Genomic DNA, 105890 nt, shown 5'->3' on the forward strand with positions numbered 1-105890 from the left:
TTCTACATTTTAATGTGCACCAGAGTTTACCTGGAGGGCTTGTTAAAACACAGAGGACTGGGCCCCAACCCTGGAGTTTTGATTCAGTAGGTCTGGGGGAGGGCCTGAGAATTTGCATTTCGAGCAAGTTCCGAGGTGATGCTGCTGCTGCTGGTCTAGGGACCACATCTGAGAACTGCTGGCCTCAAACCTTCTTATAAATGTGGTCCTTGAACCTGTTATAATTGCACCACCCAGGGATGTGCTGGAAATGCAGAACCCACGCCAGATACAGAATCAGAAGCTGCATTAAAATTTTTTTTTAATGTTTATTTATTTTTAAGAGAGAGAGAGAGACAGGGTGTGAGTGGGAGAGGGGCAGAGAGAGAGGGAGACAGAGGATCCGAAGCAGGCTTCAGGCTCTGAGCTGTCAGCACAGAGCCCGATGTGGGGCTCGAACCCACAAATGGTGAGATCGTGACCTGAGCCGAAGTCGGAGGCTTGAATTGACTGAGCCGCCCTGGTGCCCCCAGAAGCTGCATTTTAATGAGATCTCCAGGTGATTTCTACGCATAGCAGACTTGAGAGGTATTGGCCATCGTGCAGTGTCCTCCAAATTTCACTTGTGTGTAACAGTGTCAGGGTGTGACAGGCAGTGTTTAATTAGATTAACACCTGCCTTACAACTCACTGGCTGGTGTGTGTGTGTGTGAGTATGTGTACACGTGCCTCTCCCTCTCCCTCTCTCCCCTCTCCCTCCCTCCATCCTGTCCCTGCCTCCCCAAACCCCCCCCCCCCTTCATTGATCCTTCTATGTATTTTCCCTGCTTAGAAGCCAGAAAACCTGGCTTTAACGTCCCACTGCCGCACTTGGTCAAACCACTTAGCTTCACCGGGCCTCTGTTTCCACTTAATTTTTAAAAAATGTTTATTTATTTTTGAGAGAGAGAGAGAGAGAGAGAGAGAGAGGCCACAAGCAGGGGAGGGGCAGAGAGAGACACACAGAATTTGAAGCAGGCTCCAGCCTCCATCCGAGCTGTCAGCACAGAGCTCAACGCGGGGCTCGAACTCACAAACTGTGAGATCATGACCTGAGCCGAAGTCGACACTCAACCAACTGAGCCACCCAGGCGCCCCTCTATTTCCACTTAAAATGAGGTCGCAAGTCTAGCTTATTTCTAAGGCCCCTGCAGATGCTGTGACTCTCAGACTCCTTTTCTGCCTCTGCACCTGCTTGTCCCGCCCCTTTGGATTCTGACCGCCCCCCTCCCACCCTGGGGCCCCTCCACTTCTTTTCCCCCAGTTACCCACCTTCCCTTTCCCTCCTGTTTCCCTCCTACTTGTTCTCCTGTAACTGATTATAGAGTGAAGTTACACACATGTATCCCCATAGCTCTCTTAAGAGAAGTTCATCTCTTTTTCTAATAAGGCCTTTTACGTTTCCTATTAAAAGTAGGAGGATTGAACTGTTTATGGTTCTCTCGTGGAAGTCAGTCTCCCCCAGCTTACCCGTTATGAAATTGCTCTTCGTGGGTAACAGTTGTTTTATTATTCCTTCTGGTGCCACTGTGGGGTTTTATTCCTACAGGCAGAGAAGCATTTGCTTCCCTCTGGGCCTTATTCGGCTAGGCTGCATCGTAATTCTACTTTGGTCAGTGCCTCCGCTGAACCATGGTGGTTAGATTTTCAGAGGAGAGACTAGACATTAGAAATTAAAGTGGAGAGCATTTAAAAATATTCATTAATTCGTTTAAAATTACTATTAGGGACACCTAGGGGGCTCAGTCGGCTAAGCATCCAACTCTCGATCTCGGCTCAGGTCACGATCTCACGCTTTGTGGGTTTGAGCCCCATGTTGGGCTCTGTGCTGGCAGTGTGGCACTTACTTAGACTTCTCTCTCCTTTTCTCTCTGCCCCTCCCCCCCCCAAAAATAAATAAACTTAAAAAATAAGTAAAATAAAATTACTATCAAATCCATTACCTGTTAGCGTAAATAATACATTTTTATGCAAATGACTATATTTTCCAGAACAAAAATGAATTAGTGTGAAGAGTAGCATTGTTTCTTATTTTTGCAACTTTCTTTAATGTCTGCTGAATAAAAGACAGCTGGATTTTCATGCCTGCTTCTGTACTCAGTCTGTTACTGGAAGTTTTATTTTTGTTGTTAATTTTTTTTTCACATTTATTTATTTTTGAAAGACAGAGCAAGACAGAGCATGAGTGGGTTAGGAGCAGAGAGAGAGGGAGACACGGAATCCGAAGCAGGCTCCAGGCTCTGAGCTGTCAGCACAGAGCCCGATGTGGGGCTCGAACCCATGACCGTGAAATCATGACCTGAGCCGAGGTCGGATGCTTAACTGACTGAGCCACCCAGGCGTGCCTTGCTTATTTGTTTTATTTTGGTTAAAGTAAATACAGAAAATCTGGCCTTCTACAGTTACGTAGTTTGGAAAAGGAGAGAGTATTTTCATTGTCTTTTCAAATAATTGTGAATATTCTTCTTAGATATTGTACCAAAACATGACAAGTGGTAGTTCCTTAAAGGCTAATTGCAATGTGGAATAAAATCTGAAACTGTATCCAGGAATATTTTGTACGATGTGGGGCTCAAACCCATGAACTGCGAGACCATGACCTGAGCTAAGTTGGACGCTTAACTGACTGAGCCACCCAGGCGCCCCCTGTATTTGAACTTTGAATGGATCTTTTCCCACCTGTGAACATCATACGTGAGTCCCTTGGAAAATACTGGTTCCCTGAGTTATACGAAACTTCCAAATGTTAAGTTTCGAAACAGGATATGAAACAATCACAATTATCAATGTCTGCACTGACTTCATTAGAAAATTCTTCAAGCATTAGGAAGTTGTCAAGTTAAGTGGTAGCAGATGCAAGTATTCAAAAATTCTAATTTTTGCTTGAAAGCTCAAATATGGGACCACCTGGGTGGCTCAGTCGGTTAAGCATCTGACTTCGGCTCAGGTCACGATCTTATAGTTTGTAGGTTCGAGCCCCGCATCGGGCTCTGTGCTGATGTCTCGGAGCCTGGAGCCTGCTTCGGATCCTGTGTCTCCCTCTCTCTCTGCCCCTCCCCCACTCATGCTGTGTCTCTCTCTCTCTCAAAAAATAAATAAGCATTAAAAAAAAAAGAAAGTTCAACTGTATCATTAGTAACAAATACTGTCAGGTGTTTTTCTCGAAATGCTAAGCAGACTTCATTCCTTTCTGAGAACATGTCTGCCAAATATCCAGTTCTGGAAAACCACATTTCTTTCAAGTATTGATGGAACCGTGTGAATATAGTGGCTAGCTCATACTGCAACTCAAGCAACTGTGCATGTGCTTTTCCTGGAGACAACCACCTAACTCTGGTACGTAGCAGGAGTGCCTTCCACAGACTTCCCATTTCATCACAGAGAATATTCTAAATATATGTATGCAAGAATTGAAGGATGCTAAAATTAATAATTTTTGTTGCTGGAAATTGTAAGTAATTTTTAAGTACAACTGGCTTTTATTTTTTAATTTAGTTTTTAAAGAATTTTTAAATGTTTCATTTATTTTTGAGAGAGAGAGGGAGAGAGAGAGAACGTGGGGGAGGGGCAGAGAGCGAGGGAGACAGAGGATCTAAAGAAGGCTCTGTGCTGACAGCAGAGAGCCCAGTGCAGGACTGGAACTCGCAGAACCTCATGAACTGTGAGATCATGACCTGAGCCAAAGTTGGATACTCAGTCGTCCAAGCCACCCAGGTGCCCCCAAAACTGGCTTTTAAAATTAAAAACAATTTTTTTTTTCCAACTAGTCTGGCTTGGTGGCATCCCTTGATTTGTAATAAAGCACCGGAAGTCTTGCCCACCCTTGTTTTGCATCATTAGGTTAACACAGTGAAACAAGGCAAATAGTATCTAGGCATTATTATGAAAATTGTCTGGATCTCCTGTTCCTCCTGAAAAGTTCTTAGGAATCTCTGAAGATCTGCAGGTTACACTTGAGAGTTGTTGGCACAATAAGGGAATCTTGTCAGGTTACAGGTGTATGACCTTAAATGATTTAGCATGGGTTAGCATTCAGCATGATACCCAGTGTTGGAAAATGATCTACGTCAATCATTGGCAACAGAATCTCTGTGGCTGAGGCTGGGGAACCTGAATTCTTCCCAAGGGCCTCAAACCCAGCGATGTTTGGGAACTACTAGCTTGAGTCATTATTTTGCTCTCCTGAAACCACTCTTTCCAAAACCATGGCATGGTCCATCGGTCCTGCACAAAATGACCTTAGGCAAATATTTCTTAATTGTAATAATCATGTGTTCGTTAAATCTATTATCGTATCAAAACCTGTCATCAATTGCGAGGTAAATTATTTCATGTTTCAGAAATAAAAAAACGCACCTCACTACAGTCCTCATTTCACTGGTTGTAAGATGCTTCTCATGTTCAGGGATAATATTTTGTGAAAAATGTGAAGAAAATTAAAATGGGTCAAACAGGGTGATTGATATGTGCCTCCCATTTAGAGAGTGTGCTGTTCCCGTTGATGCTGGTGATGTGATATAAGGCAGTGTTTTTCTCACACGTTAGTGTGCGGATGAATCCACCTGGGCGTGTTGCTGAAATGCGTGTGTTGATGCAGCAGGTCTGGGGTGGGACCGAAATTCTGAAGATCTAACAAATGTCTCAGCTGGTGGTCCACACTTTCATAGCAAGCATCCAGGGTAGGGTGACTAAAAAAACGAATCGAAGAAGGGGCGCCTGGGTGGCTCAGTGGGTTAAGCATCTGACTTCGGCTCAGGTCACGATCTCAGGGTTCACGAATTCGAATCCTGCGGTGGGGTCTCTGGTGTTGGCGCAGAGCCTGCTTCGGATCCTGTCTCTCTGTCCCTCCCCCGTGCTCTCTCTCTCTCAAAGATAAACATTAAAAAAAAATTGAAGAAAAAAAGGGAATCCATGTAAATAAAATCATTAAGGGACTTAACAGTACTGGTGTTAAATGGATATATCACAGAATGTGTGACGGTGGGTAAGAATAGAGCCTGAAGATGGGGACAACCACAATAGCCCACGGACAAACTATTTTTAGGCATCTCAGGGAAACAAGACTTTCCTGTGGGTTTCAAGTCACGATCAGTTTTAAAGTGCAGATTCTTTCCTTTTAGCCACTACTCTAACCGAGACTCGGAACCCAGGATCTCCTAATTTTACTACCTGGATGAGGCACGAGTCGTGTCAGCAACATTCTGGAAAAGGGGTTAGTTATCCCTCCTCCTTGAACACCGTCAGGGACAGCTCTCTTTGTTTTGGACAGTTTTCATGGGCTCAAGATTCTTCGTGCTGGAGACTAAAATCTGGCTTGTTGTAACTGCTGGGCGACCCACCCGCATCCCGGCTCTTGGTAACAACAGGGGGAGTGCGAGCCTTCTGCCCACAAGACAACTCTGAACCCATCTGGCGGCTTCTCTGGTTCTTCTTAGCTTTCTCTTCTCCATGCTGAACGGCCTCCGTCCCACCTTCACCTGCTTCCTCTGTGATGTGCTTCTGACTCTCCTCTACTGTCATGGCGAACCCACTGCTGTTAATCTCTCAAAGTATGACATCCAAACCACATGTCGTCCTCCATCACCTTGTGCCCTCCCCTCTCTTGACCCAGGTGCAATGCCCGAGGTGGTGACTGCCTTTTGGCAGCCCTGTCCCCCTGCTGACTCACCGCTCACTGTCAAGCAAAACCCCCTCAATCCTCTGCGTGCGTGCGGTTGCTAACTCAGATCTTCTCGTCATAGTTATGCAACTGTGCTCTGCGACCCAAGGATAAAACCATTCATTCTTGGCTGATCAGCTTTGCCTTGTTAGGTCTGATCCAACTCTCTAGGCGTGACTCATGGTGCTCCTGGACGCTGCCCTCCCCAAGTCCCTTAATTAGCATCTTCTCTGTTTCAAAAACTGGATCTGGGCTTATATGCCCATGCAGCCCTGTCTCTTCATCCCCCAACTCTGTTCCTGTCCTTGGGGGTCTTCTGAGTCAGCCACCCGGGTCCACTTAATCTCCATTGCCACCTTCTGAGTGCCCCACCCCCCTTTATCTGTTCACCATCAGGGCACCTGATGTCGCTCTTGAATTTCTTTCATCCCCCTTCAGGCTGGGAGTTCCTCAGCCACCATATCTTGTCGGCAATGGTGGGGTCATGACTCAATTATACTTTGGTGTCCTTGGTCCTAAGTCATCTGGAATTGTCTCTAGTAAATGCAAATCTTGCAGGGAGGTGGGAAGGAAAGGGCTTTTTATTAGTATAGGTTTGAATCGATCTCTGTTCTCTCGGAGGAAAGGCATAGTGGGGTGGATTCAATGATGTAGACTGCTCAAGGAACAGCAAGGTTAGCCTGTGTGTGAAGACTGAATCATGACAGTATGAACGTTGAACGTTACCTTCTGGGCCAACTAACTATATTGACCTGGAGCTTGTGTGTCAAAATTCTGCACTGTATTTTATGCCTATTAGGGTAATGAGCAAATTTGGGGAACTATTCTTCATTTGGTAAAACCTGCATATTTTGAAATCTGCCTTTAGGAATACTTAAGTAATTGGTTTCAGTGTCCTCAATTCCAGCTCCTTATGAACGCAGTCAGAATGAAAATAGGTAAAACAAAGTTTGCTAATTTCAAATCTGGTTGAAATTGACTCTTACCTTCTTGGTTTCCAAAGTGATGGTCGGTGTCCTTCAGGAGCAATGTGTCTTCTTGGGGGTCGTTTCAGAAACCAAAACCAAACACAAAGAAAAAGTGAACTCTAAATAAATAAATAAATAAATAAATAAATAAATAATATATATGTTTATATAACAGTTTAAATAAATATAGAAACTGTGTTTGCTGCAAGTTCTGCTTTTAAAAAGGTACACAGCAGATGTGAGATGGAATTAAATTTGCCACTCCCCCCCCTTTGGTTAAATGATTATTCTTTAAATAATTGGTTAATTACAACATACGGTTTATATTTTTTTAAAAAGTATCTTCTGTGTGTGCAAAGTACCATGTCAGTTCTTTAAGATGAGGTGCAAAGAAGAATAAAGATGGTCTCTGCCCTACGTGAATGCAAAATTTAGTAAGAGTTAAAGAGAAACGATCAAATAAATCGTCAACCAAGGAAAAGTAACATAAACTCTGAAAGAGCCTGATGAAATGCTATGGGGCCTTAGGGAGATGATGCTTCTGGCTGAGAGTAGGGGGCTGTGAGCGGTCAGGAAAAAAAAAAGAAAGGAGGGAGAGGAAATGATCCAAATTTAACCTGGATGCTTAAAGCCAGTAGTTAATTCATTTGGAAATAAGAGAAAGGTGTGAATTGTAGGCAAAGCCTCTTTCAGGCGTGTAGGAAAAACACTCCCTTGAATAGTCTACATTCTCCTAGAGAGGATGAAGGTTAGGGAGGGCAGCTGAAAATTCGTCTAGGACTAAAGCATCTCCAGTCTAGGAGTTTATAACCTACATGATGATCTCTAGGAGCCGTGAGAGTCTGAATATTTTTGACATCAAATTTAATTTAAGCAAACTTCCCATTTATTCCACAGTACTTCTATGGAACCAGGGGACCTGTCATGAAATACCATTTGGGCAGGAAGAGACATTTCAACACTTGGCTTATTATTATTGTTGCCCTTTCCATCTCTTTCTCTTTTGAGTCTCTGATCATCTCCAGCTATATCCCCTGAAATTCTTACCAAAATTTTCAGGAAAAAATTCAGTGATTACATATTATATTCTGAGTCCTTAGTTTAAAACAAGTAAGACGTGGAGGCAGAATCTGTTTTCTAACACTGGTTCCATCAAGAAGCTCTTGTAATTTCTTTGAACTTTGGTTTCCTTCTGCTAAACGAGACAGATGGACCAGAATAATCTCCAGGATTTCTCTTAGCCCTGTGAATGCATGACAGGAGGTACTCAGGTGGAGACGATGGCCTGGAATCAGAGTCTCCCAAGCCTGGGGCCCCTCTGACGGATGCAGTGTCAGACGTGACCCAGCCCACCGTCCACAAGGCACGCTGTGCCAGACCAGTCTTGGACAGCAGCTAATCATGCCCACGGGGCATCCTAGGATGGATAGAATGCTTGGGAGAGCTTCTTCCTGCAATCATCTCCCAGAAATCCTGACATGGGAAACAATTTTTAAATAACCATAAAAATTTCAAATAATAGTTCAAGGCAATCACAGAAGAGATATCACAAATTAACATGTTTATTTGATAACCGCGTGGTGTAACACGTACCTAAACAATTAGGAGAGAGGCGGAATGATGCGTCATACTCAGTTTTATTCTGCAGGTTACACATCTTTTGGTCTCCTAATTACTTACAGGCTTGTCTTTTTCCTCCTTGTAAGAGCTTTTTGAAAGGCAATTATCTATCTTCCCGTATTGTCACCTGTCTTACCCTTAACACCAGACCTTACGCTTAGTAGGTCTTCAATAACGACTACCGTGTGGCCGTACCTCCTTGACCTGTAACCTGATGAGGTTTAATCACAGCTACACGGAGCAAACAAGTGGGCACTTGTGAGCACTTACCTTGAGATGCTGCAGTGAAGCAGTTTCGAGAGTGTGGCCCCCCAGCTCTCTTTATACTCCCAAATCTGCCAGCCCAGCACTCCAACTTGGCTATATTTGGGGGATCACCATTTACTTGTGAGATGTAAATGCGTCGTAGCCCTGATCTCTCACTCTTGTTAAATTACTTGGATAAATGACCAGCGGAGGCTGCATAATGCCAAGTCAGCTGCGTAGGGATTTTGACGTTGGACACAGATCTTTGAGACTTAGAGAGTCCTAGGGGCTGAGTGCACTGGGGCAGGGTGTGCTAAGAAGGTCAGTGAAGGGCAGAACCACAGGATGAATTGTCAAGCAATGGGCGATCAATAGCTCGGACGGTAAGTCCATCTCAGCTAGCTAGCATTGATATCGAATGGTGCGTGCCTCTTCTCAGAAGTTTCTGGAAAATTTAAGATCAACCATTTAACACATCCAGTGTTATTTATTTATTTATTTATTTATTTATTTATTTATTGTTAAAAAAAAAAATCCAGTGATGAAGGAAAGCTTTCTAAAACTTCGTATTATCTTGTGTTATGTAATCCGTACCTGGAAGAGGATCTAACTTTTTCTTGCTCACCCAGGCATCTGGGAGGATGATGGAAAGCAGTCATCAGAGTAATTAGTTTTTTGTAGTGGGTTTTTCCCTGTGCTAATTGTTCCTAGATTGTGAAGAATTTTTGTGTTTGTTTTTTAGTTGTTTTTTTTTTAATTTTTTTTTTTTTACAACGTTTATTCATTTTTGGGACAGAGAGATACAGAGCATGAACGGGCGAGGGGCAGAGAGAGAGGGAGACACAGATTCGGAAACAGGCTCCAGGCTCTGAGCCATCAGCCCAGAGCCCGACGCGGGGCTCGAACTCACGGACCGCAAGATCGTGACCTGGCTGAAGTCGGCCGCTTAACCGACTGCGCCACCCAGGCGCCCCTAGTTTTTTTTTTTTTAAATTTTAAAAATGTTTTTACTTATTTTTGAAAGAGAGAGAGAGAGAGAGAGAGAGCATGAGCAGGGGAGGAGCAGAGAGAAAGGGAGGAGACACAGAATCTGAAGCAGGCTCCAGGCTCTAAGCTGTCTGCACAGAGCCCGATGTGGGGCTCGAACTCACGAACTGTGAGATCATGACCTGAGCCCAAGTTGGATGCTTAACTGACTGAGCCACCCAGGTGCCCCTTGCTTTTTAGTTTTTACACCTTCAACTTCATGGCCAGACTCTCAGGTGTGATTTCCTTAAAAAAAAAAAAAATTTTTTTTTAATGTTTATTTCTGAGAGAGACAGAGACAGAGAGAGTACAAACGGGAGAGGGGCAAAGAGAGAGGGAGACACAGAATCCGAATCCAAAGCAGGCTCCAGGCTCTGAGCTGTCAGCACAGAGCCTGATGTGGGGCTCGGACTCATGAACCACAAGTTCATGGCCTGAGCCGAAGTTGGGCGCTCAACCGACTGAGCCACCCAGGCATCCCAGGTGTGATTTCTTTTTGTGGTTAGTATGCTTGCCTCTACCTGCCTGAGTTTGTTTTTTCTAATCTGGTATAGACCAGGAAGCAGATTACAAAGTTCGAACCATGCTGAAGTTCAGAGTCAGTAAGTTCCACATGAAATTCTGGAGTTCTGATAATACATGGTCTTTGTGACAGCTCTTATGGTTGCTTGGGTTTTCTTTTTCTTTCTTTTCTTTCTTTCTTTCTTTCTTTCTTTCTTTCTTTCTTTCTTTCTTTCTAGAACATAAGTGATATTTGAATGTGTAGAAAATTAGAGCCATTGATGGCAACACAGAATGACTTGTTTAAGTCATATATGATCAATGGTGACTCAAGAGTCTCATTCAGTCCTCCAGTGGGTAGTCTGGTACAGGTGGGACATTGCCACAGGAAAGTTGACGTGTGCATAGAGGAGGAACAGGAACAGGAACAAGATGACACTGTGAGTAGAGGAGGAACAGACAGGAATAAGACTTCCACGTGGTGTTTTCCAAAGTAGATTTGGCAGAATACTGCTTCTGAGGGAAGCTGCAAAATAAATGGCCCAGTGGCGAACTGGAAGAATGGCAAACACTGTTGCCAGCCATCAGAGATTCACTGAAGATATTAGCACATTAAGGGATCGGAGCCATCTTTTTCAGTAAACAGGAGTAACTTTCATACCTGTGGATCTGATGGTGCAATCCCATCCTAGTCCCTGTTCCAGAAAACAAGAAGGGAACCAGAAGGCTGTAATCCACAAGGAGGTTGTCTCTGTTCCTTAGCAGCATTTGGCCCAGGAGAAAGCCACAGAGAGCCATCAGCCATAAACACAGCTGCTTTCATTCAAGGGACAGCCTTCTGCGTGTAGCAGATGTTGAGTAGACGTTCCAGCGAATAAATGAATCCAGGGGATTCATGGGGAATCTGTGGAGTGGTAGGAAAGACAATGGAATCAGGCTCAGTTTCACTTAATAGTCGTAGTTTACACTTATTAAGAACTTACCGCATGCCAGGCTTTGTCCATATAGGTTCACTTAAGCTTTGTGATAATTCCTTCTGTGAGGGGAGCACTAATATCTTTCTAGTGACCTTTTAAAAAAATTTTTTTTTTCAACGTTTTTATTTATTTTTGGGACAGAGAGAGACAGAGCATGAACGGGGGAGGGGCAGAGAGAGAGGGAGACACAGAATCGGAAACAGGCTCCAGGCTCCGAGCCATCAGCCCAGAGCCTGACGCGGGGCTCGAACTCACGGACCGCGAGATCGTGACCTGGCTGAAGTCGGACGCTTAACCGACTGCGCCACCCAGGCGCACCATCTAGTGACCTTTTTACAGGCAAGGAAATTGGGCCGCTGGCAGTGGAAGTGAACTGCCCCAGGCCATGTGAAGAGTAAGTGGTGGGAACAAGATTCAAACCTTCTCTGACTCGAGAACCTGTGCCTGTAAGCTTTTGCTTCCAGAAGCATGTCAGTTTTGGGTGCCTGTTCGGCATGAGGTTCTGTGCTTGCAGTGGGGAGTGGGGATGCAAAACAGGGTCATTGCCTCAAAAGAGCTGATAAAAGACGTGGGGACAGGGCCCCTGGATGGGAAAGGAGAAGCCACTTTTCCAAGGTTCAGCTAAGCGTCCGAATGAGTGGGATGGGCCACGGATTAGATGTATGCACAAGGCATTTGAACCCCCTAAAGCATATTGTATATGCAAAATCTCATCAGAATTGTTACTGGTGATAGTGATACTGCTTTGGAGGAGAGAGAGATCTGGAAGGAAGTCGGCGGCGGCCGGGGCGGGGGGGGGGGGGGGGGTTGCTGCAGAGATAATAATGAACTTTTTGTAGTAGTTTCTAGTTCATCTTGCAGTTTCGTATATTATGTTTGATTTTCTCTACCAGCCTGAGGGGTTTATGTTGTTCATATTCATATTATTATTTGTTTAATTTTTTAAACATTTATTTATTTCTGAGAGACAGAGAGACAGAGCACGAGTGGGGGAGGGGCAGAGAGAGAGGGAGACACAGAATCTGAAACAGGCTCCAGGCTCTGAGCTGTCAGCACAGAGCCCGACGTGGGGCTTGAACCCACAAACCATGAAATCGTGACCTGAGTTGAAGTCGGACACTTAACCTACTGAGCCACGAGCTTCCAAGGCCCAGTGAAGGAGTTGGGACATTGTTCTGAGAACACTGGGGGATCTTTTGATGTTCTGAGCAGCACAGTGAACATATATATGTAAAGATATTTGACGATGCTTCTAGAACTGATGGTAGGATATAATGGAGAGGGGAGAACCCAGGGGAGCCCAGAACCATTTAGCAACTATTTAAAAAACCTTGATGCAAAACTCGCTGAGATGATTACACAGACTCAGAGCCTGCGGGCAGGCAGTTATAGAGTTAGCATTATCCCCTGGATGGCCCTACAAACTCAGATCTGTGTGAAAACTCTCCACAGCCCCGGAAGGCTGGCCTTCACAATGGTCGTGCCCTGCTGTCTCTGAGTCCATCCCGCAGATCCAAGGAGAAGAAGATTAATGTGGATCAAACGTTTTCCGCCTCACTGTACCATTTAGGTATAGCGAGAAAAGAAAATGTTTAAACCTTGGAGATGAAAAGACCTCTATGGGCCATACTTACTGTGTTGAGTCCTAACCCCGCATTGTATCAGTACATTAAAATCTACTTGTGTTGAATACAAAAATAATCATGGTGTGAAATAAGGAGGGCCTTGATTAAGTGAGATAGAATAAGATTTAAAGGGAGCGAGAGGGGCGCCTGGGAGGCTCACTTGATTGAGCGTCTGACCTCGGCTCCGGTCATGATCTCACGGTTTGTGAGTTCGAGCCACGCGTCGGGCTCCGTGCTGACAGCTCGGAGCCTGGAGCCTGCTTCGGATTCTGTGTCTCTGTCTCTTTCTGCCCCTTCCCTGCTCATGCTCTGTCTCTCTCTCTCTCTCTCTCTCTCTCTGAAAAGTAAATAAATATTAAAAATAAATAAATAAATAAATAAATAAATAAATAAATAAATAAAAAGTAAGAAAGAAAGAAAGAAAGAGAAAACCCAAGGGATACCCTGAAGGTAGCATCCATGGGACTTAGATGGCTTCTAAGGTTTGACCGCCTTTCATCTAGCCCTCATTTTAGCCTGGGAATCTAGGGGCATGACCCCAGCCCCAAGGAAGTATAGGAGAGAAAGATGAGTTTAGATTTTCAACATACTGAATTTGAGATGACAGGACGGAGGGACGAGTGTTCAAAGTTTAAAGAAGTCAAGGCTGAAGACCGTAGGTCTATGGGGAAGGGGACTTTTTGGGGGGAGGGGAGCTGTCACCTGTATGGGGCAACACTTGAACTCATTAAGGAGGTTAAGCTCTCTCAGAAGAAGGCTGCATGTTTAGGAGGTGAGAGGAGGGAACGCAGAGTGGGGAGGAAAGGTCATTCTGCGGGTGGGCAAATACCTGAGTGAGGTTTCGTTGGAGCCAAAGGGAACCAATGGGTTTGCATTTTACTTCTGCCACTTAGTGACTGTGACAAGTCACATCACCCCTTTTACCAACTGTGCTGTTTTCCCTTCAACTGCAAAAGCATATGGATAACTGTTTCTGCCCAAGCAATGTGGACGGTGTGGGGGATCAAACAAAATACCGTCATTTCCATCTTGATCTGGGTGTCTCTGCATGCAGCCTGTTTCTAGCTCATGCCAAACACTATGTTTCCATCTGCGTCATCCTTGATATAGACCACAGCAAATAATCCGTCAGCACCAAAAACCCAAGAGAGCAACATGGACTTTATTAAAGATTTTGTGGGGGGGAGATGTGGAAGAGGGTTATATTACACTCCCTAGAGTTAAGTATTCAAAGTGTGCATCAGAAATGTCAGGTCTACAAACTCCATTTTCCTTCACAAGGATGCTGGTGGTTTATTTCCTTTCCTCCCCGGGGTGTCTCCCCCAACTCTTACTGGTACTCAGCTCTGTTATGGGAGCCCTTCAGCTCTGCCATTCCTATTCAGCTGATTACTCAACAAAATAAAAGTCCTCAAGTAAAGAAGACTACTTTTGGCTTTAGTAAGTGGGGTGACCGCCTATTTTTACACTCATATGCCCTTTTGGGGGGTCTCATCTTTATCCCACTGCTACCGCCCGCCATAGTCCATAGCTCACACAACCACACCATCATCCCATCTCTCCCAGACCTGGGAGGAGATCTGTGAACAAGGGCTTTCTCCATTCTTGTGACAAAATCGTCTTGTGAACTCGAAAGCAAAGGGAACTTTATTATTAGAGTCAGAACAAGTCAAGGGCGGTGATATTTTCAAGAGAGAGGGTCTAATGGAGACCACTATAGAGACGCCAGAGAAAAAGAAGACTGAAAAGGGCATTGCATTGGTCAGGGAGGTGATCTTGACATTAATGTCAGCAGGATGGTGGGGGTGGAAGCTTTGATGGCAAAGGATTAAGGAGTGAGCAGGTGTCAAGGAGGAGGGAAACGTTTTCCTGATTTTTCTAGGAGCAAATCTCTCCACCAATAACTATGCAAGATGCATTCAGAGGAAGCATAGATTTGGATGGTGCAAGAAAGAGAGAGGCAGTAGCAGGGCCAAATAGAGAGGACTAGGAAATAAGTGTGACCAAGGTCATTCCTCAGAGGGCTACTTGAGAAGAAAGGGCAATTAATTGTGCTGGTAGCGGGATCATACCTTACCCCTCACAGCCATGTAAGAGCTTATGTAACAGTTGAAATTTCAGCAAGCAGCAGGAAGTTCCCTAGCCAGGGACAGAAATTTCTGGGTGAAAGTCATAGGACAGGTACATCACTGAGTGACACTAATTCATATTTGCATTGCCTAATTAAAGATTTGGGTGAGAATATTAGATCCCAGAACCAGAGTTTGGGGGGGGGGGGCGCTGGAATATTATCTAATCTAATTCTGACCGTACAGAATCAGAAATTGAGGTTCCAGACAAATTACCTAATTAATGCTACAGGTGGAAACAGACTCCCTTCCTGTTCTACTTTCAAACCCAAGAGATCTAACTCAGAACTTGTTCAAATGCAACATATACCCTTCTTCACTGCTGGCATTCATACATAGGAATTTTGCAAAGCACAGTTGATAGGGGATTATCAAAAGAATCATTTAAATAGATTCTCCTTAAATCTCAATGAGGAGATAGATCGATCAGCTTTACACATGGGAAAACTGAGGCCTGGCAAGGTTCAGCGGCTAGTCATACAGCTAGTAAGTGGCAGAGGGGCATTAGAACAAACATCTTTGACTCCAAGTCTGGTTTGTGTTTTTGCTCAAGGCAGCTGCTTTTGGCTTTGCAAGATCCTGTAAGACACTAATGCTCTCAGAATTATACACGCTTCTCAGAATTACACACAAACCAGGCAACCCTCTCTGAAACAACATGGGAGAGATTGTGTGGATGGTCTGGGAACACTGTGTTCAAAGAAGAAATCCTACTGGCCAGGTCTGCTCTGTAAACTGGAGACTTCCCTGCTTGGCCTCATAATCCGGACTGATACCCTGCCAGCAGTAGGGTCTCCTGTCATTTGTGTGTCATTTTTGTCTGTTAGTTGTGTTTTGGTTACTTTGGTTGCTTAAAGCCCCATTAGAACTAGGAACAGTATGACCGATTACTTTTAATTACTACTGTTGGGGGGCGCCTGGGTGGCTCAGTCAGTTGAGTGTCCGACTTTGGCTCAGATCATGATCTCATGGTTCGTGAGTTTGAGCCCCACATCAGGCTCTGTGCTGATAACTCAGATCCTGGAGCCTGCTTCGGATTCTGTGTCTCTGTCTCTCTCTGCCCCCCACTCCCTGCTTGTGCTCGGTCTCTGTCTCTCTCTCTCTCTCTCTCTGTCAAAAGTAAATACACATTAAAAAAATTTTTTTTAATTACTACTGTTGGGATCTTAAATGATGTATTCTAAAATACGTGTATTCTTTGCCAGACATAGCCAAAATGTATATTTATGTTGTTAAGACCTGCATGCAATGTAGTAATTAAGAATGGACCTTGAGAGTCACAATGCTGAGGTTCAGATCCTGATTTCATAATTTAAACTGAATTTGGGGCAAGTTATTTAACTTTTCTGAGCTTGTTTCTTTATCTATAAAATGGGGATAATAACAAAACCTAACTCATGGGGTTCTTATGATGATTACGTTAATGAATGCATGGCAGGGTATTATTTGGAAGTGATTCCATAGTTTGGGAAAGGGAAGAGTAGGCAGGGCCATGTCAGCAGGACAGCCTGAGATTTAGAAACCAGCAGCTTTCTCTAGAGCTTTCTCTGTCAGTGCCAGGGGGCTCTGGAAGCCAGGACAATGCCATCTTTGTTGTTATTTCCTGTCTCTTATGTTGCTGTTTGGTGAAGCTCACCAGATGACCACACCCTGACCATTGTCCATCCAGTGCTCCCACCCTACCCGATGCATTTAGCCAATTTCCTGTTCAGATGGCGAAGAACACTCTTAAGTCAACAGCACCCTTCCTCCCCCAAACACACACTCATACACACAACAATAAGAAAAAACATGCAAGATGGAGCCTGGATACTGGAAAGCAGCATGACCAACTATCCTAGTTTGTGTGGGATTGAAGAAGTTCCTGAGACTTTCAGTTTTAAGGTCAGTATAGTCCTGGGTAAATCCAGATAAGTTCATCACCCTACCTGAAAGGTTGTTGGGGGGTATGATGGCCAAGCCCTCGAACCTGGCTGAGATGGGGCTACCTAGAACCAGCTTGCGATCTCCCACCATGCCAGGATGGTGACGGAACTCATACCTGGAATTGCTAATTTTGAGGCTGTCATGCACAGAACCAGCAACATAGTGAGCATACACTCATTCAATCGTTTATTCAACAAACATTCATTGAGCACCTACTATGCGCTGGATTTTAAGTGCTGGAGAACAAAACAGGCAAAGTCTCGGGATGCCTGCGTGGCTCAGTCGGTTAAGTGTCCAACTTCAGCTCAGGTCACGATCTCACAGTTTGTGAGTTCCAGCCCCGCATCAGTCTCTGTGCTGACAGCTCAAAGCCTAGAGCCTGCTGGGATTGTGTCTCCCTCTTTCTCTATCCCTCTCCAGCTCGTACTCTCTCTCTGTGTCTCTCAAAAATTAATAAACATTAAAAAAAATTTTTTTAAATAGGCAAAGTCTCTGCCTTCCTGGAAATTCTTTTCCAGTGTGTATGCATTATTGTCTAGGGACAGACAATAAACAAACACCTGATGTCAATTAGTGATAAATGCTCCGAAGGAAAGGCAAAGCAGGATCAGGAAACAGCGGTTGTGTGGTGTCTAAACCGATAAATCAGGGAAAGTTTCTCTGAAGAGGTGATCTTTGAATAGACACGAAGTGAAGGAGCAAGCCATTAGAAGGCCCTGGGAGGTGAGTGTGCCTGCACAGGAAGGGAAAAAAGGCCAGTAGGGCAGGGGCAAAGGGAGCCAGGGAAATAGTAGCAGGGAATGAAGTGGCACAGGTGGCCAGGGGCCAAATGGTTTGGAGCCTTGCAAACTAAGGTAAGGACTTCGGGTTTTAAATGTCAGCTGTCAATATAATGGCAGCTTTGTTCTTTTTTATTGCATGCTGAGTGTGGGCCCTAGCAGCAGCTCTGCTTCATTCAGTCCAACGGAAAGAATTTGGCTCCTGAAGATACTGTTCCGGCCATTGAGGATAAAAAGCTGGTTCTCCGTGTATATTCCAGTTGGGGTTTGGAGAGGGAGAAGTGGGTCACAGCTCTGAAAATGCGGGAAAACTCACCTCTCCTGCGTGGGCTTCGGGGGACGCACCGTGAAACTCCTGGAAATAAACAGTTTGAATTTCCCAGAGAGGGGAGGGGCCACTTCCGGTGCGCCCCAGGGCATCATGGGAGGAGTCGGGTGGAGGGAAGAAAAGGCCGGAAGTGGCCCGCCGCCATTGTTCGGACCGAGCTGAGGCGAGGGCGCGGCGTTGCCGGTGAGTGCGCGTGTGGGGTTTGTGAGGGAAGAGCGCCTCGCGCGTCCTCAGGACCTATTCGCGCTGGCGATGACAGAGAATAGCCGCACGAGGCCGGGTGGTGGCGCGGGGATGAAACTGGGCTTGGGGCGCGAACTTGAAGGCGGGGCCGTTAGAACCTTCTGGAAAATTCTTGAGTCCCCCCCACATTGCACAGGGCGCAGGGTTCAGTCGAATATACCTGTCATGCACGTCATGCCCCCTCCGGTTTGCGTTGCGCGCCGTGGGATTCAGCGGCATCGTTTTCCAGAATCCCGAGGAGGAGGACTGTGTTGCCCAAAAGGCACCACCTTTCCCGCCCACGCTCGTCACGCGGGTGTGTCACGCTGTGAGCCCTTGTCCTTTGAACGTCTGACTCTAGTAGCTCCGTTTCCCCGGAGCGAGCCGTGAACCCCGGTTTCTGGGTGAACCCGTGAAGGTCAGGCCGCCGTGGGCCGAGAAGAGCCCTGCGTTGGGCGCTGTCCCCAAGGGGACTGTTTTTCTCCTTGGACACCGCGCGGGCTCTGTTTTCCCTTGTGGGCTCCGGAAGCGGCCTCTTGGTGGCCCTCGGGGGCAGGAGGGAGGAATCAGGCTGGTAAATCCCATCCCTTAAGCAGAGGTTCTTTCCATCTGCCCACAGCCGAGTCCTCGGCTTCCCACTTCGGAAAAAATGTGACCGATGAGGTCCGCCGTGAAGGTGGCCGGGGACACTGGTATGTGTGACATGTGCCCGGGCCTCTGCCACGGCCAGGAGGCCGAGTTTACCGTTTGCGCCCTGACAGCTGCGGTGTCAGCCCCGGAATGTTAATCCGGCCCGAAAGCTTGTGTGACAGGGAGCAGCTCCGAGCAGCTGTGCTAACGGTCTCATCCGTCACATGACCCCGTCCTCTTCACCTTGCTGTTGTCCGTTGTGGCCTCGTCTTGGCTGAGAAGTGGGTAGGAAATCTCCTTAAGGAGCAGGTGTTATTTACTCACTTATTTAAAAAAATGTGAGCCTTTAAAAAAAAAAAAAAAAAATTCCGAAAGTAGTGTTTGCATTCTAGAAAGACTGAGAAATATAATCAAACACGGAAGGGGAATTTTAAATCACTCCTAAAATTTTGGGGGCGCCTGGGTGGCTCAGTCGGTTAAGCGTCTGACGTCGGCTCAGGTCACGATGTCACGGTGGGTAGGTTCGAGCCCCCGCGTGGGGCTCTGTGCTGACAGCTCAGAGCCTGGAGGCTGCTTCGGATTCCGTGTCTCCCTCTCTGTCTCTGCCCCTCCCCCACTCATGCTCTGTCTCTTTCTCTCAAAAATGAATTCGCATCCAAAAAAAATTAAAATTTTAGCATAGGGCTGGTTTATCTAAAATTTGGCCTAAATCCTTTTACACTTTCCCCCCCTGTTTGTAAACATCTGCACATTTTTTTTTTTTTAAAGTAGGTTTCTGCCCAGTGCAGGGGCCCAATGTGGAGCTTGAACTCACCACCCTGAGGTCAAGACCTGAGCTGAGATCGTGAGTCTGAGGCTTATCCACCCAGGCACGCCCACATACACAATATTTTTAAGCACATGCACAACTGGGATATGATCCTGAAAGCATGATTCTGTGTCTTGCCTTTAAAATTTAAGAGATGATGAAAAACTTCTCATGGTGCTAACTCTTCTTCCACAGTATGATTTTTTTTTTTTTAAGTTTATTTATTTATTTTGAGAGAGGGAGAGCACCTGTGAGCAGGGGACGGGCAGAGAGAGAATCCCAAGCAGGCTCCTTGCTATCAGTGCAGAGCCAGATGCAGGGCTTGGACTCAGGAACATGAGATCATGACCTGAGCAGAAATCAAGAGTTGAACACTTATTTGACTGAGCCACCCAGGCGCCCCCACCCCCCCATCATGATTACTTAGCATTCCATCCTGTGAAGGTACCATAACTTACCCAGTTTTCTATTGACAATTTAGGTGCTCTAATTTTTTGTGCCTTGAAATATCCTAGTAAGCGTATGTACACATAAATGTTTTTATGCATATCTTTAATTATGAAATTTAGAAAATAGACTTTGTGGTCAAAGGCTATAGATGTTTTAAGGTTTGCAATAGTGGAGTCCCTGGTATTTCAGTCTCCAGAGCAATGATATTTTGTAGGAAAACAAAAAGTATTCATTAATGATTGTGCTGATCATCAAATGTAAATATGCAATAATTAAGGCAACAACCTGATCGCAAAATAAGATGACAGATCTTGCCAAAATTGCAGAATTTAATGAAATTGATGGAAGTAGTATTAGAAATCTGCTTGAATTTTGGAAAGTATGGATGCAGCAGCAGTGAACTAGTTAACAAGTGAAGAACTGAAAATAGTGAAGCTGATCCAGTGTTTCACGAGAACTGAGTTCAGAATCAAAGGATTAGGAAGGCCCTTAAAAATAATGAAGCCATTACACATTTTTTGCAAAAAATGAGACATTCTTTATGATTGCATTGCAAAACTTTAACCTAATGGATGCCATACATAGTGTGTAAGACTGGAAACTTTCCCTTTTCTCCCAACTCCTTTGTTGATTCCTTCTTTATTCTAAGAATTAGCAGAGAGTTGCAATTACAAGCTAAATCTTGTGAAATATAATAGAAAATAAACTTATTTCAGTAATTTTTGTTTTATTTTATTTTATTTTTTTAATTTTTATTTGTTTTTGAGAGAGAAAGAGAGAGGGAGGGAGTGCACACAAGTAGGGGGAAGGTCAGAGAGGGAGACACAGAATCCAAAGCAGGCTCCAGGCTCTGAGGTGTCAGCACAAAACTGGATGCGGGGCTCAAACTCACAAACCCTGAGCTCATGACCTCAGCTGAAGTCAGACACTTAACCAACTGAGCCACCCAGGTGCCCCAAGTTTGGTTTTATTTTTAAGGCAAAATCCCAATCAGATTCTTTCCCCAGAATTTACTATGCAGTTTTGGACTTCATTTTAATTTAGATTCACTTTAAAAGGGTTGTTTTTCCAGATGACATGTTTGTCTATATAGAAAATTGCAAGGAATTTATAAAAAACTTCCAGACTACTAAGTGAGTTCAGTAGGGTTTCATACAAAAATCAGTTGTATTTCTATATGCTATGTGCTAGTAACGAACATATGGATATCAAAATTAAAAATATAATACCATTTACAATTGCTTAAAAGCAAAAAGAAAGGAGGGCCTCCTTGGTGGCTCAGTTAGTTAAGCATCTGACTTCACTCAGGTCACGATCTCACAGTTTCATGGGTTTGAACCCTGTGTTGGGCTCTGTGCCGACCACTCAGAGCCTGGAGTCTGCTTTGGATTTTGTGTCTTCCCCTCTCTCTCTGCCCCTCCCCTGTTCTCTCTCTCTCTCTCTCAAAAATAAATAAAGATTAAAAAATTTTTTTAAAAAGAAGAGAAAAATTAAGAAAAAATAAAGGAAAAGAAAAATTTAGGTGTGAATCTAACAAAACATGTATAGAACTCTATATGCCAAAAACTACAAAACCACTGATGAAAGAAATCATGGATCTAGATAAATGGAGAGATATACTAACTTCATGAATTGGAAGAATCAACAGAGTATGTTAATTCTCCCCAAAGTGATAAACAGATTTAATACATTTGCTATCAAAAATTCTAACTGTGGCTTTAAAGTTTGAGATACAGTATTCTAATTATCTTACCAAAGCACTGTAATTGTAGTATGTCCCTCAGTGAAAAATTATAAACAGCTTTATGGAGGTATAATGACATATTACATACAGCACATATTTAGAGTGTATTGACATGTGCCTATGCTCTGATGCCATCATCTGAGTCAAGACAATGAACATGTCTGTCATCCTGAAAAGTTTCCTTCTGCTCCTTTGTGATTCCCCCTGGTGACCACTGGTTAGCTTTCAATAACTACAGATTAATTTTTATTTCCTAGAATTTTATATAAAGAATAATAGAGTTTATAATTTTTTGGGGGGGTTGTCTTCTTTACTAAGCATAATTAGTTGAAGAATCATCCACTTTTTCATATGTTAACAATTTATTTCTTTTCATTGCTGAGTAACGTTCCATTGTATGGATTTACCCCAGTTCATTTCTCCATTCACTTGTTCATGGACTTTTGGGTTGTTTCCATTTTGGGGTTGTTACAAATAAATATATTATGGATATTTCTTTTGGGTAAATAGGTGTGGAATGAGTAGAACAAATGGATTATTTCTAAACTTTTGAAGAAGCTGCCAAACTTTTTTTTAATTTTTATTTATTTGTTTTTTAAGAGGGAGAGAGTGCAAGTAGGGGAGAGGGGCAGAGTGGGGGAGGGAGAGAGAGAGAGAGAGAGAGAGAGGGAGAGAGAATCCTAAGGAGGGTCCACTCTCAGTGTGGAGCCCAACTCAGGGCTTGATTCTGTGACGTGGGTATCATGACGTGAGCCAAAATCAAGAGTCGATGTTCAACTGACTGAGCCACCCAGGCACTGTTGCCAAACTATTTTTTTTAAATTAAATTTAGGTTAGTTAACATGTAGCAGTCTTGGTTTTAGGAGTAGAATTTAGTGATTTATCACTTACATATAGCACCCAGTGCTCATCCTAACAAGTGCCTCCTTAATGCCCATCCCCCATTTAGCCACCCACCCCTCATCCACCTCCCTCCATCAACCCTCAGTTTTTTTCTGTGACATTAAAGGTCTCTGTGGTTTGTTTCCCTCTCTTCTCTCCGCCTCCCCCTCCCCATATGTTCATCTGTTTTGTTTATTAAATTCCACATATGGGTGAAATCATATGGGTAGGGGAGGACAGAGAAGGGGGGGAGACACAGGATCCGAAGAGGGCTCCTCATTGACAGCAGAGAGCCTGACACAGGGCTCGAACTCATGAACCATATACCACATCTTCTTTATCCGTTCATCAGTTGATGGACATTTGGGCTCTCTTCTTAGGGCCAAACTATTTTCTGAAGTGATTATGTCATTTAACATTATCACTAATGGATGTGAAAGGTCCAGTTCTTGGCTAACACTTGAACTTTTAGCCATTGTAATAGGTGTGTAGTGGTATCTCATTATGTTTTCATTGTTATTTACCCAATGACTCAGTGTGTTTAAATTTTTTTTCATGTGCCTTTTTGTCATCTGTATATCATCTTTGATGAAATAAATTTATTTGTTAATTGACGTATAGTTGGTATATAGTATTATATTAGCTTCAGGTGTACAACATACTGTTCCAACATTTATATATGGTACTAAATGCTCATGATGGTAAGTATAGTCACCATTTGTAACCATACAAAGTTATTACAATGTTATTGACTTTATTCCCTGTGCCATACTTTACATCCTTGGTGTTTAACTTAATAACTGCAAGTTTGTACCCCTTAATCCCCTTCAGCTGTTTCACCCATCTCCCCTCTCCTGCCTTCCCCTTTGCAGCCACAGTTTGTTTTCTGTATTTAGGAGACTTTCTGTTTTGTTTGTTCATTTATTTTGTTTTTTTGGATTCCACAAATAAATGAAATCATTTGGTATTTGTCTTCCTCTGTCTCACTAATTTAACTTAGCATAATGACCTTATAGGTCTATCCATGTTGTAGATGGCAAGATTTCATTCTTTTTTGTGCCTGAGTAATGGTCCATTGTATACAATATATATATCCACACACGTATATATACATATATACATATTTGTGTGTGTGTGTATCACATCTTTTTTATTCATCTACGAGAGGACACTTAGGTTGCTTCCATGTTTTGGCTATTGTAACATAGGGTTACATAGGCTATTGTACTGAACATAGGGGATGCATATGTCTTATAACTTTAGTGCTTCCATTTTTTTTTTTTTTTTTTTCGGTAAAATCCCAGAAGTGGAATTGCTGGATCATATGGTATAGTTCTATTTAAAATTTTTTGAGGAACCTCCATATTGTTTCCATGGTGGCTGCACCAATTTACATTCCCACTACCAGTGCACGAGGGTTCCCTTTTTTCCACATCCTCTCCAGCCCTTGTTTCTTGCCTGTCATTCTGACAGGTAAATATTAATAGAATGTTTATTAAATCTTTTGCCTCTTTAGAAATTGGGTGATCTGTTTCTTTTTATTGAATTTTTAGACTTCTTTAAACTTCTGGATACAAGTCATTTATCAGGGATATAATTTGCAAATGCTTTCCAGTCTGTGGCTTATCTTTTTTTTCTCTTTATTTATGATTTTATTTTTATTTTGTTATTTTATTTTATTTTATTTTATTTTATTTTATTTTATTTTATTTTATTTTTTGAGAGAGAGAGACAGAGACAGAGTACGAGCAGGGGAGGGGCAGAGAGAGGGGGAGACACAGAACCCGAAGCAGGCACCAGGCTCCAAGCTGTCAGCACAGAGCCCAACGCAGGCTCGAACTCACAGACCGTGAGATCATGACCTGAGCCCAAGTTGGACACTTAACCGACTGAGCCACGCAGGCACCCCTTCATTCTCTTTAAAACATGTTTTCAAAGAGCAAAAACTACATTTTGATGAAGTACACTTTTTTTTTTCATGGCTTGTACTTTTGGTGTTGTAACTAAGAATTGTTTGCCTAAGCCAGGGTCACAAAGCTTTACTGTTATGTTTATTTCTGGAAGTTTTTGTGATTGTAGTGTTGGGTTTCTCCTTGATCCAAAATTTTCTTGAAGAAAATTTATTTGGATTTTTTTTAAATTTTAAACTTTTTTAGTAATTTGAGACATATTTGAGATCATAGGCTGTACAGTTTATGCTGTAAAGGTTTGAAGATGGCAGGGTTGGGAGCTGGGAGCAAGTAGATGCTGCAGGAGGGACAGGAGGACATAAAATAGATCATGGTCCTGATCACCAGTTTTGCTCTGCTGCCTTCCCTCTTTCTGACGACCAGACTCCTACTGTTTACACTGCACCACTTTTTTCTTGTATCCTTTGTCCCTCTTTTCTCTTCTTAGTTTTTTTTTTCTTCCTCGCTTTCTCTCTGACTCACTCATCCAGTTGGTCAGAAAATCCTTGTGCGTCACCTTCGTAATACATCCAGAATACCCCACCCTAATATTTTCCCAATGCTGTTTCTCCAGTCTAAGCCATGGTCATTTGTTATCTTTTATTTTACTGTAGAGCCCTCACTAGTCTCCCAGCTTCTGCCTTTGCATTCTTCAGTCTGTTTCTCAATGCAGCAGCCAGAGTTATTTTTAAAAATGTGTGTTAATATGTCTTCTCTACTTAAATCCTCCAAAGCTTTGACATCTCACTCTGAATAAAGACACAAGTTCTCAGGCCCTCAGGCCCTACATGATCTGGCCCCTGGTTCCTCTCTTATGTCATAACTCTTTATTTTGCTCATTCTCCTCCAGCCCCTGTGACATGCTAACCTGCCCCTGCCACAGGGCCTGTGCCTTTTCTGTTTTCCCTCTGCCTGGAAATACTCTGACCTCATATACTCAGCTTGGCTTACTCTCTTGGTTCCTGCAGGTCTCTTCCCAAATGTCTTTTTTTTTTTTTTTAAGTTTATTTATTTTGACAGAGAGAGAGAGAGGGGGAGAGAGAGAGGGAGACAGAGAATCCCAAGCAGGCTCCTCACTGTCAGCACAGAGCCCAATGCAGGGCTCGAACTCACGAACTCTGAGATCATGACCTGAGCCAAAGTCGGAGGCTTAACCAACTAAGCCACCCAGGCGCCCCTCCGGTGTCTAATTTTGTAGAGAAGCCTATTCTCTACAAAGTAGTGCCTCCCTCTACTTCTTTATTTCCCACTAGTACTTATTGTCTGACATGTTACATGCCTTCTTATTTGTTGGTTGCCTTTTTATCCTTGTAGGATGTAAGTTCCCAGAGGGCAGGAACTCTCTTTGCTCACTGTTGTACCTATACTGGAAAGAACAGTGCCTGGCACAGAGTAGATGCTCAGTAACTACTTGTGCAGTAGATCAGTGAATGGATCCTGTCTGCAGAGGCAGCCCTGGGGAGTATTTTCCTTAGTAGTTTGTAACAATCTAGAGAGTCTTAATAAAACCAAGTCCCGCAAAAGATACTTGTGGGGGTGGGGTGCAGGTGAGTGCTGATGGAGGTATAAAAAATTGAATGCTCTGCAAAGCCATATATCATATTAAAAAAATAGCTAGGTGAGAACTGTATTTGAGAGTAAATAATTTTGCAAATGAAAAATAATGACAGTATGGTTTAATTTATAAGTTTACTAGAGTTTTTATTTATTCAACATTAAAAGAAAAATAAACATCATAGCCAAGTGGCCCAGAATAGCACATTTTGTGCACTTCTTCAGCCCCTTGGCAGGATCAGGCAGCTGTGTTCACTCCGCACTGATTTTCGTGTGGACCTCCCGGCTCTTTGCCCGCAGCTTGTTGACCTGGGACTCGGCAATGTCAGCGCGTTCCTCGGCCTCCTCCAGCTCGTGCTGGAGCTTGCGGAATTTAGCAAGATTAGCGTTGGATTGTTCCTCCTGAGAAGAAAGAGAAACTTGTGAGAATGAGACTTTGTGGTTCTCATTGCACTTGTCACCAAACCAGATTATCTACTCAACCCAGATATTTCCTTCTTATGGTCTGTTTGCCACGTCTGACTTAAAATCTGGACAGAACTTGTAACTTCAATTACATTTTTTTTTTCACTCTAAAGAATGAAAGAAATACGTTTGAAGTGGAAGGGACAACCTTGGTATGGCAAACCCAGGTGTATGTGAAGTCTGTGATGCATGAGTTGGGTAGAAGGGAGGAGGAGAGCCACATACCCTGACGGTGTAGTAAGTAAATGCAAGGTCAAATTTTAACTTTGGGACAACCTCACTTAACAAATTTGGCCATTTATTTTGACTCTGGTATACAGAGAAAGGGAAAAAGTGGGTCTGGGAAGAAGCATGCATATATTGGTTTTACTTATTACCATTTGAGCCTCTTCCTTCCTTCCTCCCCCTCCTAACTTCCTGCTCGCTTCCTACCTACTGCACTGTGTCTAGAAGAATGGGGAACAATCAGGAAAAGTGAAGCTGGAGGGTCTTCCCACTTGTCTTTATTTGTCACGGTGCAGTGGAGAGATGGGCCCTGATGACACTGGTAGTGCATGAACAAGTCGGTTGGGGTACAAGATTTATGTTCGGCTCTTGAGAACACTTAGTTTTGTGCATTTCTAGAGGAAGAGGAGTATTTATCATGGAACAGAGTTGTGTTGGTGTATTTTTTGCAGCTATCAAGTAAGGTGGGTTATTTGGAACTTTCTTCCCCCTCCCCCAACCCTTACAAATGCTTAATGATAAAAACCTCTTCTTTTGAAGTCTTACTCATTTTCTACCTCAGAATAAGTTTTCTTCTTCCCTCAAGGGCATAAGGATACTCACAGCCTCCTCAGCTTGTCTCTTGTACGATTTCACCTTTGCCTGTAGTTTATCTACCAGGTCCTGCAGCCTGAGAACATTCTTGCGGTCTTCTTCGGTCTGGGAGTTTGAAAAAACAATCTGCATTCAGCACAATGAAATGAGCCTACTACAGGTGGTAAAGTAAATCACTTTGGTATGATGGCAGGTGGGCCTGGGGTAAACTTGGTCCATGCTGAGGCTTCCATACTGTTAACAGTAGCCTTTCTTGTTAAGTGTCCACTCTGTGCAGGCACTGTATTAGGGAATTAGACACATGTTCCTTAATCTTTACCTCCCTACTCTGGAGAGTAGATGCTGTTACTCTTTTATAGGTAATGAAACTAAAGTTTAGAGTGTTAAGTAACCTACCCAAGTTCAAAAATTAAGTGAGGCCAAATTAGGATGAATACCCAGTTTATCTGGCTTTAAAACCTGTGTTCCTTTCTCTTGTATGCCATTTTCTAAAGGCCTCCATGATTTTCCCGGCTTAGGAAAGGGTCTGTGATAAGCAGTTGTAGCATTTACCCCTTAATTTATATATCAGGTTAATGTGTATCTATTTGTGAATACCACTTTAATAGTTGCCAGTTGTCAGTTTTCCTTTGAGCAGGAAGTCTGGATATTCTAGAAAGTTATTCCCCTTACCTGGTAGGTAAGTTCCTTTACTCTTCTCTCATGTTTCCGCAAACCTTTAACAGCCTCTGCATTACGTTTCTGCTCATTTTCAACCTCTCCTTCAAGTTCACGTACCTACAACCAAGAAAGATATGAATACAGCCAATCTTGAAGGATATTGATTAGCTCAGGACCTGCTGAAGATAACTGGGTGGATGTCCTCAGGGTGAGGACAAAGATGGGTATCACTATGTAGGGAGAAAGGGTAGATCGAGTGCCCTTTCCCCTTCTCATATTCAGAGAGAGTGAGAGACCCACCCTGGCCTCCAGTTTCTGGATCTGCTTCTTCCCGCCCTTCAGGGCCAGCTGCTCAGCCTCGTCCAGACGGTGCTGAAGGTCCTTCACCGTCTGCTCCAGGTTCTTCTTCATCCGCTCCAGGTGGGCGCTGGTGTCCTGCTCCTTCTTCAGCTCCTCGGCCATCATGGCCGCCTGTTAGCAGTGGAACAAACCCGGTTGAGAGCTGGGCTGGCGCATCAGGATTCAAGTTTGAGCACCACCGTGTTGCCCTCTGCTCACATCAGTGATGGCCTTCTTGGCCTTCTCTTCTGCGTTGCGGGCTTCCTGGACAATGTCTTCCATCTCTCCCTGGATCTGGGAGATGTCTGTCTCCAGCTTCTTCTTGGTGTTGATCAGGCTGGTGTTCTGTTAAAAATAGTCAATGGAAGTTTACAAGACTTGCTGTCTGCCATCATGGGATTTTACATATGTTTTCCTTGTTGGCTTGTGCAGGGGACCTGATGGCAACAGTTTACTAAACTTTAAATATTTGTTCAGTGGAAAGTATTAATCATTTGAAAGGTTGGAACACTCCCCTCCCCCACCACTGTCCCAGTAGCTTTCTAATTTATGCATAAGGACTTTTGAGATTTAAGAATTCCTATAATTATCTTTTAATTGTATTTCAAACAGACATTACTAGTATTCTATCCTTAAAAGGTTGGAAATATTAGAAAATAATAGATTCTTTTTGTGAGTGCCTGGCATTGGGAGCTTTTCAGTTAGGATCTCTGTTAACTTTCATGGTTTGCTCCCTGGGGGAATACTCAATTAGTTTTATGAAAACATTTTATTAAAATTTTAACCCAGTGGTTCTTGGAGGGAATCAGTACTGCCTCAACAGGCATATGGGAACATTTGGGGGTAGATAATTTTGCCTGAGCACCATTGTGTTGCCCTCTGCTCACATCAGTGATGGCCTTCTTGGCCTGCTTGTCAATTTTGACAATTTTGCTTGTCAAAATCACTACAAGGTGCTACTGCATTTGATGTCCAGGCAAGTCAGCAATGTCTTGCAAGACAAAAGGCCAGTAAACACAATAATGTTAAGTGCAGAAGTACTCCTGATGAGAAACATACATAGAACATTTTTGGATTTGGGAGTTAGCAGATATCTTTATTCAAGTTTATTCTGCATCACGGTTTTCAAAGTAGTCTAAAGAGTCAATTTTGCTTTTATAAAAACTCTCTCCTTTTTTTGGTAGAAAACCTAAAAAAAGAAGACAGGAACACACACCAAAAAGTCACCTACAGTCCCTTCATTCCAAGATAACTTGCAGTTAACATTTTAGAGCACATCCCGCATCCTTTTTTTTTTTAGTATACATATACACATATTTACAGGAATGGAGTGTTTCCATACTTTAATTCTTATCCATCACCTAACAATACACCAGCATCTGTTTACTGTACAGGCCTTACCTGGGTGTGGAGGAGCTGGACGCGCTCACTGGCGTCCAGGAGCTCCTGTTCTGCGATTTTCCTGCTCCTCTCCGTCTGCTCCAGGGTCGCCCGCAGCTCCTCGATCTCAGCCTGCAGCAGGTTGGCCCTGCGCTCCACCATGGCCAGCTGCTCCTTCAGGTCCTCCTGGCCCCGGAGCGCATCGTCCAGGTGCAACTGGGTGTCCTGTTAAGTAGAACAAAACAAAAAAAACCCCAACAAAACAAACAAAAACAAAACCTTAGACACTCTGAAGAGGACGTGAACATTCCAGGAGATGAATTGGAAGAACTTACTGGTGCCAGGAGCAGGAGATGACAGTTCTGTCATTTGAGCGTGAGAATGGTGATGTCACCGGCTTAGGTGAAAGAAAATTATCAGGAGACAGATTCTCATTCTATTTATGCCATTGACTGGTTATTTTTTCATGTGCGAGTAACTAATGTCTATCATTTACAGAGCATTTTCCATATGTTCTACCCAGTACTTGACATCTGTTATCTCATTTGATTCTCAGAGGAACTCCATGAGGTATGAGTATTTTCATTCTTATATTGTAGAAGAAGCAGCAGACGTTCTGAGAGGTTAAATAATTTGCCTAAAGTCAGGCAGCCAGTAAGTAACAAAAAGCTTCAACCTCAGGCTTATTGGTACCAAAGTCTTGCATTTTCTCTCATATCAAAGCTTATCTCTGGACTTCTGTTTGTTCTTTTACATAATGTTCCTGTAAAAATATATTCTCTGTATATGTACATATAATATTTAATTTATATTTGGTTTTACCAGCATACTGTGAGCTACATAAATTGTTAAAAGAAAAAAATGGATTGTTTAGCACAAAGATGTTTTGCCGAATGGAAGACAGATAATTTCCCTGACTTGGCTGTTAATGTGGACCCATTTACCTTCAAGATGGCCTGGGTGTTCCTGTAGTTCCTCAGGGCCTCTGCAGCCTGGCGGTTGGCATGGTTCAGCTGGATTTCCATTTCATTGAGGTCTCCCTCCATCTTCTTCTTGACTCTCAGAGCATCGTTCCTGCTCCTGATCTCAGCATCCAAGGTGCTCTGCATCGACTCCACGACTCTGATGTGGTTTCTCTTTAGTTGATCGATTTCCTCATCCTTTTCAGTGATTTTCCTGTCGACTTCAGACTTGACTTGGTTCAACTCCAACTGGATGCGTAGGATCTTTCCCTCTTCGTGTTCAAGAGATGCCTTAACAAAACAGTGATCAATTAATAATGGAAAGTAACTTGAATATTTGGAGTATATTTCCTTGTGAGCCAAATTCTTATTAATGTCAGTTGTCTGAGTTTACAAAGTATAATACAGGAGCCTGCTAAGTACATCATTTTTTTTGTTTATTCAGTCATAGATTATATAGGGTAGCTCTGTAATAAAGGTGCTTTGTAAAGTGTAAAGCGGTATATAAATATTATTCATAGGAGTAATAACAAAACCTGTATGATTAAACTCATGTAATAAACATAAACTCTCCATGTGTTATCTTATTCAGAGAGAGAAAGAGAGAGCATGTGGGGGAGAGGGGCTGAGGGAGAGAGAGAGAATCTTAAGCAGGCTCCATGATCAGCATGGAGCTTGACATAGGATTTGATCCCACGACTCTGGGATCATGACCTGAGCCAAAATCCAGACTCGGATGCTCAGCTGACAGAGCCACCCAGGTGCCTCTCAGTCATAAACATTAAACATTAAAATGTTTATGTGTGCTATATGAATTCTTGTTGTAGAAATTCTCAGTCTTAAAACATATGTTTTTCTGATTGCAAAGTATATGTTCACTGCAGAAAATGGGGCAATATATAAAACAAGAAAAACCTCCTATTGTGCCCCCCACCCAGACATAACCATCTTATTGTGGTACATTTTTTCTAGTCTTTTTTCCTACTTCTATATATTTCTGCATGATGACATTATAGTGTATATTCAGATGTGTGTTGCTTTAAAAATTGTTTACCATAAATATTTCCCCATGTTAATTATGTTTAGGGTTGCATAGAATTACATCATATGGATGTTCCTTGGTTGCTTCATCTTTGTTCTTGGATTGCACATTTTTGTGTTTTTAAGATAATTTTCTTGAGATAGAGTCTCAGATACAGAATTGATGGGTCATAGTATTACATTAAAAAAAATTTTAACATTTATTCATTTTTGAGAGACAGAGAGAGACAGAGCATGAATGGGGAAGGGGCAGAGAGAGAGGGAGACACAGAATCTGAAGCAGGCTCCAGGCTCTGAGCCGTCAGCACAGAGCCCGACGCGGGGCTCGAACTCACAAACCGCAAGGTCATGACCTAACCCAAAGTCGGACGCTCAACCAGCTGAGCCACCTAGGCGCCCCCATAGTATTACATTTTTAAGCTTTTGCTAACTATCGCCAAATTGTCCTTCATAAAGATTGTGTGCATGATAATGGATCCACTGCCTGCTTTGGGTGTTTTCACCCATGTCTTTGATCCCCACCCCCCAACACATCATAATATGTACCTCTGCTTCCTCTAAGGCAGCCTGAATATCGCATTTCTCTTGTTCCACTTGCTTCTTTATCTTCTCCAGTTCATGGATTTGCTTCCCTCCCTCAGCAATCTGCTCCGTGAGGTCAGAAATCTCCTCTGTGGGTGAATAGACCAGGGAGAGGTGGTCAGACTGGTGTGGCATGGAAGGGTCTTAACACGGCTGTTGGAAGTACAGAAGTTCAAGAGCACTCACGCTGCAAGTTCTTGTTCTCTCGCCTCAGGGTTTCCAGGTGATCCAGGGATTCCTCGTAGGCATTCTTGACCTTGAACAGCTCAGTCCCGAGAGAGCGGGACTCCTTCTGGGAGGCCTCAAGTTCAGCTTGAGTCTCCTCATACTTCTGTTTCCACTCTGCCAGGACCTGAAAAGCAGCAAATTGTCAACCTTTGCAAGAAGACAGGGAGGCCAAGTAAAACTCTGATGAAGTTTCAGCAGTCTGGGCCACCTTGTCGAAGTTCCTCTGCTTCTTGTCCAGGGCCGCACAGGCTGCGTTTGTTCTCTCCACGTCGAGCATGAGGTCTTCCACTTCGTTCTGGAGCCGCTGCTTCGTCTTCTCCAGGGAGGCACATTTGGCGTTCACTGCTTCTACGTGCTCCTCGGCGTCCTGCAGACGTTGGGCCAGCTTCTTCCTGAAAAGTTAGCCAAGCAATTAAGGAGAGTGGTCAAGAACAGGAGCAGGTGATCACCTCCTTGGTCCCCTTCTCAGCCCTGCTTCTATAATGGTGCATTATGTATGGTCATCCAAACTGTGGCAGCCAGAACTGCTTTCTAGATTGTTGCTGTATGAAAAGGTCCAAAATGGTGAACAACGGAATTCAGTTCTTAGAGGCTGCTGTTAGCACTCTATTATATGGGTCTTACTGTGTAAGTGATTCAGGACTTTAAGGACTTCTGATTGAGTATGGTTGCAGAAAATGATTATCCAGGACAATTTTGTTGATTGATTTATATATCTCATCTCTTTCCAAAAAGGATTTCAGGCTAACTAGGTGTTTTACCGGGCAGAAATGTACTGAGCATATTCATTTGCTTTCTCAGCCTTTCCGTTTCATTTTATGTACTTTATCCCCAGAGAAAAATAGCTAGTTTCTTCTAATACATATTTGGAATTCTCACCAGAGAAAGAAATTGGTGGATAAATCAGAATAATTCATGCTGTTTAAGCAAAGGCAGGTTTAATTTTTCCTTCTGAATTGCCTACATTCTTGCTTCATTCCCTATAGTGTTGCCAGCTCTACATATTTAAGGTACAGAAAAGCCTTTAGCCCTGAAGTCCAAGAAGATCTATTTGAAGGTCCCCTTTGGTCTGTACACAGACTAAAGCTTTATTTTATTTAGACTGTGGACATTATGTACAATTTGGTGGCCTCCAGCTATGTCTTCTTATTACAGTACTTAAGAAGGTGGGCTCTGGAATCAGAATATCTGGTTCTAATCCTAGCTGTACCATTTATTAATTGTGTGCTCTTGGGTTAGTTGGTTCACCTCTCATAGCCTCAGTTTCCTTGTCTGTAAAATAGGGATAAAACATGATGTTGCCATGGATACTAAATGAGCTGACATATGTATAGTACTTGACACATAGTGTGCAGTCAGTAAATTTCACATCTGCTGTTACCCTTATGTTATCATCATCAACATCATCATAGTGTTGCTGGGAGTTGTTGAGTTGTGCAGCTAGGAAACCATGTCGTTTTCTTCCCCCAGCGTTCACAGCACATACTTGGCCTCCTCCAGCTCCTCTGTGCGCTGGATGGCGTCCGTCTCGTATTTGGTCCTCCACTGGGCCACCTCGCTGTTGGCCTTGGACATTGCCCTCTGCAGCTCGGCCTTGCCCTCCTGCTCCTCCTCGTACTGTTCCCGCAGCAGGTCACAGTCGTGGCGGGAGGACTGCAGGGCGTGGGCCAGCGCGTTCTTGGCCTGTGGAAGTACCATTTCAGTGACTTAAAATCGTTTATTCAGTGCTACATAGTTCACATACCCAGAGGAGAACCTAACTGGACGTGTTTAGATTTGCTTAGCCGAGAAGACCTTTGGTAAAACTCACTTTTGTTTCTTCCTCCAGCTGATGTTTCAGCTCCTCAATCTGTTGTGTAGATGCTTGTTTGTTCCTTGAAAGCTGAGAGACCAAAGCCTCTTTCTCATCTAATTGTCGGGAATATTCACCTAAGAACAAGAGAAGTAGATGAATTTGTTAATGGCATAAAAATAAGCTCAAGCTTTCTTATGTATCTGTATGTATTTATATATGTGTATCAAGTATATACTTTATCTGCTTCTAACTATGAGTATAGCACTGGTTAGAACTGGAGTTAAGCAGCAGAAATGCCACAGGAGTGTAACAAACTACTCTGCTCATTCTTCCTTTGTATTCTTTCTGACCTGCTCAGCAGATTCCAACAGTTCGTTTATTCCCCTCTAAAATGGGAGAGAGTAATGCTGTTTATTCAGAACCCCTGGAATCACTTAAAAATTTTTTTTTAAATGTTTATTTATTTTGAGAGAGAGTGCTAGCAGGGGAGGGCCAGAGAGAGAGAGAGGGAGAGAAAGAATCCCAAGCAAGCTCTACAACTGCCAGCGTAGAGCCTGACACGGCGCTGGAACTCATGAACCAGGAGATCATGACCTGAGTCGAAATCAAGTGTTGGATGCTTAACTGACTGAGCCACCCAGGCGCCCCACCTCTGGGATCACTTTTATTTAGTATGTAGTTTCAGGGCTCAGGAAAAGTCCCCCACCTGCTTCTGTCTGCAGACGCGCTCTCTGAGCCGTCAGGTCATTGATCAGCCGCTGCTGCTCCTCTTCCTTGGTCTTAAGTTCACTCACCTGGTCTTCTAGAGTGCGGCACATCTTTTCCAGGTTCCCCTATAGGACATGTGTCAGTGAAAGGTGAGACATTGAATGCAGTAAAAAAAAAAAAAAAAAAAAAAAAAAAAAAGATTCTTCAAACAAAGGTTTTTTTTAATGTTCATTATTTTGAGAGAGAGAGACAGAGTGTGGACAGGGGAAGGCCATAGATAGAGGGAGACACAGACTCCAAAGCAGGATCCAGGCTCTGAGCGGTCAGCACAGGGGACGTAGGGCTTGAACTCATGAACTGTGAGATCTTGACCTGAGCCAAAGTCAGATGTTTAACTGACTGAGCCACCCAGGTGCCCCTAAAACTTGATTCTTAAAATATTTTTAGAGTGAATAAATTCAAGTCAAGTGTGAGTAGGAAGTTATGGCACCAACTTTATGGGACAGGCTAGGATTCAAATATGATGAGTGTGGAAATGTCCTTGAAGTGGTCATCGTTGGAGCCTGTTCATTTATCCCACTGATACTGATGCTTGCTTAATGTGGATTTTGCAATAGTCTTAAGGGGTCATAACTAAGTACTGACAAAAATGAAGTAGAAGGGAATATATTAGAATATTAGGAAATATTAGTGTTGTAAGCTGCCGGCAAACAATGTTTAATGACAGAAACAATGAGTGTTGTTACAGGTTATTAGTTACCATCATTTGTAGATGGTATTTGGTACCTTGGCCTTGGAGATGGTCTCCATGTTACTGGCCAGGTCGTCAATCTCCATCTTCAACTCGCTCTTCTCCTTCTCCAGCTTCTGCTTGACCCTCTGTAGGTTGTCTATCTGCTCCCCCAGCTCGGCCACGCTGTCCGCGTGCTTCTTCCTCAGGGTGGCCGCCGTGGCTTCGTGCTGCAGGGTGGCCTCCTCCAGGTCCCTGCGCATCTTCTGGAACTCAGCCTCCCGCTTCTTGTTCATCTCGATCTGGGCGGAAGTGGCCCCGCCGGCTTCTTCCAGCCGCTCGCTGATCTCTTCCAGTTCGCGGGAGAGGTCTGAGCGCTGCTTCTCTGCTTTGGCCCGGGAGGCCCGCTCTGCCTCGATTTCCTCCTCCAGCTCCTCGATGCGGGCCTGGGGTGACACACATACATTAACATAAACTCATCTCAATCTCAGGGGTTTTGGGGGTACAGAAACAAATGGAGGTTAGATGATTCACCTGCAGCTCTTTGATTTTCTTTTGTAGTTGAATTTCTACTGCCTGCTCATCTTCAATTTTACTTAGCAAATTGCTGATTTCAAATTCTTTCCTTCAGACAAAAGAATGAGACATATTAGTACTCCTAGGAATTGAAAGATGATACCACACAGGATGTTTTTCTGGAGTTCCTACTTTTTGAGTCTCTCATCAAGTTGCTGTTTCTCATTTTCTACATCCATTGTGGATTCTTGGGCTAATTTTAGGTCTCCCTCCAGTTTCCTCTTTGCTCTCTCTAGATCCATGCGGAGTTTCTTTTCTTGCTCTAATGACCCTTCAAGCTAATGAGAAAGGAAAGTATGTTAAACATTGAAAGTGTATTTAAAAATATCCTTCACATGGATATCAGAACCACACTTACATCATCTACTTGCTGCTCAAGCTTGGTTTTAGCTTTGCTCAGCGTGTTGACCTTGTCCTCTTCTGCCTGTAGGTCATCCAGGGTCTGCTGGTGGGCCTCCTGGAGGGCCTTCTTCTCCTTGGTCAGCTTAGCAATGGTTTCGTCTAGGCCTGCCATCTCTTCCGTGAGGTTTTTCACCTTGAAAAATTAAAGAAGAAATGGTATCTGCTCTAAATCAGGTTTGCTAGGCTGGCAGAACCTCGATATGGTAGAACAGAGTGTGATTCGTACCTTGTTCTCTGTGGCATGCTTCTCCTTTTCAACCTTGGCCAGGGTCAGCTCAAGGTCGTCAATGTCTTTCTTGAGCTCTGAACACTCGTCCTCCAGTTTCCTCTTCTTGGCCGTCAGCTCGGCATTGATCTCCTCCTCATCCTCAGCTCTCTCAGTCACCTCCTTGATCTTGGCCTCCAGCTGGATTTTGTTCTTAATGAGTTGCTCACACCTTTCCTCTGCATCAGCCAAGGCATCAGCTTCCTGCAGAGGGATTCATTAAGATATTTAGAGAACTTGTTACTGATTTTGAACTTGTTCTTTGCACAAAGTAGTAGTGTTTGTTGAATTCTGGTGACTCTTTCAGTATGAATGTAAATTAAACTTAATTGAACATTATTACATGGCTTAGAGAAATGCAGCTAATTAAAAGTGAGACTATAGATTTAGAAGCAAATTAACCTGAAAAATGATTGTATTGAAGCAATTGACTACACAGTAGTGTCTAGAAGAGTGATAGGCCGATGGAAGCCTGAGCTCTTATCTCAGTATTGCCTCCGTATGGATGAACTCAAGCAAATTGCTTTATTTCTATTGTTCTCACTTTTCTCATAGGGAGTTGAGGGAGTGGGAATAAATGATCACTAGGAACACTTTAGCTATAATATTCAAAGATTGTGACTTAGATTGGTTAAATTTGGTTTTGATCATTCTCTGCTCACCTCAAACAGCTAGTTGCTGGACTGGATTTAGAAAGGAAAAGAAAAAGAACTTAAACAGTTTTATGCCTATGAATACCTTTCCATGCGCCATTTGTCACACACTCCCAACCTTCCTGATAGTCCCTAACAGTGCTGTAATTGTCCACAATTTTCATTTCCATCGTACGGAACACCTATTAGTCTCAATGTGAATTTTAGAATATACAAGAACATGCAATTTTGAGGCACTAAATAGCTCCACACATTTTTTTTATGAGTGACTAAGGGTCTCAAATAAAAATCAGCTCAGCCTTATTAGATTACTCTAGCCCGGGGAATTTCTTTAACTTCTTACTCAGTGCTGGTTTTGTTCATACCTTACGTTTTTTAGTTTAAACACTTAAGTGGATGATAATGGGGACTTACCAGCGTTCCTTTGCTGTTATTTTTAATAGTGATGCACTCAATAAATATTTATTCACTGATGATAATAACTGCGAAGAGAGGTTAAGATGGAGAGGCTTTTGATCTTGTGCTTTTGGGAAAAGGTAACCTTCATGTAAGCGAAGTTATCAGAAAGAAAAGCTGAAAATAGCTTAACGATTTTAGGTTTCTTCATGACATTGGTGGGCTTTAGGTCCAAGGAAATGGGAAGTTACATTTGGTCAGAGCCCAGAACTGTCCCCCACCCTGATTACAACTCTTTCCTGAGATCATAAACGGAAGTCTAAAGACTCGGGGTCTCTATCGAAGGAAGAATCGCAGAGGGTACTTGGCTTTACTTTAGACTACGGTTACTCAGTTCAGGTAACTGCAAACAGGTTTATTGAACTAAATCTCAGTAGGGATGGAGAGAAATAAGAGTAATGATTTTTCTTTCAATACAATCTCCTACACTGCGTTCAGAAAATAGGATGATCCTTGTGAGGCTGGGATGAAGCCTGCAGGGCAAGTGGGTAAAATATTGACTGAGTTTTCGCTTTAAACTGCTTCCTTTGTGGCTGTTAAAATTGTGATGTTATTGAATACGTGCTTTAGTCTTCCCTTTTCCATTTGTAATTTGGAAGTCATTGTGCTGTGTCTTCCTCACAGGACTATTGAAAGGTAAGTGAAATGCTAAAAAAAGTAACTTGAGATTTTCTGTTTCAAGATGAGGTTATTTGTGGGGCGCCTGGGTGGCTCAGTAGGTTAAGCGTCTGACTTCAGCTCAGGTCATGATCTCATGGCTCGTGGGTTCTGTGCTGACAGCTCAGATTCTAGGGCCTGCTTCAGATTCTCTGTCTCCCTTTCTCTGTCCCTCGCCTTCTCACACTCTGTCTCTGTCTCTCTCTCTCAAAAATAAATAAAAACATTAAAAAAAAAAAAAGATGAAGCTATTTGTAAATCCAAAGTATCTATGCCTTCCAGAAACGCTTCCATAATGTGGTGTATCCCAAATACACAGTACTCACGGATTGAACCTGAAGCTGCAGGTCATTTTTCTCTTTCAAGAGAGTGACCATCTTTTCCTCCAGTTCCTTCCTCTTCGCCTCTGACTTGGCGAGTTCGTCTTTGGTTTTCTGAAACTCCTCCTTCATGGTGGCCATCTCCTTCTCGGTCTCTGCGCTCTTGAGGAGGGGCTTGATCTTGAAGAAGAGTTTCATCCAGGGCCAGTGCTTGACGTTCATGAAGGCGCGGACGTTGTACTGGATGCAGAAGAGGGCTTCTCTGAAATGACGTGAAAATATCAGTGTAGATTGATCCGTCAGAGGCAGCGTCACTGTTGTTATTTTGTATTTTCCACACAAATTCCCCTTGTAATGATCCCGTATGTAGAGATGATTTATACGCAGGCTTTATATATACACACACACACACACTCCTGCTGGTTCCCCGTCTAACCACTTTGCTAATGTGTACTGCTCATACCAAATAATCCTGTGTTCTTTTTAAAAGCAATTTTTTAATGTTTATTTTTGAGAGCGAGAGAGACAGAGTGTGAGCAGGGGAGGAGCAGAGAGAGAGGGAGACACAGAATCCGAAGCAGGCTGCAGGCTCTGAGCTGTCAGCACAGAGCCCGACGCGGGGCTCGAACTCACAAACTGAGATCATGACTTGAGGGAAGTTGGACGCTTAACCAACTGAGCCACCCAGGCACCCCTAATTCTGTGTTTTTAAGACCTGACCACGCTAGCAAAGGAGCTGACCTTAAAGTGGGAATACTTTGCAGGTATGAGCAACACATACCAATTTAAGATCATTTGGATATACAGTCTTAGTGATTTGGGAGTGGGCGTGGCAGTTGTAAGCTGAGTGTGCCGCTTGGCCGCTGGCACACAGATGTGAGCTGTAAGATGGCATGGGGTGCTTTCTGCGTTTCCCCGCTGTGTGAACTTCTGATGTAGCCTGTCTTTCTTGAAGCCTTTCCTCTTATTTTGGTTACCACTGAATTATCCACTCATCGACTTTTGTTAGCTTCTTCAGACAATGTAGTGATGTTTCTCAAATTCTTTTAAATGCCTCTCATTCTTAGTTGTTTAAATTGTTAATTTCTGCAGGGGATTTAGTATGCATTGAGCACTCAAATTTGTTTTATTTAAATAAAATTTTAAATAGTAATAAAAGATATCCCTTCTGCAGACTGTAGCAATAGACAAAACAAGGTTTGATTACCTTGTAGCAATGTCTAGTCCTCTTTATTATTAAAATGTAAATTCTGTTTCTGTATAGGTGCAAATTACAAGAACCATGACTCTGAGAAGGCAAATACCATGCAGAAGCCATAATGTAGACATATGGGAAAGGCTTGGGAACACTTACAGTGCAAATCCAAATAAGCACAGATGAGCAAAATGAACGCAAAATGTGTGTGTGTCGGGGGTGGTAGGGAGCACAGTAGTGCTGGGTAGAGCAAGCTGGACGAGGTTTATTGGAGAAAGAAGTGCATGTTCTGAATTGGTAAGTCGGTAAATTAGGGTGAGGGGAAAAGGCTGGGGCAAACGTGAAGACAGACAAGTGAATTGTGTAGCCTGGCTGGAAAAGGCTGTGTGGCTGGGGATGACGGATGCAGTGGGGAATAGAGACAGCCTCGATGGCCACGCAGGGCAACTTGGATTTGACGTGAAATGGGAGCCACAGACGGAGATACGGCCTGATGAAAATGGTGCTTATTGCCGAGTGTTCTGGCAGGTCTATGTGAGGTGGATGGAAAAGGAGAAATTGGAAGGAGTCCCAAATGTGAGGGGTTAAGCAAAGGCTGATGTGTTGTAGGAGTGAGTTCTGAACTGTGTGAGAAGCACGTATCAGCCACAAAATGAAAGTTAATGAAGAAAGAACACTGAGTAATAGTCCCCAAGGGATCTTACAGTTCTGATAATCTGCACAGCTTTTACCTCCTTTGCAACATCTTCTGATATTCTACCCTCATTAGGAATCCCCTGCAGACAGCTTGAGTTCTCGTTATAATCTGGGCCAACTTTTCGTCTCTCATTTCTTCCAGAAGACCCAGAAGGCCAGCTTTGAAGAACACCTGGAGGAAAAGTGAATCCCATGTCATCCCCATAGTACAGAAGATGCAGAAATGGTGAAGGGAATGGGTCAGGTATGCATAGATAACAGCTATACCTTGGTATGCCCAAATTTATATTGGGTGTGATCAATATCAATAGAGGCGAGAAGTTTCTCAGAAGCCTTCTTGCTGTCGATGAACTGTCCTTCTGGAATAGCACTTGCGTTTAAAACTTTGTATCTGTTCAGTGAAACAAAGAAAAGAATTATTAGGGAGGTGTGATTATATGTGGAAACTGAGACACCAGAAAGAAGCATTAACAAAAATCAGAGAAAAAGTAAAAGTAGAAAATCCACATGTCCTTTTAAGTTCCAACAGTAAAACAATGTGATTTTTCTTTTGCCTAATGCATGCCTCCTTCCTGTTTGTAAGAAATACCACCCCTTTGAACTGTTCTCCTGCCCTGCTACCACCGGACTATATTATTTGACTTCTTAATTTTACAGTATTCACTGAGTAGGGTACATGAGACACAGGATACATGAGACACAGAGGACAACAGTTAAGGTGACAGAATGGTCTGCAGCATGCAGTGAAATACAAACAAAGAGAGACAGGCCTTTGTTTAAAATCCCCATATAAGATTCTGCTGGGGAAGCCCTTCCTGCAGATGCGGATGCCTTCCAGCACTCCGTTACACCTCAGCTGGTGCAGGACAAGTTCATGCTCCATGGCCCCTGCAAATAGAAGAGTACTTAGTTTTGGGTAGTCCATTTTCAAACTTGTGCCTGTTTGATTATTTCATGCTCTTATATCTTACCAGGAGTTTTGGTTTCATTGGGAATGATACACCGTACAAAATGAGGGTGTGTGCTCCTCAGATTGGTCATCAGTTTATTTAAATTTTCCTAGAAAACCAGACAGAAGGAAGTTCTTGATGAGGAAGTTTTATTTCAGATTGCTTTTTTTGGTAATTATTTGGACTGAACCTAGACACTCTCTTAACTGTTAGGTATTAGCCTATGAGGCTTCGATTGCTCTGTATTTTAAACGTCTCAAGAGCTCTAGCCTGCCAAATAACCACCAGGTCAAAGTGCTGGAAGAATGCAGCTCTGTAAAGGTATTCGTTTATAATATCTAGGGTCTGCCTTATAAACAAGCTGCAAATCCAGTAGCCTTGATGCATAGGAATTGTTCTCAACTGGGAATCAGAAGACAAAAGACTGTGGTCTCGTTCTGCCAGCTAATGAGCTGCTTGACTCTGTAAAATCCCTTTCGACTCTCTGGGCCTTAATCTGAAGAGTTGAGATTACCTCTAAGGCCTCTTCCGTCTGTCTCAGTGCTGGTAATTTTCACAGTAGTAGTTTACAGTGGTAACCTAGGTTAGCCATTCCTTCCTCAAGTTTATTATTCCCTGGGACCTGTGACTTCTTGTTTTGTATTGTTTTGTCTTTTTTTTTGAAGAGTCTAAAATCCAGAGACTATATAACCTTGTTTAGGTGGATTTCGGGTGCATAGGAAGAATGATCCATGGTCTGAAGCATCTGGAAGGACTTATTCCAGAAGTTGAATAACTGTTTATGACCGATGATGATGTTTTACTCAACTATAGGAAACTCACATGTAAATATTTCTTAGGTATACTCTGAGAAGGCAGAGTGGCTTTTTTTTTTTCTTTCATGTCTCATTTAACTATTCAGAAATAAAATAATTACTGTGAGCTTCTAATCTTGAAGATACATACAAGGATGAGTTGATGAAGGAAGAGCCTCCATGAGATAATGCAATTTGATAGAAAGAAAAAGGACAGGCTGGTTTTACTGTTTCAGTCATGGATTATATCCTCATTTTAGTTTTAAAAGGAATGAGACTTAGCCATACAGATTCTGATAAAGCAGTCATTAATCCAGACATTTCACACACGTCCCTTTGGAGGCGACAGTTTTTAAGCTACCTAACAAAATCACATTATTTGTAGTAAAATTGTTGTTATTTTAATCTCAAGATATATTTTCTAAGGTTAATCATCCATATATCACTAGGCTTGGCTTTAGATGATTTCCAGCCATTACAAAAAATTAAATCCACCTCAGAGGATGAAGATGTGTTTTGGTGGAGGGATGTCCTAAAGAGTGTATCTCTGGTTCCTTCTCAAACAGGAACTCGGGAGCATCTCAAAGGGCAACATTAGTAGAATAAAGATACGGCTTCCCTAGGGACAGCCTTGAAGTTCAGCTATGCTTCTTTAAAAATCAGCCTGATTATGTAATAAGTGAGCTTCTAAGGATGTTTTGGCATTCCTCAGTACATCAGATGATCATAATGAGGGATAATGGGTAAAGCATCTGACCCTGTAAGAGTGGTTTTGCTTTGGTTCTACCATGATAAGAGAACATTAGAACATTCTATTCCGTTCTAATTTATTTCAAACCCTGTAATTATAATTCGTAGAAACTTAATAGGATTTTGAGGAGCACCTGGGTGGCTCAGTCGGTTAAGGTCCGACTTCAGCTCAGGTCATGATTTCAGTTTGTGAGTTCAAGCCCCGCATTGAGCTCTGTGCTGACAGCTCAGAGTCTGGCGCCTGCTTTGGATTCGGATTCTGTGTCTCCCTCTCTCTCTGCCCCTCCTCCACTTGCTCTCCCTCCCTCTCTCTCTTTCTTTCCCTCTTTCTCTCAAAAAAAAAAAAAAAAAACCATTAAAAAAAAGAAAATAGGATTTTGGGATGGACTTTGTACTTTACCCTGAAGAGGGCTGACACAGTCTGGAAAGAGGAGCCCTTCTTCTTAGCACCTTTCTTTGTACCACTGTCTGAGGTAGAAAGAAAAACCCATCAATTAAAGTAGAATCCTAGAGGCTGGAATGTTGTATGGACATTCTGGGGGAATAGGTTTAATATAGATTGAAGGCACAGAAAGTACCTGCTTCAGCACTAGCATATGTGGAAAAGAGACTGGCCAGAGTCTTCATTGCGGACTTTTGGTACAGCCCAACCACGGTGTCATTCAGGGGGTCCTTGTTCTTGTCCAGCCAGCCGGCAATGTTGTAGTCCACGGTGCCGGCGTAGTGGATCAGCGAGAAGTGTGCCTCGGCCCTGCCCTTGACCACCTTGGGCTTTTGGAAGTTGGCGGACTTGCCCAGGTGCTGGTCGTACAGCTTGTTCTTGAAGGAGGTGTCCGTGGCCTTGGGGAACATGCACTCCTCCTCCAGAATGGAGAAGATGCCCAGTGGCTGGATTCAGAAAGGTGGATATTAGTGTCAACCTACCTTCTCTCAAAAGATACAGACATGGTGACTTTATTTGATTAAATTATTAGAACTGCCAATTAAAAAATATGTAAAATAAAATAGGGTCATAGCTCACAAAGAAGTCCTTTTGTTATCACTAGAATGATGTTTCCACCATTCCTTGCCATGTTCAATCCAAAGCAACATTTTCAGTTAAAAGAATAGCTGAATTCAGACTCCAAATGTCAGCAGAGCACGTCTGGGCAGTTTGTTAAAATCTTCTGTATCATCACACTTTTTGCCTATTGAGTGAATTAATCTGCTGTCATTGTTTTATTTTGCTACGAAAAGGACTTACTGACTTAGAGTGATGTTTCCTTTAGGTGCAGTAATTGAATAGTATAAATAACCCAAACCTTATTTAAGACATTTTCTGTATTTAATCTCCTTAAAGATAGATTATGGAAAAGCATAAGTAATTGGACTTCTTGACTTGTGAACAGATTACCTTTCATACAGGCCTTAGCTGGGTTACATGTGTACTAATTTTTATCTAGAAAAAAGACTTATTTTTGCGGCTGACACCTGGGATTGTAGCAGAGGTAGATTGAGGACTAATGAGGTACTTCTGGTAGTAGAGCACATCACCTCAGTTGAGTTCTCAGAGCTGCTTAAAAACCGGGTTGCGTTGCTGTTAGAACCAAACCGTTCAGAACACAACAAAACTAAACACTGATCCTTCTCATGTAAAAGTTGAAAAGAGGGAGTTCGTTCTAAAGAGGAATTCTGATATCCATCTATTTAGATCACAGTGATACTTTCTAGAATTGCTTCAGATACTTGGGAGGGTTGTCCTTGCAGTCAGCCTTTCTTTACAAGTCATACAAACCTTCTCGATGAGCTCGATGCAGGCAGCCAGGTCCATCCCGAAGTCAATGAACGTCCACTCGATGCCCTCCTTCTTGTACTCCTCCTGCTCCAGCACGAACATGTGGTGGTTGAAGAACTGTTGCAGCTTCTCGTTGGTGAAGTTGATGCACAGCTGCTCCAGGCTGTTGAACTAGGGCGTTGCAAACACCAAAGAGCTCAAGTGAGTTTGGGAAACCCAGGGGGAATTCGGCAGAGCAGACATGAAGCGGAGGGGCCTTAACAGGGCCGCTTATTCCAACAACTCACATCAAAGATCTCAAAGCCGGCGATGTCCAGGACCCCGATGAAGTACTGTCTGGGCTGCTTGGTGTCCAGCTGCTGGTTGATGCGGGTGACCATCCACAGGAACATCTTCTCGTAGACGGCCTTGGCCAGGGCGCCCACTGCGTTGTATACCTTCGTGGACAGAGTAATGATTGTTGGCGTTACTAAAGACGTGTTGAAAAGGCTGGGGATGTGTGTGATTCATTGAGCCCATTCACTTACCTGCTGCACAGTCTGGCCTTTGGTGACGTACTCGTTGCCGACCTTGACCCTGGGGTAGCAGAGGGCTTTAAGCAGGTCAGCAGAGTTCAGACTCTGGAGGTAGGCTGCCTTGTCAGCAACTGCAGAGACACAATTCAAGAAATGTTGTTTAATAGCGGATATCCTCTTTCAGCTAATTTTCTATTTTTATCTAATTAATTTTCTTTACTCTTTATAAAAAAAAAGCTTTAAGTAATTATGTAGGGGGTCAGATGAGGCTTTCTGTACATTAGAGCATGTACTCGCTAATAAATGGTCGGGTATACTGGACTTTGGTGATTTATTGCAAGTAGCTTTTGAGAAATTCATCAACAGTGAAAATATGTCCAGTGTTTATGGTGACACTTTATGTAAGGCAAAAGCCGTTGTCTCTGCCCTTAAGGCAGACACATCAGGTGTAGTTGGAAGGAAAAGATAAATCCATCTTAATATTTACCATTAGAGAGGGATAGAAGTGTGAATATTTGGATCCTCATTTCAGTTTTGCTCCTCCCAACTTAAATCCACTTGTTCAGTTTCACTCTCTGAATATGAGGGTATTAAATTTCACCATGTGACCCCTACAGGGTCTCTTTCTAAAATTGTGTCAGTGACTGTAATGTAAATGGCATATGTCAGGTGCAGAGTAACTGCTGAAAAGTTTAGGAGGAGGGAGAAAATATGTCAAGCTGAAGTGGTCAGGAAAGGCTTCAGGGGACAAATAACTTCAGCTTCCTTGGTAGGTCCTATATGTTCCACACATGGAATATATGATTTTTTTCTTTCTCAGTTTTTTTATTTTAATCTTACTGCCTAGACTGTGTATGGGTTTATATATAGACAGCACACACATGCATACAGATGTCTAGGGACATCCGTCAGCCCCAGCCCCATGTTTGGGCAGATCCCGTATAGCCAGCCACCAGTTTACCCAGATAGTGCTGAAATAGGCTGATAAGCCACCATTGCCAAGGCAGAGCAGAAGCACTGTGCCGTCTCATTCTCTCATGATCTGGCCCCAGGTTGTGCTCTCAGATATCTCTTGATAAGTGCCTATAAGGGTTCATTTTCACTTGTTTGGGCTGCTTAGAAATGATGGAGATACAGAGACATGAGGAAGGAATGGGGGTGAGGAAAGCATGCCGTGTGTGTAAATACATATGTGCCCTTCAGAAGTCCAGTTGTGATGAAGTTGTGAGTTTAGAATAGCCCCCCTCCCCCCGCCATATTCTTTAATTCAGGCCCAGAAGGAGATTCATCTGGTACCTTCCGTGCCATCTGGCTCGGCCTGCTCCTCACGCTGCTTTTGCTTGAACTTCATGTTCCCATAATGCATCACGGCCCCTGTGAGCTTGTAGATGGAAACTTTCTCTTCAGGAGTAAAGCCCAGGATGTCAATGGCACTCTGGCAGGAGAAAGGACAGAGGTGAGGGCAGAAGAAACTAACTTATTTTGGAGAATTTATACTGTGTCCTAAGGTAACCACACCTATAGTGGGCTGTTCACACACATAATGCATTTTTTTACAGTGTGTGTATGTGTGTGAGTGTGTGTGTGTATGAATGAATGAGTATGAGTGTGAGTGTGTGAGTGACTTACATCTGTGGCCATCAGCTCCTCTTGGTCATCAATGCTGGGGACTGTGATCTCCCCTTGACTGACGAAGGCATAGTCATAAGGGTTGGTGGTGATCAGGAGCATTTCTGGGTACACAGAAGTCAGGGTATACATTTTACACTAGAAGTTGTTAATAAAAATACTAATGTTCATCTGTGAATTTAAGTTATTTCTTACCAATCAGATCTGGCTTCTTATTGGAAGTGATCTGATAAAAAATATGGTAGCTTCTTTCTGCCTTCAGCTGGAAAGTAACTCTAGACTTTTCTAGAAGATCTGGAAATAGAAATAGATATTTAGAAAAAAAATCGCTGCTGAAATATTAAATGAACCTTGGTGTCTTTACTAAAATTGGGAGCATTATATTTGGCTCCATTGAGATTTCTACCTGATGGTCAATCCTTTTGGTGTTACATATAAGAATTCCAAATACATATGGCAACTGCCCAAGTTCCTCACCATTTAAGAGCAGACACTGAAGCATGTCTGCTCTAGTAAAAGTAAACTTTTAATGTGGGAGCCCCATGACTTCTGTATTATAATTGATCTGTAATATTCCCCTCCTTTCTTAGGGAGACTTTGTGGTGAGTGGCTCCCTAGAAACACCTACCAAAGCTCAGATCAAGAGCAAATCACAGAGAAGCTTTGTAAACCTATAGGTAATTCATAGGAACCTGTAAATAGTCCTAGAAAAAATGTCAGAGTTGCTCTGTGGCAGGAATTTCAGAATGTGCTCTGGAACCATCAGTCTGCATCAAGGTAGATGGGGCATGCGGTGGATTATGTCTAAGTCTGGCCATTAGCTCATGGGCAACACTGGCAGCAGGCTCAGTGCACACCAGGTGTTGCTGAATATGCCTGCGAGGGAAGTCACCTGTCCCTCTGTTTTGATTTTCAGTGGTCCTATTACTCACATGTTTCAATATCTGCAGAAGCCAGCTTCCCTGTAGTACCAAAATGAATTCTAATGAATTTACCCTTGAAAAGAGAAAGATTACTTAGTATTAAAAAGTTGAAGGGCACAGAATGATGCAATCGAAATGATAATTCACACATGCTTTCTCGGGCACCTAAGGGCTGAGAAGAGCCTTCTGTGACCAAGAGACTCACAAAGCGAGAGGAGTTGTCGTTCCTCACGGTCTTGGCATTGCCAAAGGCCTCCAGTAGGGGGTTGGCGCTGATGATTTGATCTTCCAGAGTCCCCTGCAAAGGCAAGCACGGTCCTCACCTCCGGGGCTCCAGACTTCCTGAGAGCCCTGACATCTTGAGTCTGACCCCAGACCCACCTGCATTTTGCCAGCTTCCTCCTTCTTCTTCTCCCCTGTGACCGCAATTGTTGCAAAGTACTGGATGACACGCTTGGTGTTCACGGTCTTCCCTGCCCCGGATTCACCGCTGCCAACACAGTGACCAGAGATGAGAACAGAACTACTACAACTCACGTTGTCTATATCTAAGACAATTACCACAAACCAGAGGAGGAAAAAGTCACGTACGTGATCAGGATGGACTGGTTCTCACGATCTGTGAAAGAGAAATCAAGACCATCAGTTAAAAAACAAAAACAAGAACAAGAACATTCAATATAAAGATTATTGAATCCATTTAGATCAAACACAGCTTATTCTTTTTAACATGTTGAAGATGTCACCTATGAGTGTAGTTTTCTAGTTAGCCCTCAAATAGCTCTTGGCTCTTGGAGTAAAATTTGTGAAAATTTGTGAAAATAAGAGGCAAGCTATCATCTGTTTCCTTTTGTATTTTATTTTACTTATTTTTTAATGTTTATTTTTGAGAGAGAGAGAGAGAGAGAGCACGTGTACACGTGTGCGCGAGCTGGGGAGGGGCAGAGAGAGATGGAGACACAAAATCCTAAGCCGGATTCATGATGTCAGTGCAGAGCCCAGTGCAGGGCTCGAACTCACAAACCGTGAGATGGTGACCTGAGCCGAAATCAAGAGTCGGACACTTAATCCACTGAGCCACCCAGTTTCCCTTTTTTTGTATTTTATTAATTTAAAAACCTTTGTGATTAGAAATTTCAGATACCAAGTAGAGACAATAATATAAAGAGCCCCCTGGGTTCCCATCATACAGCTTCGACAATTATTGTCACTTAGCCAATTTTATATCCTCTGTACTCCCATTCCATCCTCACTGGATTGTTTTAAAGAAAATCCCAGGCATCATATAATTTTATTGATAAATATTTTAGTACGGATTATAGAATTTTGAAGTCATAAGGGATCTTAGAAATTACTTAGGCCAACTCTTTTATTTAACAGATAAAACAACTGAGACCCAGAGAGGAATAAATGGCTTTTATAATAACAATTACATAGCTTGTTAAGGTCAAAGATATTCAGGTCTTCTGACTTGCAGTGTATATATTTTTCTACTACCTAGCCTCCTCCCAACTCTTGATAGGACTCATTTGACTGCTGGTAACACTATCGGGAAGGGATCTGGAATTATAAATGTGTTCATTTAGTCTTATGTTCCCTTTAATTTTGTGTACATTTCAAAATAATAAAAACAGAAATTGTCACTAGTTATATGCTGATATGTTGGATCTATACCAATTTTCTGATTTGTTAAATATCGAATTTTATATTCATGGATTATAGATTTGAGTGAATTCTCAAAAAACCTATTAGGGAAACAGATACAAATCTGCCTGTTATTTAGATGTGGATGTAGACTTTAGGGATCTTCAGAGTTCTACTCAGAGAAGTAGATACGGATTTTAGAACATACTCAAATTGATTTTTTTCCCAATAGCAGAAAAATTATAAAAGATCATATCACATCTCATGGGAGCACAGATAAGAAAACAAAGTTCGAGGCTGTCTTGGCAATGCTAAAATAACATTAACCAGGTCAAATGCCATGGTTTTGCATGGTTTTATATGCGAATCACGTTTGGGAGCCATGAGTAATCTTGGATTTGGAGCAGCTCCAAAGCTTGGGGAGTGGAGACCTTGGTGGGGGTGGTGGTGTACATAGCAGGGTCAGTGCAGCTGCTGAGTATTAAAACCTCCAAAATGAGCCAGCCTTTGGATCATTTCTGGAAGGTAGTTAACTTCTGTTGACAACCAAAGAACAGTTTCCTGGCATGAAATCCTTGTAGAATTGCTGGCCAATTTGTCATGGAAGATTCCTATTTTATTCCTTTCTCCTCTCTTGTCTCCTTTAATAGACAGCTTAACAACAAGTGCAGCAAAAACAAACAAACAAATAAAAACCAAAAGAGAATAAAACCCTCTCAGTTTCCAAAATCCTTTGGAACAACAGGAAACTCAGGAATTTCCAATATTTCCAAAGGCAATACATTTGGTGTGTGAAGATAAAAGGTTTTAATGCTGTACTTGGGCCTATACTGTGTATCAAAGCTGTTTGTTTATGCTTTGATAAGACAGAAATAACACACTTTGATATGATTTCAAGAATATTGTCAGAGGAAGAGGTATTTTTATTTTCTTCCATTCTAATAGGAAATGCTTCAAAATCATCAGGAAGAAAGTGGTAGCTCTTTCTTTACACGTGTCCTACCCCCAAGGCTGGCAATATTAGCTGTGTCATTTAAAGATAAAGACAAGAATTTGCAAAGCTTTCCAGCTATAGCTGGTAACTACTTTTCTTGATTGCTGTGGATGTGTTTATTTTATTTATTTATTAAATTTTTTTTAACATTTATTTTTGAGAGAGAAAGAGAGTACGAGCAGGGGAGGGGCAGAGAGAGAGGGGGAGACACAGAACCAGAAGCAGGCTCCAGGCTCTGAGCTGTCAGCACAGAGCCTGACATGGGGCTTGAACTCACAAACTGTGAGATCATGACCTGAGCTGAAATCAAGAGTCGGACACTTAACCAACTGAGCCACCTAGGCACCCCTGGATGTGCTTATTTTAAAATAATCGATTTGAACTTTTTTTTCAGGAATTAAAAAATGTAGTGGATGACATCTTTGCAGAGGTCTGCTAATTGTTTGGCTAGGCTTCCACTAATAGCTGAGTTAGTGTGGGCAGGTCAATGAATGAACTCAGCTAGCTTCTCTACTCTATGAAATGGGGGTGGCTGCTGGGAAGAGCGTATGACATTATACTCTGGAAGTTCCTTGAAAACAGTGAGGCCCGTGTGGCTGCAATGTGTGATAATCAAGTTCCAGTCAGAGTCTGTTTGCTCATTAAAGATTCCGTTTCCACATTTCTGCAAATGGCTGCATCACTCACCCGTCAGCATGAACTGATAGGCGTTGTCGGAGATGGAGAAGATGTGGGGCGGGGCCTCCTGGCGCTTCTTGCCTCGGTAGGCGGCCACCACCTCGGGGTTGTACACTGGCAGCCACTTGTAGGGGTTGACGGTGACGCAGAAGAGGCCCGAGTAGGTCTGGGAAAACCAGAAAATGCAGCATGTGGATCTTATCTTTACTCGGAAAGGGGGACAGAATAAGGAGATGCCAAAGGGCACTCACGTAGATCATCCAGGCTGCATAACGCTCTTTGAGGTTGTACAGCACTCCAGGCTCGTGCAGGTGCGTCATCATGGCCATGTCCTCAATCTTGTCATATTTCGGAGGGTTCATAGGGAAGACTTGGTCCTCCCTGACAGTTAGAGTCTGGCAAGGAAAGTGAGAGATGACTTGGTATTGACAGCTTGACATAGGGTTGGTTTGTCTGTTTGGTTTGCTTGCAAAACTATAATTACAGATACTTTTCATTATATTATTCAGTATTCTTTAAATAAAGGCATGAAATTATATTTGTTTCAGAGTTTGACACAGTAAGTCTGTCTCCTCTGATGAGCTAGGGTACCACCTTTTTTAAAAGATTTTTTTCCCACAATCCCCTGTACCACGTTTATTTATCGGTTCGTATCTTTTTTAAAAAACTTTTTTTAATGTTTATTTAGTTTTGAGAGAGAGAGAGAGAGCGCGAGAGCGGGGGGAGGGGCAGAGAGAGAGAGAGGGAGACACAGAATCTGAAGCAGGCTTCAGGCTCTGAGCTGTCAGCACATAGCCCGATGTGGGGCTCGAACTCACGAACCATGAGATCATGACCTGGGCCGAAGTCAGACGCCTAACCAACTAAGCCACCCAGGTGCTCCATCAATTTGTATCTTTTTACTCTTATTTTAAGAGGTTAAATTTTTAATTTTTCCTGGCCATTCATTATAAGAAACTTCAATCTGGGGGTGGGCAGAGTAATGGGGTTATTAATACATTATTTAGCTAAGTAAATCACTTAATAGTTTTCTGACAGGAGAAGCTAGCTTCTATTCCCCCCACCCAAGATCAAGTTTTGGGATTTAGAATGGGAAGTAGGGTTTGAGGGGATGCGGTGGCAGCTGATTCTAGTGTGTTGAAGTCCTGTGGGTGGATGGGAAGTGGAGGAAAGGAGATAGCTGCTGGGACCTTCCTCTGCAGTCCAAATCGGGTGTCGGGAACGTACTGGAAGGATGTTTGTGTTGGCTATAGGCTTAGAGATTCTAAGCCATTAGAGCTTCACTTTGAGGTGAGGAGACCCAGAAATACAACAGGGAGTGTTCTCTCCCTGTGTTTATACTCACTGCTCCACCTTCAGTCTTCACCGTTACTTTCCCTCCTTCTTTGCTCTGGATGGTGCTCTTCACATAGGACTCCTTGGGCTCCGCGACAAAGACTGATGTTTTAGCATCGAAGGGCTTGTTCTGGGCCTCAATCCGCTCCTTTTCCGATTTTCGGAGGTAGGGAGCTGCTTCGCCAAAAACCGCCATCTCAGCATCTGAACTTGCGCTCATGGCTGCGGTTTATTTAGCAGAGGATTCTGCCTTGGGGAAGACGTGGGGGAGAGGGAGAAATAGAAACCAGAAGTTACACCTGGGAGCTAGGATTTGGTGTGAAGGAAGGAAGTGTTGAGCCCCCATCACTGGGGCTGTCGATGCTCCCGCAGGTTGTCACCTGCCAGTGTCCTCACGCAGGCCCCAGGACTGGTCTGGAGCGAGGTTGTAACTGGAGGCTTCGTTTTTGGTACCTTGCAGATTTTCTTTCCCAGATCACATTTCTTAGTCCTCAGGGCTAGGGTGCCTACCTGGGGGTCTTTGCATGTTTGAATCTCTACACTGACAGCATCTACAGCTGGAACCGCAGATGGATTGTTTTAAGGCAGCTTCTTCAGTCCCCACTTTTCCTTCTGGGTGATTGGGTCTGCCACACACTGGGACCATCATGCACTTAGGGCGGAAGGTTTGTCTTGTGGGAAGGAAGGGTGATATTTTCAAAGCGTTCAAAAACTTGCTTTACGTTTTTACTTTCTAGGTGGCCATTTTCTTCTCATAAGGCACATACTATTTTTAACATCTACTTTACGTTAATATCTGGTGTTAAATCTCTTGGTGGGTTGTTAAAAGAACCTCCTAATAAATTCTTAATACTGTGTATTTTTGTCATTTGGCTTGCTACCAAAGAGACTTAGCATTGCCTTAATTCCAGAATCTCTTCTGACACTTTGTTTTTGGCATGAGGGATTTCAACAGTCAGTTAACAGATCTAACCACAGAGAAATGAGAGCATGAAGAAGGTCCTTCTTCCCACATGCATTCCACAGTCTTCTTTTCTTTCCACCAATAAAAAGAAAACTGACAAAAATGAAAGGGTTCATCACAGGGAAACCATTCCGCTGATTGATAGATGGGCCTCTGCAGTGTTGGCCTGTTACACGGATTGAGTTGTTCCTTTCCTTTCATTTGTAAATTACTTGGGGAAGGGCCAGGGTCTCTCTTAAATTAGGTTCCCTATTTAGCACTCTGTGGGTGTGCCACTAGGGACTTTTCAGATGAACAGTAATAAGTCTTTCTAAAAACAAATAACAATGAATCATCAAAAAGTAGCTAAAACATTGTGGTTTTCACAAGATGTTTGTGTTTTCGTTTTTTGATAAGGATCTTTCCAAGAAGTTTCAAAAATACCTGTAAAATGGCTAAGTATCAGTGCTTTGCGATAGAGGGAGGTCGACACACACAGAAGAGTCTCTTGCCCCTCGACCGGTCTACATGTAGCTGAAAACTCATTGTCAAAATTCTTTCTGTCCTAAGTATAGTCCTTTAACCCTGAACTCAGGTGAGGATAGCGTCAGAGAATAAGGCTCTCTGGAATAATGTTTTCTCAGCGTTTATAAGCAGTTGTTGGAAGTACCAGCTACTTAGATAACTGCAGAAATGTGGAAATAGTGTACAATTAAGAGTTGTTCCCAGCTTTGTTAGCCTAAATGCCCTCTGTCATCAACACATCAATAAAGCTGAGGCTTACCTCCGGAGTTCCAGATGAAAACGCAGGTTCAGAAGTGGCTGACACTGTGAAACAACAGATTTCTTATTAGCAAAGCTGTGGAATCCCAGTAAAATAGTTACAGAATTAAAACTGTCCTGGTCTAAATCTTGACTCTGAGAAAATAAAAGTCAGAGTTGGGAGGGACGGTTTCATGCTCAGAGGTGGGCCATGGGGTCAACTCTCCCTGTCCCGGGGTCCCTGGGGATCCTTGAAGCCCCAAGGCCCCTGTCACTTACCTCTGGGTTCTTGGTGGTGATGAGGCAGGCGGGGTCCCCGTGCTTATATAGGCACCCGTGTGCTGACGCTGTGGCTCTCTCCTCTTTGTTAGGGCAGGACATTTGGCAACATGACCCTCAGCATAATTTGTACTGACATTTGGCATGTTTGGATATAATTAGAAGTATTCATATCATTTTGAGTATGTGAACCGATCGCCTATAAATAATTTGACAGGGACCAATCTGCCAGCAGAGAATGCTTTCTAGTATGCTAGGAAGGTGATCTCTGACCGTGCCTGGTGGGGCCCCAGAGTCTGTTCCTGTGAGCTGTGTTCGATTTGGCAAACTCTTTCACACATACCTGTGGTTCTCAGTGACACATTGCTGTCAGGGCCTTAACCACTTGTCCTTATTTGTTACCATAGGAACCCTCACTCCATTCCCTTGGGTCCCTGCCAAGGCTTACCCTTGGAGTCTGGGCTTGGGCAGCTGTGCCAAGGTGAGAGGAGAATCTGCACCGAGTCTCCACCGTTGGCCCCGTGCCCACCCACTCCACACTGAAAAGATTATTTCAGTAGAACATAATATGTATTCATTGTAGGGAAAAATACAGATAAGCAAAGACTTTGAAAAAAAAAAGTATGATCCTACTATGCAGAGGTAAAATAAGGTAGAGAGGTATAAGTGGATTCATACTCTATACGTGCATATCATACATAGAGGCCTTATAATCTACTTTAAGAATTATAGGTAATTTTCTATAATTTACACCCTTATTCTTTAAACAGATTATATTGTGATCATTCTTTTTATTTTTTATTTTGTTTATTTTTTAAAGTTTATTTTTGAGAGAGAGAGTGAGAGCATGTGCTGGGGAGGGATAGAGAGAGATAGGGACAGAGGATCCGAAGCGGGCTCCATGCTGACGACACAGAGCCCAACACGAGGCTTGAACCCATGAATCGCAGGATTATAACTCAAGCTGAAGTCACACGCTTAACTGACTGAGCCACCCAGGCACCCCTATGATCATTCTTTTTAAATTAAGATTTTTCATTTTTAAAAGGTCAGGTATATTGAGGTATAATTTATGTACAGCAGAATTCACTATTTGGCTGACAGTTGTATGAGATTTTTTTTTTCTGCCATTTAAAAAATTTTTAACTGTGACAGTAAATTCCCTTTCTCTGTTGTATAGCTCTAAGACCTTTTACACATGCACAGATTCTTATAGACGCTGCCACAGACAGGACGCAGAACAATTCCATTTATGTGAGTTCTGACATGTGTGTAATTGTGTGACCTCTTACATACAAATTACATGAAAAATTAAAGCCTTGAAGATGAGGCTAAAATTCTCCTTTGATGAACTCACAATGGAGGTAGCTCCCTTCTCTCCAGAGGTAACCAACTATTACCAGTTTGGTGTATAATATTCCAGACCTTTTCTATGCACTTACTAAGTTATAGTTGGGAAAATATACATTGGTAAAACTGGTCTAAGAAAATTGGCTCATTGAAAATATATAATTAGATGTATAAAGTATGTTTGAGGTAGTATCATACTTTACATTTACCAACTTGTTTTTTGTTGTTGAGTTGTTCTGTACTCTTGGATCATTTTCCATATTAGTACATAAATTAAAATATGCAAAAATTTAAAACATATACAAAAATAAAGAAAATGGTATAGGAACCCATTATATTCATCCAGCATTAGTAATGATCAGTTCATGGTCAGTCTTTTTTTTTTTTTTTTTAACGTTTATTTCTGAGAGAATGAAAGAGAGAGAGAGAGAGGCAGACGGAGGATCCAAAGCAGGCTCTGCACTGACAGCAGAGAGTGTGACGTGGGGCTTGAACCCACAAGCTGGGAGATCATGACCTGAGCCAAAGCCAGACACTTAACCGACTGAGCTACCCAGGCACCCTAATTCAGCCCAACCCACTGCCCTATACCCAGAGGACTGACTTGATATTACTCATTTAAAAATTTCTGTGTAGAATTCTCTTTGATTATATGATTTCTTAGGTAAGTTGCAGAAGGTTTCTCCTGGTCTAATAGTGATCTTAACTTTGCTGTGGCATCTCAGTCTTATGGACGTTTTAAATTTGTATGTAGTCAAAGTTACAAACACTTTTCATTTGTATTTTTGCTTTTTTGTGTGTATTGTAAAAGAAGGCCTTTTCTAAATCAAGGACTCAGGGTCATAAATATGTTCTATATTTTCAATCTAATGCTTAAAAAAATATACTAATGGGTGCCTGGATGGCTCAGTCGGTTGAACTTCCAACTTTGGCTCAGGTCACGATCTCAACGGTTTGTGAGTTTGAGCCCCACATCAGGCTCTGTGCTGACAGCTCAGAGCCTGGAGCCTGCTTTGGATTCTGTGTCTCCCTCTCTTTTTGCCCCTCCCTCTCTCACACTCTGTTTCTCTCTCTCTCTCTCAAAGATGAATAAACATTACAAAAAATTAAAAAATATATATAGAGAGAGAGGTTTGTAATCTAGAGATTTGTGTGTGTATGTGTCTGTGTATGTGAATGTAATGTTTCTGAATTCCATATTTTGTACCATGTTTCTGTGGCTATAGCACATATGCTTTGATATGTAGTAGGGTAGATTATCCCTAATTATTCATTTATTTTAACGTTGTCTTGACAGTTCTTGCATTCTGTTGTATTAATTTTAGACTCTGTGTTTCAGATTATATGGAAAATCCTGTTGTGATTTTGATTTAGGTTAAATTGAATTAATAGGTAATTTAATGAGAGTTGGTGTCTTTTTAATAGTGAGCCTCTCAATCTACAGGTACGATATATTTTCCTGTTTGTTCTGCTTTTTAAATTTTTCAGTCATTTTTTCTCTAGTTTTTTTCTCCCAGAAATATCTTAAAATATTTCTTGTTATGTTTGTTCCTAGCAATTTTAGTTTTTTTGTTGCTCTAGTGAATGGGATTGTTTTTCTTTCCACTTGGGTTATCACTGGCATGTGGCAGCCAAGATTGTGTGCCCAGAACCTCTGTTTTGTCTGTGGCAGCAGGTACCCACTACCCTTCATTTCACAGCACCGGGGCAACCACATGACCCTGTTTTGGCTAATGAAACGCAAGCAGGAGTTGCTGGGTGGGACTTCCAGAAAAGAAAGTAGACTCCACTGGTACTACCTTTTCCTTTCCCTTCTTACTGCTTTTTGGTGTGGAACACAGATGTAATGGCGGAGCTCCAGCCTTGAAGGAGAGATCAAGAGAAGTTCAGAGACAGTGTTGACATGTGTGAGTTGAATTTTATTACATAAATAAAAAAATTAACCAGTCATATTAATAAGGCACTATTCACTCAGATTTTCTGTTCCATACAAACACAATCTCTGACAGACACGCAGTGTTTCAGAAGGTTAGTTTTACTGGTATCTTTCATCTAACTCACTTGCTGAACTTCCTTATCCCTCCTGATAGTTTATTTGATTCTATTGGGCTTTTGATGTATCATGCACAAATAATCGCAGTTTTGTGTCTTCTTTTTTTTTGTTTTTTTTTGTAATTTATGTGTTATCTTTCTCTTATTGCATTGTCTGAGACATTTAGGACAATGTTGAATACTAGGATACTTCATGTACGAGATGAGTGATCTTTATTTAGATCCTGACTTTAATGGGATTGCTGCTAATGTTTCCTCAAGTATATTTGCTGTGTACTTTAGTTTGCCAATAATTTTAATCACAAAAATGAATCGAACTGCTTCATCCTTAGGTATATGATACGATGAAGAGAATTGAAAACATATACAAAAACTTGTACACAAATATTCATAGCAGCATTATCCACAGTAGCCAAAAAAAGTGGAAACAACCCAAATGTTCATCAACAGACAAATGGATACACAAAATGTGGTATATTCGTATGGTGGAATATTATTCAGCCATAAAAAGGAATGAAGTACTCACACAGGCCACAGCATGGATGAGCCTCAGAGACACTATGCTTGAGTGACAGACGTAATGCACTTAGGTTTGATGGTTCCATTTGTATAAAATGTTGAATAGGCAAGTGCATAGAGACAGAAAGCAGTTGAGTGGTTTCCGAAGGATGGTCTGGAGAGGGGAGATCGGGAAATGACTACTAATGGGATTTCTTTTCGAGGCGATGAAAAGGTTCTGAAATTAAATAGTGGTTATGACCGCATAACTTTGTGAATCTACTAAAATGACTGAATTGTACATTTAAATGGTGAATTGATGGTATGTGAATTAAATTTTTAAAAATGCATTGGATTTTATCAGTGTATTTTGCATTTATTGAAATTATTTTTTCTCCTCAAGTTTATTAATATAGTGAATGATATGGCAGATTTTTTTCACTTTTACCACTAAAATTCATGAAATAAAAGCCATTAAGATAATATTGTTTAATTTCCTGCTGATTGATTTAAGTTTACTTTTTTTTTTTTTTTTTTGTAATGTGAGATTTCTACATCTGAGTTCATTATGGGCCTAGCATATAGTTTTCTTTTCTTATGCTGTCCTCTTCTGGTTTTGATATCAACATCGTGCTAGTCTTGTAAAATAAATAGCTTCCTGTTTCTATTTTCTGCAATATTGTGTTTAGAATGTGAATAATCTGTTCTGGGAAGATTCGTAGAGTTCCTTCAAGGAACTCTTTTAGTCTGGAGGCTCTTGGTGGAGGAATCTTTTATTTACTTTTATTAGTTTTTTTATGACTATTGATTAGTTTGTTCAGAGTTTCTATTTTTTTTTTTTATTTTGCCCATTTAGAAATGTTTTGTTTTCCTAGCAAATTGCCCATTTCATGTGAGGTTTCAGATATTTTGACTTTTTTTGTGCATATCTGTTTATAATAAAAACCTGATCGATTCTCTTTTATTCTTTATTCCTTTTCATTTGCCTTTTATATAGTTTAATTTTATTCTTTTTATTTTAAACCATATTTGCTAAAGTTTTGTCTTTTGTATCAGTCTTTTAAATTTAGTTTTACGAAATAACTTTTTTTCCTATTTTCTATTTTGCATTTTGTTTTTAATCTCATTCATTTCTTTTATTTCTGTACATTTGTTTTATTGGTCTGTATTCAACATCTTAAATTGACAGCTTCATTTATTTTCATTCTTTCTTATGATCTCATGGATTTATTTGTGGTTATCAATTTTTCTTTGGTAACCACTGTGGCTAAATTCCAGAGGTTTATATGTAGTACTCTGCTTGTCCTTCACTTATAATTTACATTTTAAAATTTCCATTTCCATCTCAACTCCCAAATTATCTAAAGCATATTTGTTTTTTAGATTTTCAAATGAATACATTTGGGCATTGGGGGGAGGGTTCTCTTTTAGTTGTTAATTCTTTTCATCACGTGCATGTGAGTGTGCAAATTTAGTTTGGTTCCTGGTAGACTTGATAGGAGTGAGGGACGTTGTCCGTGTGTGTGTATGTGCGTGTTTGTAAGCAGTAAGATTATCAGCACCCCAAAACCTCTCATGATCCTTCTCATTAGAACTCAGATTTCCCTCACCTAAAGGCAACTACAATTTTTACCTTTATGACAGTCATTTCTCTGCTTTTCTGTATACTTTCACTATTTGTGTATGCAGCTGTAAACAATACATATACTTTTTTTTTTCTTTTTTTTTTTTTTTGCCTAGTCTTGAGCTTCATATGAATAGATAGAACTTTACTTATTCTCTAGTAGTTCACTTTTTTTGGCACAACAATATTGTGGGATTTTTTTCCCCCCATGAAGTTACATGTAGCTGGATTTTATTTTCATTATTGTGCAGTATTACATCGTATGATGATATTCTGTTGTATACAGAATTTGGGGTTATTCCTAGTTTTTTGCTGTAGTTATTTATTTATTTATTTATTTATTTATTTATTTATTTCAAGATGAAGAGTGACTGTCATTTCTGTGGTATCTTGTTCTAGAAATAGTTGGTGGTTCTTTTGTGGTTTTGTACCTGGGTAGTTGTTATTCCATCTCTTCTTCCTCCTCTTTTAGCAGCTTTATTCAGGTAGAAGTTTATATACCTTCATCAATTTTAAGCGTATATATAATTCAGTGATTTTTAGTGGATTTATGCAGTTGTGCAACCATCACCGCGATCCAATTTTATAAACACTTACATTGAATTAAAATGCTCCTTTGTGCCCTTGTGCATTCAGTTCCCATCCCAACCCCAAACCATAGACAAACACCGTTTTCTGTCTCTATCATCTTGCCTGTTCTAGAAATTTCCTATAATGGAGTCCTACAGTGTGCATTCTGTTTTGTAGGGCTCCTTTCCCTTAGTTTTGGAGTTCATGCATGTTGTCACTTGTATCAGGAGTGTGATCATTTCTTTTGCTGAGTATGAGTCCATTGTGTGGATGCGTCACATTGTGTTTATACATTTACCAGCTTATGGCCATTTGAATTGTTTCCAGTTTGGGGCTATTATGAATAATGCTGTTAATAATACTCCATACAAAGCATTGTGTGGAAGTTTGTTTTCATTTCTCTTGGGTCGATAACTAGGGGTTGAATAGTCAGTCCACTAGGTTGTGTAACTTTTTAAGAAACTGCCAAATTCTTTTCCATAGTTGCGGTACTATTTTGCACTTCCACTAATCACGTGAGGGTTCCAGCTTCTTTGCATTCTGACCTACACTCGTGTTGTCCTTCTTTCCACTGATAGCCATCCGAGTGAGTGTAAAGTAGCATCTCCTTGTGGTTTTAATTTTCATTTCCTTAACAAATAATGATTTTGGTTATGTGTTCGTGTGCTTGCCATTTATGTATTTTCTTTAAGTGAAGTGTCGATCTAAATCTTTAGCCCATTTAAAAAATTGGATCATTTTCTTACTAATTACTTGTTAGAAGTTATTTATCAGATGTATGATTAACAAATATTTTCTTGCAGTCTGTGACTTGTCTTTTCATTTTCTTAATGGTTTCCTTTGAAGAGTTGGTTTTAAATTTTGATGAAGTCCAATTTTTTGATGAAGTCAATATTTTCTTTTATGGGCCATGCTTTTTATATGATATTTTACAAATATTTCCTAATGCAAAGTCAGCAATACTTTTATGCTTTCTTCTATACATTTTATATTTATAGTTCTTACATGTGGGTCTATATTCTGTTTCAGGTTAGTTGTTTTTAATGTTTGTTTATTTTTGAAAGAGAGAGAGACAGAGACAGAGTGTGAGTGGGAGAGGGGCAAAGAGAGAGGGAGACACAGAATCTGAAGCAGGCTCCAGGCTGTCAGCACAGAGCCCGATGCGGGGCTTAAAATTAAAATCACAGACCGTGAGATCATGTCCTGAGCTGAAGTCAGATGCTTAACTGACTAAGCCACCCAGGTGTCCCTAAGTTTTTTGTTTTTTTTTTTTAATGAAGTATACGAATTTTAACCTTTGTCTTTACAATTCAGCTTGGTTTTTGTGTTATTCGGTCATCTATGTTTTTTTACTTTTGTTTACTTGGCCTATAGTTTCTCTAGTAGATGGAAGTTAAACTCATCGACTACGATTGTTCTCAGATGTTTCAGATTTCGTTTGTGTAATTCAAAGATAGTTGTTAACTTCATAGAAATTTGTGATCAGTTGATCTTTCTGGTAAACTGAATCTTTTAAAATAAAATAGGAACTGTCCCTGCTTCATTTAGTATTTTTTTGCCTTGAATTCTATTTTTGCTAATATTTTGCTATATTTGCTTTTACTTTTTTGGTTGCATATAGATGGGCTATCTTTTCCCATACCTTTATTTTTCAACTCTTCTGAGTTTTTTTAGTTTACATCTGACATTTAAAAAAAACAAGTAGTAGCTACTTTGAAAATCCAGTGTGAGAGCCTTTTTTAACAGGTTAAGTCTTAAATTAAGGGCAGCAATGTGCACAATGCTTTAAATAGCAACTGAATCAGATGTTATTTTGTATGATTTTAGGCAAGTCACTTAACCCCTGTAAGCCTCAGTTTGTTCATCTGTTCAAGGAAAGCACTAACAATTATTTCCTACTATCTCACTGGATTTATGTGAGTATTCAATGAGAAATATATAGAGAGCATCTGGCAACATAGAAAGTATTTAATAAATATTGACTGCCATCACTCTGTTTAAAATAGTATGAAAAATAGGGCTCTGTGGCTGTGAGTCATGGAATATCACTGGAGTCTTAACCAAGAAGCTGATGTCATAAGATTTGTGTTTTAAGCACAGTTATGGTAGCGGCATGGAAGGTGGATTGGAGGAGTGAGGCAGAGAGAAAGAACCCACTTAAACAGTTGTTGTACTATTTTAGGAGAGCTGAGAACCTGCTGTAAGCCAGCAGCTCTTGGAAAAGAAAACGAAGAGGGTGTGAGCAAGAGGTACTTAGGTTGTAGACTTGACTCTGCCGCTGGTGAAACAAATAATTTTATATGTTCAGGAATCATTTAAATTTATTCTACCTGAAGACAACTAAAAATAAACAGAATTTCCTGAGCTTGGGGGGTAATACTTCTCATGGCAAGGGAACACACTTGGAAATACTAGATAAAAGATAGAAGTATAGCTTTGATGGAACATTACAATTTCAGAGTTTGCAGTAAAAGAATGTATTTCTAGGGATGATGAATGAGCTTTTACCAGACAGTGAGGTAACAAGCCACCCTAACTAACATCAAACATTATTTTAGAAATATGGTGGTTAAAATAGTATAAAATTAGTGTAGATGAAGAGAAGTAGATCAGTAGAACATAATATAGTTCAAAATGGGTTCTTGAATGTATAGCAATTTAGAATATGATAAAGGTGGCATTTTAAGTCACAAAGGGGGAAAAGAAGGACTAGGCAGTGAATGGGGTTGAGATTTAGCATTCAAAAAACAATTAAAGTAGGTCCTTGCCTGACACCACTGATAAAAGTTAGTTCTAGATGAGCTGAAGTCTTAAGCATTAAAACAAAGCAGTTATAAATGTAGTAGAAGATGTATACATATCCTTCACGTCAAGAAGAAAGGGAGATACAAGCAAATGGAAAAAAAAGCCGAAAGATATAAATGGGGACAGTTCACGGAAGAGGCAGGACAAATGGCCAGTGAACTTGATAACACGCTCAGCCTCAGGAGGCACGAGCTCAGATAACAGCTAGCATATCTCACCCATCAGCTTGACAGAACAATTTCCTAGTAGCAAATGGTGGTGCTGGAGAGGGGACGCCCTCCTCTGGTTCAGGTAAGGGTGTAAAATTCCAGGGCAATTTGTTGCTTCTTTTGAAACTTAAAATTGCCGTAATTTCCCCTTACTCTTTTTTCTACAGAAGCAGAGGGAACAGAAGATAGGTCAGGGTTGTATATTTAACATTTCTTCTAATAACGAAATTTTGGAAACGACTTAAATATCCATTCAGTTACTTCATCTGTAATTTAAGTGGCCACCTGTTAAATGGTGGTGCTCCGTGGTCAGTGGTTGATACCTGACACTCACTTGAATCTGAGAATAGGATAAGCATGATACATTTTCCACTGGTTTTTTTTTTGAGTTGTAACCCTGGAAATGGAAAATCTTGTTTAAAATAACATGAAACAATGAAGAGTTTTAATGGGCAATATAAATAAGAACCTGAATTGTGAGGTATAGTTTTGCTGAAGTCTATTTATTGGTATATTTCAACCCTTCTCCGATGTGCAGATATCTCTTACACAATTGTTGTATGACAACTATTTAACTTAGGGTAAAAGCCCTTCCAAGGTCTGGCTCTTATTCCTTGTCCTTACTTTTCTTGCTAGTATCTGCTTACAATTAAGCCCAGGGGCAGCATTAAATTACTCTGTCTGATGATCCTTCTGTTCTACGAGTGCATGTCAGAAGTTAGCTTATAATTCCTAAGATTCCCTTTGCCGTGAGGATTTGTATGTTCTCTCCCTCCAGTGAGGAAAAGCAGAGGGATTACAGCAACTAAAGGCATCATTACCTTTTTACATGAAATTCTGTAATTATCTCATCTTCAGACAAAGGGAACAACTCACCTTTCATAAGATTCATGCCAGAGAGGAATGTTATGTAGATTCCTCTGTGTTCGTGCATGTAGGTCAGTTATTGTTGTTATTGGTGAGTAGCATTTCATCGGGAGGGTATAGCATATTTTGTTCATCTGTCCTCGTGCTGATGGATATTCTCATCTTTTTGTGAATGTGTCTTTCATTGCTTTTGGTTAAATTCCAGAGTTGAATTGCCAGATCAAAAGGTATATAGGTGTGTATTCAACTTATAAGAAACAGCCAAACAAGTTTTCAAAAATAGTTGGACCACTTTACATTCCCAGTATTCACATATGAGAGATGTTGCCCAGCGTCCTTGTCAGCATTTGTCATTGTCTGTCTTTATAATTTTAGCCATTCTTATGGATGTCTATAGATATCCAGTGGGATTTCCTTGTGGTTTTTAACTGTATCCTCCAGACCGGTGATACTGAGCATCTTTTAATGTGGTTATTGGGCCTTGACATGTCTTCTTTTTGAAAGTGTCAAATTCTTATGTTTATTTTTACTGGATTGTGTTCTTTTCCTCATTTTTTTTTTTTTTTTGAGAGCGAGTGGTGGGGGAGAGGGACAGAGAGAGAGAGAGAGAGAGAGAGAGAGAGAGAGAGAGAGAATTCTAAGCAGGCTCCACACTCAGCACAGAGCCCAATGTGGCGCTTAATCCCACTACCCTGGGATCATGACCTGAGCCAAAACCAGGAGTGAGTCGCTCAACTGACTGAGCCACCCAGGTGCCCCTGTAGGTGTTCTTATAGAACAGATACAATAAAGTTGTTTGTTGCAGATATGTATTGCATGTATTTTCTCCCAGCCTGTGATTTACCTTTTTGCATTCTCAACAGTATCTTAGTGAGCAGTACTTTTGATTTTGAAGAGGACAGTTTATCTTTTTTTCTCTTTATTTAGTACTTCTTATGTTCTTAAGAATTTTTGCTCAAGATCACAAAGATATTTTCCTACATTTTCTTTTAGAGGATTTATAATTTTAGGATTTGCATGTAGATTTGTTTTCCATGTTGAGTTAATTATTGTATATTTTATGAGATACTTTTTTTATACAGATATCTAATTGATCCAGTATCATTTCTTGCAAAGACTTTCCTTTCTATATTAAATTGCATTTGCATCTTAGTAAAAAGTCATTTGATTGTGTGTGTGTGTGTGTGTGTGTGTATAGTATATAGATAGATAGATAGATAGATAGATTTATATATCTATAGTCTATACTTGTCTATATATACATATACATATGTATATATATGGTGGATTTCTTTTCAAGATCTCTATTCTTCTCTTTCCATGTATACACACACACACACACACACACACACACACACACACGTATATAATTTATTTAGATCTTTACTTTCAGCAATGATTTATAGTTTATAGTATAGAGGTTAAAAAATTAAAAAAAATTTTTAATGTTTATTTTTGAGAGAGAGAGGGAGAGACAGAGAGTAAGTGAGGAAGGGGCAGAGAGAGAGGGAGACACAGAATCCGAGGCAGGCTTCAGGCTCTGAGCTGTCAGCACAGAGCCCAGTGTGGGGCTTGAACTCATGAACTGTGAGATCATGACCTGAGCCAAAGTGGGACGCTTAACCAGGTGGCCACTCATGTGCCACCACTCCCTCCAAGTTTTTAATTAAGTTTATTCCTAAAATATTATGTGATTTATTTGATGCTATTGTAAATGCTATTCATTTTTAGTATTTCACTTTCCAATTGTTTGCTGTTAATATAAAAATAAAGCTTATTTTTATATACTGACCTTGCAATTTGACACATGCTCAATTTACTTCTTGGATTAAGTTGTTATTATAGACTTATTTAATTATTCATATGATTTTGTCATCTGCAAATAAGGACAGTTTTACTCCTTTTTTTCTTTTTTCAATATCTGTGTCTTGTATTTTCTTGTCTTACTGCATTGACTAGGACCTCCAGAGGGTTAGCTAGACCAGTCTTAGGTAGGAAGTCTTCACTGTTTCATCATGAAACATAATATTTTAGCTATGCTGTGTTTTTTTTTTTTATAGGTGCCTGTTATGTAGGTTGAGAAAGCCTTCTTTTATTGCTAGTTTGCTGAGAGTTTTTCTATTTTTAATCATGAATGTGTGCTGGATATTATGAAATTCTTGTACCACATCTGTGATGCATTGAGATGATCAGATAATGTTCACTTTTATTCTGTGAGTATGATGGGCTTCGAATGTTAAACCAGCCTTGCTAGTAGGCTGTCCATATTTTGTCCTTTGGCTGGAGAGAGTAGGCTTTTTATGGGGCTTTTTGTCTACACCCATCGGTGTTTGTGTTGTCTTCTTTTTCAACTCCAAGTCCGGGCATATGAAGCAGGGAACTTACCTGGTCCATCTTCTCTCCACCACTCAGAATCTTTTATGTTAGTTTGATATATAATGTCCAGGGGTTTTAGTTGTACTTAGTGGGAGGAATAGGGAAATTAGGTCAACTCCATTTTCCTGGAAACAGAAATCCTGGAAATCCTTACTGATTTTTTAAAAATCAATTACTGAGAAAAAGGCATTAAAGTATCCTTTGCTTTAGGATTTTTTTTTTTGGATGGTATATATAAAATACCTAGCCCAGTGTGTGTCACAGATTAAGTTCTTATTAAATTATTATGTGTCCCACAAATATTTCTTGAGCACTTGTTACATGGCAGGCAGTATTCTACTCATTGGACACTGAACAGTGAACAAACATCCTGCCCATGTGGAGCTTATATTTTAGTAGAGGGAGACAGATGCTAAAATAGTAGTCAGGTGGTCAGATAGTCAAGTGGTTGCATGGACAGATTTAAAGTAAATCAAGGGGATAAGAGGTGTGATTGGCGGGAGAGGGGAAAAAGGGTTGCCTTTTGATACTGAGTAGCCAAGGAAGGCCTCTGGATTAAGGTGTAATAATCCAGAATCCTGCAGCTGTGAAGGAGCAAGCTATGTGGATGTCCAGGTAAAGAGCAGAGAGCCTTCTCCCCTCCAGTGAAATGACGGATTACTGACCTTGTTTCTAGGCAAAGACTGTCCTCAGAATCTTCCCTTGATCAGCTAGGGTGAAAGTCCGGGGCCGTGCATTACTTCCCAGGATGAAGAGCTAGAAGATCTCAGTCCGGCTTTATCATATATTAGTTATACAACTTTTGACAAACCATGATTCTCTTTGTACCTCAGTCTCCAAAAGGAGTCTGTCTCACATAGTCGTGAGTATCCAGTAACTGACAAAGTGTACGTGGAAGCATTTTGCAAATAAATCAGAGTCCCACAAATGTAAGGTACTGTGATTATATCATGATTTTTTAGAAAAAATCTCAATGTTTATTTTTGGGAGAGAGAGAGAGCATGAGCAGGGGAGGGGCAGAGACAGAGACACACACAGAATCTGAAGCAGGCCCCAGGCTCTGAGCTGTCAGTACGGATATAGATGTGGGGCTCAAATTCACGAACTGTGAGATCATGACCTGTGCCAAAGTCAGACGCTTAACCGACTGAGCCACCTAGGCACTCCATGATTGTACCATTATTACTGACGGTGCTGTCCAGCTTTGACTCTAAGGCATTTCGATTGGATTTTAGTGATTATTTAGCTCAGTGTTTTCATTTTACAGATGAAGAAACTGAGGCTCAGAGAGGTTTGACTGAATTTATAGGTATAAATGCAGGACTATAGATATCATGTATAATTCCTTTTTGGAAAATTTTGGTGATAATGTAGAGCTGTGGTTTTCAGACTATTATCCTGGACTAGCCACATCAGCAACACCTGGAAACTTGGTAAAAATGCAAATTCTTGGGCCCCACCTTCGACCTAATGAGTTAGAAGCTCAGGAGGTGGGGATCCCTAATCTGGGTGGTTAGGGTACCCTCCAGATGGTTCTGATTCAGGCTATACCAGAGTCCTGATGTGGGGGGGTGGTTCACGTAATCCATAGACGCACGAGGAGGGTGCCAGGTGTCCTGATCCCCAGGGGCAGCCCTAAGTTTTGGGCAAATGGTTTTTGTAGAGACATTTTTAAAGTCTCCCCCTTTCTCTCCCTTCAGGCACGTTTCAAGACACTTTTTTCTCTAGATGCTTTCTTAGTTGATTAGCCAGTAATTCCAGCTGAGGTGTTAGTGGAGATTAGTGCATTTCCAATGTAATAGGAGGTTAGAAAAGTCCGTATCTTTTGGGATGCTGAAGATTTCAGTCTCATAGTGGGAGATTTAGATATGAAAGAGAAGGGGAGGTAATGGAGAGGGATCATGAGATTTCTTCTGTTCTTGCTCTCTGTGTGGTTATGAATGGAGTTGGAAAAAAGGTTTCATGGTATTTTCGAGTATCAGTATGTCAGTGGTACCAGTATTTGCTTTAAGTAACCATGGTCTTTAAGTCCTCGGAAGATAGAGAAGGAAAGAATCTGGCCTTGTTATAGATTCTGAGATTTTTTTAGTGTAACGATTCCTGGCTGGATACCAAAAATGCTAGGGCATGGCTATGTCTGCCTAGTTAACCGCTTATGTGCTTGAAGTGGGTTTATCTAACCCGTTAGGTTACCTGACAGTTGCCCCGTGTGGCAGTCCATAATCTTCTTCCAGTCTGTTTCTCCCCATCACAGGAAGTCTTAGTGTTGCCATCAGGGAGGAGTTGACGTAAACTACCTCCCTTGTTCCTAATTCAGAGTTGTTCTTGGAGATGGTCTCCTGCCTCCCCACTGCATGCATCCCATTTGGGTCCTCAAATCCAGCATCAGTAGGTTATGAACAGTTCCCAAGTCTCAATGGTCCCTCATTTCATTTAAAGGAAAGACAAGGGTGTTATAAGCATTTCTGGATTTTCATGTGTGCTCTTGTTGTGAGAGATAAGGAAATTAGCCTGTAAATATCTAATCTGTGAGGAAGATGAGGAAGAATATTAACCAGAGTATCTGTGACTCTTAAATCCTTGCTGTTTTAATCAGAGACCCCAGGATAATTGACCCATATATAATGAAATCCACTCCCAATTCTCTACATGAGCAATTATCTAAATAGTTAGGAGACAGAATAATAAAGCAATTGCCCTGGGCTTTTGAGGTCAATAGGTTAACTCTACAGAGTTTAATTAAAATTTGCTAATAAATGTCTGCCTACCTTAGGCAGGTTATTTCATTAGTCTTCATCATGGCCTAAGTCAAATATTCCTTATTAATTATTTTTCACCCCTCTTAAATCCTCTTCTTATGAAGCAAGCAGTCTTTTCATTACTAATTAGGATTCCCACACTGGGGAAGGAGATTCCTTGAAGCAGCCGCCTCATTAGAAAGGGATATCCACCACTGTAAATGAATAAATTGGGATTCTACTATCTTATTTTTTAGTATACGTGCTGCCGAAGTGAGCACTACTGTCTTATTTTTTAAAATAGCTACACAGTGGAGCCAAATTGCGAGCTTTAAAAAAGTATCAAAGAAAAGACCACTCTGGCAATGGCTATGGTATATTTCAGTCACATTCTTTTTGATATTAATAGGAAATTCCCTGATTCTTCCTTAAAATATGCATGGTACTGAGAAAAATCAGGCTCTTTGGGTTTGGTAAGCAGAATTGTATGTAGAAATTAGGTCAATAGGAGGATTTATCTAAGAAGTTCTGTCTGTTTTCTTGGAGGGGTTCAGAGGAAGAGAATCTCCCCTAAAAAGAAATAGAATCTGTAATCACAGAGTAGCTGGGAATTTTGAATGCCATGAAACTGTGTTACTTCTTCACTGCTCTTCTGGCCCTTTCTTTAGACCAGTATTGGAGGCCTGCTTGCACTCTGCATTTTTGTTTATTTCCATCCCTGTCATCTCTAATCTGGACCATTTCAGCAGCCTCAACAATCTCTCCAGGCTCTGGTCTTTCCTCTCCAACTCCATCCTCACCGGAAATGTGTCAACTCTCCTCCTCATGAAACTTCTCCAGGTTGATGCATATCCTGATTCGTCAGCACCACACGAGTCAGGTCCCTTCATAGTCAGGCCTTGCTGAGTGAGGGCCTTGCTCATGGAGCCTATGCTTAAACCACTCTGAAATCTCATGCTCGTTTTCTCTTCCTAGAATGACCAGCTCCATTTCTCTTTCACCCGATAACCATCTACTCATCTTTTAAGAGCTGTGTTAATTGTTGTTGTCCTACTGGCTTGATCTGCAAGGGGGGGGGGACAATTGTGATATCCTTGGTGCCCATTTCTGTACAGACACATACTTGGTAGTTAGTAAAATTGGGTGAATGGTTTTGAGGGTGCACTGAGCACCTTTGTATCCTTTCGGGGAACTGAATTTCATTTGCCTTCTATTCAAGTTGGTTCACTGACCAACCACACTCATTTTTGTCATCATCTTTGATTGCCCAGTAAGCGCTTAACAAATGTAGAATAAATGAATTAGTTCTGATAGTTCTACAGAACTTGTGATTAACAGAGACATGTATTTTTAGATTGCAAAATTCTCTGCAGATTTTATTGCCTTAATGCTACAGTGACAAAGAACTTCACATTTTGCGCATTTCTTTGGTCACCTTTCAGCATAAGAATGAATTACTCTTCACTTATGATTTTTGTGTGGACCTCCCGGCTCTTCACCCGGAGCTTGTTGACCTGGGACTCTGCAATGTCAGCGCGTTCCTCGGCCTCCTCCAGCTCGTGCTGGAGCTTGCGGAATTTGGAGAGGTTGACATTGGATTGTTCCTCCTGAGAAAAGAAATGCATTTGAGAGAACAAGAAAATTTGACATTTTCTGATTCTCATTGCCTTCTTTACTTCTAGAAGCAGCTACTGATGGATTTGCTTCATAAGTGAGAAAACAAAAGGTTCTATTGTTTGGTCATGTACTTATCTGGGGGTAGGGCATCCCACATGCTCGCCTCTGTGAATGAGTGGGCTTAACAAACCCCCCGCTTGGGCTTTTTCACTGGAAAGAGTGTCCTGGAAAACTTAAGATGCTATAATGTCAACAAGGAGATCAAAGTAGCGGGAATCTGATTCTATGAGACAAACTTGAAAAAGTAGTCACAGTCGGGGCATCTGGGCAGCTCAATCTGTTAAACATCCGACTCTTGATATCAGCTCAGGTCATGATCTCACAGTTGGTGGGATTGAGCCCTGTGTGCTTGGGATTCTCTCTCTCTCTGCCCCCTCTGCTGCTTGTGTTCTCTTTCTCGTAATAAATAAATAAATTAAAAAAAAAAGTAGACACAGTGGTACTATTGGGTGCAGAGAATCTTAAGGGAAGTTTCTGAATTTAACAGGATGAGAAAGATAACAAGATGAGAAAGCAGCCAAATGAAAAGGAAATGTTCTGATGGATTTATTGTGAAGTCTGTTCAGCAGAGCTTAGATTTCAGAGCCCTCATTTGCACAGACCCTGTGAGTGCTGGAGATTTCTGGGGGTGGCAGAGTGTTCTAGATAGGGAAGTAGGTTGTAACCAAGAAGCATTTCTATACTAACATGTCTGGAAAATTGCTTAAAGAGGTCTCAGAGAAATGAACCTGAATCTAAGGCTCCAGTAATTAGTGCTAAATTTGTTTTCATTCCAAATACTCATTTTCAGACCTGATTTTATATTCTTTGCCTTAAAGAAATACTCTTAAATTCTATAAACTTCAGACTCCCCGAAACCTGGACCTGCTCTGGACTTTTCTGTCTCATTATGCAGATACTCACGGCCTCTTCAGCTTGTCTCTTATAAGCTTTAACTTTGGTTTGTAATTTGTCCACCAAGTCCTGCAGCCTGAGAACATTCTTGCGGTCCTCCTCCGTCTGAAATGTAAGAGGCAGCAAATAGTGTTGTTATTTGAAAACAACGCATTATTTTCACTTTCTTGAAAGCAAGTGGGCCTGAGAAATATGGAAAGGCAGGTCACCTGGTAAGTGAGTTCCTTTACTCTTCTCTCATGTTTGCGGAGACCCTTGACAGCCTCCACATTGCGCTTCTGTTCAGTTTCTACCTCATTTTCAAGCTCCCTCACCTGGAAGAGAAAAAAGGTGTTTAGCAATTTGGCTGTAACTGGCTGCACGAACAGGTCAGGAACTGAATGAACTGATAGACACCCACCCTGGCCTCCAGTTTCTGGATCTGCTTCTTCCCGCCCTTCAGGGCCAGCTGCTCAGCCTCGTCCAGACGGTGCTGAAGGTCCTTCACCGTCTGCTCCAGGTTCTTCTTCATCCGCTCCAGGTGGGCGCTGGTGTCCTGCTCCTTCTTCAGCTCCTCGGCCATCATGGCCGCCTGTTAGCAGTGGAACAAACCCGGTTGAGAGCTGGGCTGGCGCATCAGGATTCAAGTTTGAGCACCACCGTGTTGCCCTCTGCTCACATCAGTGATGGCCTTCTTGGCCTTCTCTTCTGCGTTGCGGGCTTCCTGGACAATGTCTTCCATCTCTCCCTGGATCTGGGAGATGTCTGTCTCCAGCTTCTTCTTGGTGTTGATCAGGCTGGTGTTCTGTTTCAAATTAATAAGAAAAAGGAGGGGGGGAAGCACATTTAATTATATTCTGTTTATACTATCATTTTTATTAATGTATACAGGCAAAAATTAGTGATCCAAGAAAATTTCAGCATAAAAACCAAATGAAAAGTTGACTCTAAGTTATGCCTTCTCTTCTTATTCACCCATACTTCTGTTAATGAATATTTTCTTAAATTCTAAGGTAAAATTTGATTTTTGATGCCAAAGATGTTCAACAATTAACAGTGGCTGCCTGTAAGCATGAAGCACAACTGTGAGCCAGGAAAAAAAATGTAAAGTGCTGTGGCTCATGGAAAATGGATTATTGATTTTTAGTTGTTTATTCACATGTGGTTGGCTTCATATTTAAAGTACATAAATAGCATCATTATTGGTACAAAAATGAACAAAAGATCTGTTATGTTTTGGAAAACTTGATGGTATTTAAACATATTTAATCAACTCAAGGATACTAAGCATGAGTATGAAAAACACTGCATTTTAATTTGAATTTAAAATTATTTGTCCTACGTGATTTTAACATTTCCATGATGGCTATTTCCTTATATTGCAGTTTTTAAAAAGTATGTAGTAAAATATGTTTATTACAAAAAAGAACATATAAATTAGCAAAATAAGAGGTAAAGAATAATTGTTATACTCTCCCTACCCAAAGATAAGCATTGATAATACTTTTGTTTATCCTATATATTTTTTACAAAAATGATCATGCTTTATATATTATGTTTAAGTTGCTGTTTTCACTTAGTATATTGTGAACATCTTTCCATGGCAGTAAATGCATACTGTAATGGCTCCTTATTAGCCATCATGAGGCTCTACCACCATTTATTTAGCATATCCATTATAAACAACAAATGCTGACTGGCAGTAATGATGGCCTCTGTGAATTTGAACTTAAGAGCTTCTTTTTATATTTCATGTAGTTAGCTTTTATGTGTGTCCGGGACACACAAAATTTACTTGGTGGCTTATTCTTTCTCCTCTATTTTATTTGCTTATCTATTTGCAGCTTAGAGTTGCAAAAGACAAGATGGCCACTAATGTCATATGTATGGTTATTAGCAGATGGCCTTTTGTGCTTTCTTTACGAAAGTTTCTAGAACCCTAAATTTTTTCTAATCAGCATGATTATGGCAGTCTACAAATACACCTGTGAGCTGGCTAGGCCCGCCCCCCCCCCCCCCCCTTCCCAGTATGTCTTAGTAATGTGCATTCTCCAGAACTTCACGAAGGACCCTGGCCAGGGTTACTCCTTACTTAAAAACAAGCTTATCCCCTCAGATTGTCTTCAACTTCAGGAAGTGCCTTTGCTCAGCCATAGTCCTGAACCTTACCTGGGTGTGCAGGAGTTGCACACGCTCACTGGCATCCAGGAGCTCCTGCTCGGCCACCCTCCTGCTCCTCTCCGTCTGCTCCAGGGATGCCCGCAGCTCCTCGATCTCAGCCTGCAGCAGGTTGGCCCTGCGCTCCACCATGGCCAGCTGCTCCTTCAGGTCCTCCTGGCCTCTGACGGCATCATCCAGATGTAGCTGAGTGTCCTGCACAGAAAGAGGCAAAGACTCTTACTCGTGTTCCAATGAAAGTGAATACAAATTTCGGGTCATCGACACACCTTGTTCTTAATAACTTAGAGTATGGTTAGAGAGAAAAAATGAGAAAGTCCCTTTAATGACATTCTCTGTAGCCTAGGGTAGCAGATCTACTCAAAAGAACACGATGTTATATTTTAGATTGTGAATCATAAAAAAAATACCATGACCAAAGATACAAAATTTTGGATCAAGAAAGCATCCTCAGAGATGAGCTAGTCTAATGATGTTGTTTTACGTATATTAAACAAGTGTAGATATATGTATTTTAAAAATATGTGTCTATACTTATATACATTATACAAATGAGGTTCCTATAAAGTGATTTGTGCAGCGTCTTCAGCTGACAAAGTGAACTTTTCTTTGACTTTTCCAGAAGCAAGCTATTTTCCAGCTGTGTATGTTTCAGCAGTGTAAATTTTCAACTGATTACCATATTATTTAGGTTTATGGCATATAAATTGCACAGTTACACCTTGACTGCATGACACCATGTGTGTTTATCCCAGTGTACCTTCAGTATTCCTTGTGTGTTTCTAAGATTCTTTATTGCCTCTGCAGCCTGGCGGTTGGCGTGGTTCAGCTGGATTTCCATTTCATTGAGGTCTCCCTCCATCTTCTTCTTGATCCGCAGGGCATCGTTCCTGCTCCTGATCTCAGCATCCAGGGTGCTCTGCATTGACTCCACCACTCTGAGATGGTTCCTCTTTAGCTGATCGATTTCTTCATCTTTCTCAGCAATTTTCCGATCAATCTCAGATTTCACCTGGTTTAACTCTAGCTGGATGCGAAGGATTTTGCCTTCTTCGTGCTCAAGAGATCCCTTTTTAAAAAGCAACATTTAGGTTACTCTTGGTTCTCAACCCCCTCAGGATCTTCCCAGGTATAATCTGCAACTGGCCCTTGGGAGGGCAGGGAGAGACCAAAGAAAGAGGCAGGCCACTCAGCTTGTTAGTGGCTATTTAATAATAGCAAAGTGACTTGGGTAAGAGGCTTGTCTTGAACGGCAGGAAGCCGAATGAATCGTGCCTCTGCCCACAAAATTTTAAAAGTTTACAAAGAGGCCATCAGTGGATTTAGTCACGTGTACCGTCTAGGTGTTCTCAACACCACACCACTGTCTCAAGGCTGTTTGTGGAGCAGCCCCTGGGAGCAGGAAAGGCAAGCGGAACCCACATTCCAAGGACAGGGGAGGTCAGTGGGTGTCACGTCTTTTTGATGATGTTTCCCAATTGATACCTGAAGAGCTTGTTGTTGTTTGTTCTGCACATTATGATGATTTCTTGAAGGCGTTAAAAAATGCACAAACTTTCATACATCTTAATTTAGCCTGTTCTTCATTCCCAAGGAAATTCAGTATTTCTCACTGAATTAAGGAGTAATCCCCTGCAGCTTTACCACATGACAGATCTCAGTTGCTGTTAATTTTTCCATTTATTTATAAGGCATAAGTGAACAAACGAAACATGTACCTCTGCTTCTTCCAGGGCAGCCTGTAGTTCACTCTTCTCTTGATCTATTTGTTTCTTTACTTTCTCCAATTCGTGGATATGCTTTCCCCCCTCCGCAATCTGCTCCGTCAGGTCAGAAATCTCCTCTGTAGGTTCATAGTAAAACACCAAATTCAGTTGAGAAAAATGAAAACTTGAAAAGATGCCTTCCTGCCATTTTGGAAGGAGAAGGATTACAAAGACTCACGCTGCAAGTTCTTGTTCTCTCGCCTCAGGGTTTCCAGGTGATCCAGGGATTCCTCGTAGGCATTCTTGACCTTGAACAGCTCAGTGCTGAGAGAGCGGGACTCCTTCTGGGAGGCCTCAAGTTCAGCCTGAGTCTCCTCATACTTCTGTTTCCACTCTGCCAGGACCTGGAAGTACACCAGAACTAAGCCTCTGTAATCAAGAGTCAGGCCACTTTCCCCCAAGAAGCTGGTCATTGTGGGCCACCTTGTCGAAGTTCCTCTGCTTCTTGTCCAGGGCCGCACAGGCCGCATTTGTTCTCTCCACGTCGATCATGAGGTCCTCCACTTCGTTCTGGAGCCGCTGCTTTGTCTTTTCCAGAGAGGCACATTTGGAATTCACGGCCTCCACCTGTTCCTCCGCATCCTGCAGCCGCTGGGCCAGCTTCTTCCTGAAACGTTGGTCAGTGCGGGTGACCAAGAGCAGAGTTGAAGCCACCACAGTGAACTTAATAAAGCTGCTGACTAGGAAAGCATGTTTTCCCCAAGAATTTTTTGCTCCTGTGTCCACAAATTGTTAAGGTTTCCTAAAATGTCTTCTCAGTACTCATTTTGTCTCTTTAATTCTCCCTAGTGAAGTCTACTCTTTATCTCTGGGGTTGCCAAACATACTCCTGAGCCAGGCCTTTTTGTGTGCATGGTGATGGTAATGTGTGTGTGTGTGTGTGTGAGAGAGATGAAGAATGAGTGAGCGCTTCAGCTGAGTGAGCAAGGTGAGGGTGTGAGAGGGTGACGAAGTGACAGCCGTGAACAGGAGGCATGTCTTCAAAGATGCTAGTGCTGAATAGCATCGTAAAACATGTGTTAACATGGTCCTCTTTATGAATGAAACTGGGGCCCAAAGTGACATGTCTGAGGGCATATGATTAATGACTAATGTTCTGGGTCTGAAGCCCCATACAATAAATATTATTCCATGATCACATTTTCCCCAAATACCTTCCTTCACCAGCCCCCTTAACTCACAACCTCCCCCAGCCCATGCTCTTATCTGGAGTGCTCCCTCTGGAAATGCTTGCCAAACCCCTTCATTCTGCTTAATTCTAACAACTACCAAGCTATATCCAATATAGAGAATTTTCCTTCACTGGGAACATAATGATTATTGCCTTTCCATGTGTAACTCCCATGAGTTTTATTCCATTAAAACTGTACATAATTAATGAATAAGTTTATTGATACTGGTTGTTAAATAATGACAGAATATGATAGTCTCATTCTGAACTTCTAAATACTCCAGGTAGGGATAAACTGATTATTGCTAATTATAATATTCATAATAATGTATCAGACAGCCTCAGTGCCTCCATTTTTTCTTATATTGAAGGAAGTTCTACTCAATTCGTAAAGGATATGCTGATAATTTTTGGTTCATTTTGTTAGAAAGAAATTTAAGATATTTTTGTAGTAAACGAGATTGTGGGGAAGGCTGTGGTCTTGGCCCTTTCTTCAGTGGACTTGTACCAGTTTATAAAGAGAAAATGGTGGTTTCCACCACTCTGTAATCAGATAGACTGGTATTTTTCACCTATCTTCATGTCTGGAATATTGTTTCTTTCATTATTTTATCTTCACTGTTTTTAAACTTCTCTTTCTGTCCCCATCATTAAGACCCCGTACTTGGCCTCCTCCAGCTCCTCTGTGCGCTGGATGGCGTCCGTCTCGTATTTGGTCCTCCACTGGGCCACCTCGCTGTTGGCCTTGGACATTGACCTCTGCAGTTCAGCCTTGGCTTCCTGCTCCTCCTCATACTGTTCCCGCAGCAGGTCACAGTCATGGCGGGCTGATTGCAGGGCGTGGGCCAGTGCGTTCTTGGCCTGAACCAACCAGAAAATGTGCATTGTAAGTTTATGTTCTGATCATTGATATTCTCTAAGTGAAGCTCAGTTGTATGTCATGCTGCAAAGTTCGAGGGATTGGAAATCTCAGCTGGAAAATTCTCACCTTAGACTCCTCTTCCAGCTGCCTCTTTAACTCCTCAATCTGTTGTGTAAATGCTTGTTTGCCTCGTGATAGCTGAGACACCAGAGCCTCTTTCTCATCCAGCTGTCGTGAAAATTCACCTGGGAAAGACAAAATATGAGAGCTTTAGTTCTGTTGTCTAGGTGCCGACTAGTTTACAGACTGCTGTAACATCAGAACTCTTATTCCATGATGAAGAGAATAACTCAAGAACTTTGATATGGTTGAGAAGGTGTTATTTCTTTCTTTTTTTTTTTAAATGTGAGCTTTCTTTGATATTTCAGGATGGAGATATATATATATATATATATATATATATAGATGGATAGATAGATAGATTATTATTTTTTTTTAGTAATGTCACGACAACAAATATCTCAGTCCAGGGCTTAATTTTCTTCCAGTTATAGCTTAGAACCATACTTTTTACCATCTCCCAGTAAAAAGGAGAAGGAATGACAAATCAGTGATACTGGACACATGTGGCCTGAGAAGTGATGGGCATCCGGTGGGCGCTCAGAAGTGGAGGCCCGCCTTCCATTCTTGGCCTCTGTGTGCACCAGCTGTGCACCTGCTGACCTGACTCTGTGTGTAGGCGCGCCTTCTGGGCCGACAGCTCATTGATGAGGCGCTGTTGCTCCTCTTCCTTCGTTTTCACTTCACTGAGCTGGTCCTCCAGTGTGTGGCACATTTTCTCAAGGTTTCCCTGTGGTGGGAAGTAGGCAACAGGAAGAGCAGACGCTTTTATTTGTGAGTCTGGATTTGGAGAGAACTACTTGTGGAAAGGAGCTGAGTTTTATGTACTTTTCTATCTACTCCAGAGCCCTGAATGGTGCCTTGGATGTAGAGGCACATAATTTGGGCTAAATGAATACACATATGATTATGAAAATTAGGTCATTTCCTTTTGGAAAATATGAACATCACTTAAATTCTGTATCCTGTAGAGTATGGTTTTTAGAGAAAAATTTTTTTCCTGTAATTACATTCTTTCGTGGTCATAGTGACAATATTTAAATTGGTTTCTACAAATAAGATAGGAACACTGAAGTGATTCATTTCAATAGAGTGATGCCTAACAGGCGTAAAATGAGATAACATTGAAAGTTCATACAGTTAGATTGGATATAGTCATATATAAACTCTATAAAATGAAAAGGAGACAAGTTAATAAAAACCTTGGCCTTGGAGACGGTCTCCATGTTACTGGCCAGGTCGTCGATCTCCATCTTCAACTCACTCTTCTCCTTCTCCAACTTCTGCTTGACCCTCTGTAGGTTGTCTATCTGCTCCCCCAGCTCGGCCACGCTGTCCGCGTGCTTCTTCCTCAGGGTGGCCGCCGTGGCTTCGTGCTGCAGGGTGGCCTCCTCCAGGTCCCTGCGCATCTTCTGGAACTCGGCCTCCCGCTTCTTGTTCATCTCGATCTGGGCGGAAGTGGCCCCGCCGGCTTCTTCCAGCCGCTCGCTGATCTCCTCCAGTTCGCGGGAGAGGTCTGAGCGCTGCTTCTCTGCTTTGGCCCGGGAGGCCCGCTCTGCCTCGATTTCCTCCTCCAGCTCCTCGATGCGGGCCTGAGGGTGACACACCAACATTAATGGCAATTCGTGGCAGTTTTGATTCCTGTGATACGCGGACGAGGTGGAGGTTGTGACTCACCTGTAACTCCTTGATCTTCTTCTGCAGCTGCATGGCGAGGGCCTGCTCGTCTTCAATCTTGCTTTGCAGATTGCTCATTTCAAACTCTTTCCTGTAAGAGGAGCAACAAATAAGCTCTGTCAGTTCTCTTACCAGTCCTCTCTGCCACATATGGTGGAATATCTTTATGCTGCTGTGTTGAGGACATGAGTAGTACATGTTTTACAAGTCAATACTGTACCATTTTCATTTAATAAAAAGTCAAAGATGCCATTATTTGTTTTTTTATGTGTACTCCAAAGTAATATTTTGGAGATCTTTAAAACATATATTTGGCCTGAATTGACAGATGAATTGACAGACAACAAGCAGATTACAATTTAACTATATCATGCTCACTTTTTAAGTTTTTCATCGAGTTGCTGTTTGTCATTTTCGACGTCCATTGTGGACTCCTGGGCCAGTTTTAGGTCTCCCTCCAGTTTCCTCTTGGCTCTTTCTAGGTCCATGCGGAGTTTCTTTTCTTGTTCCAGAGACCCTTCAAGCTAAATTTATAGTGTATTTTATTTATTTCAGTCCTGAGGCACTGAACCATATGTTACTGGCCACCAAAGATGCACAGGAGAATTTTAAAAGATGCACCAAATAGCATGGGAATTTTAATGATTGTTTTCAAACCCGCAGAGAAAGGCATATGTCACAACTGTTTGTTTTATCTTAAGAGGAAATACTGTGTTTTTCACACTTACATCATCCACTTGCTGCTCGAGCTTGGTTTTAGCTTTGGTCAGCGTGTTGACCTTGTCCTCTTCTGCCTGTAGGTCATCCAGGGTCTGCTGGTGGGCCTCCTGGAGGGCCTTCTTCTCCTTGGTCAGCTTAGCAATGGTTTCGTCCAGGCCTGCCATCTCTTCTGTGAGGTTTTTCACCTTAGATTTGAACAGATTATAGAATGTTAATGACATCCTGTCATCTTGACAAAAAACATGGTAATAGCTTAGGACAGTGTCAGCCTGAGATGGAAAATGGAGACGAGAAGCTAACCCAGGCCTCCATAGGTGAAAAATATGGGAGTTAAGGGTCAAGGTAATTAGATAGAAATGGTGAAGACGACATATATATGATGGTACTTTTCTTTCATATTCATTGATTTTAAGATTAAACTTTTAGTTAAAGTATTTCTGTAACAAGCTAGCACTTTTAAACACTCTAAAATGGATCATGATTGTACCTTGTTCTCTGTGGCATGTTTCTCCTTTTCAACCTTGGCCAGGGTCAGCTCAAGGTCATCGATGTCTTTCTTGAGCTCTGAACACTCATCCTCCAGTTTCCTCTTTTTGGCCATCAGCTCGGCATTGATCTCCTCCTCATCCTCAGCTCTCTCAGTCAGCTCTTTGATCTTGGCCTCCAGCTGGATTTTGGTTTTAATCAGCTGGTCGCATCTTTCCTCTGCGTCAGCCAAGCCATCTGCTTCCTAATGGGGGAAATTAAACACTTCCATTTGTATAAGCTATATCTGCAAAGACACAATAACTTATTAAAAGGTGGATACTTTAGTGACTCAACCAGTTTGGTCAATACATATGCCAACTTTTAAAAGTCCAGTAGAGGGGCGCCTGGGTGGCGCAGTCGGTTAAGCATCCGACTTCAGCCAGGTCACGATCTCGCGGTCCGTGAGTTCGAGCCCCGCGTCAGGCTCTGGGCTGAAGGCTCAGAGCCTGGAGCCTGTTTCCGATTCTGTGTCTCCCTCTCTCTCTGCCCCTCCCCCATTCATGCTCTGTCTCTCTCTGTCCCAAAAATAAATAAACGTTGAAAAAAAAAATTAAAAAAAAAAAAGTCCAGTAGACAAAATGTTAGTAATTTTAATCCACTGATTAAGTATAGTAACAGTTTTCCTCCAGATATCCATGTGTGGAAGACCAAATCGGGAAAACTAGCCCTTTGGCCAAATCTGCACTTGTGCTGCTTTGGAAGGGTCAGTTATTAATTCTTGGACTCGGTTTTCTCAGGTTTGAGGGGTTTATTAATTTAACCTTTTCCTCACCCTGGTAAGAACAGCATAACTTCTATTTTATGCACAATGCATTCCCTAAGGAAAAAACAGTCTCATCTAAGAGAAGGTTCTATAAAGGAAGGAAAACATCTTTGGATAGCTTTATGACTTTGCTCTCTGATTTCCATACTACGTATGGATGTACATATGAACATATGCAGCGTAATTTGTGTCTTCATGTCTATTGCTTCTTCAGGTCTGAGTCTTAGTATTTTTGAAAGATGAACAATGACAACACATATTTTAGTGGAAACCATTGATTTATAAACCTTAAACTAAAAATGTTTCATATCTACTTATACAGTGTTTGGAGGATAAGAAGTGGCTGAGCTGTGCAGGGACTAATGCTCACAGATTGAACTTGAAGCTGTAAGTCATTTTTCTCTTGCATCAGAGCTACCATCTTCTCCTCAAGTTCTTTCCTTTTTGCCTCTGACTTCGCCAGCTCTTCCTTGGTCTTCTCAAATTCTTCCTTCATGTTGGCCATCTCCTTCTCGGTCTCAGCGCTCTTGAGGAGGGGCTTGATCTTGAAATACAGCTTCATCCAGGGCCAGTGCTTGACGTTCATGAAGGCACGGACGTTGTACTGGATGCAGAAGATGGACTCTCTGTAGGAAGAACAAATATGAAAATGAAGAAGAATGTGGGCAGTGACTGGCACTCAACAGAAGTAATGACTGCATCAGATTCAACTATGAAAATGTGGAGAACGAGGTCCCTCACCTCCTCTCCATCATCTTCTTGAATTCTACTCTCATCAGGTACCCTCTGCACACAGCCTGGGTGCGTGTGATGAGTTGGGCCAGCTTTTCATCTCGCATCTCCTCTAGAGTTCCCAACAGGCCAGCTTTAAAGAAAACCTGGCCAAAGAACAAGTGAGATATGTCATTTCCACTCAAGAGAAAGTCCCAAGGTGGTGAAATTATGATAGAGATTTAGGTAGATTGGTACCTTGGTATGACCGAATTTGTACTGGGTGTGGTCGATGTCAATAGACCCAAGAAGTTTCTCAGAAGCCTTCTTACTATCAATGAACTGACCCTCTGGGATGGCACTTGCATTTAGAACCTTGTATCTATCAGAATTTAAAGAATATGAAAGTTTGTTTTTCTTACCAAAACTCATAGTAACTATCATTAAAAAAAATGATAGACTGAGTTTTGAGGAAAAAATTCCATTAAAATAATCAAGCAGTGCTTTAGATAAACCTTGGGAAAATATGTTTAAAAACAGTATAGTATAAACCAAGGCTTCATTCTTTCTGATAATTGCATTTCAGTTTTCTTTTTAAAAAAATGCTTATTTATTTCTTTTGAGAGAGAAAGAGAGAGCGAGCATGAGCAGGGGAGGGGCAGAGAGAGATGGGGAGAGAGAATCCCAAGCAGGCTCTGCACTGTCAGCATGGACCCTGACACAGGGGTTGATCCCACAAACTATGAGATCATGACCTGAGCCAAAACCAAGAGTCAGATGCATAACCGACTGAGCCACCCAGGCACCCCAGAATTTCGGTTTTCAGGGAAAAGTTAAAAGATGTTTGAATTGCATGGCAATAATGATCTGGACTAGCACATTGAAAGGGAGAAAAAAAATGAGACACAAACCTCTGTTTGAAGTCTGCATAAAGGATTCTGCTGGGGAATCCCTTCCTGCAGATGCGGATGCCTTCCAGCACTCCGTTACACCTCAGCTGGTGCAGGACAAGTTCATGCTCCATGGCCCCTTACAAACAAACAAACAAACAAACAAGCAAACAAACGTGTTGTCTGTATGTCTATAGAATAGTGAAGTCACACTGGAGTCTTACTTGGATGTCAGAAGAGTCTTACCGGGAGTTTTGGTTTCATTGGGGATGATGCAGCGTACAAAGTGGGGGTGAGTGCTCCTCAGGTTGGTCATCAGCTTGTTCAAATTCTCCTGAGAACCATAGGGAAAGTTTTAAAATCGTTTTTTGTTGCATTTACGTGAGACTCCCTATCAAGGATCTGTAGTTAATGGGCTCCATTTCATGAATAAAGTCAATGTAACTGACTACAGTAGTTGCTTCCAGAGAGGGTTTGATTTCATGTGAAATTTGTTCAACGCTAGATCTTTTAGATTTGGAGCTTTGAGGGGAGATGTTTCATATATTGTAAGGTTTGAACTCACCCTGCAGGTTTTATTTTTGTTCAATTTTTCCTAACACATTTTTCATTTTCCTTTGTACAACATTACCTTTTTTCTGTTTCACTATAGATTTCTTTTAAAAAAGTTTTTTTAAGTTACAGTAATTTAATTTGTCACAGAAGTAGTTTTTTTTTTTTTTGGCATTCAAGAATATACTGTACCCTAAAAAGCGCTGACACTGTCTGGAAAGAAGAACCCTTCTTTTTGCCACCTTTTTTTCCACCGCCACTTTCTGAAAAATAATATAAAAGAATTAAAACTATTTAATTTGTACCATCCATAGGTATAAGGACTCCCAAGATTCCCTCTGGAATTTAAATGTGCACTCATTCACTTGTATCAGCCCTCATCTTCCCTCTGTATCTTTCCTCCTTCAGCTCTGGATTAGGGAAATAGATGCATTGGCTCACATTATGGGTATTCAGGAAAACAACAACAGCAACAATAAAAGAACTGTGGATGAAAAGGGTAGATGTGGGGAAGAGGTAGGACCCCTCTCCTCCAAATCAGCAGAGGGGGAGTGCCAGAAGACAGAGGAGTAATGCCGCCTTAGTGCACACATCCCCCAGAGAAGAGGCAAAGTTGTATGCATGGTGCCAGGGAGGTGAGCCTCTGCTAACCTGCAGGCAAGTCCTGCTTCCTGTTGCTTGTGTTTCTCTACCTCTGCTTGCACATCTGGTCTTAGGGGACTTAGGAGAACACAACTTGCATTCCTTAAGCACTAGTGCCTTGACAAAGGATTTCTTCATCTCCAGCTTAGCTGGATCCTTTAAGGAACCGATACTGTCAAAATAATTGAAATAACCTGTATGATCTTGAGCACGTCACTTAACCTTTGAGTCTCTGTTTCCTCATGGGTGAAATGAGGCCATGGACAAAATGATCCATAGTGTCAGTTTTAGCTCTGAAAGCCTATGATCGTTAAGACTCACTAAATATACTTCCTATCATTAAGTCCATATTGGCCAGTATTTTCATGTTAGGTTTTGAGATAACTATGTCAGTCTCTGATAAAAAGTATATTTCTGTTTTGTGACTCTAGGAACTATTAGTGATATTAACAACCTGCTTCAGCACTTTGTCCCCCGGCAAAGAGGAGAGCCAGAGTCTTCATTGCGGACTTCTGGTACAGCCCAACCACGGTCTCGTTCAGCGGGTCCTTGTTCTTGTCCAGCCAGCCGGCAATGTTGTAGTCCACGGTGCCGGCGTAGTGCACCAGCGAGAAGTGGGCCTCGGCCTTGCCTTTGGCAGGCTTGGGCTTCTGGAAGTTGTTGGACTTGCCAAGATGCTGTTCGTACAGCTTGTTCTTGAAGGAGGTGTCCGTGGCCTTGGGGAACATGCACTCCTCCTCCAGGATGGAGAAGATGCCCATAGGCTGAGAGTAGGAAAAAAGGGATGATAATATGAGTCCCTCAGAAAAGTGTGCTCTAATAGTTTATGTACTTGGTGGAAACCTGAACATGTTCCAGAATAAGAGTTCGGGTGATAAGAAATTCAATAGGCATGGTTCTACTTTGCTGCCTCTCCTCTGCTACTGAAATGTGAAACAGTCCTGTATCAAGGACATATGGGAAATATATTTGCTAGAAAGACTCAATTAAAAAAAAAAAGCCCATCTGTGCCATTTGGCAAACTTTATGTTCAGAGTATAAAATTAAATTCCAAAACTACCATTTCAAAGCTGAATTCTTTATCCCATATATGTATCTATCTAAATACTTTCTTCCCTACTGACAGTGTAATTTCCTTCACCTCAACTCTAGACATGACAAAAGTATGAAGAGAAGAGAAATTACAGCTAATGATTAAAAATGGTCCATTCCCAGGAGAAAAGTGCATCTCATGTTGTATCATTAGAACTCTCTGTACTCTGTGCTATGTTCCCCACTCTGTGGAGTTGAGTGATGATAATTAGGTTTTGCTTTGTAAGCAGATCAACTCCTTTCAGTGGCAAGTTTGATATGAACGACTGATAGAAAATTCAATGTTGTTGATGTTCAGTCACAAATTGTCTCCCCAAACCTATTTTGATGTTCCATGAACTGAGTACCACACAGTTTTTGTGAATAGCAGAGATACTATATCACCAAATTAAAGTTATTTTCCTCCAGTTGGGTAGACCCAGGCTGATATTACCCCCTCCTCTTTCATATTTTGATGAATTTTGACATGAGTGTGTGAAGTTGTCATAGATGGCGGTTGTACTTACTTTTCCCCTTCGGCTGCTCAGGCTAGTGTTCACATGTAACCATGTACTGTGTGGGCCTCCCTAGGCATGTGGTGAGTGCCCAGTGTACATTCGAAAGTGCTTAATGATTGCTTGTTGGGTTTTAGTATACACACAACCGATAGAATCATTGCCCCAACTCTTTGATAAAGGGGAATTTAGGGCTCCCCTTCCAGGTAAGGCTGTTTATTCAGCAGTCCACATGGTCTTAGTGACTGCAACAACTGAAAAGCTGCCCTCCCAGCCTATAAGACACCTTGACATATCCTGCCTTGATACCCGTGAAGGATGATTCATGCATGGCACACCATCATGGGACAGCCAGGATCAATGACCGTACTCACAGGACTAGCTGTGATTTCATTCCTGTCACCCATACCCAAGAGATCACATAGGAACAAAAGTGAGGGAGAAGGAAGTGAAAAGAGGGAGAAATGTGAATCCTTGTGTCTGTGGATGTGTATGTATTGCAATCATTTTTCTATGAAAAACTACTCCTTAATATGTTGCTTGTGATGCACCATGCACCTGGTCACTGTGCCCAGGAATGTCATAAAACACCGCTGCTGGTTCTTTGAGAATTGGGATTGCAGTTCATTCAGCATGAGGAGGTGGACAGTTTGTTTTTCACATACCGAAGGCTTGAAAAGTCATACGAACCTTCTCGATGAGCTCGATGCAGGCAGCCAGGTCCATCCCAAAGTCGATGAACTCCCACTCGATGCCCTCCTTCTTGTACTCCTCCTGCTCCAGCACGAACATGTGGTGGTTGAAGAACTGTTGCAGCTTCTCGTTGGTGAAGTTGATGCACAGCTGCTCCAGGCTGTTGAACTAGGGCGTTGCAAACACCAAAGAGCTCAAGTGAGTTTGGGAAACCCAGGGGGAATTCGGCAGAGCAGACATGAAGCGGAGGGGCCTTAACAGGGCCGCTTATTCCAACAACTCACATCAAAGATCTCAAAGCCGGCGATGTCCAGGACCCCGATGAAGTACTGTCTGGGCTGCTTGGTGTCCAGCTGCTGGTTGATGCGGGTGACCATCCACAGGAACATCTTCTCGTAGACGGCCTTGGCCAGGGCGCCCACTGCGTTGTATACCTTCGTGGACAGAGTAATGATTGTTGGCGTTACTAAAGACGTGTTGAGAAGGCTGGGGATGTGTGTGATTCATTGAGGCCGTTCACTTACCTGCTGCACAGTCTGGCCTTTGGTGACGAACTCGTTGCCGACCTTGACCCTGGGGTAGCAGAGGGCTTTGAGCAGGTCAGCAGAGTTCAGACTCTGGAGATAGGCTGCCTTGTCAGCAACTGCATGAACCAGGTGAGGACGGTAAAAACAAAACAAAACAAAACAAAAACCACAGTGTGCACAGCTTAAGGTGTGAAGGACAATGACAAAGAGAAAAAGTTCTGCTGAAAGAGTAATATGTGCAAATGTGGCAAAACCATTTGTTCATATTGCTTCAAAAGCATTGCCAACTTTCACACTAATTTTAGTCATTTTTTTTGAGATGATAATTTGGAACTTGGGGAATTGATGCTCTGTGTGATATTTAAAACATAGCTAAAGTAGACCACAGATAAAAATAATTTGTGAAATTCTAACCTAGAGGAGTAGTGACAGGAAAATTCCGATCAGTTTTTTTTTTTTTCCTCCAGTGCATGTGGGCACACAAATTATTGACTGGGATGAAAAATGCTTTAATCAGATCGTAAATACTAGCGTACAGTAAGGCAGTGAAAAATGGAATGGGCAGAAATCACGTCTCCACAAATCTCGGTTGTGTAAAACATGCAGTGTGTGTCATTTCTGTTCCCTTCTAGTTTTCCCCACTGTCGGATAAGTCAAGAAAGTGAGCCCAGGGCCCTTGCCCTTGAGGAACTGATAGTGTCAGCTGTAATCTCAATTGAACGACATGAGCAAGCAGGGAGTGTAGGTACCTTCGGTGCCGTCAGGCTCCGCCTGCTCCTCACGCTGCTTCTGCTTGAACTTCATGTTCCCATAATGCATCACGGCGCCCGTGAGCTTGTAGATGGCAGCCTTTTCGTCAGTGCTGAAACCCAGAATGTCCACAGCACTCTGTGGAAAGAGTTGGATTTGACTCGGCTCGCAATGATCACCATGGCAGATGCCCTCAGTACACAGGGGCCTGCCTCCCCACCTTCTCACCCTGTCTTGCCTTTGCATTTGACTAGCACTTTGCTGTCTAAAGGCACTCCTGTTCTTTAGCACTTAGTTCCACAAAGCAGCACCAAGAGGTATGCATCAGTTTCCCATGGAGTCAGGTGAACAGGGAAGATCTTAAGTGACTTGTCCACACTCACCTAGCCAGGACTCAGAGCCTTGGCTTTGGATGCCAAGGCCAACGCACTTCCCGTTTCTCCACAAGACCCCAGCCTTGCCCCGTATGTTTCTTATCTCATGCGTTCCCTTTGCCTCACAAGTCTGTTTGCTCCTTTTCCTCCTGTGTTGTCCCAGCCAAATATGTAATCCTAGCCTGCCTTCCTGGACAGGGCAGGTGAAGTTAGGAAGAGGGTATGAGGAGGACAGCACGTGCCCTGTGTTTTTCCCCATGTTCTTCTATGATATCAGGTCCTGTGAGATGCCTGGCAGGGAACTTCACCTGGTTGTTCCTCATGCAGGGAAAAGACATTTCTGAACAGAACTGCTTTCATTGAAGTATTGTTGTATCTTTTTTCTCTATCAGATTTTGATCACCTTCTTAGTTGCCCATGTTAGGCTTTGAGAAAGCAGAGAGAGCTTGGTTATGTAACACTCGTGTCTCCTAAGACTCTCCAGATAATTTACTTCCAGCTCACTGACCCGACCTACTCAAAATGCCTCCATGTTAATATTACAGAAGTCTTGGGGCAAGACTACTAAGTTTTTTTTTTTTTAACCTCTCAACTCCTAACACTTTTGGACATAGGAATAATAATGGGTTAAAGCTTGTGAAAGCTGTTATTTATCAGATAAAGGCACACAAATAGTTCATAGAGTTTTTGAAAGTAATATTTTAAGAGAAAAAGTATTCTTGTAAGCAACTCTCAATCTTGTCTTGGGAATATTGGGGTGTTCCCACTGGTCTTAAAGTTGAGAATAATTGAAGGTTGACTATTCAGAAATTCAAAAGAAAACTTGAAATATCTATAAGTATATGTATAAAGAAAATAAAAGAGCAATGATCCTTAAAAAAAGAAGAGAAGGGAGAGAGAATCTATAGTTCCCAAAACTAAACATTCATGGAGTCCCAAAATGAATTTTTGAGGTAGAGAATCCATTTCTTCAAATGCTACATGGGGTGGAGTTGGGGGGGAGAAGGGAATACCTTTGGCCCACAGAGTTACATTTGAAACAAAGTTCGTATTTACGTCCAGTTACAGAAGAACTGTGGAAATATCATGTTCTGTTAAAAATCTTTTAGCTCATTTTCCCAGACTCTTGGCTGTAGGGTGTGACATAGGAGAAATGTCACTATTGGAGTACAAAAATGGACCCCAATTACCAATGAGAAAAAAAGAAAAAAGGAGCCAACCAGCTGAAAAATGCCTAACGCTCGATGTTTATTCCAGACTTTTAAAGTTTTCTGATACATGGTAGAGGTCATTGACACATCCTATAACTTTGTTCCAAGGGTAAGGAAGCCTTAAAGGTAATATTGCCCCTAATGTCTTTCTGCTAATGGTGTTCACTCTATAGAGGAGAGTGTCGTATACTGCAAGATGAATTTGCTTTTTCCTGTTTTGTACCTATTACTTACATCTGTGGCCATCAACTCTTCCTGATCATCAATGCTGGGCACTGTGATTTCACCTTGACTGACAAAGGCAAAGTCATATGGGTTGGTGGTGATCAGGAGCATTTCTGTGCACGTGGAAAAGAACAAGTATAGCCAGAATTACTTTGGTCATGAGAAACTTTTTAGAGGAACTATTAGGAAGAAGGGCTTTTATTCTTTTTCGGTGGAAATAAATCACAGATACTTCTTACCAATAAGCTCTGGTTTCTTGTTGGACATGATTTGATAAAATATGTGGTAGCTTCTTTCCGCCTTTAGCTGGAAAGTAACTCGGGACTTCTCTAGCAGATCTAGAAAGGCAGATCGAGCACGTTTAAAAGAAAAGGCACAATGGAAAATTAAGCATTTGAAAAGTTCACCCAACACAAATAAGATTTTCAATATATTCCCTGGAAGAAAAAGATTTTTAATCCCTAATATTTATTAACTTACATGTTTCAATATCTGCCGAAGCCAGTTTGCCTGTTGCACCAAAATGGATCCTGATGAATTTTCCCTTAAAAAGGCAAAGGAAGACTTTTTGTACACATTCAAAGGCAGACAAATGTTTTCTTTAGCTACGGACCGAACAGATGGTAAAGATGTCGACACCACACGTCCAGAAGTGTCAGTGCTGATGTTCACGTGAAAAGGAAGAGCAAGAGACTCACAAAGCGAGAGGAGTTGTCGTTCCTCACGGTCTTGGCGTTGCCAAAGGCCTCCAGTAGGGGGTTGGCGCTGATGATTTGATCTTCAAGGGTTCCCTGAAGAGAAATGAGGAAGATGGACAAAAAGACCCCGGAGAAGATGAGTTGCAGTCTGCTGAGGTAGCCTCCCATTGACTTCCTCTCCTGCCCCCTTCTCCCTTCGCAGACCTCTGTAACTTTGGGGAGGCTTTCTGCAGCAAGTAGAAGGAAGACAAAGTGGGAGAGGGAGGTACTCCATTGACATGGCCTTGATTTCTGTATTCCACAATGCCTGGTTTTTCCTCCTCATAAATGGTTGTGAGAACTACTACCTGGCACACCCAGCAACAATCAATCATCTCATTCTTACAGCCCACCCAAGAGTTATTTTCTGCATTTGGGCGTCACCTACATTGGTGGCCGTGGCTCTAAAGGACTTGGTCAGATTTTTCAGAGCCTCTGATGTCTTGCATCCTGGGAAGAGTATCATACCCACCTGCATTTTGCCAGGAGTAGGTTCTTCTTTTTTCTTCTCTCCAGTGATTGCGATGGTTGCAAAGTACTGGATGACACGCTTGGTGTTCACGGTCTTGCCCGCCCCGGATTCGCCGCTGCCAAGTCCACACGGAGGGACAAGTCAGAGTCTAACCACTACCTCGACCAAAATCCAACAGAAAGAAAGGCACTGAAATCTACATACGTAATCAGGATCGACTGGTTCTCACGATCTGTGAAAGAGAAACCGGAGATAATGCTGAAAAACACAGTGCTTGCAAACTCAAAATTGCCTTTTAAAACCCCCCACTCGCACACACACAAATAACTATATGGATTGGTGCTTTGCTTTTTTCACAAGATTCTTTTTAAAATAAGTAGCAAAAAGATGTGTTAATTAGCCAGTGTGTTGCACTCCCGTGACCTTTAGTGTGACTTGGAACGTGTGATGCACTATTTCAACAAAATGTATGTGAGAGTCATGTATCAATATCCAATGAGTACTGGCTCCATTATCCATTTAGCCACTTGGTCCATAGTGCAAAATCTCATCATGCTATTAATGTCCCATCCAAAGTTTTGTGTCGTGATTGTGGCGACCTGTCACTATGAGCTTTCAAAGCTCACTCTCTAGGAGAGAGGACACATTAGCTGTGATTAAAATGCATAGATGGTACCTACATTTGGTTAATTTTGAGCTGAAATTAGCATTAATTAGTATGGATTTTACCATGGAAATATAAGCAAAATTCTCTGTTTTTGGAACTGGTCCATTTTATTCTAAGTATATTTCCCAATTTTATTATTATAGTATACTACTTGCCATATTAGCATACTATCATTATTATTATGTTTGTGCTGAACATTTTATTCTCAAAGTACTGCCTCTGTGTCTTTTGTGTTATCAGTATATACTTACTTTATAAATGACTCCGTAAATTGTAATTATGGACTCACCTGTCAGCATGAACTGATAGGCGTTGTCGGAGATGGAGAAGATGTGGGGCGGGGCCTCCTGGCGCTTCTTGCCTCGGTAGGCGGTCACCACCTCGGGGTTGTACACCGGCAGCCACTTGTAGGGGTTGACGGTGACACAGAAGAGGCCCGAGTAGGTCTGGGAAATGACAAGCTTGCTCAGTCAGCAATCACCTTGGAAATACTGCTCGATGTGCAAAGGGAGAGGGACCAGAGCACCAGGATGGTTCTCCTAAGGCTGCCTCCCACCCACACACACCCTACACAAGATGCTTCAGTTTGCCAATGAATTCAGCATTAAGTAGATGGCTCTTCCCATGCACATTTTCAAATACATTAGAATTCACAGCAGTAACCAGATGATTAGTCTTAAGATAATATAATAACCAAATCAAAAAATAAAGTCTTTAATAGGGTTTAGCTAACATAGTTCATGAAGTTAGTGGAAAGTGAAAAGAAAAAGAAGGGGGTGCTCACGTAGATCATCCAGGCTGCATAACGCTCTTTGAGGTTGTACAGCACGGCGGGCTCGTGCAGGTGCGTCATCATGGCCATGTCCTCGATCTTGTCGTATTTGGGAGGGTTCATGGAGAAGATTTGATCTTCCTTAACTGTGACAGTCTGTTAAGAGAAGGAGCTGGTGCTTATCAGCTGAGGAACAGAAAAGCATCAGTTATGTTTGCCCACCTCCCTTTGTGTTACTTACAGCCCCAGCATCAGTCTTCACTGTCACCTTCCCCCCTTCTCTGCTCTGGACTGTGCTTTTCACGTAGGATTCCTTAGCATCCACCACAAAGACAGAATTCTTGGCATCGAAGGGCCTATTCTGGGCTTCAATGCGCTCCTTTTCAGACTTGCGGAGGTACGGAGCTGCCTCCCCAAAAACGGCCATCTCAGCGTCGGAACTCATGGCTGGGGGTTATTGGCGGCAACACAGCACAGGTGTACCTAGAGGGCAGAGAGAGCCTGACGGTGAGGCTGGGGGAGCGTGGACGTTGTCCTCTTGGTTTCACGTTCCGGTGCCTCATTGGCCTCGCCCGTTTCCTCGCTGCCGCCTGTCGGGATCACTCTCGTGTCCTGTACAAAGGTGCTGAGGGATCGGATCACAGGTTGGAAAGCCTTATGTTGGCAGCTTCATGTTTGTGACATTTGAGGCCTCCATTGCATCCTCTGTGTTGTAAGGCTTTGCAGAGAAATGTGGAAGAACTCATATTTCAGTCAGCAATGTTTGTGATGCCCCAAGTGTGTTCAGAATATTTTCTTTTTCTGCTTGCTTAGCTTTGTTTCCTTTTTCCATTCCCCCTTCCCACTTTTTTTTTTTTGACATTGCAATGATACAAAACCATGGAAAATAACTCTTTTCAATGGCTTTACAATCTGAACCTAATGTAAAAACTCACATATTTTGTCCAATTTTTCTCCTGGCCCAAATTTTTAAAATCAGATACATACATTGGATGTCATATTTTTAAAATTAGATTGATTAAAAGGTAAATCTGTTCATTCAGGACACGGTCCAAAATTAAAATAGTTAATAAGCACAAATAAACTCCCAGTTTAGGAGTGCATTATTTAGGTATCAGGTAAATAAAGGGAAAAGTAAATGCAATGAAAGTTGAAAATCCAACAAATGATTTTTTCCTAAGCCAAAATTAAGTCTCCTTGATCACTTCTTAAATTACGTGAAAGTGTTATTAAAACAAAAGATAACTTTAGAAAACCGTTTTAATTAAAAAAAATTTTCATAGCGTTTGTGTATTTTTAGTCTATATTCTCTTTGTTTTTAGCTGGATTTCAGCATACCAGTTATTTTTATCTGATTCTTATTTCAGATCTCTCTTTCTTCTTCCTTTAAAAACAAAACAAAACAAAACAAAATACGAAACAAAACCCAAAAACCAGTTCTTTGAATATCTCTTCTGAAGTGGATAGCCAGTATAAAGTTTCAAGCCAAAATGAACTTAAAATTTTTTTCCCACTGACAAATTAATTACGAGAAAATAAATCCTCTTGCCTTGGTGGCAAGGACGAGACAAGCGACCAGTGACAGAAGGTGACTTCTGTGGAGAGGAAGAGGGGCTGGCTTCTGGAAAACAGTGTCTGGGTTGTCAACGACAGTGAGAACAGCAGCCTTCACCTCAGGTGGGCTTTTCAGAAGGGGTCTTGGCATTTTGTCATCAGCATTAAACATCCTCGCGATTGAGATGGTAGATGTGGAATTTGCCACATATTCTAGCTCTAAAATCAGTCTCGTTCACACCTATGAAAACCTCTTGATGATCCAGTGAAATTTCAACATATTTCCAGGGGACAAATATTAAATATTTAACAGTTTTTTTCTTCGAAGGAAAAATGTTATCCTGTTAATGTTATTTTTTGTTTCTGTGTTTTTACACAAGGCCATTTTGGATTAACAGCACACTACCACGTAGAGATTACTGTAATGCAGTGTATTCACCGAACACAGAAAGGAAGTCACCCTTGCCGTCTCATGTCTGAGATCAGTGGTTTCCTGACCTGTGGGGTCACAAGCCCCCAAGGATCCTCAGGGTTGTTGCAGGGGACTCTTGAATCCATCTGCACAGCGATAATTGCCTCAAGTTTGAGCAAGCAACATCATCAAACAAACAGTGTTTTCTGTTAGAAAGTCTAAGTGACTGTAGCTTCCCATTAAATATAAACTAATTAAAAATGTATTAAATGTGTAGCTGTGTTTCATCATTATGTATCTTTCTAACGTAATACTAAAAGTACAGGTCCCAACATGTGGAGTTGGTCGGAGGGAGGTCCATTGAATGTTTTGATTCTGTGGAGGAGAACTTGGAAACGACTGGTTTAGGTTATAGATGGCAAGAGCTGGGAAGTACCTCAGCGGTCACCTAGAATGTGGCGTCCTCATTTTACTGATAAGGAAAGGAAGACCCAGAAAGGTGAAGGGGTCATGCAGCGCCGCAGAGGTGTGACGGCGGGGCTGGGGCACGAGCCCTGTTCCCCTACATCCAGGGCCAGTGCTAATTCCACCGCGGTACACTGTATTTAAAGACATGTAAAACCAACTGGCTTCCCTCGGGCAGCCAGAGCCCGTGAAAAGCCTGGATTGGCACCTGGAAATTTTGACTCCGCGACCAACGCGTTGTTGATTTTACCAAATGGTCTCTATAATACAGCTTTCCTGGTTAAGTTGGACTAGCAGTCCACATTAGAATATTACACGTGATTGTTGGCATTCTTTCTGAAGTGCTAACAGCACACGAAGGAGACTAGTCATTAAATTTCGCATGGGTAAGTGGTCTGAAAAGTCAATATTTTACGCGAAGCCATTGTTAAAGAACAGCTGCTCCTTGTATTACCTTATTCCCATGACTAAACCAGGAAATAAAATGGTAGCTCTTTAGGACTTAGCAGTAGAGATCCCTTTGTTGTTTAGAGTGCAGTAATAAATCACTCTTACCTCGTGTGTTACCAGATGAAGACGGTGGCAGGCTCAAAGCAGACAACTACTGTTGAAAGAAAAAAAAACTAAGAGAGTGTAGATTCTTCTTTTTTCCACTTAATCACAAAATACAAGTAACTATATTGTGTACCGTGTCATTCTTAGGAATGGTGGAAAGAAAAATTAAAATTTGGAAAGAGTAGCCATCTCCCTTAAGTGAATGGTCCTCACCACCAGGACTGTAGAACCAGCCAGATGCCCTCCACGTATACATACCTTGAGGAATTTTGAAGAAGGACGGGACCAAGGCATGTGGGCTCCACTTTTATAGAGACTGTTCTGCAAGCACAAGCTGCCACCTCAGCTGTCCGAACTGGAACCTACTTGGCAAAACCGTTTTTGGCAAATCTCTTTGCACAATATTCACTGACTGCGGCTGTGAATGGATATAATTAGAAATATTTCTTGTCACCTATAAATAATTTGACAGAGGATAACCTAGAGTTCTTTATAGGCATTTGATAGGGGACAGGGATTCAGGGCTTCTAAGGCTGTTTCTCCAGCTTTGCTGTTACATCATTCACCATGGAGTTCAAAGCCAGGCCCCCACTTACTCTTCTGCCTCTAAAGTTGGTCGGACAGAACGAGCTGGACGTGAGGAACTTAGGACTAATTGGTTTTTAGCACTTAAAGCCATTAAGGAGCTGGGATGAATTTTAGATCTGACACTGTCTTCGGAAGCAGTGAGTGATGGATATTAAGGCAGAAAATTCCTAGCCTGGGTCCCGATTTTAGAAACACTGGCGATAGATGCTTTTAAAGTCTGAAAAGCTAAACGTGATGGAGAAAACGAATTGTCAGGTTAGGCAGTGGCGGTAGACCAGTGCAGGCATTGTAAGGGATTTAGAACAGATATAAACACTTCTGTTCCTTTTCTGAAGAACTTGCCATGGCTACGTCCAGCTCATTTGTTTTCACTGAGGGGACACCAGGATGCTGTGTGATGTTCACGCGTGTTTCCCCTGCATAATGGAAGGAGACACAGACATACGTCCCTAGTTCACGGGCAAATCCTCATGACTAGCTGTAGCCCTAATGAGGTGGGTACTACATACTTTGATTTAAGGTGGGAGGAAAGACGTGGTATCCACAAAACTCTTGTGGATTGAGAAGATGAGTGGGAGTATGCCATATGCCCATGATACTTGCAAATTGGGTTTTGGTGGTTTTGCCACATACACAGCTGTTGCCGAATATGACGGGAAATCTATCTACTCTAAGTGTGTCCCTGAGATCCGATGTGATATTTTTTACTATCATCTGCTAGCTTAAATTACTGATTAATGTGATCACTATTTTTATGCATCCTATTGAGTTAGAATTTTCTCTTTAACACATTAACAGACTGAATCTTTTATACTTTTTTTAATTTCTTTTGATACAATCCTGTGGAAGGCAGACATTTTTATTTTCTAAAAAATCTCTGTGGAAATGACTCTCAGAAGTTCAGCAATGTACACAAAATGTTGGGGGTCTAAGAAAGAGGAAATGTCTTCTGATTTTTTTCTATGTAAGATTTTCACAACTCATTTATTTTTACTCCTTTTGGAACTTGGTACCTAAATTCTAGACATAATAACTATATTATCAAGCACACCCACCACTTTTAGAACTAAAAGATAGAAGAAGACACTGTGGATGGGACCAAGACACAGGCTGAGTTATGCAACTATAGCTAGTGAGGACTGTACCTAAAATACAGAGCTTTGACAAACTGCAGAGACCGACTGATCATCCAGATCTTGAAAGCTCTGAAACGGGGCAGGGGTCTTGTGGAGACTGGCATAGACCACCAGGAATGGGTCAGAGAAACTTGCAGAGCTTGGACAAGGACAGAAGAGTAGCAGCGCTGAATGAGGGAGAGGCCTTTCCCTTATACCTGCGTCTCTAAGGACTGTGTGAACAGGAAATACAGGAAAACAGTGCTAAGCCTTCTTGTATCTGTGTGGTTCTTTGTGATTTGGATGCTGTGTTTAAGCAGTTTGGATAAGAGCTTCTCCCTTGCGTGTCCCCCCATTATCCTTGCAGATTTGGAAATGTTATAGGATTCTGTGATCTTGGACTCCTTCGTCTACTAAAAGCATAAATTTAGTGAAAACCTGAGATTCCCTTTATCTTATAGAGTTGTATGAATTAAATTAGGCTATGTAAATAATCTATAGTATAAACTACCTTTATGAGTAATAAAGGCATTACAGATGATTATTATTGGAGGTTATATATAATCACTTAATTCTTAAATATACACACCCACAGACATACACCTACACACACATACCTACACATATGTAAGATGCTTAGAACAGTGTCACCAGGGGCTGCTGAAGCAGACATTTTTTAATTCCAAGTAAAGGTCACAATGACATGCTGACACTCCTGAATGTACCCAGGGAGTCCAGATGGTAGTAAAGGACCGCAGAGAGGTGGTGGCTAGGAAATGTCAGCGAACAAGATTATTATTGTTGTTTTATGGTTTTATTAGATGAATTTTGTCCAAAAATTATAGTTGGCACCCAGTCCTAGCTTCTGTGGTATCCGGCATAGCAACACAGCCTCAACGAAACCCCTTGAGATTCGGCAAGTCACATTTGTTGTTTGTCTTTTTAAAAATTTGTCTGGGACTCCCAATGGGTCATCACTGTTGAAGAGAAGTTGCATATTCATTTTAAGTTGGTTGTTTATAGCACTGTGCAGAATTCTCATTCCAGGGTGTGGGTAGAGTCATTCACTCGCTTTTCTACTCTACACATACTTACTAAATGTCCACTGTGTACTAATAAATTACCCAAACTGGCCAAGCTCATGCTTCAGTCAATGGGGGTGGACATACACAGACAAAGAAGTCAGTATGTAGTACGCCAGATGATACTACATGCTAAAAGGGACAATAAAACCGAGTAAGGGGGAAGGGAGAACTGTACCAAGGTGGGTGATCTTGGAAGGCTTTTCATGGAAGGTGACAGACATTTGAATAGAAGCTTGAGGGAAGTTAAGAAACAAGCAATGTGGGTATGTAGAAGAAGAATATTTCAGACAGAGGGAACAGAAAATGTAAAGGTCCTGAGGCTGGGGTACCCTAAAGTGTTGAAGGATCAGTGAAGAAGCCTGAAACAGAAGCACACTGTCAGGGGACAAGGGGGTAGCGTGGCGGCAGACGGAGTGGGAAGGGTCAGTTAACGTAGGAGCTTGTGAGACCATGTCAGGACTTGGTTTTTAATCTGAATGAGATGGAGAGCCAGAGGAGAATTTTAGGAAGGGGGGCTGAAGATTTAAAAGAACCACTCTGGTGCCTGTGTTGAATGTAGATTGCAGGGCAGCAAGGGGAGGCCAAGGAGAGGCAGCAGGCTACTCACTGCCACAGTGTAGATGGATCATAATGGTGGCTTGGGCCGTGTTCCTGTTAGTGTGGCTGACTTAGCATACTGCCCCAGATGATGGCCTAAAACAAACATTTTATCATGCCTATGGATTTTGAGGGTCAGGAATTTAGAATCTGGAAGGGACACAGCAGCCTTTGTTTTATAGTACCTGTGTTCTCTGAGAACAAAACCTGGGGGTGATTCAACAGCTAGGGGCAAGTATTATGTCCCATAACAAAAGCCAGAGAACAAAAGGATTGTTGAGAAGGGTAGCTAATAAATACAGCGATGCCTGGGGGCAGACATGGGGTCCAGGGAAAGTTTGTTAAAAAAGGGGAGAGACTAAGCATATTTGTGTTGATGAGGAGGATTCTGTAGAGTTAAGACAAACTGATGACACAGGAGAAGAGGGAATTATTGTGAGCGGCAAGGCAAGGGGGACTGGAGTCCAGAGGCTCTGATGGGAACATGGACAAGGGTTAGGGTTAGGAAAGAAGACGGAGGGTGAGAGCGAGATGCAGGTTAGCTGATAGATTTGATGGTGGGAAGATGAGGGGGTTCCTATTTGCTTGCTTCTGTTTCCTCAGTGAAGTATGAGGCAAGGTCACTGGCTGAGAGTGAGGGCAGTTGAAGGAGATGTAGTGGGTATACAGAGAGAAGGTGTGACGTGTTCTCTTTGAAGAGGGAGAGGCTCACCCAGGAGTACTGAGTTATAATCTTGTAGTTAAAGTGAGACCAGGTTAGCGGATCTGTTTTTCTCCAGCAAGTTCAGATGCTTGGATGTAGCCATAGAGAATCTGGGTTTAACCAAGATGAGACTTTGTCAGGCAAGTGAAATCTATAGAGAAGGCCAACGGAGTTAAGAATCTTTTCGAGTGAGTTATTATAATGTTGGGCCATGAAATTTAAGCCTGGTTAAAGAAGGAGGTGAAAGAACATATCAGAGCAATGAAAAAGTGGTAGGGGTCAATGGAGATGATGGGATATCTGGAGTAGGTGAGCTGGAAGAAGAGGCGGTGTTAGAGATTGAATGGAATGAATCCCGCTTGGTGGTGATGTGTGATTATTTCATATGTGGTCAGATTTGATTTGCTAATATTTTGTTGGGGAATTTTGCATCGATGTTCATAAGAGACACTGAACTAGTTTTTCTTTCTTATAATATCTTTATCTGGTTTTGATAGTAAGGTCATTCTGGCCCCATAGAATGAGTTAGAAAATGCTCCCTCTGCTTTTTTCTTGAAGACATTGTGGAGAATTGATACTATTTTTCCTTAAATCTTAGGTAGAATTCACCAGTGAAATTATCTGAACCTGATGATTTCTGTTTTAGAAGCTTATTAATTATTGATTCAATTTCCTTAATAGATGTGCATCTATTCAGATTATTTATTTCTCCTTGTATGCTTTGGTAATTTGTGCAGAGACTGAATGAGATGCTTGAGGTTGAGATTTTTGTGAATGTACAGATCTTGATCATGACAAGGGCAGTGATGATTATATACTCACCTACCTCAAACTATTCCCCAGAGCTAATTTTCTACACATGCAAATATATAGTGTATTATATACAAATATATCATATTTGTATATAAATGTATAGGGTATTTATTTATTTATTTATCTATCTATCTATCTATCTATCTATCTATACAAATGGGATTATATATACTGATGGTCTTCAACTTGGTTTTTTACTCATTATTATGTACAGAAATGCTTTCCATAGTGGTATTTATTCATTTAATTGGTATTTATTGGGCAGACATACAAGAGTTTAAAAAAAGAAGTCCGTGCTCTCTTGGAATTGACATTTTGATGGAAGGGGGTGGTGGACACAATGAATTCATTCAAAAAAAAGTTAAAGATGTATTTTTTATTCTATGTGACGTGCTATAAGAAGTGTAAGTTAGAGTAACAAGGTAGAGATTACTGTAGGCAGGGGGCCACACTGGTGTGGCAAGCAAGATAGACTTCTTTGAACCAAGACTTGAATCATGTGAAAGAATTACCTCTGAAGAGATCTGAATGAAGAGCATTCCAAGCAGGGACAATTGTGGGGAAGTGAGTGAAGGAAAAATAGGTCCGTATCTTCAGTGTCTACCAAGAGCCACATGTATATTCTCAGTATTTGATTTGCATTGCCTCATTTGATTCTCATGCAAACTTCAAGAGTAGAAAATGCCATTATGCTGTCTACTGAAAAGGGACTGAGTTGCAGTCTGGTTCAATAAATTGCCCAGGATCACATACCTAGTGTGTGTGTGGTGGAGCAGAGACTCGGCCTAGGCAGGGCCGCCCCCGAGACTGTCACCTAGTCACCAGCTCTACAGCCTCTAGTGTCCCTTCCAACTCTGAGATTCCACGTTTATTTAGTGATTTTACTGACACAATAAAAGCTATGCCAGAAGTAAACAGCTAACAGAATGATAAATGAGAGACCTCCCGTCAAATTACTGATTTACATTTTGTGAAAGCTGCATTTTATGAGAACTGCATGTGGTGTTATGTTGTCCTGTTGTTGAACATGCCATAACCTTGCCCACCAGAAGCCAGCGTATCCAAAACCAGGATGCCATAAGCAAACTACCCCATGATATACAAATCTATGCAAAGTACATGATGCTAAAGAGATAGAGAAATGTAGAGACTTGTGTTTTCTGTGCCACAGCATGTAGGGAGAGCCTTGAAGATGTTTTTCAGAAATTCTGTCTTGGGAGCACATCAATAATTTGTCCCTACACGACATGTAAGTTTTGCTCGCTTATCACCCACCCCTTCTAGCCGTCAACACCTTTCCACTTCCTTGAATAGAGTGAATACAGGAGCACCTACTAGGTGTTAAAATTAACTCAGATGCACACAGATTCCTGGGGAAGCAAGTCTAGATGGGAAAAGAATGGGGAGACAGAATCATTCAGCTCTTTCTAATTATTCTCTTTCATTCTTTAGGGCCTCCCTGATTCCCAGGGCTTGGTATGTAGTTGTTTGGCTCACTCTTGCTCCCCGCCAGGTATTAGCTGACATTCCTACTCTTATGTGTAAGAAGTCATGTGCTGTCCCCACCATGCAGGCAACATTAATAATTAATATTTGACAATCCATTTTCCCATGTATTGGTGAACTATAATAAAAATAAATCAGTGGGACAAATCTAATTTTAACTTAAATCTTTTCAAATTCTCTGTCCTTCTTAGTTCCAGTTAGACAGCAAGACACACGTCTAGGATTGTTTTTCTGTTCAAGGCTTACATATGGTGCTAAGTTTCCTATTCCAGAAAACAAGTACCAATAAAGTGTTGCTGTCCGTGCTGATAGCTGGTATCTTCTACACAATTGGAAGTACTGGTAGGAGGAGAATATATTATATTCCCAAGTGGCAGGATATCAACAAGAGAGAATTGTAAAGAAGTAAGAGGCAGTTGTGTAGGGGAAATGAAGTAAATCTTTTAGTATTCCTGTGCTGGTTGTTTGTGGATGTTTTGCATTTCTATAAATGTCACTGTGTAAACAGTTGCCCATTGGTTTTGAAGGTGTTGAAAGTAAGAGAAAAGTTTTTTTTTTTTTTCAATGTTTATTTATTTTTGGGACAGAGAGAGACAGAGCATGAATGGGGGAGGAGCAGAGAGAGAGGGAGACACAGAATCGGAAACAGGCTCCAGGCTCTGAGCCATCAGCCCAGAGCCTGACGCGGGGCTCGAACTCGCAGACCGCGAGATTGTGACCTGGCTGAAGTCGGACGCTTAACCGACTGCGCCACCCAGGCGCCCCTAAGAGAAAAGTTTTAAGAAACTATTTTTTCCCTAAATATATATTGTAGTTGGGCAAAATTCAGAAGTAAAATGTGAATAAATACAACTCTTTTTCTTTAAATGAGTAAACCAGACTAATCAATCTAAATTCTGGAATTTCCTTGGGTAACAGGAGAGATCAGACAGATTGCAAGAATTGAAGAGGAGAGAGAGACAGGGTGCATTAACTGAACAGGAGCCATGAGGCAGGATAGAACATCTGAGCAGAATAGATAAGACAAGATGCAGTAATTGAAGGGGAGAGACAAGAAAGCATGCAATAAATGAGAGGGAAAGAGAGAGAGAGGACAGGATGCAATAACTGAATGGGAAGGACAAGGTAGGATACAGTAATGGAAGAGGAGAGATAAGAAAACATGCGATAAATGAGGGGAAGAGAAGACAGGATGCAATAAATGAGCAGGTGAGATAATACAGGGTGCAAAAACAAATGGGAGAGATCAGACAGGATGCAATAACTGGGCGGGAAAGATAAGGCAGAATGGAATAACTGGGCAGAAGAGATCATACAGGATGCAATAAATGAGCAGAGAGATAAGAAAGGATGAAATAACTGGACGAGAGAGTTAAGACAAATTACTGTGACTGTGAAGGAGACATGGCCAGGGTGCAGTAACTGAACATAAGAGATAAGACGGGGTAGAATATCTCGGTGGGAAAGAGAAGACAGGAAGGGATAATTGAACAGGAGAAGGTATAGGTAATTGCTTTAGAGAGATTCTTCTTCCTATTAGGGATGGTTGCTTGGAGCCAGTGCCCTTGAAGGATAAGTAGGGTGCACTTACAAAAGAGGAGGTGAGAGTATGATGGTCAGAGGCAGCAGCAGAAGTGAGGAGAATAGGACAGTGAGATGAAAGTACGGGAAAGGAACATTTCCGTCCACCTGCAGGTCCTAGGACACTTATCAGGGGATGCTTTGACTCTTAAATAAGGCTTTAAAGGGAACCATGTCAAAGCTGAGACTTAAGGAATGGGTAAACATTTGCCAGATGGATAAGAAGGGGAGGGCATGCAGGCAGCAAATTCAAAGGTATGGAAACTTTCATTCATTCATACTTCCAAAATGTCATTATTGAGCAGACACTCTGGTCAAGGCACAATGTCAATTGGAGGGATATACGGGTGAATAAGAAAGACCCCAAACCTATATATGCTTCATGTAACATCCATTTTAATGAGGGAGAATGACATTACTTATTTGCAGTTTAGTTAAGTGATAAGTAAAGAGAGCATACAACAGGGAAATCAGACCTATTCGGGAGGGTCTAGGTCTTTTTCTTAACATAGTGAAATTTAAGCTCAGATTTAGAGGATGAATAGGCCCTAGCTAGTCGAAGTATAGAGGTAAGAAGTGAGAGGGTCCTTGAAGCCAGGGCAGGTGAGAAGGCTCAGAGTATGTCCCTAGAACTAAAAAGGAGATCAGTGAGGCTGAGACACACAAGAGGAAAGCAGAGTGTATCACAAGGTGGAGCTTACAGGGTAGGCGAGGGCCATCCTCAGGATTTTAATCTTTATGCTACGAGAAAAGAGGGGTGACTTTAAGCGGGACAGTGATGTGGCCAGTGTATTGTTTTTAGAAAGCTCTCACTGGCTGCAGTTTAGATTCTGTCAGAATTGTTTAGACTCAAGAAAGAAGAGTAGTTGTGTGGGAGACCAGGCAGTAGATGGTGGCAGTTTGGATGGGGAACATGGTGGAAAAGACAGAGTTGATGGTCTTGAAAGATATTTAAGGGCAGTGAAGAAAAAAACATGATGACCGATTGGATATGGGTGAGTGAAGGACAGGTTGGTTGGTCTCAAGGCTGGTTCCTAAATAGTTAGATTGAGGAACTGAATGATCACCGTTGCCATGCGCTGTGATAAGGAACAGTGCAGGAATACAAGAGAGGCTAAAGGATCGGAGGCTATGGTCATGAATTAATTTTGGCCATGTTGAGTTTGAAGTTTCTTCTATTAGCAGAGACATCAAGCCTGGAGTTCAGAGTACAGAACTAGAGTTGGGGTGTAAATTTGGAATCCATACATTATGGGTGGTGATAGAAACCAAGGGAGCAGGTGAGATCATCCAAGGAGAAATGTGAACTGAGAGGAGAAGGGGGCCTAGGATGGAAACTTGGTTCACATCACATTGAGTTCACAAACACTTCTGATGGTTAGACAGAGGCAGATGAGATGATGAAGGAGAATGAGAGAGGCTGGAGAGCTGGAGCTATGAAGGACACCAAAGCAGGTCAGAGTTTTGGAAATGAAGGGAAGAATACATTTCCATAAAAGAGAGTGGTCAGATGTGTAACATGCAATTGAGAGGTTGAGGTGATTAAAGATTGAGAAGTGTCCATTCGATTTAGCAATGAAGACGTCACTGAGGATCATAGTGAGATCCATTTAGGTGGAGTGGAGGGAACAAACACCAGCCTGGAGTGAGTTGAGGAGGAGGTGAGGAAAGGCAGCAATGTGTATATGTAACAGTTTTGAGAGATTTTGTCAGAAAGTAGAGACATGAGAAAGGAACTAGAGT

The 105890-nt window shown here is 41.9% G+C and overlaps 2 protein-coding genes and 1 long non-coding RNA gene across 4 annotated transcripts; 1 reads left to right on the forward strand and 2 right to left on the reverse strand.

Moving 5' to 3' along the window:
- Positions 1-17628: 17628 nt before the first annotated feature.
- On the forward strand, positions 17629-95370 carry LOC125151299 (uncharacterized). 2 transcript variants are annotated; one of them, XR_007146721.1, is made up of 3 exons: positions 17629-17985; positions 41113-41214; positions 95108-95370. It is a non-coding gene; the product is annotated as an uncharacterized LOC125151299 (long non-coding RNA). The 2 variants fall into 2 exon arrangements; XR_007146722.1 differs by lacking the exon at positions 17629-17985 and adding an exon at positions 18024-18340.
- Positions 26181-55021, reverse strand: MYH8 (myosin heavy chain 8). The gene is made up of 40 exons (XM_047832023.1): positions 54941-55021; positions 54684-54727; positions 52967-53206; positions 51873-52016; positions 51631-51787; positions 48897-48924; positions 48687-48795; positions 48511-48603; positions 48315-48378; positions 47578-47676; positions 47383-47486; positions 47050-47188; positions 45766-45884; positions 45526-45675; positions 45239-45409; positions 44043-44352; positions 43865-43932; positions 41942-42029; positions 41741-41858; positions 41238-41361; positions 41006-41142; positions 39086-39341; positions 36955-37197; positions 36685-36861; positions 36459-36604; positions 36285-36375; positions 35807-36196; positions 35019-35145; positions 34328-34446; positions 34004-34200; positions 32726-32909; positions 32476-32641; positions 32254-32378; positions 30649-30957; positions 29726-29929; positions 28544-28669; positions 28286-28456; positions 27998-28102; positions 27335-27430; positions 26181-26443 (listed from the first exon to the last, which is right to left on the reverse strand). The coding sequence occupies exons 3-40, from the start codon at positions 53174-53176 to the stop codon at positions 26294-26296; spliced, it is 5814 nt and encodes a 1937-aa protein (XP_047687979.1). The 5' UTR covers positions 53177-53206; positions 54684-54727; positions 54941-55021; the 3' UTR covers positions 26181-26293.
- On the reverse strand, positions 71484-96451 carry LOC125151298 (myosin-4). The gene is made up of 40 exons (XM_047832033.1): positions 96418-96451; positions 96160-96208; positions 93415-93656; positions 93186-93329; positions 92691-92847; positions 91939-91966; positions 91735-91849; positions 91224-91316; positions 91006-91069; positions 90765-90863; positions 90535-90638; positions 88715-88853; positions 87963-88081; positions 87723-87872; positions 87436-87606; positions 85614-85923; positions 84710-84780; positions 84212-84299; positions 83987-84104; positions 83334-83457; positions 83106-83242; positions 82735-82990; positions 81561-81803; positions 81082-81258; positions 80732-80877; positions 80354-80444; positions 79879-80268; positions 79280-79406; positions 78683-78801; positions 78359-78555; positions 76947-77130; positions 76702-76867; positions 76476-76600; positions 75518-75826; positions 74749-74952; positions 73259-73384; positions 73001-73171; positions 72810-72914; positions 72610-72705; positions 71484-71636 (listed from the first exon to the last, which is right to left on the reverse strand). The coding sequence occupies exons 3-40, from the start codon at positions 93616-93618 to the stop codon at positions 71484-71486; spliced, it is 5820 nt and encodes a 1939-aa protein (XP_047687989.1). The 5' UTR covers positions 93619-93656; positions 96160-96208; positions 96418-96451.
- Positions 96452-105890: the final 9439 nt, after the last annotated feature.

This window comes from Prionailurus viverrinus, chromosome E1, assembly GCF_022837055.1.
Source record: "Prionailurus viverrinus isolate Anna chromosome E1, UM_Priviv_1.0, whole genome shotgun sequence".
Taxonomy (NCBI): domain Eukaryota; kingdom Metazoa; phylum Chordata; class Mammalia; order Carnivora; family Felidae; genus Prionailurus; species Prionailurus viverrinus.

Excerpts from the sequence above, each read along its gene's own strand:
- MYH8 (XM_047832023.1), bottom strand. The coding sequence starts at position 53,176 with ATGAGCGCAAGTTCAGATGCTGAGATGGCGGTTTTTGGCGAAGCAGCT. Across the intron at positions 42,030-43,864 it reads CTGTGTCAGCCCTCTTCAGG|GAAAATTTAAATAAACTGAT; the intron begins GTAAAGTACAAA and ends CTGGTTTTCTAG. Across the intron at positions 34,447-35,018 it reads GCGTCTGCAGACAGAAGCAG|GTGAATATTCCCGACAATTA; the intron begins GTGGGGGACTTT and ends TCTTGTTCTTAG.
- LOC125151298 (XM_047832033.1), bottom strand. The coding sequence starts at position 93,618 with ATGAGTTCCGACGCTGAGATGGCCGTTTTTGGGGAGGCAGCTCCGTAC. Across the intron at positions 91,317-91,734 it reads CTACTCCTGGCAAAATGCAG|GGAACCCTTGAAGATCAAAT; the intron begins GTGGGTATGATA and ends ATTTCTCTTCAG. Across the intron at positions 72,706-72,809 it reads TAAAGGAACTCACTTACCAG|ACGGAGGAGGACCGCAAGAA; the intron begins GTGACCTGCCTT and ends CTTACATTTCAG.